Source organism: Halictus rubicundus, chromosome 1 (genome assembly GCF_050948215.1).
Source record: "Halictus rubicundus isolate RS-2024b chromosome 1, iyHalRubi1_principal, whole genome shotgun sequence".
Lineage (NCBI taxonomy): Eukaryota > Metazoa > Arthropoda > Insecta > Hymenoptera > Halictidae > Halictus > Halictus rubicundus.
Genome location: NC_135149.1, coordinates 3,597,465 through 3,741,643, shown reverse-complemented (window position 1 = coordinate 3,741,643; position 144,179 = coordinate 3,597,465). Strand labels below are relative to the sequence as shown.

Here is a 144,179-nt window from a genome sequence, read left to right as displayed (position 1 = left end):
ACCCTAACCCTAACCCTAACCCTAACCCTAACCCTAACCCTAACCCTAACCCTAACCCTAACCCTAACCCTAACCCTAACCCTAACCCTAACCCTAACCCTAACCCTAACCCTAACCCTAACCCTAACCCTAACCCTAACCCTAACCCTAACCCTAACCCTAACCCTAACCCTAACCCTAACCCTAACCCTAACCCTAACCCTAACCCTAACCCTAACCCTAACCCTAACCCTAACCCTAACCCTAACCCTAACCCTAACCCTAACCCTAACCCTAACCCTAACCCTAACCCTAACCCTAACCCTAACCCTAACCCTAACCCTAACCCTAACCCTAACCCTAACCCTAACCCTAACCCTAACCCTAACCCTAACCCTAACCCTAACCCTAACCCTAACCCTAACCCTAACCCTAACCCTAACCCTAACCCTAACCCTAACCCTAACCCTAACCCTAACCCTAACCCTAACCCTAACCCTAACCCTAACCCTAACCCTAACCCTAACCCTAACCCTAACCCTAACCCTAACCCTAACCCTAACCCTAACCCTAACCCTAACCCTAACCCTAACCCTAACCCTAACCCTAACCCTAACCCTAACCCTAACCCTAACCCTAACCCTAACCCTAACCCTAACCCTAACCCTAACCCTTTTTTTTTTTTTTTTTTTTTTTATCGTGAGGAAATGTTTTATACATACCCCGACTCCCTGGGGGAAGCCGGGGTTATGTGGGATTCTCTCCGGGGGGCGGAGCCCCCGGAGACTACCCACTAAAACCTCACGCCCACCTAAGCTACACGGGAGGTGCCTGGATCACGCGAGTACTCAACAGGACACCCCCCAGCTATCATCATACCCCGGGGGAGGGGGTTAGCCTCCCCCACTGCCTACGCTATAAGACCCCGGGCGGAGGGACCCGCCCGGTGTCCCCATCCCTGGAGCCTTCGGATTGGGCTTCCCGAGCCCCAGCTCGGTCCACCCACAGCTCCCGGTGTCTTCGTGCCCCGCTCGGGACCGGTGTCCCGAAGGAACCAGCCCCGGCCGAGACAAGAAGACGCCGCCACCGGAAGGAAGGGCCGTCGGAGGCGTGATCCGGCACGCCCCGACCCTTCCTTTCCCCAATCCCCCCACGGATCCCCCTCCCCAATCGGGGAGGGACGGACCGACACCCCCCTACACCGGGAAACTAACCCGGGGGGTGTCGGCCTATCACGGGGGGAGCTATGCTCCCCCCCGGGGGCCCGGGTCAGCTCACACCCCGGGCCCCCAAGTACACCGCCCCCAGTTGTGGGGGCGTAACAGGGCGCGGGGAAATTCCCCGCGCCAACCCCACCCCGCCCCCCACCGTCGGGGGCACACGTTGACGCGGGGGAGACCCCCGCGCCCTCCCAACCCTCTCCGCCCCCCTCCTGGGGGGCACACGTCGGCGCGGGGGTCGTCCCCGCGCCCACACCCTCCTCGCGGAGCCCGGGTCCCGCTCCCGGGCCCGCTCGGCGGCCTCCTTCCGGGACATCACGTCCTCACAGAAGGAGGCCACCGCATTCCACGACCCCACGCTGTCGACCATGTGGTCGACCACGGTCGACAGCGCGAGGTCCCACCCGCCCACTGCGGCTCTCAGGACACGGCGCGGCCCGGCCCAAGCAGGGCACTCCTCCAGAGTGTGCCGCGCCGTGTCGACATCTTCGCCGCAGTGGTGGCACTGCGTAGTCGGCTCCCGCCCCATTCTGTGCAGGTACTCTCCGAAGCAACCGTGGCCGGAGAGCACCTGCGTGAGGCGGAAGGTCAACCTTCCCCGCCTCCCGCACCATATATAAAATATGGGCAGGAGGGCCCGGACAATCGGACGTGTGGAGGGCGTTAGCAGCGCCCTCCACTCCGATAAACTTTCCGTCCGGGCCTGGCGATTCTGGCCCTCGAGCTCCTCCTCCTCCTCGCGCGTGAGTTCCACCCCCGGCGGGCGGCGGAAGGAGCGGGCGATGTGGTATAGCTTCGCCCGCTCCGCCGCCACCACAGTGAAGGGTGGAATCACGGCGAGGAGTCCCGCCGCCTCGGTGGAGATGGTGCGGTACCCCCGTATGACCCGCAAGGCCAGCCGCCGCCGCACTCTTTCGAAGAGTTTGCGGCTAGGCGTGCTGGCCTCGAGCGAGCGGTGCCATACGGGGGCCCCATACAGGGCTATAGACCGCACCACCTCCACATAGAGGCGGCGTACTTTCAAATCCGGCCCCCCGACATTCGGCAGCAGCCGCGCCAATGCGGCTGCCGTCCTCTCTAGTCGGGGGGCGAGGAGCTCGAAGTGTCCATCAAATCGCCAGCGGCCGTCTATGATCAGGCCCAGGTACCTCATCCTGGGCCCGATCGCGACGGAGGTTTCAGCGACACGAATCCGGAGATCTTGACCACGGGGTAGCCGCCACACCCGAGGCGAATACAACCAAATCGCCTCGGTTTTTGTGGCGGCCACGGTCAACCCCATTCTCCGGATTCGCCCGATCACGCAGTCCAGGGCGGCCTCTCCGAGGTGCCTGGTCCTCCTCCAATCCTCCCCCTCGGCATAAACCAGGGTGTCATCTGCATAGCAGATGACACCCGTATCCGGGGGGAGGACAACCCGCAGCACCGCGTCGTACGCCAAGTTCCACAGGAGCGGTCCGAGGACCGACCCCTGTGGAACGCCGCGGTGCGTCTCCCTCGAGTGCACAATACCATACCGGCCGGTAAATACCACCTCTCTGTCGCGGAGATAGTCGCCGACCACCTCCCGGAGATAAGGGGGCACCTGGAAATAGTCCAGCGCCCCCATTATCTCCGACCAGGGCAGGGCGTTGAAGGCGTTAGATATGTCTAACGACACCGCAATCAACACCCTGCCCCGAGCGACAGCCCGTTCACGGAGGAGGCGCAGACGCTCCAGGGCGTCTATAGTGGAGCGCCCCCTCCGGAACCCATACTGGCTGTCGCTCAGGTCGGGACCACCCCGCGACAGGTGCTCGACGAGGCGGGCGGCAATTATCCTTTCGAATAGCTTGCCCGCCTCGTCGAGTAAACAAACCGGCCGGTATGCAGAGGGAGACTCTGCGGGTTTCCCCTCCTTTTGGAGGAGAACCAGGCGCGCCTCTTTCCACACCGTGGGGAAGACTCCCCGGCGTAGGCTCGCGTCCATGACGCTCCTGAACGCCGGGGCGAGGACCTCCATAGCTAAGGCCATTATACCACCGGGAACCCCATCGGGGCCAGGGGCCTTCTTGCCCCTGGCCCGGAGCTCCCGGACGGCCTGGTACAGCTCCCACTCGGTGACCCGGAATTCGTCCGACCATTCAATGGCCGGACCCGGGGCGCGTTCCCTCCCCCCCTCACTCAGGGGGAAGAGGGTATCCACTACGCGCCCCAGAAGTTCCGGGTCTAACCGCTCCGTGACCGGGGACGCCCAGGGGCGGAGCTTCCCAAGCACCGCCTTATACGGGCGTCCCCACGGATCCTCACGGAGGGTGAGCAGGAGCTCATCCCAGGCCTTGGCCTTAGCAGCGGCAATCGCACGCTTGAGGGCCACGGCCGCCGATCTGTACTCCCTGTACAGCTCGGCGACCCTCGGCTCCGCGTTGCCGCCCAGAAAATGGCGGCGACGGGCGCGGGCATACTGGCGGCGGGCCCGGCTGGCCGAACTGCGGAGTTCGGCCAGCTCCCCCGACCACCAGTAAACTGACTTTCTCGGGGGCTGAGCTAGGACCCGGGGCATCGCCACGTCACAGATCATCTGCAACGTGCCCCGGATCCAAGCCGCCCCCTCGTCTGCCTCGCGCTCCCTGGCCGAAGGCCAGGCGGAGCCGATAATCGCGGCCCTCAGGAGGTCCCCGTCCAGTCGTTTCAGCGCCCATCTGGGCGCTGACGGGGTGCCACGTCGGAGGGGCGTGTCCAATGGCGAGTCCGAGACCACAGCCACGTCCATCAGGACGTAGCTGTGGTCCGACAAGGTCTCTCCACTCCAGACCCGCCAATTGGACACACGGCGTGAGGCGGCGGCCGTCGCGAACGACACGTCCACAATCGACCAGCCGTTCCACCTCACGCACGTAGGCACGGAGCCCCGGTTTAACAACCGGAGCTCCATCCCCTCCGCCCAGTCTTCCAGGACTCCGCCTCGGGCGTTGGTCCCGGGGTTACCCCAGGTGGAGGACCTCGCGTTGAGGTCCCCCAGGACCAACACTGGACCGGCTATATACGGGGCTATCATAAGCCCCAGCCGGTCCAGGAACATCCCTAATTCGGCGGAGTCGTAACTGGGTGAGCTGTAGCACCCCACGACCAGAAACCTTCCCCACTTTACCATAACCATCCCCCTGCCCCGTTCGACCACGGAGCAGGGGGGCGCAGTCGCCGAGTGGCGACGCCACCATATCGCCACGGAGCCGTCATCGTCCCCGGACCAGTGTGGGTGGTCCGGGACTCTGTGCGGCTCCGTGGCGACGGCCAGGCCAACCCCCCACTCCTCCAGGCATTGGACCATTAGGTCCTGCGCCTGGCGGCAGTGGTTGAGGTTGGCCTGGAGTACCGGGAGAGGGGACCAGCGCGGAATATGGGCCATTAATTGGCCTTCGCGCTGGTCCCCTCCTTGGCCGCCGGTGCGGGTGGCGGGGGGTCATTTCCCCCCGTCCCGCTGGGGCCCGCCTCCACCTCCATCGACTCCCCCTCCCTAGGGGTTGGGGGAGTGGCCGACTTTGCACCCGGTATTTCCGGGGTTTGGGGGGGCGCCACACCGCCGGCCCCCTTTACCTTCTTTTTGCCCTTTGGCGGCGGGGAGCACGCATTGCTCCCCGCCTTGTGGCCCGCTGGCCTTCCCAAGGCCGCGCAGACCACGCAGTGGGGCGGACTCTTACAGTCCACCGCCCGGTGCGTGGCGTCCCCGCAGCGGTAGCAATGACCGCTGCGGTCGACCTCTGCAGTGCACCGCTGCCGCACGTGGCCAAGGGCCAGGCAGCGGAAACACTGCATTGGCCGTGGTGCCAGCACCACCACCTGGGCGGTGGACCACCCCACGCGAATCCTACCGGCCTTCTGGATGGCCAAGGCCGCCACAGCCGGGCACTGCACCCATACTGTGCCGAGTCCGTTGGGTGGGGCTTTGAGTTCCCCCACCCTGACCGACTCGGCGGTACAGCCCCCGGCTTTCGCCACCGCTTCCGTCACCTCCCGGGGGGTTACCGAGACCTCCAGGCCCGTCAGGCGGAATTCCGCCTTCTTGACGGGCCTGGACACCCTTACATCTATCCCCCCCAGGACGGCAGCCATCTTGGCCGCCAAGGCGTCGGCCTTGGGGCCCCCGTCGGCACCAGGGACCTCGATGATGAGGCCCCCGGTGACCGCACGCTTCCAGTTGAGGGCCCCAATGCCAAGGGCGTCGAGGTCGACGCCCTGGCGGGCCCTCCTAATGGCCTCCTCGTAGGAGGCCTTGCTCCCCTCCGGGACGGTGATCGTCACCGCCGCAGACCGGGGGGGAGCCTTTATCTTCGCCGCCGCCTTACCCCTCTTTGGGGCGGGGGCAGCGGCCTTCCTAGGCGTAGCGGCGCCGGCCGATACGGCTGCCGCTACTTGGGCCGCAGCCTTAGCTGCGGCCTTGGCCGCGGAGATGGCCCGCCTCCCGACCACCTCCGCCCAGGATCCCGGTTTAGCCGGGGTACCCGGTGCAGGCGCAGGGGACGGGGCCGGGCGGGCGACCGAAGGCTGGGGAGCCTCCCCAGCCTTCCTCCCCTTCTTCTTCTTCTTCTTCTTTTTCTCCCCTGTCCCCGGGGCAGGGGCAGGGGCAGGCGTAGGCGTCGGCGGAGCAGGCGCAGGGGCGGGCCGCGGCGGCGCCGGAGGGGCCGGCGGCGGCGGCCGGGGGTCCCCGCGGGCAACTTGCCCAGCCACCCGGCGCAGCTCCCTCCGCATCTCCTCGCGGAGGGATCTGAGGCCCTCCTCCATGAGGGCCTTCATCTGGGCCACCAGGTCCAGCTGCGCAGGCGGGGCCGCGGTGACCTCGCCGACCTCGGCGGTGGAGACCTGCGGCAGGGGGGGAGCGTCCCGCAACCGCTTCATCACCATCAGTTCCCCCCTGATGGCTCGAAGCGTGTCGCGGGTCTCCAACAGCTCCCTCCGGAGCGCTGCATTCTCCAGCCGCAGCGCGGCGTCCCCGGCGTCCGCTTGGGATACAGGGCCGCGGGAGTCGGCAGGGGGTCCAGCCTGGACCCCCCTACGCTCCAACTCCCTCACTGCCGCCTTAATATCCGCGGAGGCGTCGCGGATCCCCTTAAGGTGGGTACCCTTAAGGTTTCTGCTCGCCTCCGCTAGCTCCCGGGTGATGTCGGACTGTTCCGCAATAAATGCGGACAGTTCCCCGGGAAGCATGGCCCTTATATCCGGGCGGACATCGTCCTCCCGCCGCTCCCGTTTGCCGACCGACGGAGTCGGCGACGTCCTGCCCGGAGTCGGCGGCAGTGAGCGTTTTACGCCCGCAACGCTGGGGATGGGGGGGGCCGACTGGGTCGAGACGATGGACAATCTGTCCACCGACTCGCCGCGCCGACCACGCCCCCTCGTTCCCCTCTCCGGCCGGAGGAAGGGCCGGTCCCCAACAACTGAGGTCCGGTGCGTCTCCTCCTGGGAGAGGTCTAAGACCGCCCCCACTCCCTCCACTACCACTTTCGGGTGTGGTACCCCCTCCTTTCCCTCTACAATGTTATAATTTGAAAACTCCATAATTAGTCCCACGAGAATGGCGGGAAATAAGGTCCACCCGGGCAGAGCCCCCACTACCCGGGTAAGGCTAAATACACACTGGAGGCGCCAGGTATCCAGTGGTGGATGGTGCGCTCGCGACTGGTGTACCCCACCAGCCACGCCCTGTTGCCAGGGCGTACCCTCTCGCCGCGCACCGAAGCTTAGGGTTGGGGATTTTTTATAGAGGTTATCATCCTCGCGGCCCGGCCGGTTAAGGCAAGACCACCGTTCCGGTAAAACATGACCACCGGTTTACGGCAAGGGCCCTGCGGCGACCTCCCCGGTCGTTATCGCAGGACCCATTCCGCGGTTTTTCATCCCTCCGTGTGAGCCTTACCGGCAAGGGAGGCCCTGCCAGGATCCGAAGATCCCGCCGGCATCGCCTCACACATCATTAGGACTACTTCCCGCGGAATACCCCTCGCTCCGTTAGCAACACACAACTATGTGTGTTCCCAGGGACCACCACGAGGAGGTGGAGCGTAGAGGATTTTAGGGATATGACCACCACCACTGTGGTATACCTAGCAGTGGATCCGAATCACCACTACTAAGCCCATATCCCCTTGGTCCCCACCCTAACCCTAACCCTAACCCTAACCCTAACCCTAACCCTAACCCTAACCCTAACCCTAACCCTAACCCTAACCCTAACCCTAACCCTAACCCTAACCCTAACCCTAACCCTAACCCTAACCCTAACCCTAACCCTAACCCTAACCCTAACCCTAACCCTAACCCTAACCCTAACCCTAACCCTAACCCTAACCCTAACCCTAACCCTAACCCTAACCCTAACCCTAACCCTAACCCTAACCCTAACCCTAACCCTAACCCTAACCCTAACCCTAACCCTAACCCTAACCCTAACCCTAACCCTAACCCTAACCCTAACCCTAACCCTAACCCTAACCCTAACCCTAACCCTAACCCTAACCCTAACCCTAACCCTAACCCTAACCCTAACCCTAACCCTAACCCTAACCCTAACCCTAACCCTAACCCTAACCCTAACCCTAACCCTAACCCTAACCCTAACCCTAACCCTAACCCTAACCCTAACCCTAACCCTAACCCTAACCCTAACCCTAACCCTAACCCTAACCCTAACCCTAACCCTAACCCTAACCCTAACCCTAACCCTAACCCTAACCCTAACCCTAACCCTAACCCTAACCCTAACCCTAACCCTAACCCTAACCCTAACCCTAACCCTAACCCTAACCCTAACCCTAACCCTAACCCTAACCCTAACCCTAACCCTAACCCTAACCCTAACCCTAACCCTAACCCTAACCCTAACCCTAACCCTAACCCTAACCCTAACCCTAACCCTAACCCTAACCCTAACCCTAACCCTAACCCTAACCCTAACCCTAACCCTAACCCTAACCCTAACCCTAACCCTAACCCTAACCCTAACCCTAACCCTAACCCTAACCCTAACCCTAACCCTAACCCTAACCCTAACCCTAACCCTAACCCTAACCCTAACCCTAACCCTAACCCTAACCCTAACCCTAACCCTAACCCTAACCCTAACCCTAACCCTAACCCTAACCCTAACCCTAACCCTAACCCTAACCCTAACCCTAACCCTAACCCTAACCCTAACCCTAACCCTAACCCTAACCCTAACCCTAACCCTAACCCTAACCCTAACCCTAACCCTAACCCTAACCCTAACCCTAACCCTAACCCTAACCCTAACCCTAACCCTAACCCTAACCCTAACCCTAACCCTTTTTTTTTTTTTTTTTTTTTTTTTTTTTATCGTGAGGAAATGTTTTATACATACCCCGACTCCCTGGGGGAAGCCGGGGTTATGTGGGATTCTCTCCGGGGGGCGGAGCCCCCGGAGACTACCCACTAAAACCTCACGCCCACCTAAGCTACACGGGAGGTGCCTGGATCACGCGAGTACTCAACAGGACACCCCCCAGCTATCATCATACCCCGGGGGAGGGGGTTAGCCTCCCCCACTGCCTACGCTATAAGACCCCGGGCGGAGGGACCCGCCCGGTGTCCCCATCCCTGGAGCCTTCGGATTGGGCTTCCCGAGCCCCAGCTCGGTCCACCCACAGCTCCCGGAGTCTTCGTGTCCCGCTCGGGGCCGGTGTCCCGAAGGAACCAGCCCCGGCCGAGACAAGAAGACGCCGCCACCGGAAGGAAGGGCCGTCGGAGGCGTGATCCGGCACGCCCCGACCCTTCCTTTCCCCGAACCCCCCACGGATCCCCCTCCCCAATCGGGGAGGGACGGACCGACACCCCCTACATCGGGAAAATAACCCGGGGGTGTCGGCCTATCACGGGGGGAGCTATGCTCCCCCCCGGGGGCCCGGGTCAGCTCACACCCCGAGCCCCCAAGTTCACCGCCCCCAGTTGTGGGGGCATAACAGGGCGCGGGGAAACTCCCCGCGCCAGCCCCACTCCGCCCCCCACTCCCGGGGGCAATGGTTGACGCGGGGGAGACCCCCGCGCCCTCCCATCCCTAACCGCCCCCCTCGTGGGGGGCACACGCCGGCGCGGGGGTCGTCCCCGCGCCCACACCCTCCTCGCGGAGCCCGGGTCCCGCTCCCGGGCCCGCTCGGCGGCCTCCTTCTGCTTCATAACATCCTCGCAGAAGGAGGCCACCGCCTTCCACGACCCCACGCTGCCGACCATGTGGTCGACCACGGTCGGCAGCGCGAGGTCCCACCCTCCCACTGCGGCTCGCAGGACACGGCGCGGCCCGGCCCAAGCAGGGCACTCCTCCATGGTATGCCGCGCCGTGTCCACATCTTCGCCGCAGTGGTGGCACTGCGCAGTCGGCTCCCGCCCCATTCTGTGCAGGTACTCTCCGAAGCAACCGTGGCCGGAGAGCACCTGCGTGAGGCGGAAGGTCAACCTTCCCCGCCTCCCGCACCATATGTAAAATATGGGCAGGAGGGCCCGGACAATCGGACGTGTGGAGGGCGTTAGCAACGCCCTCCACTCCGATAAACTTTCCGTCCGGGCCTGGCGATTCTGGCCCTCGAGCTCCTCCTCCTCCTCGCGCGTGAGTTCCACCCCCGGCGGGCGGCGGAAGGAGCGGGCGATGTGGTATAGCTTCGCCCGCTCCGCCGCCACCACAGTGAAGGGTGGAATCACGGCGAGGAGTCCCGCCGCCTCGGTGGAGATGGTGCGGTACCCCCGTATGACCCGCAAGGCCAGCCGCCGCCGCACTCTTTCGAAGAGTTTGCGGCTAGGCGTGCTGGCCTCGAGCGAGCGGTGCCATACGGGGGCCCCATACAGGGCTATAGACCGCACCACCTCCACATAGAGGCGGCGTACTTTCAAATCCGGCCCCCCGACATTCGGCAGCAGCCGCGCCAATGCGGCTGCCGTCCTCTCTAGTCGGGGGGCGAGGAGCTCGAAGTGTCCATCAAATCGCCAGCGGCCGTCTATGATCAGGCCCAGGTACCTCATCCTGGGCCCGATCGCGACGGAGGTTTCAGCGACACGAATCCGGAGATCTTGACCACGGGGTAGCCGCCACACCCGAGGCGAATACAACCAAATCGCCTCGGTTTTTGTGGCGGCCACGGTCAACCCCATTCTCCGGATTCGCCCGATCACGCAGTCCAGGGCGGCCTCTCCGAGGTGCCTGGTCCTCCTCCAATCCCCCCCCTCGGCATAAACCAGGGTGTCATCTGCATAGCAGATGACACCCGTATCCGGGGGGAGGACAACCCGCAGCACCGCGTCGTACGCCAAGTTCCACAGGAGCGGTCCGAGGACCGACCCCTGTGGAACGCCGCGGTGCGTCTCCCTCGAGTGCACAATACCATACCGGCCGGTAAATACCACCTCTCTGTCGCGGAGATAGTCGCCGACCACCTCCCGGAGATAAGGGGGCACCTGGAAATAGTCCAGCGCCCCCATTATCTCCGACCAGGGCAGGGCGTTGAAGGCGTTAGATATGTCTAGCGACACCGCAATCAACACCCTGCCCCGAGCGACAGCCCGTTCACGGAGGAGGCGCAGACGCTCCAGGGCGTCTATAGTGGAGCGCCCCCTCCGGAACCCATACTGGCTGTCGCTCAGGTCGGGACCACCCCGCGACAGGTGCTCGACGAGGCGGGCGGCAATTATCCTTTCGAATAGCTAACAAACCGGCCGGTATGCAGAGGGAGACTCTGCGGGTTTCCCCTCCTTTTGGAGGAGAACCAGGCACGCCTCTTTCCACACCGTGGGGAAGACTCCCCGGCGCAGGCTCGCATCCATGACGCTCCTGAACGCCGGGGCGAGGACCTCCATAGCTAAGGCCATTATACCACCGGGAACCCCATCGGGGCCAGGGGCCTTCTTGCCCCTGGCCCGGAGCTCCCGGACGGCCTGGTACAGCTCCCACCCGGTGACCCGGAATTCGTCCGACCATTCAATGGCCGGACCCGGGGCGCGTTCCCTCCCCCCCTCACTCAGGGGGAAGAGGGTATCCACTACGCGCCCCAGAAGTTCCGGGTCTAACCGCTCCGTGACCGGGGACGCCCAGGGGCGGAGCTTCCCAAGCACCGCCTTATACGGGCGTCCCCACGGATCCTCACGGAGGGTGAGCAGGAGCTCTTCCCAGGCCTTGGCCTTAGCAGCGGCAATTGCACGCTTGAGGGCCACGGCCGCCGATCTGTACTCACTGTACAACTCGGCGACCCTCGGCTCCGCGTCGCCGCCCAGAAAATGGCGGCGACGGGCGCGGGCATACTGGCGGCGGGCTCGGCCGGCCGAACTGCGAAGTTCGGCCAGCTCCCCCGACCACCAGTAAACTGATCTTCTCGGGGGCTGAGCTCGGACCCGGGGCATCGCCACGTCACAGATCATCTGCAACGTGCCCCGGATCCAAGCCGCCCCCTCGTCTGCCTCGCGCTCCCTGGCCGAAGGCCAGGCGGAGCCGATAATCGCGGCCCTCAGGAGGTCCCCGTCCAGTCGTTTCAGCGCCCATCTGGGCGCTGACGGGGTGCCACGTCGGAGGGGCGTGTCCAATGGCGAGTCCGAGACCACAGCCACGTCCATCAGGACGTAGCTGTGGTCCGACAAGGTCTCTCCACTCCAGACCCGCCAATTGGACACACGGCGTGAGGCGGCGGCCGTCGCGAATGACACGTCCACTATGGACCAGCCATTCCACCTCACGCACGTAGGCACGGAGCCCCGGTTTAACAACCGGAGCTCCATCCCCTCCGCCCAGTCTTCCAGGACTCCGCCTCGGGCGTTGGTCCCGGGGTTACCCCATGTGGAGGACCTCGCGTTGAGGTCCCCCAGGACCAACACTGGACCGGCTATATACGGGGCTATCATAAGCCCCAGCCGGTCCAGGAACATCCCTAATTCGGCGGAGTCATAACTGGGTGAGCTGTAGCACCCCACGACCAGAAATCTTCCCCACTTTACCATAACCATCCCCCTGCCCCGTTCGACCACGGAGCAGGGGGGCACAGTCGCCGAGTGGCGACGCCACCACATCGCCACGGAGCCGTCATCGTCCCCGGACCAGTGTGGGTGGTCCGGGACTCTGTGCGGCTCCGTGGCGACGGCCAGGCCAACCCCCCACTCCTCCAGGCATTGGACCATTAGGTCCTGCGCCTGGCGGCAGTGGTTGAGGTTGGCCTGGAGTACCGGGAGAGGGGACCAGCGCGGAATATGGGCCATTAATTGGCCTTCGCGCTGGTCCCCTCCTTAGCCGCCGGTGCGGGTGGCGGGGGGTCATTACCCCCCGCCCCGCTGGGGGCCGCCTCCACCTCCATCGACTCCCCCTTGGAGGTTGGGGGAACGGCCGCTTTTGCCACCGGGGTATCCGGTGGCGTAACTGGGGTGGGCGCCACACCGCCCGCCCCCTTTTTGCCCTTCTTGGCCTTTGGTGGCGGGGAGCACGTCTTGCTCCCCGCCTTGTGGCCCGCCGGTCTCCCCAAGGCCGCGCACACGACGCAGTGGGGTGGCGCCTTACAATCCACCGCCCGGTGGGTGGCGTCACCGCAGCGGTAGCAGTGACCGCTGCGGTCGACCTCCGCAGTGCACCGCTGCCGAACATGCCCCAGGGCAAGGCAGCGGAAGCACTGCAGCGGCCGAGCCGCCAGCACAACCACCTGGGCGGTGGACCACCCCACGCGTATTTTCCCGGCCTTCTCTATAGCCAGGGCCGCCAAGGCCGGGCACTGCACCCATATGGTGCCAAGCCCGCTGGGCGGAGCCTTAAGCTCCCCGACCCTAACGGACTCGGCGGTGCAGCCCCCGGCCTTACAAACCGCCTCCACTACCTCCTGGGGGGTCACGGATACCTCCAGGCCCGTGAGGCGGAATTCCGCCTTCTTCACGGGCCTGGACACCTTTACGTCCATCCCCCCCAGGACGGCGGCCATTTTGGCGGCCAAGGCATCGGCCTTGGGGCCCCCATCGGCACCGGGGACCTCAATAATGAGGCCCCCGGTTACCGCCCTCTTCCAATGGAGGGCCCCGATGCCGAGGGCGTCTAAATCGACGCCCTGGCGGGCCCTCCTAATGGCCTCCTCATACGAGGCCCCGCTCCCCTCCGGGACAGTCACGGTGACTGCCGCGGAGCGTGGCGGGGCCCTGACCTTGGCCGCTGCTTTCCCGCCTTTCGAGGCGGGGGCAGCGGCCCTCCTTGCCTTTGGGGCGCCAGCCGAGACGGCTGCCGCCACCTCAGCCGCGGCCTTAGCAGCGGCCTTGGCCGCGGAGATGGCCCGCCTCCCGACCACCTCCGCCCAGGTCCCCGGCATAGCTGGGGTACCCGGTGTGGGCGTAGGGGGCGGGGCCGGGCGGGCGACCGAAGGCTTGGGAGCCTCCCCAGCCTTCTTCCCCTTCTTTTTCTTCTTCTTCTTCTTCTTTTTCGTAACCCCCGTCCCCGGGGCAGGGGCAGGGGCAGGCGTCGGCGGAGCCGGCGTAGGGGCGGGCCGCGGCGGCGCCGGAGGGGCCGGCGGCGGCGGCCGGGGGTCCCCACGGGCACCATGTCCGGCTACCCGGCGCAGCTCCCTCCGCATTTCTTCGCGGAGGGATCTGAGGCCCTCCTCCATGAGGGCCTTCATCTGGGCCACCAGGTCCAGCTGCGCCGGCGGGGTCGCGGTGACCTCGCCGCCCTCGGCGGTGGAGACCTGCGGCAGGGGGGGAGCGTCCCGCAACCGCTTCATCACCATCAGCTCCCCCCTGATGGCCCGAAGCGAGTCGCGGGTCTCCAGCAGCTCCCTCCTGAGAGCCGCGTTCTCCAGCCGCAAAGCGGCGTCCCCAGCGTCCGCCTGGCTGGTGCGGGAGTCGGCAGGGGGTCCAACCTGGACGCCCCTGCGTTCCAACTCCCTCGCTGCCGCCTTAATGTCCGCGGAGGCCTCGCGGATCCCTTTAAGGTGTGTACCTTTGAGGTTCCGACTGGCCTCCGCGAGCTCCCGGGCAATGTCCGACTGTTCGGCAATAAATGCCGACAGTTCCCCGGGGAGCATACTCCTCATCTCAGGGCGGACATCGTCCTCCAGCCGCTCCCGTTTGCCGACTGATGGAGTCGGCGATGTCCTGCCCGGAGTTGGCGGCAGCGAACGCTTCACGCCCGCGACGCTGGGGATGGGGGGAGCCGACTTGGTCGAGTGGTTCGACTGTCGGTCCACCGACTTGACCCGCCGACCGCGTCCCCCTGTTCCCTTCTCCGGCCGGAGAAAGGGCCGGTCCCCAACAGCTGGGGTCCGGTGCCTCTCCTCCTGGGATAGGTCCAAGACCGCTCCCACTCCCTCCACTACCACTTTCGGGTGTGGTAACCCCTCCTTAACCTCGTCATTTTTATATTTTGAGTAATATTTTGAGTAATCCATAATGAATCCCACGAATATGGCGGGAAAAGAGGTCCACCCGGGCAGAGCCCCCACTACCCGGGTAAGGCTGGATACACACTGGAGGCGCCAGGTATCCAGTGGTTGTTGGTGCGCTCGCGACTGGTGTACCCCACCAGCCACGCCCTGATGCCAGGGCGTACCCTCTCGCCGCGCACCGAAGCTTAGGGTTGGGGATTTTTTATAGAGGTTATCATCCTCGCGGCCCGGCCGGTTAAGGCAAGACCACCGTTCCGGTAAAACATGACCACCGGTTTACGGCAAGGGCCCTGCGGCGACCTCCCCGGTCGTTATCGCAGGACCCATTCCGCGGTTTTTCATCCCTCCGTGTGAGCCTTACCGGCAAGGGAGGCCCTGCCAGGATCCGAAGATCCCGCCGGCATCGCCTCACACATCATTAGGACTACTTCCCGCGGAATACCCCTCGCTCCGTTAGCAACACACAACTATGTGTGTTCCCAGGGACCACCACGAGGAGGTGGAGCGTAGAGGATTTTAGGGATATGACCGCCACCACTGTGGCATACCTAGTAGTGGATCCGAGTCACCACTACTAAGCCCATATCCCCTCGGTCCCCCCTAACCCTAACCCTAACCCTAACCCTAACCCTAACCCTAACCCTAACCCTAACCCTAACCCTAACCCTAACCCTAACCCTAACCCTAACCCTAACCCTAACCCTAACCCTAACCCTAACCCTAACCCTAACCCTAACCCTAACCCTAACCCTAACCCTAACCCTAACCCTAACCCTAACCCTAACCCTAACCCTAACCCTAACCCTAACCCTAACCCTAACCCTAACCCTAACCCTAACCCTAACCCTAACCCTAACCCTAACCCTAACCCTAACCCTAACCCTAACCCTAACCCTAACCCTAACCCTAACCCTAACCCTAACCCTAACCCTAACCCTAACCCTAACCCTAACCCTAACCCTAACCCTAACCCTAACCCTAACCCTAACCCTAACCCTAACCCTAACCCTAACCCTAACCCTAACCCTAACCCTAACCCTAACCCTAACCCTAACCCTAACCCTAACCCTAACCCTAACCCTAACCCTAACCCTAACCCTAACCCTAACCCTAACCCTAACCCTAACCCTAACCCTAACCCTAACCCTAACCCTAACCCTAACCCTAACCCTAACCCTAACCCTAACCCTAACCCTAACCCTAACCCTAACCCTAACCCTAACCCTAACCCTAACCCTAACCCTAACCCTAACCCTAACCCTAACCCTAACCCTAACCCTAACCCTAACCCTAACCCTAACCCTAACCCTAACCCTAACCCTAACCCTAACCCTAACCCTAACCCTAACCCTAACCCTAACCCTAACCCTAACCCTAACCCTAACCCTAACCCTAACCCTAACCCTAACCCTAACCCTAACCCTAACCCTAACCCTAACCCTAACCCTAACCCTAACCCTAACCCTAACCCTAACCCTAACCCTAACCCTAACCCTAACCCTAACCCTAACCCTAACCCTAACCCTAACCCTAACCCTAACCCTAACCCTAACCCTAACCCTAACCCTAACCCTAACCCTAACCCTAACCCTAACCCTAACCCTAACCCTAACCCTAACCCTAACCCTAACCCTAACCCTAACCCTAACCCTAACCCTAACCCTAACCCTAACCCTAACCCTAACCCTAACCCTAACCCTTTTTTTTTTTTTTTTTTTTTTAATATCGAAATTTCCTCTGTATTTTAACTTTTGCAACTCGTGATTATGACAAAATTCTTAACTTAAAACTATTCGATTTAACTAAACTTAATTCTATCTTACTATTCTAATTTTACGCTTGATCGCAACCTATTTCTATCGCCTTATCTTTATTTAAAAAACTACGTTCGCTCGCTTAAAATAAACTAAGTTACCGCATGAAACTCGACGTACTAATTTTTTCAAAACGTATCGAATTTGGGTTGAAACGGATTACTAAGTACAGCGCGCACGGTATACTTAGTAATAGCTTCCTTAATTTCGCTTTCTAACCCTTTTTTCCTTCGAAAAAGCTGCTTTTTTATGTTCCGCCCAAGAGCGAAGGGGGGGTTTTCCGTTAGCGAACCCCCACTTTTTATTTTTCGTTCGTGTATGTCTCGAGGTGTGTGTCGATCGGTCCGAAGAAAGTTTTTCGGTCAGACGTCTATTTCGCCTAGCAGGGGCCTGTTTTTCGTGAAAAAGGGGGGGTATCGGCGAAATTTTTTCACCCTGGGGAATTTTTATTCCCCTTCTATCGCCCCCTGTCCCTTCTTGCCCCCTGAGGGGACCCACGACCTCAGTTTATCCGGTTTCGTCTAAGTGCCTTTCGGACACCCGGTATATGGCCAAACTCTACTTGATCTGATTAGGTCGTGTGACGGCTCGTTTCGAAGGGCTCGGCACCCTCTACCTGTTCCCCTACTTTCCCTTCCGGTCCTCCCTCAAAACGACCCTCCCTTTTCCAATATCTCAGAAAGGGGAGGGGGAAACCGAAATTCTGTCGCAGGGGGGAGAGAAGCTCTCCGAATTCCCTTCACTTATTGCCCGTACTCGATAATATTTATATATTAATTTTCAGCCTAATCGGATCAACTTTGCCTATTCTCTACCTTTCCTATTCTTCTTTTGTTTTCCGTGCTTTTTATCTTTTTTCGCTTAATTCTCGCACGTTAACTCTACTTTCTCTTATAGCGGTTGCTTTTCTATTCCTTATTCAGTCCCTAAACACGTTCCGATTGTTTATTCCGTGTACCTTTTATCCCTTCAGGTATCTAAACTAATTTTCTTTCGCTTTCTTTTGTTTCAGCAGCAGTAGAAACGTGCCGCCGGAGCTTCACCCTCTACTGCCGTCTCTATCTTTCTAACTAGAATTCGTAATTTTATTCTTCGTACATCTACACTATACTATTATACCCTACTTACTATTTACTATTAATGCTTTTAACTTATTATTTAATTTAATTTATTTAATTACTTAACTTATTAACTGACTAAATTCTAATTATATAATTTGTATCTATTTGCTATAAGTATTACCCTTTACTATTCTCTACTCTACTCTACTCTAACTATCCCTTTATTTTTCAACTAAAGCTAACGAAATCTATTTTTCCTACTTTCCTAATTGTTTAAACTATTTACTTTACTTTTAAGGGGGGGAACCGCCCCGGCAGCTTCTGCCGTATTTTAACGGCTTTCCCCTTGGCAAAGTTTGTCCACCACTACACTTTTACAGTATTTGTAACTAATTTCCCAAAAAGTGTCCACTTAGCACAAATCTGTTTTTATCCACTGGTTTCTACCTATTTTCGGAAATAAATAATAAAAACCGGGTTAATTTCCACTCACTTCCGCGGGTTTATGAAACTAGAATTTTCGGAAAAAATGTAAAAGAAAAACCGATTCTTCGCGGCTCCAGTTTTCGGTTCCTCACCTTTTTCATCAATAAAACCGTATTAGTTTTTGCTTCAATTTATTTACTTTATGTACTAAATTTGTTATTCAATTTAGTTTCCTCTTTTAATTCAGAAAAAAGCGTGGAACCGATCTGAAGTACGGGTTTCCCGACTGTCTCCTGCGAGGACTCGAATCGTACTGATTTAAATTTTACCGAACGCCGGTGTCCTGACCTTTCCTCTTTTGTTATACCCCTTGTGTCGTCGCGTCCCGCCGCTGTTGACCTAACCGTTAACCGTTGCCGTTACTTATCTGTGTTTTGTTTTTTCGCTTTGATCGCCCGCTCGGCTTGGGGTAACCCTGAGGCACGCTCTGTGTCCTTGTTTTTCCTTGTTAACATTTACAGCCTTTTCGACCGTTAACTGATCCAACTCTATTTGCATGTCCTTTAATTTCTTATACCGTCAAGGCCGCCTTATTATTCTTTATCTTTACCTTGATATACCGGTTGGGGCCTACGTGTACACTTTTTCTATTTTGTATACGACCTCCACTGATTTCGAGACTTCGGGAATTTCTCTTCGTTTTTATCGTATAATGTATTCAGAAGTAGGAAAGAAATTGAAATATGCTATCAAGTCGATTCGTCTTCTCCTTACTTTGCTAATTCATTATTTGCTCTCTGTTTCTTTTACCTTTTATCTTATTTCTTTTATACTATAAGTGATTCATTTAACTGTACTAGCTTTTCTTTACTTTAATTTACTTTGTACTATCTTTTATCATGTTAATTTACTAATTCGGTTTTCAAATCCTCGAAATCTCGTTTGATTACCCGAAATCTCATTTGATTGTGTAAGTCCTATGAAAAAGTGTCACGTTTACAGTTTGGCTCTCCATTATTTCCTAATTTATTACAATAATTATTGTTATTCCCTAGGTATACAGTATTTTCCTGTTATTTCATCTTTTCGCTTATATGTGTTTATGCTCGCTTTCGTTTTTTCTTTTTCGGCGCATTTCCGCAGATCAAATAGTTTTCCTCCTTTGTTCCGTTCCTACACTTATTTAATTGATTAATTAATTAATTAATTAATTGCCCCTTAGGTATTTTTACTCCGCTGCCATGCACCCACCTGCTCAGGAAGCCTACTTTCTTGTTTGCTTAATACATCTTGTTTGTTTGGTTTATTAATTCATTAATTGTTTTATTTACGTATATTGTTGTTATGTCTGGAAATTCTCTATTACAAGAATAATTCTGACCTGTTAACTGATTGGCTTGAGTTTGTACTAATTAGTTTGAGTTTGGGTTAGAAATAAAAAGAATAAAGAACGACTTTTCCTATTTTCTCCTTAAAGTTTAGTTTGCCTTACTGTTTTTCAATTTCAGTTTCAGTTTCCATCTATAGTATCGATTTCGGCTCTCCTGAGGTGCGTTGCATTTACATCATGCTGCGTAGCCTGCCTACTGCTTTGATATTTCATAGTGCTAATTGTTAATTTATTTATTATCTATTTTATTCTTAATTCTCCTATACTTCTGCTATGGTCTTTAGTTGCTGTCCTGTGCTTGTAATCGATTTATCCGCTTTTTTAATTCTGCTTCTTATTTGTTACTTTTCTTTTGTCTCGCCTGCTTTTGTTAAAAGATTTTCTTTTATTGTATTGTCTAGGAGGCCTAATATCCTTCTTTTGCTAGCTATTACACGAGCTAGTTTTTTCAATTTCCCTAATTTTCGATGTTTTTTAGGCGCCATCTTGTTTTTTGTTTCCGGCTATTTTTCCGAAATTTCTTCTCTCAATTATTTATATTGGCATAAAAACCCTACCTAGCAATTTTGGTTATTGTATCTAATCCCTATCTTGAGTTATTTGTTTGTTATTTTGCCGTTTTTTGTTTTTCCCTTTCTGGTTAAACTAGGGGTCCTTTTCTTCTTAAGGCTTTTGGTATATCCTATTTGGGTCTATCTGTTGGCTATTTCATCGTTAGATTCTGGTTTTGTACAAATTTTCGATTTATTTTATCCGCCATCTTGTTTCCTATTATTGCTTATTTTTGGAAAATTTCTTTTCGTTATTATTGCTATCACTAGGAAACTGTCTCCCTCCGTTTTTGGGTATAATCCCTTCTATATTTTCTACACTATTTTTAAATTAAGTTGGCTAATTTTCTAATAAACATTTCTCTATTCGCGAATTCTATTTCCTCATCGTTTTTACTGTTTGGTATTATTATCTAGGCCTGCTTAATTTTGTTTTTATCTCTATTTGGCGTTTGCTCCTATCGTGTCGTTTTTAGTTTTTATAGCTTCTCGTATTTCTCAGCTTCTCCTACTCGGATTGATTGCTCCTCAGGTATTTATCCCAAACCCTGTGTTATACGTCTTCACTCTCAATTTTCGTTTAACATGAAATACTCGTGTGGCTTTATTCTTAAAGCTTTTAACCTCCTGTTTTTTGCTAAGTACTTTCCTTTGCTCCTAGTCCAATTTGTATTGTCTAGATTTTTATTTTTTCCCTTTCTAAATTATTTAATTTATAATAATTTATGTAATATTATTTTGGGCTGTGTGGCCTTCTTATAAGGAAATTCTAGATTCTGATTCTGGATTCTATCCTATTAGGGAGGGGGTTAGCCCTTACTCTGCGTATTTTTTGTTCTTTTTGTTTATAAACAAATTGAAATTTTTTCAACAAATTAGGTGAAAGTTCTGGGAAATTTACTCCTGCGAGTGTTGGTCTGATGGGGGAATTGTGTTATTTTACGTTACTTCCTCCTTTCGTCCCCTCATTAGTTAATAATTAATAACAAGTACATCGTCCCTGTTTTATTTTCCCCCTTGTCATCCTAGTAATGACAAATTTATATTTTTGGCATCGTGGGGTTTTTATCTAGTGCTGTAGCTATCTTTTGCCCCAAATAGTTTTTCCGATTTTGATAATTTTCGATGTTTTTTGTCGGCCATCTTGTTTTTTGTTTCTGGTTATTTTTTCAATCTTTCTTCACTAAAATATTTGTATTGGGTTAAAAACCCCGCCTAGCATTTTTGGTTAATATGTCTACTACCTATCTTAAGTTATTCGTTTGTTTATTTTGCCGTTATTGTTTATCCCTTACTGGCTCGACTAGGCACCCTTTTCATCTTAAGGTTTTTGGCATGTCCCCTTTGATCCTAACTGTAGGTAATCCTATCGCTAGATTTTAATTTTGTTAAGGTTTTCGATCTATTTATACGGCCATCTTGTTTCCTATTTCCGGATATTTTTGGAAAATCTCTTTTCGTTTTTGTTTCTGTCGTTATGAAACTGACGTACTCCAATTTTGGTTTTAATCCGCTCTATATTTAATGTGTTATTTTGAGTTTAGCTAATTACTATTTAATAATCATTTCCTGCTTCGCGGGTCCTCTTTCCTCCTTGTTTTTTACTGTTTGTATTTTTATCTAGGTCTAAATGACTTTATTTTATCTCTATTTAACGTATACTACTATCGAGCATTTGCTCCTATCGGATCGTTTTTGCCTTTGCTATCTTCTTATGTTTTTCTACCTCTCCTATTTTAGCATTATCTTCAGATACCATATTAACCATTGTCCCATCCGTAGCTGCTCGGCTACTTAATTTTCATTTTTTAAGCCTAGTTAGATCCTTCTATATTGACTTCCTGTACCCTTTTAAAATTGTAATCGCTTTTCACCTGATGTGCAGTACGTCGAGTTTCTTTATACTAGCGATCTATTCTAATATACTATTTACATAATTATTCTACTTTTATACTACCTCTCTATTTTCCCTATTATACCTATTTCTAATTTTTTCGCATACTAATTTAGCCTAATTTTCTATACATATGTTGTCTATTTACTCTTATTTTTCTCACTCGCTATTTGATTTTCTGATTTTCTCTCTCGCCCGCATGGGCACGTTTACGCTAAATACGCAGTGATGTTGCTGTTTCTACCTGATGGCAGAGAAACGGGGGGGGGGGGGGGGTTGATTCTTCAGCCAGCCCCGATGCGCTTTCCGGTGAGGCTTCGAAGGGCAGCGATTCTGGTCTCAGGTTGCCTTGAGGTTTCTGCTTTCCCTAGCCTGGTCCCGCTTTCCAGCTTCTTTCACAGGCCTTGGTCCACATTTCACCCCGCGGTTCGTTTCCTGTCCTGGATCCGCTATGTCTATTCGTCCTTTGTTCACGAGTGCATCGGGGGGGTCCCCCCGCCCCCGCTCCATCAGTGTCCTGCAAGCGAGAGAGAGTAAGAGAGAAGTTCTAATCCTATTACTATAATTACTGGTTTTTACATCTATTTCTTATATCTACTTTACAATTGTACTTATAATTAAATTTCTACTTAGCTTGTACTTCTTTTATAATCCAGCTAGACGGTTCGGGTCCTCCGATTCCAGGTCTGCTGCGATTTCCCTTGTTTCCTGGGAATCCAGCCCCTGCTGCTCCCTTCTCCTTTCTTCTGCTTCTTTTTTACGCAGGATTTCCCTGCAGAATGTAGCAAACGCCGTCCATGCTATTTGCTCTTTGCAGATGACGTCGATGATGTTATCAGGACCTAGGACTTCCTCTCTGGTGCCCAGTGCTGTCCTTAGTTCCCTTCTTTCTTCTTCCCATGTTTGGCAGGAAAACAAGGTATGTTCTGGGGTGTCCGGTGTTCCTGGATGGTACCAGCAATCCTCGGATACCGCCTTGCCGATTCTTTTTCTAAAAACATTAAAGACACCATGACCCGTTAGGGCCTGAGTTAAATAAAAATCAAGTTCTCCGTGTTTCCTCTCTGTCCAAGTCTTAATTTGGGGAATTAATTTAAATGTCCATCTTCCGACTAGCTCTGTCTCCCATGCTCTTTGCCAATCGACCATGGATTCATCCTTGACCGTTCTTCTCGCCGCTTTTTTAAGGGTTGCCTTGAGCTGTAGGATTTCTTCCTCCGATCCGTCCCCCTCTTCTAATCCTGCCATTTCTGGGAAGTCGTCACGAATGGGGAGTCCTCTTCTCAATCTCGTTCTTATTACTCCTATGTCTCTATTAATTGTTTCCTCCAATTCGAACAATTTTCTCCTTTCCTGAATCTTGAATATCCATGGCGTGATTCCTGCTAGAACACACAAAGTTTGAGCAGGTACAGTCCTATATGACGAGATAACTCTAGACAGGGCGATTTTTTGCGTTCTAACGAGTAGACTCCCGCTGCTGTAGTTTTCCAAAACCGTTGACCAGATGGGGGCTCCGTAGAGCACGATGGATTCTATAGTCATATAATATAGTCTTCTGGTTGCTTGTTTAGCCTTCATCGCGTTTGTCATCAAGCCGCTCAGGGCAGCCAGCGTCCGAATTGCTTTGTTGGAAGCCGTTTCTATATGCTTTTTAAAGTTTTTTCCTTCGTCAAAAATGACGCCTAGGTACTTTAGATGCGATTTAGGTTTAACTTCGATGTCGTCTATTTTTATAGTGAAGTTTTCCCCAACGTTCTTCCTGTTTAGCATCATGACTTCCGTTTTACTTCCTGCTAGTGCCAGGCCTGCTGTTTCCATCCATGTCTTGGTGTCTTCTATTATAGATTCAGCTCTTATTTTAAGTCTGTTAATAGTTGCAGCCTGGGCAATTATTACGACGTCATCTGCGAAGGCTAACCTCATCGTCATTGGAGGCAGAGGACGCTTCAGAAGACCATCGTAAACTAAGTTCCAGAGCAGGGGACCCAAGACCGATCCCTGTGGAACCCCCATACACATAGGGAGCCTTACCGGTCCCTCCTCCGTCTGGTACGTTACGACTCTATTCCTGAAATAATTTCTTATTAAACTTACCATGTATTCGGGAAGGGATCTCTTCCTCATTTCCTCTATTATTGCTTCCCATTTTAGGGAGTTGAACGCGTTCTTAACATCCAGGGCTATCATAGCCCCGAATCTCTGCTTATTAGAGGATTCAATAGCTGCAGCTCTGATCCTTTCCATGGGCTGGAGGGTAGACTTGCCCTTTGAAAATCCGAACTGGTTTTGATCGAAGGGTTCGTCTCCTAATTTTTCAAGCATCCTTTTCTTTAGTATGTATTCGAATAGCTTAGCCATCGAGTCTATAATACATATAGGTCTGTACGCCGAAGGTTCTGAAGGGTCCTTTCCGTCTTTCCTTAACAGGATGGTCTTCGCCTCCTTCCAAGCAGATGGTATAGTACTTCTTCTGATGATGCTGTTATATAATATCCGGAATCTGTCCGGTCTAAATTGTACCATTATTTTAATTAGTTCAGGTGGTATGCCGTCCATACCCGCTGCCTTTCCTGTTTTCAGGAGGGCCGCCGCCGCTTTAAGTTCTTCATGCGTGATTTCCGGAAAATCATTATTTTGAAGATGTTCATTTATTCTTTCTGTTTCAGGTTCTCCCTCTAGGTTCTCGTCGTCCCTGTCACCCGGATCTGGATCTTCGTTTCCTGGGTCTTGATGATTGTTCTCCGCATCATGGTAAGTATTGTTTGTTTCCTGGCAGTTATTTCTACTATTGTCCTGTGGAAAAAGTCCTTTCATAACTTCCCTTGCAAAATCCATCGACAGTGTCGCCGGGGGGTTGCCCTTTTTGGCTCTTCTAATTATGGCTTTATAGGGTTTCCCCCAGGGATCCTTTTCAATGGATTCACAGAGTTCCTTCCATGATCTGATCTTTTCCTTACTTATGGTGGATTGTAGTTTCTTCTTTTCCTTTTTGTAAAGGAACGTCAGGATTTCTCTTTCCTCCTCTCTTTTTCTTTTCCTCGCTCTCTGTACTCTTCTTCTTAAGTTTTGTACTTTTTTTCTAATTTCCTTTATTTCCGGGGTCCACCACGGGTTATTTCTTGGTCCGGTTCCCCTGCCCTGCTCTGTTTTGTCTATTGCCTCGTTACACGCTCTTATAGTTGCGGCTATAAATTTTCCTTGTTTTTGTACTGTCCAATCTTCCTCTGCATTTAACTCTTCTTCTTCCAGGATATTATTCAGGGTTTCTCTCAGTTTGTTGAGGCCCTGGGGGTTAATTCTCCACCTGTAAATTTTTTGATTATTCTCTGGTCTAATAGATTCTTTCATTTTTAGATTCGTAAGAATATATTTATGGTCAGAGGCCGACTCTTTGTTCAGGACTCTGGATGTCAAACCATCGTTTCCCACGATCTCAGGTGTTGCTGCCACGAAATCCAGATAGGAGACCGAGCTTCCTCTTTCGAAGGTAGGTCCTCCCCAGGGCCTCACCGGGACGATTCCGCTATTTAGAAGGGAATCTAAGAGGATTGTACCCTTAGCATTCTGCTCCTCCGAGCCCCAGGCGGGAGATCTTGCATTAAAATCCCCCCCGAGGACAATGCTTCTTCCTAATGACTTCTCTTGCCTGGCATACTCTAATATTTTCTTTATTTTTAGTGCGTATATTTCCTCAGTAGTGTTAGGTGAAAGGTAGGTACTTATAAATACTATGTTTTTCATTCTTACGGCTATGTAATCGTCTTCTATTCTGTCCGCATCCTCTTGTCTTTTGCTCCCATTGTATCCCGTGATCCATAATGCTGCGTTGCCTTTTTTTGAGTATAGCCAGCTTCCCGGGTTAAATAGGGGCTCGGAGATCAGAACCAGGTCCGCCTTTTCTTCCATTGCTGTCTGGGTCAGCAGGCAATGTGCCAGTCTGCAATGGTTCAAATTAATTAGTAATATTTTTAAATTGAATTTTATTTATTGCTCCCAGCTAGCTGCTGCAGATATAATTTGTACTGGGGGCAGTTTACCGCCCCCGCGACATGCTCGGCCTTGGCTGCTGGGATGCCTTTCCTGGTGCAGAGTACACAGCATCTTATCGCCTGGCACCCGTTTATTTGGTGGCCAGTAACCCCGCATCGTCTGCATATTTCCTGGCCCTGGATATCTAATCTGCAATTGTATGATAAATGCCCGAAGTCATGACATCTGAAACATCTTACCAAATTCTGCGTCCTGGCGATTCTGCAGCTGGTAAATCCTATTTTAATTTTATTTTTGTTTTCCAGCTTTTCTAAGGCTTTCGCCGGAAGATTAATAATAATTGTTTTAGTCCCACCGAAGGTGAACCTAGCAGTTTTTAGCTCCACCTCGTGTAGTTCTAAATTGATTTCCTTAGCTAGTTCCGCTATTATTTCCTCTCTTTCCAAGGTCGGGTCGACGTCCTTAATTTCAAAGGCTACCTTCGGGGTTAGCCTTCTGACGGCGTGCTCCCCTCCCAAGGTTTCTTTCACTATTTTTTCGAACCCTGCACTATTAGCGTCCTTCTCCATTTCAATAATCAAATCTCCGCCTCGCGATTTCCTCACGGTTTGGATGCCTTCCATCTTATTTCCTGCATTATTTTTTAATTCCTTAAATAAATCTGCGAACGTCTTTGTTCCGCCAGATTTGATCATGATTGCTTCTGTTTTCGGGGGTGCCGGGATCTTCCTTTTTCTCTCCCTTTCCCTTTCCTCCTCATTTCTTCTTCTCAGAGCTTCTTCTTCTTCTTTCTTCTTTTTATTCGCTTGTCTTTTCTCTTCTGCCTTCTTTTTCCTCTCTACTAGTGTGAATTTCTCGGCTTCTCTGGGGTTGTCTTCTTGATAATCTGTATTATAACCCTTTTCTTCACTTCTTCTTTCTATCCTGTCGTCTTCTGTTTCCGTATCTCGGTCCTCGCTTGTAATTCCACCTCTTGGAAGTTTTCCTTTTTTCCCTGTGTTCATTCCCTTTCCTCCCCTGGGTTTCGTTTCCTCGGTTGCCGTAGGGCCGTATCCGGTCTGGGCAGGCGAGCTCTGGGTACCTATGTCCCTAAGATGAATGCTATCCTTTAATTTTTTATTTTCTAATCTTAGTTCTATATTTTTTAATTTAATTATAATTGATTCCGTATTTCTATCAGCCTGGCCAGCATGAAGTTTAATAATGCTTTTAGTTTTACTGTTAGGATCCGCAGTGTAATTTTTTAATTCTCTCGTTGATATTTTAGTTTTGGCTAATAATTTTCCCAAATCTTTTATTGCTTGTAGGATGTCTTCCTGGTTACTCCCCTCCTCCTCATCCGATGAGATATCCAAAACTGTTTTATTTAAATTATCTTCTTTCCTGGTTTTTTTGTTCTGCTTCCTCACCACCGGGGATACAAAAGACGCGTCCGTACTAGATCCCGAGTCTTCCTCGTCCTTACTTGACCTCTGTCTTTTTTCCCCCGTTTTTTCCATTTTTTGTTCGACCGGAAGGTTTTTGTTATCCGTGGTGTTCGGGGTTTTGGGAGAAAAGAATTTGTCCATAATTTCTCCCTCGAGGGCTTACGCCCCCCCCTTATTCCTAAACTTTCCTCACCTATCAGAAGGGATTTTTATATTTTATTTCAATAGCTATCCCTATCTTATCCTGTCCTACCCCTTCGTTCCTTTCCTTATCCTAATTCTTATAGGTATATAAATCAGGAGGTTGATCTGGGATAAGAAACTAAAATAGAGCTTAATATCGAAATTTCCTCTGTATTTTAACTTTTGCAACTCGTGATTATGACAAAATTCTTAACTTAAAACTATTCGATTTAACTAAACTTAATTCTATCTTACTATTCTAATTTTACGCTTGATCGCAACCTATTTCTATCGCCTTATCTTTATTTAAAAAACTACGTTCGCTCGCTTAAAATAAACTAAGTTACCGCATGAAACTCGACGTACTAATTTTTTCAAAACGTATCGAATTTGGGTTGAAACGGATTACTAAGTACAGCGCGCACGGTATACTTAGTAATAGCTTCCTTAATTTCGCTTTCTAACCCTTTTTTCCTTCGAAAAAGCTGCTTTTTTATGTTCCGCCCAAGAGCGAAGGGGGGGTTTTCCGTTAGCGAACCCCCACTTTTTATTTTTCGTTCGTGTATGTCTCGAGGTGTGTGTCGATCGGTCCGAAGAAAGTTTTTCGGTCAGACGTCTATTTCGCCTAGCAGGGGCCTGTTTTTCGTGAAAAAGGGGGGGTATCGGCGAAATTTTTTCACCCTGGGGAATTTTTATTCCCCTTCTATCGCCCCCTGTCCCTTCTTGCCCCCTGAGGGGACCCACGACCTCAGTTTATCCGGTTTCGTCTAAGTGCCTTTCGGACACCCGGTATATGGCCAAACTCTACTTGATCTGATTAGGTCGTGTGACGGCTCGTTTCGAAGGGCTCGGCACCCTCTACCTGTTCCCCTACTTTCCCTTCCGGTCCTCCCTCAAAACGACCCTCCCTTTTCCAATATCTCAGAAAGGGGAGGGGGAAACCGAAATTCTGTCGCAGGGGGGAGAGAAGCTCTCCGAATTCCCTTCACTTATTGCCCGTACTCGATAATATTTATATATTAATTTTCAGCCTAATCGGATCAACTTTGCCTATTCTCTACCTTTCCTATTCTTCTTTTGTTTTCCGTGCTTTTTATCTTTTTTCGCTTAATTCTCGCACGTTAACTCTACTTTCTCTTATAGCGGTTGCTTTTCTATTCCTTATTCAGTCCCTAAACACGTTCCGATTGTTTATTCCGTGTACCTTTTATCCCTTCAGGTATCTAAACTAATTTTCTTTCGCTTTCTTTTGTTTCAGCAGCAGTAGAAACGTGCCGCCGGAGCTTCACCCTCTACTGCCGTCTCTATCTTTCTAACTAGAATTCGTAATTTTATTCTTCGTACATCTACACTATACTATTATACCCTACTTACTATTTACTATTAATGCTTTTAACTTATTATTTAATTTAATTTATTTAATTACTTAACTTATTAACTGACTAAATTCTAATTATATAATTTGTATCTATTTGCTATAAGTATTACCCTTTACTATTCTCTACTCTACTCTACTCTAACTATCCCTTTATTTTTCAACTAAAGCTAACGAAATCTATTTTTCCTACTTTCCTAATTGTTTAAACTATTTACTTTACTTTTAAGGGGGGGAACCGCCCCGGCAGCTTCTGCCGTATTTTAACGGCTTTCCCCTTGGCAAAGTTTGTCCACCACTACACTTTTACAGTATTTGTAACTAATTTCCCAAAAAGTGTCCACTTAGCACAAATCTGTTTTTATCCACTGGTTTCTACCTTTTTCATCAATAAAACCGTATTAGTTTTTGCTTCAATTTATTTACTTTATGTACTAAATTTGTTATTCAATTTAGTTTCCTCTTTTAATTCAGAAAAAAGCGTGGAACCGATCTGAAGTACGGGTTTCCCGACTCCAACCCTAACCCTAACCCTAACCCTAACCCTAACCCTAACCCTAACCCTAACCCTAACCCTAACCCTAACCCTAACCCTAACCCTAACCCTAACCCTAACCCTAACCCTAACCCTAACCCTAACCCTAACCCTAACCCTAACCCTAACCCTAACCCTAACCCTAACCCTAACCCTAACCCTAACCCTAACCCTAACCCTAACCCTAACCCTAACCCTAACCCTAACCTTTTCTGAGGGTTAGGGTTAGTTTTGGGGGGTGGGGTTGGTTTTGGAGGGTTGGGGTTAGTTTCCGGAGGGTTAGGGTTAGGTTTTGGTGGGTTAGGGTTAGTTTTTGGAGGTTGGGGCTAGGTTTTGGAGGGTTAGGGTTAGGTTTTGGTGGGTTGGGGTTAGATTTCGGAGGGTTAGGGTTAGTTTTTTGAAGGTTAGGGTTAGTTTGGGAAAGTTGGGGTTGGTTTTCGGAGGGTTAGGGTTAGGTTTGGTGGGTTAGGGTTAGTTTTTGGAGGTTGGGGCTAGGTTTTGGAGGGTTGGGGTTAGATTTCGGAGGGTTAGGGTTAGTTTTTGAAGGTTAGGGTTAGTTTTCGGAGGGTTAGGGTTAGGTTTGGTGGGTTAGGGTTAGTTTTTGGAGGTTGGGGCTAGGTTTTGGAGGGTTAGGGTTAGGTTTTGGTGGGTTAGGGTTAGATTTCGGAGGGTTCGGGTTAGTTTTTGAAGGTTAGGGTTAGTTTGGGAAAGTAGGGGTTAGTTTTCGGAGGGTTAGGGTTAGGTTTTGGAGGGTTTGGGTTAGTTTTCGGAGAGTTGGGGTTAGTTTTTGGAAGTTTGGGGTTAGTTTTTGAAGGTTAGCGTTAGTTTTCGGAGGGTTAGGTTTTGGTGGGTTAGGGTTAGTTTTCGGAGGGTTAGGGTTAGTTTTTGGAGGTTGGGGCTAGGTTTTGGTGGGTTAGGGTTAAGTTTTGGTGGGTTAGGGTTAGATTTCGGAGGGTTGGGGTTAGTTTTTGGAAGGTATGGGTTAGTTTTTGAAGGTTAGGGTTAGTTTTTGGAGGTTGGGGTTAGGTTTTGAGGGTTAGGGCTAGTTTGGGAAGGTTGGGGTTAGGTTTTGGAGGGTTAGGGTTAGTTTTTGGAGGGTTAGGGTTAGTTTTGTAGAGTTTGGGTTAGTTTTTGAAAGGTTAGGGTTAGTTTTTGTAGAGTTAGGTTTAGTTTTCTGAAGGTTGGGTTGGTTTTGGTAGAGTTAGGGTTAGTTTTTGGAAGGTTAGGGTTAGTTTTGTAGAGTTTGGGTTAGTTTTTGAAGGGTTAGGGTTTCTTTTGTAGAGTTAGGGTTAGTTTTTTGAAGGTTAGGGTTAGTTTTTGTAGAGTTAGGTTTAGTTTTCTGAAGGTTGGGGTTACTTTTCGGAAGGTTAGGGTTAGGTTTTTGGAGGGGGTTAGGGTTAGTTTTCGGAGGGTTATGGTTAGTTTTGCAGGGTTTGGGTTAGGGTTAGTTTTGGAAAGGTTGGGGTTAGGGTTTCGTAGGTTACGATTATGTTTTCCATGGTTATGGTTAGGTTTTCGATCGTTAGGATTAGATTTTCCGTGGTTAGGGTTAGGTTTTCCATGGGTAGGGTTAGGATTTCCATGGTTAGAGTTAGGTTTTCGAAGGTTAGGGTTAGGGTGTCGGTGGTTAGGATTAACTTTTTAGGGTTAGGGTTAGGTTTTCGATAATTAGGGTTAACTTTTAGGATTAGGGATAGGTTTTAGGGCTAGTGTGAACGGTTAGGGTTAGGTTTATTGGAGGTACGGTTAGGTTTTTGTTGGTTACGGTTAAGTTTTTAGGGTTAGGGTTAGGACTATTGTGTGTAAGGAAACTTCTCTGTAGGAAGTCATTAGAGAAGAAAGTTAGAGTTTTGATATTGTATAAACCGCGAGTGGAGTAGAGTAGAAATATTGAGGAATGAACAATCTCAGTGTTTCTTAATAATTTTCTAAACAAAATAAAATAAAGTGGTATAGTAGGGAGTGATATCAGTGCACACATCAATAGTTCATTAATATTCATATCAACATTTTATCAATAGCTACCAATTTTGAGCGGGGGAAAAAAAAAAAAAAAAAAAAAAAAAATTTTGCGGCTCCGCATTGTCGATGCTAAAGCAATACGTCACGGCGTAGGAGGCCGGAGGGAGTAAGAAAACATTTCCAAAAAGTGCTTAGAAATAGCAGGAGGATGCTTTTTCTCGGAAACGAAGGATTTTAGGAGAAAAAAGGAAGGGGTCGAAAAGAAGGAGAAGGACGCACAGATGAATTTAAGACTTGTTCCGGAAGATTAGGCCCCTCCTCGGCGCGAAGTCGCTGCATCGCGGCGACTTTGCGCCTCGTCGGCTTCGCCGACTCGGCTTTTATCTCTCCTAGAAGCTAAAAAAATTAATTGAGAAAAGCAGATTAGATTTCTAAACTGGAGGAGGTAATCCGGGGCGATTCAGTAAGCCGCACGACGAGAAAAAGAGAAAAATATCTCAGACTCGACTTAAATAAAATAATAATATTAAAAGGCGGACCCTGAGAGGAAAGAGGGGGAGGGGGTTAAGGACTACTGCAGCTCCTCAACGCCCATCACCGTAGAAAACCAAGTAAAAGGGCAAATTTCTGCGGAAAAGAAAGATTCGAGCTGAAAAAAACTAAAGTCAGTCTTAGGGAAAAAGCAGGATAGAGAGATATATAGGGGCAGGAAGCTATAGCAAGTATAGAAATTGCTAAGTTGCGTACTTATAAGAATTTCTTCAGGGAAAACACAAATAGACAGGGACAAATTAAGAGTGGAAAATATAAGTTCGAATATTTAATTAAGTAGTAATAATTTATAATTTCGCACTTGGAAAAACTCTGAAAGTTATAAAATAAGACTAGGGTATATATAAATTTAAATCTAGATAGATAACTGAAAGAGGAGATAGAACACTAAGTTTCAAATATTTAAATTAATTATAAATAAATAAATATATGTGAAGAAATGGCATTTCTTTAATTCAAATTTTACCGCGCTTCGCGCGTTGTAGAGCATAGGGACGGATAGAAAGAGATAAAGGAGAGAGATAGAAGACTACGCGATAGAGCACGTGTTCATAAAGTAAGAGAGTTAGAACAGAGAGGAATGAGAGTGCTCACGCCCGGGTTTTCGGCGTTCCCGATATAGTGCTGACATCTGCTCAGCCTTAGCATGGCACAGAACCGGTCAGTCTTTCCTGGAACAGAACCGGTCAGTCTTTTAGCATGGCACAGAACCGGTCAGTCTTTCCTGGGACAGAACCGGTCAGTCTTTCCTGGGACAGAACCGGTCAGTCTTTTAGCATAAAACTGAACGCACATTATTTTTTTAACCAGGATTAGAACGTACAGCTTAATTGTTGTACATGAAATATGTAACTAACATGTAAATCTTGTGTACAAAATCTCTAATTAATATAAATTAAGAATAATATTAATTGTAATGATACGTATTTTATTTTTTTTTCCAAGTTTGTAGTTGCAAACTTTAGTTGTAAAAAATGGAAAATCCGGAAAAATTCGAACAAATACAGATCTCACATCGAAGTTTAAAAGCGACCAAACTGAATATTAATTTAATAATGAGCTATTGTCATCAACACTATCTTAAATTTTTTCATATATATAGCTACTGTTATTATTAATTAAAAAAAAATTTCTTTCATGAATAAATATTTTTTCCACCTCAGCACCATAAGATTTTTACTAGATGACTTTAAAAACACATTAGAACTATTTTTAAATAATTTTACTCGAAAACATTCTAGTTTACTCTTTATTTCACCGTTCTACTAATTTTTTATGGGCTGCATTGCAGCTCTGTTTAACACCCCTTTACAACCCAATACCATGGTACCATCCATATTCAAGGAAGAACAATTTTTTGCGACGATCATTGAAAAAATAAAAGTGTTTCCTTCATTTCAGTCCTTTAGTGCGTTGGTGACGTAGCGCCCAGCACACCTACCTGTGTTCTGTGTCACATCTGGAGTTTTATGGTACGCTAACAATCCCTATTGAGTCGCAAGCCAGACCATACAAACGAATGCATCCACAACTTCCAGAGACCTGCCTCCAAAACTAATTAAAGGAAGGCTAGACATGCAGTGTGTACTAAACTCCTCAAAAGAGGTGGATTCCAGTCGCTCGTGTCATAAACCGCATTCGATACTTCATCGACAGGGTGATCTTACATATTTCTGTAACAGTTCCTGAACACATTATCATTCATCTGAAACTGCTTTGTACGACATTACACACGCCACATAATTTTTATTTTCTAATTTTATCAAAGTAGTATATATAACAGAATCATACAAGTGTCTACAATTACTTGAAATCCAAAATACAGAGCGTTTCTTCCTCTGCGACTGTAAAAAAAGGACTTTAAAAGAATGTTTAGATAACAGGTGGGCTGTCCTTCCAAAAGGCACCTGTGACCAGAGTTGGGCATTTTATCTATATCTTTTATTCGAAGGCTTCCAATATGTAAATCTTCGAATAACTTTTGCCGAGCGCCGAGCATCAAAGACTCAGCGAAGACAGACGACATACAATGTAAGCGGATGGAGAATCGCGCACGAATGAAAGTTTAAACTTTTAGATTTTTCAACATATCCTCAAAAAATTGTGACGAGCGAATGGAGGGGATTTTCCTGATGAAAATGAGATCAAATTCGAGTGTAATCACTGTTTCAACTGATACGTAATGTTTCGTACGTAAAGTTTCACTGATACGTAATGGTACGATAAAAATTACAATCTCATTAAAGACAGTCCAAATGATGTCGTGTTTGCACTCATTTTGATCGGAACAAGCTCTACAACTCATTCGTCTTAACAATATTGTTCTGATTAAAAACATAAAAGCATAAATTGCCAATAATGCTGGATTCTCCATCTGCTTACATTGTAGGTTGTTGGTCGGTCGTTGGTCTTTGAAGTTCCGAGCTCGTAGAGTCGCGAGATATCGGCGTGAAACAACTGCCAATCCAATTGCAAAACTTCTTTATTTCTCATTATTTTTTTATGGGACTTGCGCCAACTAATTCGTGGCATTCTTCTGATTAAAATGACACTAAACACGGTACAAATTGGACTGTATTTAGCATTGTGTGCCGTTTGGCAGTCGCTGGGTCTTAGACATTCGGCGCTCGTCGGTCCTCGTCGGCCGTCGTCGCCGTTTATTCGTCGAGCTGGCAAAAGTTATAGCAAAAATTATCGAAGCCTTCGAATAAATCTACGGATAAAAATGCTAAATACAGTCCAATTTGTACCGTGTTTAGTGTCATTTTAATCAGAAGAATGCCACGAATTAGTTGGCGCAAGTCCCATAAAAATATCATGAAAAACAATGAAGTTTTGCAATTGGATTGGTAGTTGTTTCACACCGATATCTCGCGACTCTGCGAGCTCGGAACTTCAAAGACCAGCGACCGACCAACGGCCTACAATGTAAGCAGATGGGGAATCGAGCATTACTGGCAATTTATGCTTGTATGTTTTTAATCAGAACAATATTGTTAAGACGAATGAGTTGTAGAGCTTGTTCCGATCGAAATGAGTCCAAACACGACATCATTTGGACTGTCTTTAATGAGATTGTATTTTTTATCGTAAAATTAGGTATCAGTGAAACTTGTTCGATTACACTCGAATTTGACCTCATTTTCATCAGGAAAATCCCCTCCATTCGCTCGTCACAATTTCATGAGGATATATTGAAAAATCTAAAAGTTTAAACTTTCATACGTGCGCGATTCTCCATTCGCTTACATTGTATGTCGTCCGTCGTTGCTGGGTCTTTGAAGCTCGGCGCTCGGCAAAAGTTATTCCAAGATTTATTCGAAGCCTTCGAATAAAAGATACAGATAAAAGATGAAAAAATTATTCGAAGTTCGAATAAATCCGCTTCGAATAGAAAAAATTATCTTTATTCGTCGGATAAATTCTCGACGAATAAAATTATTTATCCGATACTCGTCCAATAAAGATGCTTTTTTTTATTCGAACCTTCAAATAACAAATAAAGATAAAGTATCTTTTATTCAAATTTTCATTTAAATAATTTTTTATCCCAAATAATGCCCATCTCTGCGAGGGCCGTTAGCACCGTGAAAGATTTACTTAATATTTAATTGAATTTAATAATTACAAAGAGGGTATCATGAACAAAGTGCATGCACTTGGAACTGTTACAGAAATATGTAAGATCACCCTTTCGATGAAGTATCGAATGAGGTTTATAACACGAGCGACTGGAATCCGCCTCTTTTGAGGAGTATAGTACACACTGCATGTCTAGCCTTCCTTTAATTAGTTTTGGAGGCAGGTCTCTGGAAGTTGTGGATGCATTCGCTTGTACGGTCTGGCTTGCGAGTCAATAGCAATTGTTAGCGTACCATAAAACTCCAGATGTTACACAGAACACAGGTAGGTGTGCTGGGCGCTACGTCACCAACGCACTAAAGGACTGAAATGAAGGAAACACTTTTGTTTTTTCAATGGTCGTCGCAAAAAATTGTTCTTCCTTGAATATGGATGGTACCATGGTATTGAGTTGTAAAGGAGTGTTAAACAGAGCTGCAATGCAGCCCATAAAAAATTAGTAGAACGGTGAAATAAAGAGTAAACTAGAATGTTTTCGAGTAAAATTATTTAAAAATAGTTCTAATGTGTTTTTAAAGTCATCTAGTAAAAATCTTATGGTGCTGAGGTGGAAAAATATTTATTCGTGAAAGAAAAATTTTTTAAATTAATAATAACAGTAGCTAAATATATGAAAAAATTTAAGATAGTGTTGATGACAATAGCTCATTATTAAATTAATATTCAGGTTGGTCGCTTTTAAACTTCGATATGAGATCTTTATTTGTTCGAATTTTTCCGGATTTTCCATTTTTTACAACTAAAGTTTGCAACTACAAACTTGGAAAAAAAATAAAATACGTATCATTACAATTAATATTAGAGATTTTGTACACAAGATTTACATGTTAGTTACATATTTCATATAAAACAATTAAGCTGTACGTTCTGATCCTGGTTAAAAAAATAATGTGCGTTCAGTTTTATGCTAAAAGACTGACCGGTTCTGTGCCATGCTAAAAGACTGACCGGTTCTGTTCCAGGAAAGACTGACCGGTTCTGTGCCATGCTAAAGCGGCGATGTCACGAAAGTGGGAACGCCGAAACCCCGGGCGTGAGCACTCTCATTCCTCTCTGGTTGTAAACACTAATCACGCCAGTTATCTCGCCCTCTCGTGTCTAACAATCCAATCCATTCGGCGAACGTCCGCACCATCTCGCGGCCGCGCAGCATCAGGACCAATCTCCAGGGAGAGAGAGAGAGAGAGATCGACCTAAGAGGGACAAGGACACCGACCCATTCTCCGTAGCCAATCCGAGGGATCACGGCTGCCCCATCTGCCTCTGTTTCTTGCAATCTGTCCAGGACTGTTGGTGAGTAGCATATCTACATATTTATGTGGAACCGTGGACCCGGCTAGACTTCGAACGTACGAGTCGAGTGAGCCAAATGGTTGTAATTTTGAAGCGTCTCTCCGCGGTAAAATCGCGAAGCGTCTTTACCATCGTGTAACCAACCGCGGGACGTAACAGTGATTGGTCTACTTCTACACCTTGTCTGTGCTTGCGTTTATGCCATCGTACGGTAAGTACCATGGCTGGGTTCTTAGTTTTAATCTCCGGCGGAGGATGGCACTACGATTCTTTATTTTCTGGAGTTGCAATCCACGTTCCTAGTTCAATTTTTTAAATGAAAGAACACATTTAATTAGCAAGAAATATTGAAGCTGAAGTATCTTACATTGAGCTCTTGCAATTTCTTGCTGAGAGAGGTATAAAAATAGAACATTTTTCACTGAGCTTTTATTTTATTGGTTAATATAAAATTTATAATATAAAATTTAGTTAGTTTTAAATGTACAATTAGTTAGTTCTTTTATTCTGTTCACTTTCGATCACATACATTTGCAAATTCATACAATCTGTTTTAATGGTTTTCAGTGGTAATAAATTTGTATCGGGCATTTCAGGTACTTCTTCATTGATGATCCATGGGAAATCTTCACAGTTTGGGTTTTCGCTGAGACCAACATGGGCTGCTTCATATGTTTGAATCTCAACAGAAAAAGTTGCGTCATCTGGCACTGGTTTCAGATAAGATTCACACATGGACAATTTTAAACAAATTGTTCTAAGAGCCTCCTCTGTTTTTAAATAGTATGGGTCTTCTCTGGAAAAATTACCAGAATGTTGAGTAAGCCTTAACTATCAATTTATTATTTAATATACGCACTCTGTATTATTTGCTTGCAGCTTAACAATATCGAAAGTGAATTTCTCAATTGGTTGCTTTTTTATGTTGTAAATAACAAGATTTACTGCCTTCACACTATGCTCATCTTCTTTGACTAGCTCTCTAATAGCATTGAGAACATGTTTCAGGTACTCATTGAGCTCAGGATGCTCAGAAATATATACCACTGTACTGTAGATCTTTTTTTTTCTGAAGATTTCTTTAGGATATAAATTTCTGAAGTACAATATGTGATTGAATGACACCTCAAGAAATTCCAGCAAGATATCTACACCAACTGCAAATAGTTTCAGTCAGTAATACTATTTATTATTAATTTATTAATTCCAACTGCTCAAGCTTTTCTATTTACCTATTTTGTCTTGAGACATTTTGAGCTCTGTTTTACCACTTAAATAATTACTACTTCACGGAAGTTTATACAAATTTATGCCCTTAGAGATATATGTATTAAAAATTTATATAAAAATAATAAAGATAATTTGAAAAAAAATTATTTTCATATAAGGGTGTTGAACATCGAGATAAAAATTAATAAAAATATAAAAATAAATGCATTATACTTGCATTATACTATAGACTAGAGATAAACGGGTAAAATATGATTTTATATTAGTTTTTCGTATATTGTATTATTTAGAGATTAATTCGACGCGCGCATCGAGGGAAACCAATTGCATATGGCGGTCAGTGTACATCGGACGGTTAAAGTGTTTTTATGTGACTTTTTTTACCTGTGAACAAAAAATATTGATAGATACTAGTGATAATTGGCTTCACGAGCGTGATAAGTGTTCCCTTACAATCAGATAATGTTGTAGGGGAAGAATATAATGTTGTAAAAATAAAAGCGGCGTTTCTCATAACCTCGAACATCAGCAACGAATTCTACCTTCGTGCAGGTATACAGCTTACGATTTTTAGGCGTGTTGGATTGTTCATATGTTTTCAATTTCTTACCGATTAACTATGCTGCCCGTCATTTCTTTTTTATTGTTATCTTCGAACGTAGAAATCTATTGGAATCAATTGTATTGAGTGCCACTTTCGTTACGTTTTTATTTTACCAACGGAATCGTAATCCTCTCATGGCGCGAAATGAAACGCGTGCTTTTTCACGTTGCACCATTGCACTACTGAGCTGCAAATATTTATGCAAAGTGCAATAGTTAGTAAATTAACTTACGAGAACTGAGTCTTGATAAAAATTTAGACACTTTAATACGGTTTTTATCGAATCAAAATAATATTTTATCTTTTGCTATGAAATTGGAGATCATGAATTACAATAGGCACATGAATAAATACGATCAAATTTTATTTAAAAATTGATAATCTTTTCAAGGAATTTTTTGATTATTTTATACAAGGAGTAGTAGGAACATTTTACCATATATAACTAACGAATGTCACTCTTATATTTCAGAGAAGAATGCCGCCAAGCAAGAAGATTGATTTAGATAAACTAGCATGGGCTTGGGTGGAAGGTGTTTTACCCGAAGAAATAAAGAAAGTACATCTAGAGTCTGCCTATAGGATAGGTTTGAAAGCTTGTAAAAATTGCAAGTAAGTTGTACAATCCCAAAAAAATATTTCTTTTGCTATGTTCCTTTTATAAACACTCCTTATAATTGTGTTTTTCTTTTCCAGGCGTAACTGCACAAATAATCCACAATGTCTAACAGGCATAGGTGAAGAAAAGTATATGAAGTCTCAACTGGTAGAAGTAGCATCCTTAGAAAGTTCTTTATCCGAATTACGCGACCCCACAGAGTATGTGGGCTTAAAGAATCTGGGTGCTACTTGCTATGTGAACAGTTTAATTCAAATGTGGTTTCACAACGAAGACATGAGGTATATACTTTCTTTGAGTTCGCTCTACTCGTAAGAATGCTTGTGAAAATCTTAATAAGACAAAAATGAAATTGTACATTTTTTACAGGAGGATAATATACAAGTGGAACATCACAGAGGATCCAGAGGAAAAGGAGGCGGTGTGTCAAACCAAGATGGCGGGACTACCATTTCATCCGGTGACAGCGGTCGGCCAGTTGCAATACATATTTGCTATGATGCAATTCGGAAATCGACGTCTACTGGACCCAATGAATCTCGCGGTCGCGTTGTCTCTGGACACTAGAACTCAGCAGGATGCGCAGGAGTTCTCGAAGCTACTGCTGTGCCATATCGAAGGGAAACTGCAACAAAACGCGGCACTGAGGCAGATGTTGCAGAGGCTGACACAAGGGAAATACAGCTATATCAATTGGTGGGTTTTCTGAAGTGGAAAACAAATGAGAATTGTCCTAAACGATGATGATGCTGATGATCTTGACGATGAGAACATGGTAGGACACGTTGCTCGCTACGGTGACTGGTGCGATCAACTGATCTGACCGATATGGAAGCTAATACCTCCTAAATAACCGAGGCTTTATGTCTGATGCAGCTGCTCCAAGTGCGGCACCGAATACCCGACCTCGACCACCTTCTACGAGCTGGATCTGCAGCTCGCGGCTACCATCAAGGAGGCGATAGAGAAATACTTGTCCGTGGAACACCTAACTGGAGCGAATCAGTATCATTGCGTTACCTGCAACGATAAAAAGGACGCGCGCCGATTTATACGCTTGGAATCCCTACCCGAAACCTTGAACATACAATTGATGCGTTTCGTCTTCCACAGGTACATATCTACGCTTTGATATGTTTTATACTTCCTAAGGGTGCGAGTACATTGGAGCTGCGATACTAATTGCAATACTAGGGAAGAGAGTGTCGCTTTTGTGAATGCTCCACTATAAAAGTATAAATTCTATTTGGACGCTTCGTTCTCTTCGTTAGTACCGTTGCTTCAATGTACTCGTATCCTAATATTCGTTATATTAATTTTATACGTTGCTCTGATAGAGATGCCGGTCAGAAAAGAAAGCTGAACTCTTTTATACAGTTCCCGGAAATCCTCGACATGTCCGAGTATGTCAGGTGTCCACCGCAGTCTCAAGTGTACGGTCTTGTCGCCGTTCTAAGCCACAAAGGGCCGTCCGCGCACTCGGGCCACTACATTGCAAATATATGTAATTCGAACGGAGAGTGGTATCAGTTTAGCGATGACAAAGTAGAGAAAATGCAGAACAAACGGATCGAGGACAGCGTGACTGGTAAGCATTAGAGGGGTGCGTGAACACGATGGTCGAGACGGGTCGGGTTCTCGAAAATTTCTGGATTTTCGATACATTCCAGATCTCTAATATCCCGATCCCGAATCAAATTCTCGACCCGCCCAGACCCGACATTCTCAGGTTCTCGCACGCCTTTAGTAAGCATGGATTTTATAGATTGTTGTGTCGACGAAAGGTCTCTCTGATGTTCAATTGAATATTTCTTATCGATTTCAGAGACTACAATGAAAGTTGTAAAACGTGGTCGAGTCCCAAAGGGTTTCCTGTCGTCCAACACGGCGTACATGTTGGTCTACAAAAAAGTGGCTATGGACGGGCGAATGAACAACGGGAAGAGGAGCAAATTGAGGAAAGTAGAAGTCGAAACTAATAGTCATAACGCGGAGACTCATAGCGACAAAGAGAAAGCAGACTCGTCGGACGAAGGCAAGCGCAAGAACGGGCCAGATTCTATTCTCCTTAATTCCGGCATTCCAAGCAAAATGCGGAAGCTGGATATAGAAAAGAAGATTGAGCCTGAGAGAGCAGTGTCCCCTTCGGGGATTGTAGATTCCACATCTAATGGGAAACACTACGAACCCGACAACAAGGAAAATCATTACGAAGTTAAGAGCAGCACAAAAGTAGACTATAAAAGGCTAAACGGTGCTGCGCACAGAGCCATGAGCTGCGGAGAAAGAGACTTTTATGAAGAGGTAAGACAACGTTGCTTTGACGCTACATTGAAAGTACTATACGGGGCTAATCGGTTGCAGATGGAGTTTGAGAGCTGGGAAGTCAGTTCCACGTTACGCGAGTTAGTGAGGCAGGAAAACGTAAAGCACGAGTTAAGTTTGTTGGCTATCCAACAAGAAAAAGTATGTACCGGCTAATTATGCGGTTTATTCCTTTTCCAAAATCCTTCTGACGATCACTCGTATCTCATTCTAGCAAAAAGAAATCGAAGACCAGAACTTGAAGAGACAGCTCGTGATAGACATCTACAACATTATTGCCAATACAGTATCTTGGGACAGGTATCAGTGGGTCCCAAGCGACTGGTTATCGAAATGGCTAAACGGCCACGCGTTTACCGAAGGTGTACCACCGATAGACAACTCCACGTTGTTGTGTCCGCACTTTCGGCTCGATCCACTGAAAGTGAATCGCGCGAAGTGTTTACCTCTGACAGCTGCGGAATTAATCTACGACAAATACCGCGGTGGCCCGCGGTTAGATGAAAATTCTCTGTGCGAGGTTTGCGTGAGGCGGCGGTACAAGCTGCTACGCTTCAAGATCTCGCTGGAGCGCGACTATAAGGAGGTCAGCGAGCTTATCCGGATCTTCAAGGAGCCGTAAGTCATTGGAATTCGAAGTTGCTTGATTAATTAGAACACTGTACGACGAACCACTATACTTTCTTTTTTATGCGATTCATTTTTGTTTATATCTCCACTGCATTCACATTTCGCATGCACACGTCAATCTCACTCGCTCTCGTTGCTCACATTTTTCACGGTGAGGGAATAGGCTAATCGGAGGGGAAATCATGCGACTCGCGATGAAGAAAAAGCTCGTCGCCCCTGAATTAGAATATTAACATTGTACAACGCTTATTTTGTTCATCGCAGGACTGAGGAGAGTTACATCGTGGGCGCCGATTCGTGGAGGTCGTGGCGGAGATTAGCGATGGAGAAGTTCCTAGACGACTTGGAGCATGAGATTCGAGACGAGGATGGTCAGTCATCGAACGGGCCCGAGGAGGACAGTAAAAGCAGCAGTAAAGAGAGCGAGGGGTCGAAAGACGTGGAGGAGAGCGAGGAGAACGAGGCGATACTCTACTTCAACGAGGATCTGCTCTGCGAGCACAGGTCCTTGAAGACACCCGTTTCGTCCAAGAAAATGGTACCGAAGGAAGCCTGGGTCATCCTCCGGAAGTACTTTCCAGAGTCGAAGGAGTACTCGACTGCATCCCCGGCTTGTTCCATTTGCGAGGTACTAGAACATTTAAGATATTCCTTAACACGTTGACCGACATGCGAATTTTATGCGCTTCACACAAGTCTCATTTTATGTAGTGATATGTCTCAATGAAGTCCTCCCCACCTTACATTATAATCTGGTTATTTTCAGCATTAATGAATTGACATTAAGTGGCATTATTTTTGTGTTCATAAAATTAAAATATAATCAGTTTTAAATAATTCCATAATTGCATTTCCTGCAACTGCATCCACATGTAATCGTTGCGCTGTTCCAGGAGAAAATGGAAAACGCACAGAAGGCTAAGAAGGACGACAAGATCAAGGCGAAACAGCAGAAAGACGAGCTGAACGATCTTTACCACGGGCGGAATAAGAACGAGATACAGAGATGCGAGGACCCCGAAAAGTTGTTCTACATCGTGGAGAAAGGCTTCCTGGATAGTTGGCGTTCCTTCGTCCGGTGAGTTTTTTCAAGTACTCGTCATACTGCGGATCTTAATGCGCTTACGGTATTTTTGATCCGTCTAAACATTCCATAGAAAAATATTCGGAGAAATGGAATCAAATTTTTAGCCTCTTTGGAACACGATACAACCCATAATAGGGAAATTAAAATAAAAATCTATACTCCCATAGAGATCAGAAATTTAGTTATAATTATTATATTCGGGATCGACAAGTACTGCCACCATTTTGCGATCGTACGAACCCGTACGCCATGGCTGACGCTAGATGGCGCGACAATGATCTCTGAGGAGTTAAAAAATTTAAAAAAGCATTATTTTTGTTAAATCACATCTTAACGAAATATTATAAATTACCAATTTTAAGCAATCGTTGGTTTTCACGAGTTAGAATTTTTAATATCATTCAAATGATGCAACCCACCTAAAATAATTACCAAAAAATAGTAAAAAATCCAATTATTTTTCTGTAAATCTCTACTGTTGGTGGATCTTTCAAATTATTTGATTTTTCGAGCGAGAGAGAGAGAGAGAGAGAGAGAGAGAGAGACTGCTTCGAATTTAATGGTCTATGGAGGTGAGGGCTCGATGCACCCTCTTTGTTGGGGTGAAACGCTTTGGAGGCATTGGGAGACTCGAGAAAATTTCACTGCATCCGTTTTTCCGAGCGCTTAGCTTAAACAACTGCGACGAAAGACAACGCGTGAAACGAGCCAGAAACGGCTATAAATCATTCCATCCGGTCGTGAAACGTCCTCGATCTTCGTTCGAGCGCGCAATTAGGCGACGAAAGACGCGGGTTCGGGTCCGAGCCAAGCAAATAGGGGTCGGGAAACGGTTCTGGGGACCGTGCGGAAAATCGGTCCTCGGACGGGGGTGGCAACGGGGCGAAATTGCGGCCGCGACGAGCCCCGAATAAGGCGAAACGGTATTAAGACGGCGGCGGATGGTGTTCCTCGAGGCTGATGTATCATTTGCCGGCGGGTCGTTAGGCGGTTTCAATTAGTTTTCCGTGCTGCTCCTGGCCCGGCATCCACGCGAGGATGGGGGAGCTCACCGCAGCCCTTAATCGCGCGGTCCAGTTTTTTCTCATAATTAGGAAAAGCTCGTTAATGCGTCCCTGCTGTCCCCGCTCTGCCCTCCTCTTCTCGCTCTTGCCAAATTCTAGGCCCTGCAGATCTCCGTAGAAACTATTCCGCGTTTACCGATTCGCATGGTTCGTTGATCTTGATCGTTCAGCATAGGGAACGTTCCAGGGATGATATCCCGGGCAAATTATTAGTTCTTTTCGGTTAACCATCGGATGGCGGACCATTTTATATGTTGATCATTTTTATTGTTTGAAATTACATCGTTCACAGCGTTGTTTTCCAATCTTTCGAAATATGTTTTTCAAGGCACCTTTGCTAGAGACTTCAGTCGACTTCTATCGATCCAGAACATCTGCCAATTTCAATGATTCAATAGAAAGCGGCAGTAACGTGGTGATTTCTAGAGAAGAGAATTCTGGGTGAGAATGGACCCAAGCTTCGCAGTCCAATGGTTAACGAAAAATTTGACAATTCTTGTAGAGTTGATACATATTTTCTTGGGGGCGTGGGATCGCGAGGACAACTTCACGCTGAGCATTTTAGTCGGTACGTTCTCCAGAATCAATGAATCTTCGAACAATTTTTCTCCGTGCTATAAATCGCCACGAACGTTGGGAAGGGTGTCTGAAAAATTAATCACCGAGAGGCACGAGCGAAGACAATGCCATTGGAAAAATATTCTCCTTTTGAAACGGTCCTCGTTCAACTAGCAAATTCCAGGAACCGCGGGGGTGGGATTTGCAGGCGTTCTTCGAATTCTTCTAGATTTTTACGGCGCAGGGCTCAGAGGGTGAGACGCAAAATCGCATTTTCTATTTTTTCGTACGAGTTTTGATCATAGGCTCGCATATACATATGTTTCGTTGGTTTTCCGAATTGTCAAAATGTTTGACTAAATGCTACGTGCCTCCTTTATGAAATACTAAAACGATTTACAAAAGTCATGAAATTTCTGAATACATAATATGCTGTGTACCATCGCTTTGAATAGACTACGACGTTGTGAACGTTACGTATCGGTGACGGTGTTAGCGAACGTGTTAAGAAGAAAATAAAATATAAGCGGTTCGTCGCGATCGTCTCAAGACCGTTTACCTCGTCTTCACCGAATTCGGCGGAGTGTCGGTCCTGTTAATCGGTCCTGGCCAATTAAAATTTAATCACCGCTCGTTTCATCCTTTTACACCGGGGCGATAAGGCTTGCCCCCTCGTTTGTTGGGGGATGGAACAACGGGGCCACTTATTTCGGGTTTTCACGAGCCTTTGGCCGGCACCGAAATCAAGCGTGACATGACACACGCCGTAATCCGCGCAAAGGGTTGATCCCAGTTTAGCCGGCTGTCCGTAAACCGTGGAACCCGCGGGACTTAAGCCCCGGCAAATTTGAATCCGTCAATCTTGACCGTCCAGGAGGAAGCGTATAATCAGCCCGCTTCTACGCTCCCGTAATACCCTCGCCCGGGCATTAGGGGCTTTTTTCCGACGGTGTCAGAAAGATTTAACACCGGTGTTTCGGAGGCGGGCTTAATTTCGCGCCGGGCAACCGTTGCGACATCTTCGCCGATCGTTTTTCTTCGCCGCGAGTCCTCTCCCGGACGCGATCATCTTCCGTTCCGAACTTGGAGAATTCAATTAGCCACTGGGAATGGGACGGAGGATGATCTTGGGTGTCTTCCCGCGTCATTAGTTCACCGCGTTTACGCATTTGCAGGGTGCGTGATCGTTCACGAGGCACACGGAAAGGTGTAGATTGACGATTTAGCTACCGGAAGCCTATTAGCGGGCTTCTCGTTGACGAATCGAGCAACGTTCTTCCAAATAATAACCCCGAAAGCAACGATTATTTATTGTTATTTCAGATCACCTCTTACTTCGCGATTGTTGTTGCTATTGCTGTTGTAACAATCTGTTGAGGGGTCCTTGGAGGTAATTTTTGAAAGTCTATGGTCCACGGCTGAGGACTTTTTAATAAATCCTTCAACAGTAACAGTATTTCAATCGCAAACTAATTATTTCTAATCATTTCGTTTGGTATTATTGTGCAAGAAATATTTTCAAGTTTTCCTTTGGAAACTTTTGGAAATGCTATTCTCTGTTAACAGTTAATCTTTCTATCGCTAGATATGTCCTAGTAGACCACGCAACTGCTTGTCCTATTACGATTTGCACAAAATTGGCTACGGAGATTAGACTGTACTTTACGTGTCAAAAATAACTAGTCCTACGTGGACGTGGACGCAGACGTGGTTTATTCGATTTGGTGAATTGCCTTTGGAACATTCGTCTAGGCTCGATTTCTATTTGCAAAGACGCGGTTTTTAGTCCCCGTTAGAACGACCGTCATCCGGTCTCCGTTCCCTCGATCAGCAATTAACGAAGATCCGTTAATCGAAAGTCGTTCTCCCCAGAACCGGAGACCTCTTCGCAGCTTCGGGGAAACAAATGGTCCCGCGGATTGCAATCTGTTCGGGTCGCCTCCGAGCAAAGTCCTCCGCCAATCCGTCAACGTCACCTGGATGGATCCGCGAAAGGATTACGTATTTGCATAGACGATCGCTCAACTTCTATCGGGAAGACCCCCGTGTCTTTTTATTGCCCCCGATACGTCGGGGAACGGTTTGCTCGGCCGTCGTGCTCCGTTTCGCGGCCATTTTATCAGAACGGATCCCTTAACTTCTGAAACCTGGGATCTTAAACTTTAACTTTCCATTCGAAAACGAGAAAACTATCTCTCGTAGAATAGATCCTTTACAGATTTCGATACTTTGTCTTCTCTTCTCTTGGACGGAACGGAATATTTCTTCTTCTAAAAATTGAAGCTAAATTAGAACTGAAGAGTAGATCAATTATCTATGCCAGATTTCGGTACTTTAGGCTGACGTGATTAAATTTGAGAATCCAGAGCAGCAGAATGTCCATCGAGGATTGCAGTTTTTCGGGTTTTCCCGGTCGTCGGAGGACGACGTTTCCGAATTTCCACGGGAAGCCTGGCGGTCAGGACGGTGGTAGAATAATTAGTCATTTATGAGGCCGTAAGTGGGGCCGCAAATCGCAAATCGGTCCCTCTCGAAGGGACAACGGCGTCGCAGGGACTCAGCAAGGACGGTCGCGGCGGCAGTGGCGTTATCTCGAAATTATTAATCACATCGTAACGCGTCTCGCCGACGGAGAAAGAGAGCCGAGGCCCGGGCGAAAGGGAGAAAGAGCCACGAGCCACCGGCTCCATGGACTTATCTGACACCTTAATCAATTCCAAGTTATTAATTACGGCCCCGTGGCCTCGAACGTTGCCGTTCTGGTCCTCCATCAAGCCGGTGGCACACGCTTAGAAAGCCACCGAAGCATTGTCTGCGGCTCACAATGCAGTGTCAACACGATCAGAGTCACATTTTCGGCCAGGTCATTAATAATTATTTAGAGAACCACCCTTAAGGACCTTCGTCGACGATTCCTTCCGATTCTCGCATCTTTTTCATTCTCTTCCCGAGCCTCGAACGCGATTCGCTCGTTTCGTCGCACGATTTATCGATAATTCGCCAAATATAGATCCCTTGGTACGTCTTCGACGAGAACGCAACCATTAAAATGGACGATAGCATAGGCTACTCTTTCATTTCACTCTTGCTCATTGATCAGTTAGTAAGGCCACGTCTCAAATATTAATTCATACAATTCTTCTTGTTGCAAGGAATCTGGTGACTCTTAAAAGTCGAAGATCGGTAAACTTGGACTTATTAATAAAAAGTAGTTTAGATATCTCGTTAAACGGTGCAATTTTCGGAATAAAAATTTCTATGCAATTCCAATTACGATAGAATTGTGTCAGGCGATCTTCGGGGGGTTGTACACCTTGTGTAAAGGGAGATTTGGGGGTTGTCCAGTGGGTAGTAACGCGTGAACTCGTTCCTTTTAAGTTCAAAGGTCCAATTCGACCACCGACCGGCGCGGCACCCCTTTGAATATGAAACACTCGGGGAAAAAATTGAGGAACGCCCCGGAATGCAAAATTCTATGAACGACAACACCTCGCGCGGGTCCATCGATCATTCGACAGTGTCGGCCGCCCATTCTTCTCGCCCCGTTATTAAATATCCAATCATCGACGATTCTCGAACGTCTTAATCGAGATCGAGAGAAAGAGAGAGGGAGAGAGGGAGTCGTTACTTCATATCCGCGGGCACTCCATCTTCGTGCACCGGGATTTAAGTTGGCGAGGGGTTGGCTGCGAGCAAATTCCAACTATTTTGCGTACATTTGGCAGAGGGGTGCCGTGCTCGCTGAGGGGTGGGTCGAGGCAGGGGGCGGCAAGGTGGCTGGGTGGCCACGGAAGGAAAACTATAAATCATTCTGCGAGGCGTGCTGCGTCGGAGCTCTGAGGGGTTGCGGGGGTTGCGAGGGGTGGTTGTAGTCGGCGTGCATCGACTCGCGAAATCCAACTACCCTTAAATAAGTTGATTCATTGCATCAGGCCCTGCAGCCAGCCCAGAGTCGAGACTCGACCCGACCCCCTTGTTTCTCTTATGGAAACACTCGACACCTCCCCTCCCTTTCCCCTTCTTCGCCTTTCAACCCCGTGAAAACTTGATATTTTTGCTAATTCCCGAAAGATTCGCAAGTTCACGGGGTTGTTTCTCTTACGGGATATTTTTCGAGAATGAAATATCGACGTTTCCGGCACGGGATTCGCTCCCGTCCTCCCATAAGCTGTCTCTCGTTCGATATCGGCCTGGGGTGCGCCGCTTCCCGACCACTCTCACGGTAATTGACATCCTCGAGTTTATGAAGCTGTTCTAACTAACGGGGAATACAGAATTCGCAGCCGTGCCTTCGATCAGTTTAATTGAAACACTTGATCTTGCTGCTTCGGGATCTCCTCGTTCACATTTTTCAATGCAGCAGTCTTTCTTGCTTCGCTGGCTGTTTTCTTTGTCTTCGATACTTCCGAACGAAACTTGCAAAGAGTTACGATACTGCTCGGTCGTTTTACTCGGGCAATTACACCTCCCGTCGACTCCGCTTGGCGTTATTTACGCCATCCGCACCCCCCGCATCGGGTATTCCTAAATCTATATTGATTTTTCTTCGTAGTATTTGAGAGATTCGACGAAGTTACGAGTTTGCTCGGACATTTCAATCATATTTTGTACGCCATTTTTTACTTTTTTAAAAGTTAATTTTTCGACCACTTTCTTGATTTTCGCGCATCACTTAATGGGTTAACTTCCATCTCGGTTGCAGCAAATAACCACCCCTTTAATAGTTAAGCTCGTTTCTCGTCGCAAGGGGTTAAGAGGTGAACCTTTCCTATGAATTAGTGTGTGGTTCTCGATTTTCTTTTCTTTCGGGGGATTAGCCATACAAACGAATCGAACTAGCATTACCATTCACAGATCTTACCCCTCCTGTAGAAATTCCGCACTAACGATCCGCCGCGCGCCGTTTGAGACACAAATGCCCGGCCGAATCGCGTACCGAACGAATTCTTCCGGAATCAGGATGTGTCTCCCTCATCCCGTCTCTGTCTCTCGTTTGCGCAGCTCCCAGCGGGGGTGGCCAGTGTCTCGGGGGCGGTCATATATCATCCACCCCCGGAGGGGTGGTCGCAAAGGGGTTGCGGGGAGCTTCGGCAAAAAATCTTGTGCCGGGCAAAAACTATCATCAGTGCTCGGGCAAAGCGAGCCGAACGCCTCCTCCGTCTACTTCGCTTCTCTCGCCCTTTCGCGGCTCCTTCCTTTTTTCCGTGTTCTCTCCCCGGTCTTTCAGAAGTTGCGGAAAGGGATGGGAAGAGCGGAACCGAAACCGTGGGCCGAGCAGAGGAGCTTTCTCGGACCAACCGGGGTTCGTTAGGTTTCCAGCGAGCTCGCTTTTAATGAGATCAGTCTCCGACGGAAGTTGATTCATTCCAGGTCTTTCGATTTTCAGGCTTCTCGATCGCTTCTCCTTCGATCCGTGTTCGAACCAAGCCCTTCAGGTGCCAATAGATTTCATGGAATTGTTTCGAAAACATCTGTATCTTTTAATAAGTTACGATTCGAAGAATTGTTCGCTTTCTTTTAACCCTCGAAGTTCGGGTCTATTTCGACTCAGAGTATCTAAATCGTCATTCAATCACTCAGTTTCTGACTACACTCTCTACAACGAGGACCTTCAAACATATGTTTTGAAAATTTGAAGAACACAGCAATGAATGGTCTTAAATATCTTCAATTATATAATTATAAGTTGATCGTAGATTTGTGTGCAAAATAAAATTTGTATGCTTCGATAGCAAGCTACAGGAGCCAAGTAAAAATTGATTGCCCCCCCCCCCAATTAATACATAGTTTCAATATGTCGACAATTGTGCATAGAAATTCTTGAATTCTTTTTTACTATTTTAAATGTTACCTATTGATTGTGATTATAAATGCTTCAAATCCGATATCTGTGTCCACTTCGCAAATGTTCCTGCTTTTCGCAAGCCTCTTTTCTCACATGGTGTGTTCATGCAAGAATTACTAATATAATTCTTTTTGGGTGATCGTTACGACGGTTTTAACGGGGTGGTTTCTGGGGGTACCAGGAAGAGGTTTTGAAGTAATTTTGGGGGACCACCGTGCTGTTGCCGATTGGTATTCGACAAGGGAGGAATCCGATTGTCGTCGATGGCAGGCACGTCCGAGCAGGGTCGATCGTTCCCCGCAACGGTGTCCAATGTAAATAGACGTGAGCGACTGAGCATGGCGGGCGGCTGCGTTTTTCGTGGTGTATCGCGGTAGCCGATGGTCACGCCTGGCGTGCAAGGTACGCGTGTTGCTCCCTGATCGGGAACGGTCGATCGGTTTTGAGAAATCGAGCAAAAACGCAGCGCAGCCGGTGCGGTGCGGTGCGGTGCGGTGCTGTGCACGCCGGTGCAACACGGTGCAACGATTCGCCGGTTCCCTCGGCCTCTCGCCGCAGCCACGTTTCGAGAAATGGCCGCAGCGATATCTTCCTGGTCTTCCCCTTCGTTCTTCTGTCTTCCAAACTGACGATCGCAACTCGTCAAATCATTTCCTAAATTCTTCTAATTTCCTAGCAAGAGCACAAACCTCCCGGTGATACGATTATGCATCGACGCGCATTTTCGGTCCAACATAGTAAAACTACGTTATTTGCGTAGCTACCTATTTTTTCAGCTTCCTGATTACTATCTGTTTTGCTGTTTATATTGTTTATTATTTATTGTAATCTTCGACTTTGAGAACGTCCATCTATTGTTTTGATCCTACTAAGATTGCTAACTCCTTCCCGTAGTTTAACGAGTCGGACTCGTGATGAAGATTTTAGTTCAAACGTAAACATCACGAGTCCGACTCGTGGAATGATTTGTAAATGGCTATATCAAAGGTATGTATTTACATTTCGGCTAGTATCTCAACTGTTCTCGGGCATATCACTCTGGTCTGTTCACCGCGCGTTCACCCCTACCGCCTTGGGCCCGAGTTTCGTCGAGCTAAATGAAAAAGGAACGAAAAAGGTCTATATGATTATTGTACGATATTAACCAAGGACGAAATCGCATCAAAAGGGTTCAAATTCACTGGTAATTCCCGGAGGACTTTCGAAATTCGTTCAAGTTCGAAATTTCAATCGATCGAAGTCCAGTTTTCAGCTCGGCTGGTTTCATCGATCGCGCCAAGGTGAGCCGATCGACGCGAAGGTCGGATCGCTGCCTCGAATCGCTTCTAGCTCGAGGTCTCGGCGAAAGGCTGTTCGCTCTATTTGAATTTTTTTGCCAGACCGCGATTAATTGATCAACGATCGCGAAACGTGACTCGAACGGCCGCGGCCGCGGCCGTGCGCCGACTCTTTTCCGCAAGTGTCGGCCTCGAACCGTGTCGAAAATCTTGCACCGTTCGTTTCTCTTTTTCTCCTTCAAACGGAATATCCTACGAGGACGACCAACAAAGAGAAAGAGGAAGAGAGAAAGGGAGAGAGAGAGAGAGAGAGAGATCCACTCGCCAATAACTCGTGGAATGCAGGTTCGCTGCGACTCGAGCGATTATTGCCTTCCGTACCGTTAACGAAGCCTCGTTACAAGCGAACTTTGTAAATACCGGACGCCGGGCACGGGGCGGGGATCGGTTTTTCGAACAATGAACGCGAGGCGAACTTCGTCGGAATGCCCGTGCATTAAATCATTCCTCGGCCGGGGTTAAGCTGAAGTCATAATTAAGCCAACGTCGCATACCTCGGACGTGTTTTGTCATAGGTGATCGGCAATCTGTCGTCTTCGCCGCGGAATCGCCCGGTAATCGCGACTAGGATCCTCATGCGACGTTCCACGTCCTTCCGGGACGCTCACGACCGCTTCTTCGGCTAGCCGCTCTCCGATTTCAACGAAACTTGATGCTACAATTACAGTATTCTAGAGAAAAACGCCATTTCGCTTAAATTCATTTCAATTGATCTGGAACAATATTATTAGAGGATCTATTAACCCCTTCCCGTACTTTAACGAGTCCGACTCGTGATGAAGATTTTGGCCCAAACGTAAACTGCACTATTTATTATTATTTATCTAATCTAATTGTTATTTTACATTGAAATAAATGACTGAAGTAAGCACATTTTAGTTTGTTTTCGATTTACACGGTTTTATGTATAAAAATTTGCGATTTCGATTTACACGGTTTTCTAAGGAACCTATTTCAGTGTAAATTGGGGGATAGGTGTAATTGATAATAGGGGAAGGGCATTTCTTAAGCAGTGAAAATTTTCGAGGAAAGATGCGAAGTATCGTTTGCCCAGCGCAGTCTCATTCTGCTGAAATAGAGTTTCGATTCTCGAGTGGATTTTTGGGGCTGCCACGATCTCAGGGGATTGTTTTAATCAGTGCTTGCGTATCACTCAATTTCTCATTTTCCAGCGGCCCACTCAAATTGGTTAGTTATCTAGATTTAATCGAAGAATTGCAAGGAACACATTGGTAGATATGTAAAAATGGAGCTTGTTAAGGGTGCTGTTCGAAGACGCAAGAACCGCGGCAGATAAAATTGATTTCGATGTACGAGTCCTTCGAGGAGTGACACTAGATTAATCTTTGGGGGCATTCGAGCGAGCTCGAGACACAGAGCGATCGTAAATCGGTACCAATCTCCGGTGGCAACCGATTCTACCGGGATCGAGGGGATTCAAGGCGACCGGGGAGGACAATACGAGTTATTCCGGCTCGATTAAGCGGATCGAGAGCAATCTCTAAAACAAATCAGACGCAATGAACCGGTCGGAAAAAATGCAAACCGCACGGCGCGGCGGCGAGGGAAACGCGCGGAGGATTTCACAATTTCCTCAGGTGGAACGGTATCGAGGAGAAGGAGACAGAGAAAGAGAAAGAGAAAGAGAAAGAGAAAAGGAGGGCGCGGATCAAGGCGAGAGAGGCGACGCTAGAGTCGTTTGCGGAATCGTTGTCAGCCGGGCGGAAGCCGTGCGCGCTAGAATAACGAAAGCTAATTATGCGTTCGGTTGTTGAAAAAGTGGGGGGGGGGGGGGTGGGGGGGGCGAGAGGAGGGGGCCTCTCAAGCTCGGCAAAAACCGTCGATAATCGACATCCTGCCGGAGTCCGTCGGTCAACTGCGCTACTCGCGGCGGCGTAAATTTAGTCCGGGGCGGCTATCTTCGCGACCGAGGGAGCAGCCCCCTCGAGCAAACAAGAAGATCGGTCGCGCGGTAAAAACGAAATCCGTGGACGATGCTCTCCGGCGATCACGGTATGCAGTCTCCGGGTCCTGGAACCCCGTAGAACCCGGGAGAGCCAGCCGCGTAGCCGACTCTCTCGAAATCGAGGAGAGACCCGATACCATCGATCCCTGTCCGCTGTGGATCGTCGAGAGGAATCGCGCGGACCGCGAATTCCATCGGTCGCGCCGGGGTTGATTTTTGCCGAGATTTCGGATGGATTTTTACGGCGGCGAACGCGAGGATTGCCTGTTAACGGTTTTTAGGAGGATCTACAAATTCGATCTTTCGACTCCCGGCCCCGGCCGCAAGAAACCGATCTCACTTGTAGAATAAACGCGCGCGCGCGTCTTCTACCTATTTATCTCGAGCTCCTCCTCCTCAGGACCGTCTCTCGGGGGCTTCTTTCTTTCCGTTTCGTTAATTTCGAATCGGTCCCTGTTTCGCCTTGTCCCCGACTGGTCTGGCTCGGCTCTTCTCCCTCTGTCTGCCTCTCCTCTCCTCTCCTCTCCTCTCCTCGGGTCGGGTCGGGTCGGGTCGGGTCGTCCATCTTTCTCGCTCGCTCGCTGTCCATTGATTGGGTGCACGGGCGATTTCTTGCCGGTTCTCCTTTTCAGCAGAAATAAATCTTGTGTTTTCGCGTATAAGCGGCCTTTTAATATCACCGGGCTTGATTTACCGACCGCGAGGCCATGCATCTACGCGTGGAAGAGAGCCCGAGCCCAAGCCAAGCCGCCACCGTACCATACCACACCCCCAACTCCCCGCTGACATTTGTCTTCCGGACCGGGAAGAAGGGAACACGACTGTCCCCAGGTTTTCCCTGATTTACCGCTCCCGACGACGGTATTTGACTAAACGCTCTCGGACCGAGGAGATACCGAGCTAATCGAGCTTGGTCACGCGCAATCCTTGATCAACGCGCTTCTTACGCGTGTCCTATTTTCCAAACGGGTAGATTGACAATGTTCAAACTGCTCCGAAGCGAAGACAATGTAGAGGACCAGCCTCCTAACACATCACTTATCGGCGACCATTTGACTAGATTTGTTCATGATTCACAGGTGAATACTTCGTGAAAGATTATTCAACAGCAATCGCAATTTTGGTCACGAACCAACAAGCCGTCTTCGAGAATGTAGAATCAGTCGACCGAAATCGTTTCTTTCGAGATTATTTTCTACAGGAAGATTTCTACGTTACTTTCTGATCTTTCACTTCTCCCTTTGATCTTCATCGATCTGAGCATCCTGCAGGCTGAATGATTTCCGAAGCCATTCTTCGCACAAACTTGAACGCCACCCGTGTCTTCGGCGAGTCGGTAAGAAGCTGCAGAAGCCTTCCGTACGGCGAAACCGCCGCGTGGTAATAACGCGATAATAATTTATAACATAACAATCGAGGCGGCCACCGCGATATGCGCGAGCGAAGGACGGCCTGGTGGAGGTACACGGGAGATGCATCCTGCGGGTGATGCACTCACGGAGGCCGGGCGCATCGGAGCGTTGCGATCATTACGGTAGCTGGAGGAGTGGAGAGAGACAGAGAGAGATAGAGACGGAGAGGGTGAGGAGGAGGATGAAGATGAGGAGGAGAAGAAGAGAGGCACACCGGAGAGTGTACGTGTCCGTGGTAAAAGGTCCACCGGTGTCCGGCCGGCGAAAAAGGAATCCCAAAAAGCTCGTTCGCGGATCGACCGAGACCGGGAACGACGGGGAGAGAGAGAGAGAGAGAGAGAGAGAGAGAGAGAGAGAGAGAGAGAGAGAGAGAGAGAGAGAGAGAGAGACGAGGAGGGAGAAAAACAATGTTGCGCCCGGTATCGCGGGACATTCAGAAAACAAGAAGAGAAACGAGGGCGGTGGGAGGCGAGGGGTTCGGGGGTGGAATGGGGGGCAACGGATGATGAGAAACAGACCCCTGGTCTTTCTCTCTCTCTCTCTCTCTCTCTCTCTCTCTCTCTCTCTCTCTCTCTCCCTCTCTCTCTCTTTTTCTCTGTCTCTCTCGTTCCCTCCCCCGCCCCCGGTTCTCGGACGACCAGTTGCATCAACGAGAGCGAATTTAAAGCGATCACAGTTCTGCCGTTCCGTTCGTAAATGGAGGTGTAAGGATAAACTGTAAATCATCCGGCTCGTTATCCGAGCCGACGCGATCATACTCGCTTCTATTATTTTCTTGCACTACTTTTAGCCGAGGCCGGCCGGCCCGAGCACGATATCGTCCCCGAGTGTCGCTGAACGTCCCTGCCACTCTGTGTTCCTCTCGCGATGGAGATGACGCTTCGTCGATACCTCTTCGATGCCCTGTCGTTCACCATTTTTCTCTGTCTTCGGCTCTTTTCGATGCACCGGCATCAGCCGATACGGATCCCACGATTTTTGCGATGAAAGTGTACTCCGCTTCTTTGCTGAACAGGGTCGGCTCCAAACGCGAGATCGGAGATGCTGTTATCTGCGCCGGTATCGATAGATATCGGCAATATTGCGATGCTATCGATAATTCGCAGTGGGATCGATAAAATCCCGAATTTTCGGATGTTTGGTAGCTTATATTGATGGGATGGTAAGGAATGGTACTTTATGATTGTGGTTACAAATAAAATGCAAAAACATGACGAAAAATTGACAAAATCCCTACTGTCACTTTGGTCAAAATTGACTCCTTTTTGAGGGCGTTCTTCGAGTCAATTTTAGAATGTGTTCCCGTAGGAATTTTCTAAAATTAAAGGTGAAAGATGGTACTTTATGATGGATGTCTCGAAGCATTGTCTCGAATGTTTACTTTTCTGTTAGTCGTTGGTTTCGTAGGTTGGAAACATTAGGTGCAAGTGGTTGGTCCGTGAAGCAGAGGTCAGGGAGGGAAAAGATAGGAGAGGTACGTAACGAAGAGATGGGGAAGGTTATCGGGGTGTTGGCGAGTGAAACGGAGAGGATTCACCCCTGTTTCGCTCGAATAATCGTGTCGTCCTCGTCGAAAGCGGTTTGCTCGGGCTAATATCGAGCCATCGGTCGCATTCAAAGGGATGTTCGGGGTAGGAACGGTATTGTTGTCCCCTTCGAGGCGATTCTTCTTCGCCGCGTGTCACTTTTGACGTCGCTAATGAAAAGATTGCCGTTTGCTAGACGCTACTCTGGCCTCGCCAAGAAATTTATCTGTACCCTCAAACTTCCTATCATCTTCTTCTCTTCGGCATCCGGTTCTTTCTATGCAAACCATTTCCCGGAGGAATTCTAATTAACTCGATCGCCGCAAATATTTTCTAAACGACACCGCAAGGATCGTGACGGGCTTTGCTGTTTGTTTTCTCGCGTGGAACAATGATCAGCGGGCACGACAATCGCTGGAAATAATTTGCGTTTGTTACCAGTGTTCGCGGCGCCGCGTCGCGATCAGCGTTCCTTTTTGCACCGTGGAAAATAAGCTATCATCGAAGGAAAAGCGATTCACCGGCGAACACGGGGAGAGGGCGAAGAGTGCTAATACGGCTGACAGCGTGAAATTGAAATCGTTCTGTGTCGTTGCTCGCCGAGAGCAAAGAACCGAGCAGCCCTCCGCGCACCTCGTTTTCTTCGAGAACTGCCTCGCGACTCCACTCGACTCGACTCGCTCTTGATTAAAGTCTCCTCGGTGGATCGCGTTGTCTCCAGGATCGGTCGTGCATAGAGCAGGATATTGCGCACCGGTACTGAATAATGATATCTCGACCGCAGTAATCATATAAACCGCAATGATTACAAGCTGGTTCAAGACGCATCGCGGCCGGTATGTGAATCATCCGACGAGCATCCGAGCTCGCAAGGAAAACCCGTCGAACTTCCTTCGATTTGGTCTTTCGAACTGCTTCGATCAGCCTATTCCCGTGCTCGAACTTCGCGTGGTTCAACCATCGCGCCTTCATTTAAACCAAAAGTCATTACTCTAAATGATTGATTAAAAATTTCAGCAGCAAGCGGCCTGGATCTCTGCAGAAATACTCTACTCAGAAAAATAAGAATTCCATGTCATAAGAGTTCCATTCAAACGCACACTTTCTTTTTAATCGGGGCGTCCATTTCCCATCTAAATGACTAGGGGAAACAATCGACTCGACAAATGTTTACTTTGCATAAAGATCTACAGTCTAGTAATAAATACAGTCAGGGTCCAACTCATGGGTCCAACAAATTCTACGGACTGTTAGAAACGGCGGTCCAAGGGTTAACAGTTCAAGTACTTCGATAAAAATCATACGTGGAGCTTGGAATGCTTCTAGGGACCAATGGCCGCAGTCCGGAGGATCGAGGGGGTGGTTTCCAAACGATTTCCTCGGCCGTCGCGAGTGACCGTTTCCCACCCTCGTCGGCCACACACACACACAGAGAGAAAGAGAGAGAAAGAGAGAGAAAGAGAGAGAGAGTCTACCCCCTGCACACGAGTTCTCGACTCCTGCTTTCCTCCTTCTCCAGGGAGCAATAATCGCCGCGGGCCGGAAAAATTTCGCGACAGACGTTAAACAAAGCCTCGAACGAGAAATAAAAAAAATGAGAGAGAGAGAGAGAGAGAAAGAGAGAGGCAGATTCGTATGCAAGGAAACAGGGGTGGAGAGAAACAGAGCAAAACATAGTGAAACGGAGAGACACACAGAGAGAACGTGTCCCCGAGCCGACTGTAATAAGAGTGACCAATTCTCTCCCCCGCTCCGCGCGAGCGGACCGCCTACGTTCGACCCGTGTTTGAACAAGCCTCATAATTAATACGCGTATTCGCTTCTGGAAAACCCGCCTGAGGCGAGCCGGCTGGGAGACGTGTTTTAAATCCTCCGCCGCGGATATTTACTCTTTCACGGCGTTCTCGCGGTTTCCGAACGCTTATCGCCTTCCTTTTTCATCCCCGTAGCCCATGCCCTGGACACGTTTTTGCCAGAGTCGATTTCCGGTCTCTACGCGCGGTTTCGAGACCTTCGTTCGAATTCTTCATTGCGTCCTCCGCTTCGTGGTGTCTCCAGAACATTTTTCTAATCATTCCCTCACAGAAGAGTCGAATTCAATTCTTACGGATTCTATCTCGGCCTTATGGTGCTTTTACACTCGTTCGGTACGCACCATTATATATCTTGACCATTTATCTCTGTCAGAAATGCATAAAATTCGCAGTCTAGTTACGATACAGAGGGAGAAATGATCAAGGGAAAATCCAGCCTGTTCGTGCGGCGACGATTGGCGTTCTGTTTTTGTCGCAATCATTGTATATGTTCGCCTGTGCGAATATTTTTCCGAAATGATTCGGGGGTGAGAATGTTAAAACGGCAGATTTCTGGAGGCTGCGTACCTGGCTCGTTCCGCGGGAGATATCTGTCTTTAAGAGCATTATCTGGATGGTGGACGGGTAGGGAGACGGCAAAAACCATCCGCCCCCCTCGTGGTATGTGAAAAATGATGCACAACCCCAATCCCCCGACACATCTCCACCCCCGGAATGTCCCGAAGGAAGCGTTCCTCCTCGTCGTCTTTCTGGTCCACGACCCAGAAGACGTGTCACGGACGAGGTTGCGTTATTCGAAACGATTAACTGGCTGACAGTCTACCGTAAAAAATAATCCTGAAAATATATTTTTAATGCCCGGGGATTTATCACTCGTGTCTCGTTCCTTCGAAATTTCTCTGTAGGGGCTCTGGAAAATTTGTAATTTCGAGCGAGATTGGCCTTTAAAGAGGAACCACTATTTTTCTTGGAACGTCTATCATTGATCCTAGCTTGGCGTCAACTTAATTCTACAAATTTTCACGTTGCAGGTACGCCGAAGTGTTCTCGAAAGCACCGCCCATAGGAATTCGGAACGCTGTTTTACTTTGTGTACAACACAGAGGGTTTCTATATCCGCCCACGACCAACAACGAGGTGTAAGTAATTTGTCTGTTCCATTAAAACTATTCTATTCTCAAACTTTTCCATCGTTACTAATTATCACGGAGAAAAATCAAATTTCTGTCCACTGTGTCGAATAGAAATTCATTTCGATTTGAAAGAAATAAATAATACATTTTTTTCAGAGTGTAACACTATATTACAAAGAGTTCTGTTTCGACTGTGACAGTGCGACGTCTCAGAGAATGTAGTTTCTGGCTTGGTTTGTTCAGTGAAAATGATGGTGGAATGTAACGAACCACGGTGTCCATTCCACGGAGACATGTTTATTGAGACGTCTCTTTTTCCAAGCAGGGAGAAGAGAAAAGATCTTCTCCGGGGGCCACGGTATTATAAAGCGAAAGTGCGTGACCTCCTGGCACTGGTTTCTTCCTTTCCCCCGTCCTCTGAGGCTGCGTGACGTGATGGATACGCGGAAATGTCACCGACACGGCCCCCGGGCCAACGTTGGCATCCACCCTCTGACCATTATGCTAAACCATTGTCCACTATCTGCCTAAGATAGCCGACGGCTTAAGTTGGCCGTCTGGTCGACCCTCGAGAGCCCGTTAAAAAATCATTTTTCCCGACCTTTCCGCGACGCACTCTCTATCGAGAGGAAATTGAATCTTGACGAGACACCTCTCAACCTTTCGAGCGATTAAAAGATACATCCTTTACCCCGGATCATTGACACTGTACCCCTCGGTCAATTAGTCTATTAACCATTTGCACTAGAGTGGTGACTGTAAGGCGCCACGAAAAATTGCTGTATCATTATTCAAAATATTTTTTACATTATTCAATTTGTTTGTATTTACTAAATTTCTAAACACTTCGGTATTGTACGAGTAAATTGCACCATTTTCGTATGTATAACACGAAAACAAAAATATATAGAAAGGAAGTATGCTAGGTCGGAAGAAATGCTTCGTTTCGGAGTTAAAATGACTTCGAGTGCAAAGGGTTAATTTTCGAATAATCTTCCTTAAATTTCCTCTGTTATTGCTAGACTGTGGATTTTACGTATTTACGACAAAAACGAGTAACTGCAATTTGACACAATGTAGAGATTGAAATAATTGAATAGTATGTTAACTTTTTGAAATGTACCAGAGTCGATGGAAGAATAATTGGACGACGGAATTAGAATTCATTCGGACGATATTCGATTTAGGATCCATCGAATCCGGTAATTATGCTCGATAAAATCCAGCGATATCGTGTCCCATCGTCCCGTGCGGTTCTTTCTGTCCCCTCGACGATGATTTCTCTGATTCCCTCCCTTTTTCTCCTGGGCCTCCACGATGCATCCACCATTATTCGGGCGTTAGGCAAATACACGAGGAGAGGCGACAAGCTCGTCCGCACGGTTTTTGCCTCGTGAAAATTCAAATGAGACCGCGGCGGCATATTGCGCTGAATCGAAATTAATGTCGCGCAACTAATTATCGGGCCGAGTCATCATCGTCCCGTATCAGCGCCGCCTCTCTGCTCTCTCGTGCCTCTTTCCTCGTCGCGTTCTCCATAAATTCCCCAGCCCTCGGCCGCCGACCCGTATTCCCTAATTTTTATTACCCGCTGCGATCACTTTCAATTAAATCGTTTAACCAGCCTCCCGCTACTTTTTCAATTATCCCGTCGGGATCGTACGTTCAATCTCTCTTCGAACGCCTAACTCCGCGAAAATTGCCGAATTTCGATCTGTACGTCCAAACGGCACTGGGATTTCCGACATTTGGAAAATTCTTGTTTAACTCATTGTCGTCCATGGTGTTTCTCCACTTATATTTCAGAACTTTTTACATCATTAGATAATTCAATTATAACTTCAACTTTTGATTCACTGTAAATCAGTAGTCACGAAATCAAAATTGCGAGGCGGGGGAGAGTCGAAGCGTTTCTTCGCAATCGTTGAAATTACCGGAGTATCGCGGAATTTCGGGAAGACGGGATTTTTGGGCGAATCAATCGGTGTATTTTGGAGGACCCTTTGCGCGGGGGGTTGGTGGGTCGATTTTTCAAAGTGTTATCGATCAAAGGCGGCGCGATATTCCGGGTTGGTGCGCGCGAGTTTCAGAAACCACGCCAGGATCGGGTGAACAATTGCAGGGCAAAAAGCTGGAGCCGGTGCGCGGCAAGAAATTTCTAATTTGCGGTATAATTAAGGGGGACGGGGCAAAAACCATCACGGATTCTACGCCGTTGTCGGAAAATCGTGAATTCCGGGTTGCGAATACGCCCCTGGCTCTGGCTCGATCGCGACTAAAGCCACACCGGTGGCTCTCTCTCTCTCTCTCTCTCTCTCTCTCTCTCTCTCTCTCTCTCTCTCTCTCTCTCTCCTCCCTGTGTGTGTGTTTGCGTTTGTGTGTGTATGAGTTTCATCGTTGCACATTGTTCGGTAAACAATCGAGCGAAGATCGCTTCACTGTTTCAAAGTGGAGGCAACGCACGCGCGACGGAAAAAGAAACGAGAAAAATTGATTACTCTCTTTACACATGCTCTGCGTCCTGGAAGCTTATTACGTTCGGCTCTGTGTATATTCGTCATCGTTTTCGACGCACGGTTTTTCCCACGCTGACGGCTTTTTATTTCGCTGTTTGCAGGTACAGTATAGTCACCGCGGAGGAGTGGTCGAAACTAATACAGTTCTACGACGTCGACTATACTATCGCCATCAAGAAAAACGGCCTCGACTTCTGCACCAGTCCTGGTGAGTGCCATCTTCTTTTCCAGTTTGATCACGATCGATTGATCGAATACGTTGCTTAAAGCACTTTTCGAAGAGTTGCAAGATTATATTCGTTGGGAAAGAAGATCTATATTCTCCTAAAAATTAGTCCTGTGCACTCGGGAAGCGTTTTAACAAATTGTGAAAAATTATTGTTTCAAATTATAAATTGTGTGACAACCACAATTTTATAGTTTAAATAAAACTAGCCAATTTTTTTTTTTTTTTTGTTATGTACGCTGTTATTTACAGTTGTAGAACAAGTATAATATTCATGGAGACCATGAGTTTCCTTTGCTAAATTGTTTCAATATTTTAGAAGGAAGACACGTTTGATAAAATATTTTCATATTGAAGATAAGCATTGAAATGAAAGATGGTAAAGTCAGAATTTATGATATTAGATACAGGATTATTTGTTGTTTCAATTGCAAGCTGCCAGTTGAAGCGCAAAGGAGCCATACTTCAGAAGTAAATGACAAGAATATAATTCTGTTAGCTTCCAAGAATTCTGAGTAATATTAATCTACGTTGGTAGCTAGAACAAATTAATACTAAACCTACCGACATTTCTTGTACACCTATTCCTACCGTGCGCGGTCAAACTGACCGGTCCTTGAAAAAAAGTTATTGTCAATATAATTAAACGTAGATAATAATCAATTTGCTGCTAAATGAATTAGTAGACGAACAACTTCCATAAAATATCGATACAAATTTATTTTCATATTATTTCAATTATATAAAAAATACTGCGATGCTCTCTCCTCGATTTACAGAATTGTGCTGTGTCGTCCACCTTTGCGATTTAGATGTATTTGCCATGAAACGTGCGTAACTTGATAGCGTCTCATTCAATAAGGCGGCTCATTTATTTTGAGTTGGCCATGCCACATTGAGAATAGCCTTTCTTTTATACTGATTGTTTAGCTTTAGAAGAGCTATTTAAATGCCATATTATCTCGTGCGGTCAAATTGACCGGCCGCGGTAGGTAGGACAGGCTACAAATGTTTCTTGAAAAAGAAAAAATAAAACAAGAAATAAATCCTGAAAAATACATTCTACACATACTATAAGAAAAATCGTAAAGATAAGTAGCGATGTGGTCATGTTGTATGTACGAAATTGTACGGAGAAGTTTGGAAAGGTCAATTTGACCGGCCGTGGTAGATGTGGTGTTAATCTATAACAATCCAAAGAAGATGCCTCGCGAGAAATTTTGTAAACATTTTCTTACCTTGTCGAGTAGATAAAAATCTTTGAATTCTGGACAGATCTATTGCGAAAACGTAAAGCGTGTCGATAAAGGAATTGACAGAGAGATTAGGGTGTTGAAGTCGCGTAAAAAGGAAACTCGCGGGAGGATCGAAACGATTCTAACGCGGGACGGTTATCGTTCGGCTTCTGTGCGATAGCCGTATCAATTTCCTGGTGGACTGCGGGCCGAAGACCGATCGCGTGCAATTAACGGCTTTCTCTTTATTCCATCCTGGGACCGTTCGATCTTATCGGCAATTAATTTTCGTACGATTCCGGGGGGGTCATTATGTAAACGATCGTCCCTAGGCGGATCGTTACCGGCTACGGGCGCTCCCCCATGTGTCTTTCCTTCTTTTTCTCCCCGGTTCTGTGTACGTGCCCGGTCTAATTATCGGTACACAATCCGACGCACACCGTCGCGTCGCTGATTTTCCTACTTTTTTCATCCAGGCTGCTTTCGACCGGATCTCTCTGCAAGCGATGTGTCTAGAATATGTTCGCGGCCTAATCGCGTCGCGCGTCCCGTCATGTACCCGGTGGCTCGACAATACACGAGATTTTTTGTATGTCTGTACATTGAGAATCTAGCGAAATTTGTTTGAGAATTTATCGTCGTTGTCCGACGCTAATTTAAATATTTACATTTCTGTTGCATCCTTTCCGATTCGTCCTTGGACACTGCTTCGTGTTTTCTTGCTTGTAACGAGAAATATCGAAGCAAAACGAGCCCCTATTAAATTCCATGAGTTATTATATTTTCTGATTCCTTAAGCAGTCTGACATCCCTTAGATATCCCTCCACTAATATTAGCCTTAACCCTTACATACTCTCTATCAAGAATAAAATTTATGAACACCGCATAAAATATCGCGATTCCAATGAAATTCAATTTTACTGGATACCGTCCCATGTGGGTATTTATGGTAATGAAAATGCTGATGAATTAGCCAATATTGCCAGGAACAGTGCTGATCCAGATTGCTTTCTCAAAGTACCGTATACTGATTTAAGAGAGATCTCTAAATCACGCGATTTCAATAACACCAATGAGTATATAGTTACTGAAGGCCGATTCAAGGGCAGAAACTACTTTGAACATTTTCACGACGAAAGAAGGAAACCCTGGTACACGGGGAAAAATTTGTCTCGAGAAATCATTGTGACCATTAACAGAATCAGATCTGGTCATTATAGTCTTAAACTTCTCTCTAGCTAAAATCAATGTGGTAAATAACCCTGGCTGTTCTTGTGGTCATGAGACACAGGATATTGATCACGTCTTATGGCAATGTCCTCTATATGACACGCACAGATTGAAATTTATATATAGCCTGAGATTACGGGGTTGTTTTCTTCCCATGTCGTGCAATGTACTACTCCACAGACCTACAAACACTCTATGTAAGATTCTATGTTGCTTCCTGAAAGATTATGGATTGTGTATATAATGTCACCATCACGTCCATTACTAATCAAGCGACTCCAACTGATATGTATCTATTACGTTACCTTCACATTAGTATAAGGTTATTATTGTAATATTATGTACGTAATACAGACTGCAGAATAACCTCTCATCGGAGGTTACAACTGTACATTAAAAAAAATAAAATTCCATGAGAATTTCATAAATATAAAGATGGTGTTGTCTAGAGTCTAAAGCGACATAGAACACAATTTCGATTTTCTCTCGTCCACGGAATCGTTGCGCGGGGGACACCGTGTATGTGGAACTCAATCCTTTTTCTAAGTCGCAAAGCTTCATTAGAATCGTGATAAATCGCGACCGGCTCTCTCAATATGTCTGGGGCTTATTTGTGGCTTAATCGAGCCGTGAACGTTTCTCGTAAATCGACCGGACTCGAGAGTTCTTTTTAGCGGGAGCTTGACCAGAATATCGGATTAATTAGTCAAGTTTCGAAGGGCTTCGTGTTTTCCAGATCGCGCTCGCAGAACATTTTTCGCGTGAAAGTGTGCGCGTGGTGAATAAGCGCTTGGAGTAGTCTCTCTACACCTGCAACCACCCCCCTTATCGTTTTCTCTCCCCCCCCCCCGCCTCTCTCTTTCTCCCGTGTTCTACCCTCTTCGAAACCCGAAGGAATAATGCCAGAAGACATTAGCCGTCGATTTACATAAATCCCCCCCCTGCCACGTTTGTTTCGGATGCCTCTCCCTGGCGCTCGCAAAGTGTCTCATTATAATTAAGAAGTATCCTGAAAATTAACCGACAGAAAAAGCGGCGCCGCAATGGGAAGGGGGGACGAGTAGGTGGTGCCGGTCCAAATGGGGTTCTAAAAGTTTCTCACCCCTGGCCTTCGACTGCGGCCTCTTCTCTTCTGGTTACTTCGGATGCATTAAATCCCGGAGTGCATTTACCGCTGCACAATTCTTTATGCAATCTAGAGGTCGATCTTTCATATTATATTTCTCTCTTTCTATTTATTTGAAAATTCTTCAAATTCAACAGCATCTCTGGTAATGCGACACGCGTTTCTACTTATTTCATTCGCTTTACAATGCAGAATCAATTTGCGAAAGAAAAAACAAATCAACGTCTATGTAGAATATTTTCCTTCGCAGTGGTTTCACTTGAAAGAAGAAAGGTTTGTAGTCGAATCTCGCGTCGCGGATCGAGGAGAGACAGAAGAGGAAGGAACGGGGACGAAGGAGGGCTTGAAAAGAATCGAGTGATAGCGTGTACGATTCAATTGGTGGTCGAGGGCCGTCCGATCAGATTTACGCGGGCGGGGTTGACGTTGTTTGGGGCACGCGCGATCATGGGCACAGGCACGGGCACAGTGGCACAAGCGGCCACTTTGTCGAACGAGTGATCCTTGTCGTCGGGCTGGCAGGCAAATTGGCTCTCGGTTCACGGTAGCACCAGGGGGATCCGATGTTCGACGTCCTCTCTGTTCCTCGAGGAACCGGCGTTTCGGGAGTCCCGAGCCCTCTAAACATCCCATTGTCTTGTCCGTCTCTCGGTCGCGGATGGCGCGGCCTTTTTCCCCCGCGACATTTGTCAAGGCTCTGCCTTTTCTCCGCGGCGCCCCGGGGATCTTCCATCGGAGTCATTTGAATTGCAAACTGGCCAACAACAGAGAGAGATAGAGAACTCCGTCTCGAATGGCCGACGTCTCCGGGCCCGGATGTCCAACCGGCGGATCACGGATCGCCCAGATGGAGATGTCGTTTAGGCTTAAAACCGTGATATCTTCTACCGTCTTGCCTGATCTACATCCTCCGCTTCTTCTCTCGAGCTGAGAGATTCTCGGACATTTTAGAAACTGAGATGAACAGACTGCGAATCTTCATGCAAAATAAAAGTTGTTGCCATCGATTCCAAGGAATGGTAACCATATAGAACTATCTTTTCTGCTTCCACAATTTTAATAGATCGAATATATTGACGTCCTTAAATTCTTTTGCACTCGTTTCTGTCACGAATGCATAAAATCTGCAATCTACTCGTTACTATTATGTAGAACGAGTAAAATGACTGGACGGCGGATCTTCATGCAAAAGAAAAATTGTGTAAATCGTTTCGTCCAATAACCAATCAATCTGTAACTTTGCTAGTCATTTTCTAAGGATCCTGAGCGAGTGCTAGAACAAACAGACAATTTAGCTGGTTTCGAGGACTATGGTGGACCAAGGGGTGGTTGGCAAAAAAATCGGGGGTTGGTTTCGGTGACTGATACGGGCCTGACTAACGAGCAGGACCGGCGGCGGACGATCGTTCCACTCGTTCCACTCTTAGAGTCTCGAAGGGTGGTCCCTTGCTCCCTTTTCTCGTCCTTGTCCTTTCCCATTTCTTTCTCCGTCGTTCGCGAAGGCGCATTAGGCACCGTCCAACCTCGTATCAATCACTCGACAACCCTGATCGCTCTCTCGGCTCCGATCCGCTCTGCTCCGCTCGGCTCCGCTCGGCTTCTTCGTCGTCTTCGACTATTCCGGGGTCTGCCGGTTGACAGAACCGGAGGTGACGCGATTGAATACCACCCTATATATCCCTCCGAGGTTCGACGACGACATAGCGATCACCGCGACGCTGGAAAACCGGGGAAGGAAATGTTTCTCGTCCGACTGCGCCCGGTTAATGGTCTGAGGACAGCCGAAAGATCCACGGGCTAACGATCTTCCTCGTTTTTCCTGATAGCGGGCAACTGCACCTGGTGCATACACAGTTTCGATGTCCGAGGAACCTTCGATCCCTTTCGTTCTAATTTATAGTCAGTCTTGTGGCGAAGACTTTGCACAGAATCTAGTAACATGTAATATAGGCTTACAATGAACATCGATTTTCTGTTTTTTTTTTTTATAGGACATAGAAGTTCTAATCGCCGTATCTGTAAAACAATTACAGCGGGATTCAAGAAGAAATTTGCATCTCTGCAGTTCCTATACGTTCTGTGTCAATCAAATGAATTGATTTAACCAAACGAAGGACAAACAACCATTCGAATGATTAATTTTTCGAGCTTCGAACGTCCTGAACGATGAATTAGCTTCGGTCTAGACGGCGCACGGCCGATGAAGACAGCAAAGTTAGGCAGGCCCGAAGAAGCAAGCCGGGGCAGGAAATCGAATTAGTCGCGACTGCAGTTTGCGCCGGTCGTGTCGTCGTTTTTACTCTCGCGTTCGAAATCGGTTTCCGGGAAGGCAGGCTTTTCGACGCGATTAAAACCGACCACGGCGTTTTCGATTCCGTGAACGCCGCTCGTAAATATCGCTTAGGCTGCCACAAATCAGAGCCTAGCTACGGGCACACTGTCTCTGTATCGCAAAACCTAGGCGAAACCGTGGAAGCGTCGGGAGAAGGGAGAGAGAGAGAGAGACGTCTCGAAACTACGGCCGAGAGGGTCCGAGAAACAGAGACAGGACACCGCCAGCAGTTTCGAATTAATATTCGGTCGGCGATTTAGATTTAGAACACGAATTTGCTGATTAGTTTGGGCGCGCGCAGTCGCTGCCATGAACGACGGTTCTATGCTCGTATAGCCCCACTCCCCTTTGGGCTGGAGATTTAGTCTGCGGGGGTGGTCTTTGCCGGGGGTCAAACGCTTCAGGAGGGACATTTGTCAGAGCTAGCCGGGCTGCGACAAGTGCGCCGGACACGTCTTAATATATGCATTCGCCGACCAATGGACACGACTTTGCGACTTGTTCCCCGGACACCCCGGAATGGATCTCTGTTTGCTCGAGTTTCGCTCGCCCTGCGATCCTGACCCGCTGTTTGGAGACTCGTTTAGCCCTTCGTCCACCGGAAAAACTGGGCATAGCGTCATTGACTGGATGTGCTTAATCCTCGATGAAATAGCCCGGTGTAGTGATTATACGACCCGAGGTGATTCGCTGTTTTGTAATTATTAGCCAGGATTTTATGCATTCATGGAAGAAAATGAGTAGGTGTAATTTAAAACAGTAAAAACATTAGAAGAATTTGAAAATAACATTAAACATATTAGTAAAGGAAACGAATTTCTATTTCACTCCCAGTTTGCCGGAATTCAGGAAAAAATAATTTTGTTTTAGATCCGTTGTCTGGTTGCATTTTTCTCATAACTGAAGGAGTTGATCAATTTAGCAGGCGAATGGGCTGTTCGAAATGACCGATTTCAAACTTCCGACCCAATAATCGCTTAAGTGAACAGCTTCCACAAGGAACATTGGTGTCGAAGAAACAATCTCTACAAGATCTATAAAAGAGAATCGATTCTGAACACATTGAGCGCCGGCGGCAGAAGAGACATTTAAAGCTTGAGCGCCGGCAACATATCGGCCACTTAAAGCAAAAAAATCCAAACCAGCAAAAAAAATCCGCATTATCGTAGGGCCGGTGCTCAATGTGTTAAGAAATTGCTTTTCTCTAGGCAGACAACGATTTAATTTTCGCTACAGACGAGCGACTCTAAATTAAATCGCTATCGAAATGATTTCTCAGATGAAGATTCGCGTTAGGGTGAGGCAGTGACATTATCAACGGACAATTAAGAGGACTCATCAGTCGTGGCAGTAGATATCGTCGTAAATTCGAGCGGAAGTAGACGCGGAAAGTCGAGCAGGTCAAGTTTCGAAGGGTCGAATTAGAGACGTCCCGTCGGTTTCTGGCTCTGGACCTGGTCCAGGTCCTGGTGTCCTCTCCCTTCGCGTGTCCTGCTCCTTATCCTGCAGGATATCCCCCACTTGTCTCCGCGCGACGGGGGATCTTTTCCAACGGGATTAAATGGAGCGCCTAGATGACCGATGCTCGTCCGTTGCTCGCGAGGGGATCGCGGGGCGGTTAGAAAACAAGATAAAACGAGGATAAAGCTCACTTAGAACCTTCCTCTCCCTTCGCTGCCGACTACGGACCTGGGGTTCGCGGCACTGACAGCGACGAGCCTTCGTTAATCCAGAAGCCTAATCGTCCGGATCGCCGGCCTCCAGCCCCGGTGCTCCAGTTCGCTTTTTTCGGGCGGCGAATTTGAGGTTGCTCGAGCAAACGGGGACGCAAACGCACGATGTGCTCTTTTCTTCGTTTTAGGAACGCGTGCGAGAGCCTCGAGATTAGGTTAACGTGACGAGGATGTGCGATTTTTAATTCGCATTCCAACCTCCGGCAGATATTTTGCAATTTTTGTACAGGATGTATTATTTTGTCGTATCCTTTTACAATTGATAAAACAATTCCTGTTCTGCTCATCACTTCGACTAGGATACTTTGACTTGCGAAATGTCATACCGGATCGCGTCGAAAAATTCTCTATAAATTCACTAAAATACTCTGAAGCGTGCAGTTTAAGGTTGCAAGATGCGTTTTCCCACAACAGCGAAGACCTTCGTATTTGCAATGATTTTGCAGCCCTCCAATGGTACTATTTAAAAAGACATTGTCGATTCGAGCGTTCTGCTTGTAAATAGAATAGGGATTGAAGGGGTTATTCGGGAAACCACGGTTCCCGTTTAATTAACTGGTCGATCGAGGATCCATTAGCGGCGGCGGGTCCTTCCGATTTCCTCGAGACACGGGAGTCCCGGCTGCGGATCCGGAAAGCCGCGTGTAATGCCCGCTTTTAAGCCCCGATTACACGCGCGACCCGCCCGGATCCGTAAGAGGATTATATTTCGACTTTGTTGTGGCGCTCGAAGACGTTCGTTAGCGAAATCATTGTTGCGACGATCTTCTCCTTCTTCGGCTGGCATCGTTAGCGCTTAAAACGGGAAACCGCGCTCTCCTTGGATTCGGTAAATTCCTTCTGTGCTCCCGCGTTCCTCCTCGGTTCGTTCGTTCATGCTCCTCCGTTGCCATGTAAACCGACTTTTTACAACGTTGTTTCCGAGATTCGGCAAACAATCGTCAACAAAATATCCCTTACATTTTCCCAGTTAAAAACTTGTTGTTGTCTACATTGTGCAGACCTTGGGAAACACATAAGCCGAACGGGGGTGGTCCGATGTTCATTTTAGAGGGGTTGCGAAGCATCAATCTCTCGTTCGCGAGGCAACTTCAGGATTATAAATGAAAGTCGAACAGTTTTTAATGTCATCTCATTGCCCTTTCGATTCTGATAACTAGACTGCTTCTTACTAGATCTTTATACAAAATAAACATTTTCTGCGTCGTTTACGCGGTACTGGGTTACCAGAGGAAAATTTGTTCCTTCCTTTAATAAAATTTGAATAACTTGACGAGATCTTTCTGTAAATCCGTAATCCACTCGTCACACGAGAATTTAGTTAGCCAGGGATTTCATTTTTGCCGCCGATCGCCAGTTGGGAAAGTATTCATTGATCTTTTTCGACGAATCGAACACGTTTTTCCTCGGTTTTTGGAGAAGCCATCGATCATCCAATTTCACGGACCGGTTACAATTTCCCCCGAGCGTTCTCTTCTTCCCCTTTCCGACGATTTTTACCCCGCGTATTCCTTTTTTCCGACTCGCTATTACGCTGATCCCCGGGCTTCCGTGTCGCTGCAGCTCCTGCGGGACGTGTCCGACACGGCTGTCCAACTGTTACTTTGATTTATCGATCTTAATTAGCTCCTATGAAAATCACCGGTGCCAGGCGAGTCTCAGGTGCGATCTCTAGGAATTGCAGGATTCGTTTCTGGGGACAGTGCGAAATATAATTGGCCTCGATCACCAACTGCAACGTAATTATCGCTGTAATCTGGAAAGGGATTGGTGTTGGTGATTGATTAGGGAAGTGTCTGATCGATTCTAGAACGTTCTGATTGGAGGAGCAATGGAGGAGCCTATGAGAGCTGGAAATGTTCGTTTTTCGAGAAATAGGGAGTCGTCAGAGATAAGAGAATCTCTTATGATTTGCGAGTTGAATTCATAGCGAGGTCTTTAGAAGAATATTGTCTATTATGATTTGTAAGTTTGTTTCACAGGGATATTTTCTCTTGCAATCTTGAAGTGGATTTCACAGGGACGGATATCGTCACTTATAATTTGTAAGTGGGAACCGCGGGAATTATGCTGTTTCGAACTCGAAGAAAAGTTCGATTGGGTGTCCCACGAGGGATTTCTGCGCGGGCCGTTTCCTCGCGCGCGATAAAATCCGAAGGAATCGGGGCTGGCCGCAGCCAGCAAACTTCTCCGCTCGATCCCGTCCAAGTTTTTGCCCCCCTCACGGCGCCCGTTTATGGTTTGACTGCCCTCGGATGGCACTTTAGGGAAATACACGAGGAAATCCGCGCCGTTGCTCCACTCTATCGGGAACCGCTACAGCCTATTGTGTATTATTAGCCAATAAAACCCACTTGCTGTTTGTTCGAGACACGCATCGCTGCCTCCTGCGATTTCTCCTCGACTTTCGGGCCCCCTCTTTCTTCCCGCGGTGCATCTTCTTAACAAATTCTATCCTAGCAAGGCTGCCTTCATTTTCCTACACATTTCGTCTGCTGCAAGCCAATTAACTGATTTTCCAATCACTTCATTTAAAGCGTGGTGAATTCCATTCTCTTCGAAATGACAATCTCGAAAGAAATGATTTCAGTATCTTTTTCTTAATACTTGATGTAGTAGAAGCCTACTTGACAATATCTCGGGGAAAGTTAACTTAAATATTCTCCTAAACGACTGGACTGCGGATTTTCTGTATTTATCACAAAACTGAATAAGTAGAATTTATAATAGTAAAGATAAGAATTGAATAATACTAAAATATAATTTTCAACATAGCAAAGTGATTAGCGAGAGAGAAATAAATTTCTATTTCTGTATCTTGGCTGTACCTTAAACTGTGTCGCTCGATTGTTAATCTTTGATTTTCGAAAGATTTCAGTCACCAGGTTTGATGATGCCCGCCTGTTTCGGAGTTAATTGAAACGGTGTCGTTGAAATTCCCGACTCGTTCTAATACGTTTACTCAAGAAAGCACGGTCGAGCGATCCGAAGGGGATGATTTACAGCGATAGGGTTAAAAGACTTGGAAAAGGGGTTACACACGGGGCAGCCGCTGATTCTCAGTCGTCCCCACGCGTCCCTGATTAGCCCAGGTTTCCTCGCATTTCCGATTAAACTCGATAGCGAACGATCCTATCGTATGCAACCCTCCCGCCGACGATGTAATTGGAGAGGATCCACTCCAAGGGTGGACATTTGAATTCATTTCGAGTATCTATTCCGGTTCCTACGACCTATCCCTTCGTGATTCCCGGAAACGTTCAGGCGTCGCGACTAAAATCCAATTGTTTCACTTCTTGCTCGCTGCGAGATTCTCCTTTTCCTCAAGTTGCAATTTGGTTCTGCAATTTTGCGAAAAGATAGAATCCGGTGAGGGGCAAAATCAACCGGGGTCAAAATCCGCTAGGGGTCAACGCGCGGTAAACAGACCAGAGTGATGCTCGAAAACAGTTGCAATACTAATCGAAATGTAAATACATACCTGTGATATAACCATTTGTAAATCATTCCGCGAATCTGACTCGTGATGTTTACGTTTGGCCTGATTTTCACTCCACGCGTCCTGTTCGTGGTGTTTACGTTTCGGCCAAAATCTTCATCGCGAGTCGGACTCGTTAAAGTACGGGAGGGGTTAATATGGTACATCGCTGAAGAAGTTTCTTGACGTGTTTACAAATCGAGGAACTTTTTCGTTGCGTTAAGAAATTAAAAATGCGTTTTATCCCCCGATCCTTATGGAGGGTGAAGTTAACACTAAACCTACCTCCGAATGACCGCTTTTGAGACTTTAATCAAAATTGTTAAATTCCAGGTTTTCATTTTTCTTGAGCTTACCGCACGACTTTTTCTATAATATATAGCTACATAATTTTTCAATATCTATCTCTCTTCTTCTTTCGTTTTTCTTTTTTCGTGAACGGTCTTTTGACCGCTGGAAAATATATGAAATTTTATAAAGTTATCTGCATTGAAATCTCAAACTTACTACTAATTTTGTTTTCCAAGAGAATGTCACCCGATTGTGTTTTAGGAACACGTCATGTGCTTATGTACAGTTTGTTTTACGCTGGGCACAGAGCGCCGACTGCTGGTAACCTACGAGGCAAAATAACGATCATTCAAATTCGAGCACTGACTCTGTACGCGGCATTACAATTTTTCAGTTTCGATTCTTCTTTCTAAAAATGTATATTCCTAAAGCCCGAAAAATAAATGTTTTTTAATTATTACATGATAATTATTTATAATCAACTGGAAAAGAATATAACGTTCATTTGAAAAGCGCTCATGTGACCGCTATCGGTAGAAATAGGTATATATAAAATGTTGGTAGGTTTACTTTGACGCGCTAGAAGTTCGACAGAAGGTAAAGGGAGCTTTTGAGCTCGACGGGGGTTGATTCATCCCCGTGGATATTTTTTCTGATACTCAAATACTGATTAGTTTTGCGTTGATAAGTTTGTTGGAGTTTTTGAACGGGTGCATTCGCCCCTTTGGATGTTTTTCCTGATACTCGGATATGAATTTATTTAGCGTTAAAAAGTTATTCGGAGCTTTCAGCGATCTGTGCTGGGAAAAATCGATGACGGGTCTCGTTGGTAGTGTGCAGCAAGCCCTATTCAGGTCATCTCGAGTCAGGTAATCGTTGGAGAGTCTCTTCTTGCGGAGTGTCGGCGCGATACCGCGTAATTAGGCTCCCCCGGGCGCAGCTCGGTGGACATTCGAATTCATTCGGGGTCAGAGCGTTCCTCCGTGGGGGTTGGCCGACAGCCCCTTTACCGGGCAACTGTCTGAACATGACGTAACGCTCCTGAAAGCCGTTCAGCCCGGTTTTTGCGGTGTCCGGCCAGCAACAATGGCCGCTTCTTACGCCGCTCTGGTCACCGTATATTATTAATTACTGTATTAATCTCGCCGGCCGTAAGCAATCTATTATACATGGGATAAGAGCCGCCGGCCGAGCCGGCGCGGCGTCGGCGTCGGCGGTGGCGTCGTCGTCGACGTCGTGGTCGTCGGCGTCGTCAAAACGCCCGCCCACGTTCTATGCTACCCTCTGCTCCGACACCCTTTCTCACTCGGTGACTTTGTAACTTCGCTGCTCGATGTAATCTGACCCCCTAAGGGTGTTAACGAAGGGTGGCCAACCGGGGAGGGTGTTAAAGGAATCTTGAAATTGGCCGACAACGTTCGACGACACCCCCCCCCGAGAGCCATTCGATCGATTTTGGGGGCGGTTTTTCGAAACCGATCGCCTATTTTCTTAGCGGCACCGATTAGCGCCATTTTCAGTTTGGAATCGATGCATCTTCTTCACGTAATTCTTTTTCTTCGGAAGGGTGTTTAAAAAATTAAAGTACAATTTAAATTGTAGTTTGTTCTTTTTAGCCTAGAAAGTAAACACAAAAAAAAAATGCAAGACGTCTAAGCTTACTAATATTATTTCCGTAGGTTATTGAATTAGAGAAAGGAGCAATTCAGCTAGTTTAGAATATTTTCTTGTGTTTTCCAGGTCAGTGTGCAGCCTGCATGCTAGCCAGGGTCGAACGAGAGCGTCTGGAGAGCCTGAAGTACGACAGAGCGACGATCTACGTGAAGTGTGTGGACGACCACGACGGGTCGAAATCCGAAACAGACACAGAGGTGAGTGGAAGCAAAGAAGGAACGAGGGACGAACGACGCAGCAACATTGTAGCGACGCGGAGAAGGCGACAAGGGATTTTTGTTAATGGGCCAGGGCGCCGAGTCACCGCGTCTCCTGGAACCGGTCCAGATTGATGCCGGTCGATAAGGAGATTGGCCCCATCTCGTCCATTTCACGATAATAATCGTCATTACGTTTCCGTGGCGCGACCTCAGGCCCACCTGCCTCCTTCGTCGAAATCTCCCCCCTCCCCTTTTTAGTTTTATTCTCGGGCCGGTCAAAAGTGTTCGGAGCAACATACGTGGATGAAGACTTTATAGCGATTGCAGAGTGTGTAATGGTTGTTTCTTTTGGTTCGCTCAGGTGGCCGCAAAGAGACCCAAGATGGACAGCTCCAGGCCTTCGAGGACCAGGAGGAACTTGAAGGGCTCCCACGAACTGAAAGTCTCGTCGGAGATCACCCTCAAGGACCTGAAACTGATGGTGAGTGCTAACTAGCTACAAGCACCTTCGAACGGGCTTGGCACAACTTTAGGCAGTTTTAAGCAGTTGGCTGGACCTCTACGATCATCTAGAATAATTCGAAATATTCTTAATCGATCATTTTCTCGATTTCATTTGTCCCTTTGCGACCAATTGTAATGGGAAAGAAGCAATTTGATTAACCCTCTGCACCCTAAAGGTGCGTGTCTATTTGAGAGTAAAACTGTCGCGAGTTACTCTCGAGAGTCAATTTCGTCAGTGTTTTATTTTGCACGAAAGGAATAGCACTCTCCGATAGCACTGCCAATAGCGTGTACACTGTCTCTCACTCTCGAAGATATAGTTGTCAACAAATTCTATACGAAATCGCATTTGAATACAATTTTGATTTCCAGTGGTATATCGTTTCCATGTCCTGAGGGTTATATTTGTATATTAAAAAAAGAAAAAAAGAAAAAAGAAATTGAGGGTCAAACGAGAGTTGATTAACCCAACCGCGAATGGACATCGAACAGTCCAAAGAATTGGTCGGAATGGCCTGCAATGTTTGACTTCCGGAGGACCAGTGTCTCGTATTGAATTACGGAGAGGGTTAACCGTAGTTCCACGATCGAGGGTAGTTGCTGACAATGACAGTGATCACGGGGTAATTGAAAGAGATTGCTGTGGCTGGAGAAAAGCATCGTTTTACGAGGGTTTCGGACGAAGACAGAGGTCCTCCTAAAGTCAGACACCCTGCGCAACAGGGAACGGGAGCAGACGGAAGAGAGAGATTGAGAAAGAGAAGTTCGTCGGGTTCGTTCGGTGGACGAAAGTAGTAAAGCCGTAGTTATGGCTGGTTAGCATATGCCCGGGCCCCGGCAGTGTGCTTAAACTATTAAGCGTATTTATATTGCGAGGCTGCGCCCGTCTCCTTCTCCTTCTTCGGGGCCAACGGCAAAAACCCGAAAGAGCATAAACCTCGCGCTAATAACAGGCCTCTCCGCTCTCAGACTTCTCCACTCCACTTCACTCCACTTCGTTCGACTCTCTCTGGGCCTTCCTTCCTCTTGTACCGATCCCTCTTCGACACGGTCCCCTTCCTCTCTCTCTCTCTCTTCTTCTCTTCGGACCTTCTTCGAGGTGTTGCTTCCGCTCGTGCTTCGACTTTCGCGAAACCGTCTTCTGCGTCCTCGTCTCTGCCTAGCTTCTCCGACTCTTCCACTTCTTCTTCGATGCCTCTATTTTGTAAGAAACGATCGATTATTTGGTTCTTCGTTGATAATTTTCTCTGTCGAGAAGCTCGAACAATTTTTATTTCATCTTTCAAGAGGTTGAAGTCGTTGGTGTACATACACTCGAATAAAACAATGAAGACATGGATCACTGTGGATCTTCATACGAAATCAGATTTCCTATAAATTCAATGAAATTAAATCTCCAACTAAAACAATGTGTATAACCAAACAAAAATAGTAACCGAATAATCCCGAGGAGGAACCAGATTGCCATGAAAAACTGAAATCGATGCCAAGCGCCACGATAGGGGTTAAAAAAGGGGAAGCAGCGTAAATATTTAATAGCGAGGAACACGTTATTAATCCCCGTGTTCCGACGGTCCCCATTTACCGAATTTTTGTCGGTGCCTGGCCGGGTTTTTTCATGTTTTTTAATATCCGCCCGCGAGAAAGGTTGTCGGCGTCAATGGGAAGACGAGCATCCTCTCTTCTCATTCAGTGGCCCTCTCTTTATAGTTCCACTGACCGAGGCGACCTCCCTTTTTTCTCCCATTTTCGATTGAGCGTGTCAAGAGAGCTGGACCATTCTAGAGGCCGCCGCCATCTCTTCTCTTCCTCGTCGCATTTCCCTCCGTAGAAACAATCTCCACCGGGGATTCGTAACGAATTCTAGAACGCCTAATCGTCCCCAGCAACGGGTCAACGAATTTTCTGTCTTTCATTTCGCCGACAGAAAAACGCGGAAAAATTGCAGAGCACAAAGTGACCGGGCCGGCGCGGTGCGGCGCGGCGGTTTCACCGCAATAATTGCCAGGTCTGGCCAGTAGTAAAACTGTGAAATTCGAGTCGGCGTTCGCCGAGAGCTCTCGGAGACGACGTTACAAAAGGAGAGGATCCGTTGTCGTTCCTGGAGCATGAAGGCTAAACAGGCGGAGATTAGACGGCGATTCTCGCCACGGAAATACTCGCGGAGGGTCGCTCGCGGTTCGGGTCCTATTCGACAAAAATCGACGGAGCTCTCCTATTGTTTTTTGCCGCGCGGCAAAAATCAGGCGAGTTTCATGGTCGAGCGCGCGACAAGTCGCGAGCAAGCGAGCAAATCGGGACAACGGCCCGGCCGCGGCCGGTGCGCTTCGAACCGACGATCGTTTTACGTAATCGTCGTAACGCCGATCGCCGGTAAATATTACTTTCTACTCGCATTCCGTGTCACCGGTCGCGATCACGTCACCCCCCCACCCCCACCCCTTCGCTGTGCTCTCCGTCCACTGTTCGCCGATTTCTTTCTTCCGCTTTTTAATCGATCGGACGAACGCCGCTTGTCCGCTTTGGTCGTTGTTCGGTTTGATGCTGCTTTGGTTCGTCGAGCGACGGATGTTGTTAGGCCGAGAGAAACCGGCAGCGAGAATCGGCGCTCGTACACATGGAAATCGGTACGTCGGAACCAATTTCTGGAATTCGTGAAATCGATTTCACGCGGCCCTCTTTGCAGCGTCACGGTAGCCAATAGCTTGGATATTTCTATAAAAAAAAAAAAAAAAGAACGATGGCGCGATCGGGACGCTTGAAACTCGTTCGATGCTTTTCGAAAGCTAGTGGACTGGATAAATAATGGAAAGTGAATCAGATAACAGTCCACGAAAGCATATACGCTGAACAAATATTTTTGATGGAAGAGAATCCGTTGAAAAATATAAAAGTGCAAATATTGAAAGTCGATAGCACTGGAAAATTCATGCAGAGGGCACGATTAATTTTCATCATTTTGATCCACTTTTAAAGTAGTTTCGGAGAAAACGACAACAGGCAAGAGTGATTTGCAATGCAAGTAGCAACAATTGTAAACTACAAAGAAAGACTTCTTGGAACACAAAGTGTAATAAGGATCCCAAGCAATACGAAGAACAAGAATCTCGAAAATGCAACTAGAGAAATAGAAATTCGATTCAGCCATTAAATTCGACGTTAATGTTCTCGATGTCACGTCGAAATTTGGAAGGAATTATTATTGGCGGTGGTAGGAACCAGAGCGAGGGAGGGGGTAAAAGAATAACAGATTCGCAAGGAGGTTCTGCCGACAGTTTAACTCGGTTTACATCGGGCACGGTCTAACCAGGGTGTTGGGTGCGCGCGCGCGCGTTCGCGGTCCTCCTCCCGCTCTTCCAGCTCACCTCCAGCTTCTCTCGAGCTCCTCCCGCTCGTCTTCTGCGCGTCTCTGGCTCTTTTCCCCGGCGGTTACCCGCTCGTAAAACAGAAACCGACCCGTGCACGTTTACACCGGCAACGGGTAAGTTGCTGATCTCCTGCAGGAGAGGAACCGGCCGATGGTGAACGCGAAACCGTTCTCTCGAGGCGGCTTCCACAAATTAAGCAATTACCCGGACGCATGCTCTTCTCGATTCCGACTTCGCGATGTTGGCCCTTCGCTCGCTCCTTCGCTCTTCTCCTCGTCTGCCTCGTCCGCGCCTCTCTCCTCAGAGTTCAACGGCTGCAGAGGCGCGATCTTCGCGTTCGCTGGAATTTTTAATTACCGCACTGGCAACCTCCACGAAGTCCCAGAAGCTTCTTCTTGCTTCTATTCGCGCGGAGCAACGATTGCAATCTTTCCCGAGGGATTGTTTTCTCTTTAACACGCCTAATGCTCGCGGGTCACTTCTCGCGAGTTGGAGTCGCTGGAATTTCGAATCACCATCGTGGCAAGCACGGCGAAGTACCCCGATGCTTCTGTCCTCTTTCTCGCGCGGAGCAACGACTGTAATTTTCCCCAGGGATTATTTTCTCTTTAACACGCCTAACACCTCCGGTCACTTTTCGTGAGTTGGCCTCCTAACATTTTAACCGTTTTTTGCTTCAGACCATGCGGATTTGTGGCGCCGGACCCTACGACCAACACCTGATGCTCGGCGAACACGAGCTCACCGATCACAGTCAGAGTCTCGCGGCGCTCGGCATTTTTCCCGGGACGCTTCTCACCTTAAAGGTAGGCCTTAACTTCTCTCCCATTTCTTTTTCACCGCTTTCTTCGACCACATTTCTAGACGTACGCCCCTCCCCCCGCCCCCCGCCCCCTCTCCCTCGAAAATGAAAATTCCAACTCGCAGAGAGAACGTGATTAATCGAAGTTCGTCGGAATATTATCCGTGAGGCATTCGACCGAAAGAAAACGCGAAATTTTGTGGCAATTAGGGGCAATTGCTCCGATAACGGTCACACAATGGCCCCGCTAATAAGCCACGGAGCAGGCTTCTCTCCCCGTTATCCCTGGCATCGCATTCCAAACCGGCAAACATTCGAGCAAGACCCTCAGGATCGTCCCCGATGGTTCAGAATGGTCCTCGGACGTGTCTCTCTGTCGCAAGAACGCGAGGATGCGAGCCGAACCACGCTTCCTGCTTTCAATTTTCAGACATTTTAACCGTTCATTCGTTGGAATCCGGGCCAAAGCGGATAACGTACCTATGGTTGTATACGCGAAACAGCAGTCGCAATTTTAATCTTTCGAAGTACGGAATTCGCACGACCAGCAGTGGTTGAATTGGGAAATTCGGACGGCTAGATAGGTAATTTTTCTTTTGCATAAAGATCCGCAGTGTAACAATGAGTTACCACAGTCGGAAACATATTGCTACCAGCAAGCAATCATTCTGTATTATTTCGGGACGGAGAGCAAGGTCTTCCGATGCAACAGACAAGCGTGATGACACTCCACCTGTAGAAAACCGCGCGGTTTCGTGGCTTTTTCTATCCTTCTTCGATCGTCTAGGATCTCCCGAGCCAGAAGAAGCGACAGATGGTTTAGTTAGGCTCGAACCGGCGCGGCGCGGCGCGGCGCGTCGTCGGGAGGCATCGTCGATCGATTTTTGCCTGGGTCTCTCGTTGCGTCGCCGGTAGTCGGAAATCAATTATCGCTGTTGAAACGGATCGCTACACCGGCGATTACCTGAAAAATCCGGCAAAGATACGATCGAGGCGAGTTCCACCGATCCGCTGGAGGGAATAGAGAGGCAGCGGGGCGTGCCCGACAACTTCGATAAATAGTTGGCTACGTAAATGCCCGGTGCCGGGCATAACTCGCGGATTAGTCAGCCGCGTTCGCTACGGACAGACCGCGAGATCGGTTTCTGCTTTTTCACCGAGACTTTTTCTAGTAGATCCATTCGATCAACCGATCAACCGACCTCTGGACGCACGAACTTCGATCTTCGGAGTGGAAACAATCGACGGACAATGTCTCTACGACAAAAACTCTTCGGGAAAAATTGCCTTGTGCTTCGTATTTTTTTAAATACTTCCTCATTTTACCTTCCGGCGCAGTATAGACTTTTCTAGATTTTTCTGGGACTTCCTCGGAGCTCACAATTTTGATAGTTTGATGTTTTATACGTTTAAGGATATTCTAGGCTTTGTCATTTTTTCGAACATTGCCAGCATTCATATTTGCAATATTTAGATATTTTACAGGTTTAAGGATACTATAGACGTTTTTGGAATTTTTTAGAACATTGCCATCGTTCACATATTCAATATTTAGATATTTTAGAGGTTTAAGAAGACAGTAGGTTTTTTCTAATTTTGTAGAACCTTGCCAGTGTTCATATTTACAATATTTGGATATTTTACAGGTTTAAGGATGCTATAGACGTTTTTTGAATTTTGTAGAAACTTGCCAGCGTTCATATATTCGATATTTAGATGTTTTACAGGTTTAAGAAGACAGTAGATTTTTTCTAATCTTGTAGAACCTTGCCAGCGTTCATATGTTCAGTATTTAGATATTTCACAGGTTTAAGAACACAGTAGGCTTTTTGTAATTTTGTAGAACCTTGCCAGCGTTCATATTTGCAATATTTAGATATTTACACGTTTGAGGATACTTTAGGTTTTGTGTGCATTTCTGAGGGGCTCTGTCAGGTTTTCCACATTTAATATTTTGATGTTCTCGCACGTCCAAAGATGTGCTAGACTCGTCTATTATTTTTTTGGAACTCTATCAGACCTTCTACATCTAATATTTCGATGTTTCGGGCGTCTGAGGATATCGCAAGCATTTCTTACATTTTCGGGAAGATCGTCAGTGTTCCCAGTTTCCAGAAATGGTCGTGATCGTTCAACGGCAGCGAGTTAATCGTCGCTGGAACGATACATTTGTCGAGCACGCGGGCACGGCACGGCGGACAGTGACAAACAGGTGCAATTTAGATTTAAGATCTAGCTACCGTTTCCCTTAAGCCGGAGACAATGGATAAGTAACGTCGGCAATGGTCCAAGATAACGGCAAGACCGCCGATTTCGTCTTGGGATTAGCCGGAAACGTCGCCCACCGAGATTAGAAGTGTTAATTGGCCCAGCGCTGCTGGAAGATTAGCTCTCCGAGGCGAGATTCAGCTCTGTACGATCTTCTTTATCTTGCGGACCCGCTGATAACAATCCTTTCGATCCTCCGGAGTCTCTCGTGCCTCTTCAAACAAAGTAGACACGCGGAACCCTAACAAATTTCTTGGCGCAATTTGCAAAAACGTGAAAATTACAAATCAAGCGCAAGTTGATTCTCTTCACGATTCTGATACTTTACCATTGATGTAGGTGGGCTTCATTGAAGTACATTTTACACGGAGACCTTGGTGTTGCATGTAAAAGTCACAAGAATCTCATTCAGTCTATTGGCCATGGTCTCTCTCCTTTGTGTTTAGCTTGACGCTTATAATCAGCATTAAGACTGGACTCTTGATCACTTCACGAACCAGTTCAATTCACACTGCAGAAATGGGTGGGTGTAATTTTGAACAGTAGAAAGATTACTGCTAGCTGTAAGCGAGGGGGTTCGAGGCGTGCACAGGAGTTTGGGAAGGCGGGCATATGCGATGGCCATTCGCGATTCAGCCGACTGCATATCTGGCAGTTCGCGCGGTCCGCGAGGATCGAAGATTCAGCCAAAAATTCAGCGGACGTGCCCTGTTTTTGCTGGGTCAGAAGCTGTCGGCGGCGGCCGCCATGCCGTCGCCCCGACGCTGTCGCCGAGCCGCGCCGAGCCGGCCGAAAGAAAAATTCTGTGGCCCGTCTCCGTTCGTACGTTCGTCCGTCCGTTCTGCCCGTCTCCGAAACCGCCGGAATAATTCCAGCATTCCAGCGCATTCCGGCGTTCACAGTCCACTGATTTTATGAAAGCGAACCGGCGAACAACGGACGTTCGGATGTCAAAACCGTTAAACCCGACGAAGACGAGACCAGAGCCGACGATGGCCTCTTCTCTCCCCTCTCGCGGACAGGTTCTCGTTCTTCCAGCTGCGAATTCTAATTGCCGGTTGCGGTATAGGATCGCACCCACCGTTCTATCCTCGACGACTCCAGCTGGACAATAGCCTGGTCCTTACTCCTCGAGTTTCGATCATTTCTACTATTGCTAAATTGTGACACTTGGCGGGAAAATGACGCGTGCCGAATTTCTGTGCAATCGGACACAACCCATGTCGCATTTCAGTTAAAGTTTTATCATATTCATGATTTCGTTTCGTTTTGAAAAATCTTTAAATTTGATTCAGCATTAAATACAGTATATGCTCTGCATATATATGTGTGAAAGGGGAAGCACATCGAATATGGACATATTTATAATATTTGACACTTTTTTTTTATCGGCCAGCATTCACGTTGGAAGGGTGAAAACGGCACTTGAAGTTGGGCATGATCAAGGACTTTTACATGGATGCTAGCCAATCCAAAAGTACGTGTAAAATATTTTCCCGAGAACCACCTCTTACAGAAATTTCATCAAAGTCGGGAATGTCCAGATTCGATGTGTTCTGGACAAGCCGGAGCGAGATCAACCTTTCGATGATGGTCACGAGACGGTTTCGCACGATCGTAATGGAGTTTTACCGCCCTTTCCGCCGCCGAGCCGTTCGTAATTGCGTAGGTATAGAAATTCGATTAATCAACTCGATTAAGAAGCTGTCGGACAGCGGTAAGAACACACTCGACTCCCGTCGCTTTTCTAGAAAGGCCGGGAGGAGCTTCTCACCTTTTTCTCGGCCGAGCCGAGTATTAACGCTGCGCCACGAGCTGCTCGACCAGTTAAAAATGTTAAGAGTCGATTCTACCGTGATTATATCGCGATTTCATCTTTGTTTTCGAGTTGTTCGCAATTAAAGCGTCTTTTTATCCTACGGTGGTACTTAACGCAGCTCGAGAACACTTAATAACTTGGAAATCACGGCAGAAGGTGTAATTTGATCGCGCTTCATTTTTATTCCTGTGGAACTATCGAGCAGAGAAACTAACTATTACAGTTCGGGCAGTCCTACAGAAATTTCTGTCACCGAAATTCATTTCTGTGACCCTCCGTCTGCTCGCTGGGTCGTTTAGGTTCACGACTAATTTTGTCACTGTTCCAGGTTTTAAAAAATTTTTTAAATGTTCGGAATACGTATCGAAATGCCTATTTTAATATATAATCGCTGGAACGTCAAATGCAGTAATGGGAAAAAATAAATAAGAAATTCAATAGTGAAATTTCGCACATAAACGATCCGGGTTGCAGACGGAAGATTAATAATCTGCGAGGCTTCTCGAGGATTTCGCGTATCCAGGTGATCAAAAAAGTCCATCGTTTTTAACGAACATCTACTTTGTCGGACATGTACCTTGCTCCACGGATCGGCGATCATCGATCGGCGCGAAACAATTAAAGAACCCCGAAGGGATTCTTGCTCGCATTCTCGATCGCGTTGTTCCGCCATCGACAGCTTTCATGGCGCCAAACGAAAAACCGACAGGCCCCTTCTCGGGGATCTAAATTTAATCCGCGAAATAAATAATAGACCCAATGAACGGTCTGCTGGGTTTGCGGTCGCGTTCTTTCCCCGATCCCCTAGATTTTCGATGAGGTCCAACTGCATCAGTGATCCAGGATAGATCGTCGATCTTCGACGAATTTCACGGCGCGATTTCGGTCGCGTTTTTACCGTGTTTGCACAGTCGAAGGAGCAGACCGTGCTCTAATCCGCGTCTAGAGGAATCCGGATTTATTTCTACCGGTAATGATCGATCGGTTTTTTTTATGCATCGTCGATTTTCTTGCCGATGGAGTTCGCGTCTGTGCGGATCCCGACGAAGATCACGCTTTTGAGTTCATAGAGCGACGGATGAAAAATTATTTCTGGGATCATATGAGAAAAATAGGCGTTCATTCCTATTTTGGAACAATTTATTACTGAACCGTAAATTCTTATGCATTTATAGACGTGAATTTCAACTTCTGAGTAGAAACGAAACACTATCCTTCTGTTGTTAATACTGTAAAAAAATCGTAATAAAGAGGAAATTTGATGATCGAGACTCTGACAATTTGGAGTGAAATGACGGTACTTGAGAGGTGAAGAGATACTTATCTTAGAGTCTTCCAAAATTTCATTTTCGGAGCAGATCTGCAATGAACACAAGTTTTCCATTTTCTATTGGAAATTGTTGACAACAGAGAAACTTTGATGGGACTGTAAGACAAGGGACAAACAATGAGAGCAAGATGAAGAATTTTAGTTGAAACATAGCTCTGGAAAATGTGCTGTTCGGAATTCAACGATCGACTGGCACCACTAGAGCGCTGACAAAGCGTTCGGAACGGTCTCGTTCCGGGAAAATGGATTAATCGTTGGACAGAGCCGAGGGACGCTAACAATCTGTGCTGAACAACAGCTAAATTTCATAGGATTATGCGCCGGTGGTTGTTTTACGACAGAAGATTTCGCGAAACAATCCCGCGCGCGCCGCAGGAGCTTCTTGCCGCGGGATTGGTCCACGGTTATCCGCATAACTGCGAACAATTATCCGTCGGCCGTGGATTTTTCAGCCGCGTTACGGCCGCGATAGCGTGCAACGGCCGTTAAAGCCAGCTAGACGAACCTTAAAAGGATTTATCACTATCGTTACGTCGACCGTGAGGACCGATCGACCGTACCTCGAACTCGACACTGCCACTGAAATAATTACAGTCATCCGCCGGAAAATTTGCGAACCCCCTTTTTTGCCCCACCGTGTTTGCGAACGCTGCGACACCGCGAACCGATTTTTCAAAGGATTTTTCGAATTAACGTATCGTTAATTAACCGACGCACCGGCGAACGCTTCTCCGCGAGAAAAAAATCTGCCAAATACGTATTTTCTTTTGGTTTTCCATAAACTCAAACAAAGTTCCATTTAGAAGATCCATTTTATATGAAATAATAAAAGACTGACCACTGTAAATACAAAGGAAGTTGCAAGCGGTTAGAAGCAGCAAAGAATTTTCTGGAAGAATGCTTCAGACAGAAAATTGATCGGAAAAATTGGAAATGACGAATCGCGTTGAGACACGAGCATCATCGTTTGAACGAGTAACATCGCTCTAGAATAGTTCCCAGGACGTTGTGTATCGAACGAGTCAGCTACCGGCTCAGAATCCTGGAACATACAATGACTGGGATGACTTGCCGGCGGAATCAGCCGTGGAACGTCTTTCGATACATTAAATACCGCCTCGTCATCGCTCGCGCGATGATTCAAGGTCGCGATTACGAAGTCAGCGCACGAAGTCCCGTCTTCAGATCTGCATCCCCCGATATATCTCGTTGCTCGATTGTCCGCGATAATGATCGCTGATAATTGCCGCCGCTCGATCTTTTCCGAAGAGAGGACAATTTACTGCAACAGTGCGCGGAGCCTAATCGTCAGGAGACTAACCACCAGCTACCAATTTTCTATGATCAGCAAAAGGCGAAGTAAAAATGACAAATTGCTGAATTGTTCAGGATGATCTCGCTGACAAATTTAGAGTACCGCGGGCTTCAAAAATAATTTCATCCAAGGATTGGGTGCATGTTTTAGCATCTCTGTCAAATTTAGACCACTGGGAGTAAGTGGAAAGGGGGAATTATTGAAAAATCAGCTGGAACGTCGAATAAGTTTCTGATTCTCGAAGTGCAGCACGGTTTGCTGGACTAGGAGATCCCAGGAAGCACCATGGACCTTTGTCTATGGGGGCTCCAAAAATTGTCGGCTCTCGGGGGCAATTAGCCAATTAGCGACGCAATTCTCGCGGTCGGGCCGCGAGACGCGTTAAATTAATCGAGCGGGAATAACAAGGAAGGGAACAGAGTTGCTTACAAAGTCTGTGGGCCCTCTCGCTCGTTTCCTCCTTCTACTCATTTTTCCCCGATTTTTTTGCAATTCCTCCTCACTGTGCGCCCTCTCTTCATGGCTGATCGACCGGAGTCTTTAGAGTCGGTCGGTCGAGCCTCGAACGGGCGGCAGCCGCGTTTGATGTCGTGTGACGAATGTCCGCGTTGGACGCGCTCTCCTCTCTCTCTCTCTCTCTCTCTCTCTCTCTCTCTCTCTCTCTCTCGCTCTCCTTACCCCTCTTTTACCCTCTGTCTCCTTTCGCCGGACATTTCTCTCTTCTTTCCGCGTGTCTCGACGGCACAATGTTCTCTGTTCGACTTTCGTAGGATTCCTCCACTCGACGATTCTCTCTCTTTCTTTCGACGTTCTCTAGCCCGTCTAATTCCGTTGGTTTCCTCCTCTCGCTCGCCTCATTCTTTCTCCCTTTTTCCTCTTTTTTTACGCCATTCCATCGGGTGATCGATCGCGAATTTGATCGCTGCCATCGGTCCTCGAATCTTCGAGGAAACCCTCTCTCGGTTCGCCAGCTCCCGATCTATTTCATCTCTTGATACATAGTTGTAGACATAGTGGCAAATATACAGTAGCGAAACTACTAGTTCGTGTGTAGTACGAGTGGACAAAGTACATTGTTTTCGTACGGGGAAAATATGAAGGGACCGTACAACGCGTGGTCTTGTAATTATCATTTTGATGTTTAAAGGAATCCGTGCTTGTTCTTCTGTAAATTCATTTCAATCGACTCAAAAGACGTTGTACTTTGTATTGCTATCGTTGGACTGTTGATTTAATGCGTTTACAACAGGCACGTTCAAACACAGTGCAATGAAATTATTTTCATGCAGTACAACCAGATTTTTCTTTTCTTTCCATCTTCGGAGAGCTCTTGACGAAAGAACCACGTTTCTACTGAATCCTGAAGAGTCCGCATTGATTTCCAATAATTTTTATTGGCACGAAGATATATAGGGTAAAGGACCCAATTACTGCGGGGGACCCAAATACAGTGCGTATATTAATTATACTTCTTTTTAAAGCATAATGAATATTAAAAAGAGATATTAAATTTTGTTCATTAAAATTAGAAAATATAGATGTCATATATCTCTTTTTCAATATTCAAAAAATTATTACTACTTATTTATTATTATTACTTATTTTTAAAAATAAGTGTAATTAATATAGGCACAGTAATGGCACAGCAATGGGGTCCCTTACCCTGACATTTTAATCTTCACGATCCAGATCGAATGAATTCCCAACAATTAATATTTGCATAAATGTCCACATTCTAGTCCGAGATGTTTCATCCTCTGGTCCTGTTGGCTCCGATCAAACCCTTTGTTTCGTCGAGGCTTTATCGTGCAGCAACAACGCGTTCGATTGTTAGTTAATATCCTGCCCGGTGTTCCTTTTTGGTTTGCGGTCGTCTTTGGGAATAGGGCGCAAGCGTGGCCAGCTTTTTTTCTTTTCTTCGCGGTGGATTCCAATATAGCTGGGCCCGACGCGACGCACGGTAGTCCCAAGCCGCGCGCCAACAGAAAATTGGAAACATCCGATAGGGCCCTTCATGCCTCGGATCCGAAGGCCCGGCAAAAAGGAACGCTTGACCGGCTCCGCTGCAAAATAACCATCGATCCATCGATCGGGCCCCGGCCCGAACCTGCCCATGATATCCCCCATGATATCCCTGTACAGTTCGATTTAATGTCGCGAGTGTCGCTTCGCCGATCGAGCCTCGATTTGAGCGACGTTGAACGGCGGCGGGCCTACATTCTTCAATTTGAAAATTAAATTAATCCACAGGTTAATTTGTTGTTCGACGAAGATCGAAGGATCTTCAGGAAAAGATTTTTCACTCGTCTTCTCGACAAGGACCCCGGCTCGCAAACAAAAGAAATCCTGTTGTGTTCGTTCCTTCGGTAATCTGTCCCGACCACGAAGCGGCGTTTAAGCTCGGAACGACCGTAATAAAATCCCATAATAAAATTCTATTTGCTCGTCCATTAATCACGTAATTGCAGCCCGTTGCACGCGGTTACAGCCTTTCCGCTCCTGCTCGTTTCGTTGCGATCGCGAATTCCGTGTAACCGTGGGACGTGTACTTTTCCTATTAACAGGATGCCGTTCCGATCACGGCGAATCTGTTAACATGCCCCGACCGACGACCAGCTCTGCCCTGCTCCGCGATCCTCCGACGACACGCGGGTGTGATAAACGACCGGTGAAAACGATCCGACACAATCTACAGGCAATCTGCTGTTCCCTGTAATTTCGACGATCAATTACACGTTCGATTAATCGGTCCGCCGCCGCGCCGACCTGTTTACGTTTGCTACGATCGACCCGTGACATCTATTATAATATCATAATTATCGAGCAACGTACCAGGTCTTGCATTTCATCTCTCCTTCAAGAAATTCGGATGTAGTCAACGTTTGATTTCAAACAAAAACCATGTTTCACCTCGTGTGCAAAATGTACAGACTGCTGATGTTCAATTCGTTCACCTATTTCAGCAGGAACAATTGCAATTGAACGGGTCTTTTGGGTGAAATTAATGTTGTCTCTACGCCTGTTCTTTATTCAAATTTATTCGTGTTTTGACAAGAAAAGACGTTTCGTCAATATACATTTCAACATTGTATTTTTCTTTTCTTTTCTTTTTTTATTGGCACATATTGTAGATTATTTCATACAAATAGATTGCAGCCCCCTAAAAACGTACATGAATTTTTACAAGCTTTGGCACTTAGTCTTTCTATGATATGACTACTATTGATATGATTGCTTGGCCAAAAATAATTACACACTCACGCTAATGTTAACCAGATCAAAAAATTGATTTGAGGAGGGCCCAAAGACCCCGTGAAGGTTAAAGAAAAGACAGCTCTGGGCCAGTCAGCGAGCCCGTCTTGTCTCTCTCGGTTAACAAGTTAATATTCGTCGCGACACGGGGGCAACCGTCGACGATTAATTAAGTGGACATCAGGCTCGGCCCCTGCTCGTTCGATTCGGGGGCCAGGAAAGGGCTCGATAGGGCCCCGAAACGCGCAAGAATTCCACGAACGAGATTCCGTGTGGTTCGTCAACGTCGTCCGTCCGAGAATTTCATTCCTTCGGCCCGCGGCGTTGCATAAAACTGGCTCCGGATGCGAGCAGCAATAAACGATAAGCCGCGTTTCGGAATCAATAAAACCACCGTAAAAACCTACGGTGCCTCGATCGCGAGACTCTGCAATTTCGACGGCGCGGAACAACCCTTGCCCCGGAGACTTCAACGAATGGAAATGTTAGGTTGCGAGGTGAGTTAGCCATACTGTGTACACAAGTATAAAAAGCTACTGTGCTTCCGGGCCGTTCTCGTTGCACGTTTTGCATCCAGTTAAGAAACTGAATTACCAATTATCTCGCCGTCTTTAGTCTGGCAGACATATTTTCAGGATTATTCGTGTAAGGTGGATGTAAAAATGCTTGTTAAGCAGATACGAATCAAATTATTCTAAAGAGAGAAATCTCGGTCGGATAAATAAATGAGAGAGAGAGAGAGAGAGAGAGAGAGAGGGGGAGAGAGAGAGAAAGAGAGAGAGAGAGAGAGAGAGAGAGAGAGAGCGAGAGAGGGGAACGTGTGAGAGACGGAGGATCGAACAAAAGGATCGAGAGCTGGTATCGTGGCCGGCGAGCATGTTAAGGGAACGAGAAACTAAGTAGCAGTAAGAAACGGCAAGAGAAGCGCGAACATTAACAAATTATCCGAAGTAAATACGCGGCAAGAAACGGAAATAAAACAGTAATAACGACAACGCCGATAAAAATGTACGCTGTTAATTATACGCGACGAGGCCCGGGGCACCGGTCGATCGGTGGGGCTAAAAGTCGTTCTAATTACCGTGACATCAATCCACCGTTAATTATACAGAGTAATTCCATCAGCGGGGGCCGGCGCTGAAATCGTGCTAATTACACCCGGCCGTGAAAATCGAGCCACTATTAATTGCCCACTCTCTGTTACCGCTATATATCGACATTGTAGTCGACGAGGGGGCACACACCCGGTCTTTTCATCGTTTTTTCTATCGCGGTGTCGGCTTTTTTTGTTTTCTCTTTCTTGCTTTTTTTCCGGTTATTTTTCGATCTCTCTCTTTTTCGTTTTGCCCGTGGAAGACCGGTAGCCGGAGATCAGTAGCCGGAACACCGTAATTATTATCCTTAATTGTCGAGCCTTTCGAGGATAAGATCGAAGAAAGGGTGGATAGAGAAGGAGAGAGAAAGAGAGAGGTCCTCCTACCGAGGCCGCGATCGTCCTGGCTGACACGGCCCTTCTTTGACCGGCCAATCAGCGGCCCCGGTTCCTTGACTCCCTGGACCCTCTCAGAAATAAATCAATTAAGCCGATGCAGGCTTCGAAAAGGGCACCGTCATCATCATCCTGCTGCTGCTGCTGCTCGAGAGAGAGAGAGAGAGAGAGAGAGCCCGCTCGCTTCGAGCTGAAAATAATCGAGCGATAGGAGGCGGGCAACCGTTCCCCGATCTCTCTCGATCCCGCTCCCTCATCTGAACCGCTTAAGAGGGCATCAATGTAGCCGCGAGGACAGGTGATATCGCCGAGGCGATCGGTTTAACCGAGAAAAACTCGCTAGAGAACCCTGGCGGGGGTGTGGAGAGAGAGAGAGAGAGAGAGAGAGAGAGAGAGAGAGAGAGAGAGAGAGAGAGAGAGAGAGAGAGAGAGAGAGAGAGAGAGAGAGAGAGAGAGAGCTCACTCTTCTGCTCCTCAGATCGGTTCGAGGAAGCTTCTCTGCTCCTTGTGCAATTGCGCTACACTCAACTCCAGAGAGTTCGCTGACTGAAGAAGGTTCAAGGAATCCCGCAAACTAGAGAATCGATTTTAATGGGTTCACCGTAACGAGGATAATAATCGTCATTATCCGCACGACAATGCCCACGCAAACCTCTCTCGCCGCGTGCCACAGAATGGTAAACAAAGGAACTAGAGAGAGAAAACCCCCTTCCCTAGGGAGCGTCGTAAAAGTCGACCGGCGATCGTGAACGACGAGTTAACTCGTCAACCCCCGGCCAGCTGGCTAACGAAACATGAAATTGTGTTGACGCAAACAAAGGTGTTTCCTAAGGACTCGGACCGAGAAGAACCCTTTTTGCTGTCGATGCCGGAGATTTTTCTCGAAATGAAATATCTTCACTTTGGCCGACTCGGATTTGTTTATTAAACACGGGCCCTTGAATCTTATCATTTTCGCCTACCTTTGAAGAGTAAGGGCACGGGAAGAGTAAGAGTAAGGGAGTTTTTGTCCTGGTAACCGGTTGTCCGATCGAGTTGATGCTTTTTTTTTTTTGTTTCAATCTGGAAGGTTTGCTTTGTTGCGACACATTTTTTCATCGCACAATTTATTTCGTAACATCAATCAACTTTCGACGAATCGTCACCTTGTCGATTCTACGACGCGTGGCTCCTTTTAGCGAATTGAGAGGAACATGACCGATTCCTTGCGCAAAATCTGGAGTCCAGCGGACCATGAAAACTTTGCGGAAGGATCGAGATCGCGGGCTTTCTTCCTTCCGGTCGATCGCGCGGTTTTTTTCGTCGCGTGCACGCGACACTACGCCTCCGTTTTGCATTTCACGCGTCCCGACCGCCATCGCGATTTTCTTGCGCGCCGATCCAAGCGACGTGAAAGCGGGACCGGGCGTCGGATCCGACGCAAGAAAGTGTGACTCGGAAGACGTGGAGGTATCGAGCGTCCCGAAGAAACGAGATTAGCAGACCACGCGTCTTATTCCTGGCTGGAACAGTCCGCTCCACGAGCCTGTAATTCCAAAAAATTCCCAAACAATTTGTCCACAGTTGTTCCTTAGATCATCAAGCGGATGCTGACGTACCGAACCTTCCCTCTTTCAAACGCACCTGGTTCGTGTTCGCGAAGTACATTCCTCTGAATGTAATTCGCAACTATTTGGAAGGTTCCTTGATCATTTACTTTCAAGCACAATCAGTAAGATCTGTATGCGTTTAGAACGTTTATACGGTTTTAAAACACAAGGTTACAGTATCAAACGTCAACGACATTTCTGCCCTATTCTTACTATGAGCAATGTTTCAATTGACAAGTTTAGTCTTCGTTCTGGTTTTGGTAAATTAACCGGTGGGATTTAGATACCTCCTCTCGCTTGTAATTTGTTTCTCTGCAAATGTTTTGTTGGAACAGATCGATGGTGATTTATAATCCAGTTTGAGCAGAATTGTTTAACGCGTGCGTTGAGGCGACTTCGAGAACAGTTTTCACGTAATTCTTGCTAGCGGATAGTGTCTGCAGATTGCAGGAATGCGACAGTTGTCGATCATAGGGAAGAAGAAATAAGCCCCGGAAACAGCGTAACGACGAAACTAATATTCCAGGGCGGCGATTCCGGTGGCGTGACGAGGGTGGCCCCCCTCGAAATTCGGCTCACCATGAATTTTTCGATCGGCCAATTCCCAGCTGCGGCCAATATGAGATTCGTCCCCGGCATACGAGATCTTTTTTTCTTCCGGGGCAGGGCCACCCCCTGGCCCCGATTTTTTGCCCGGCTCGTTTCGGTCACTCGCGATTCTCGGCTTCTAGCCTAGCCTAAGTTAATATTAATGGGGATATTTATGGGCGCGGGTCAACGCTGGTCACCGCCAGAGCGCCGCTGATAAAAGGAAATCTGAAAATGCCATGATTTATGGGGCTCTGCCATTCCCGTGCCCACCTCTACGCCTCCACCCCCTGCCGAACCACCCTCTAACCACCCTTAAACGCTGAATAAGTTATGGAGGGAGCTCTGTATTCTTGTTTCTGCCCTGTGTTTTCGATTCAGGAAATTCGGAAACGCGAGGATCGTGCGTGAAATCGACGAACGCCGATTAAACGGCCATTTCCTTTGGATGATGCACGGCGCGGAGCTCGTTCTTGGGGATGAAACGGGAACGATGACGGCGGTTTCGGCAGAAAATTCCGGTATAGTCATCCAACATCGCGTTACGATGGCAGAACTTCCGAAGGAACGCTTGCAAATCAAAGTCTCGACTGGTCAATCCGACCTTTTAATCTTTCTTCTTGCAATTTCCCACAATTCCGAGCGTAAGAAATGTCTCAGAAAAATATGATTGCTATTTTTAGAAAATTTCTAGATCTGTACAAGTTCAAGGATGGTGCTTGTGGCCCGGAAAATTTGAAGAAAATTTTCAAACTCCTTCGAGGCTCCAGGGGGTCTGTATAACTGGAAGTATTTTAATTCAGCAATAAAACGGAGGCAGAACGTTCCGAAGGAGCTCCGATCGCCCAGCCTCTGGTTTCGATGTTTTGCGAGACCGCTGTAATTCGAACCACTTTGCTAGTTGTAAAGCAAATATGGTTCTTTCGTCGCTATTCGCCGGGCACAATTTACGGGCACCGGGCAGGAACTCTGTCGCGCGGGATTCTTAAAAGGATCGTAAATTCTTCGTTTCGAAGCGGCTCTTCCTGGTCGCTCGTTAAAACATAAATCGCGAGCTGCATAGCCGGTCGGGGGCGCAGTGGAAACGGATGCAACGAGACAGCCGATTTCATATTTCTCTCGGAAATCGCTTCCCGAGTCTTTGCCGTTTACAGGATTCTCCAAAACGCTTTCCTAAACTGATCAGGAGCCATCAATTTTTCAATCTGTTCAGATATTAGCGGAAATTCTCTGGAAAAAATTGGTTTACGTTGTGACGAAGGTACTATATACTGTACTCGGCTGCGCACTCTGGGTGCAAGCCAGTAATAATTATTACAGAAACAAAGTGCAAATGTATCCACATTTCGGTATAAATTTTCTGAGACAAATATTTCAGGTTTCCAATAAAATACACACCGAAGGATTACACGTGTCCGTGCACTCCGAGTGCAAGGCACTAAGATTTTCTCGCAAAAGCAGGAGCAAATCCGTCCGCATTTCGGTATAAATTTTCCGAGAAAAATATTCCAGCTTTCCAATAAAATACAGACCGGAGCACTGCACGGATCTATGCAGTTCGAGCGCATTAACATCTCGCTGCAGAGTCGAAACGCAAGAGCGCCAGATTCCCGAGGTGCCTTGTTAGAAGTGTCCACGAGCTATTCTCCGCGAAGGTAAAGAAAGAAACGAGGGCGAACTATAAAATCTTCGTGGAATCTTTCTAAGAGATTAACGAGATCCACGTGTCTGGTATTATCGGCACGCACCCAAGACCACTTGTTCGAGGGAGCAACCTGTAGAGACCGTCCACTGGCATACCGCACTGATCGCGCACAACAGTGTGTACGAGAAACCAAGCAGGAATTCAGGGTTAGCAGCGCGGCCAAATATAGATCGGAGTGCATGTGGGAACACTTGTACACGGCCATAAATATCTCGTTTACGTTTCGCCTCTGCAATAAGAGAACAATCCGACCGGACCCGCGGATGCACCAGACATAATTGGTTCCTAGCAGCAGCCGCGTCAACTATTTTTCTACGACAATTTTTCATCCCGCGAATAACCACTTTAACTCTCGTTGCACGGGCCCGGCGAGCCGTAAACCACGCGGTTATCGAAGTCAATGGGTCGAATGGGTCTTCGAGACACCGAGGAACACCCTCGACCTTCAACAGATCCTTGAGTCGTTTGCAAGTCTTCGAACGCCACTGCAAAGTATCCTGAAAATTTAACAAATTCTTTTTAACAACACTTAGTAGCAGTAATCCCACGCCCTTCGTAACTTCTTTGAAGACCTTTGGAAGGTCTAGCGAACTTTCAGAATTTTTTTTTTGAGCAAGCTCACAGCGACCTTGGAAGGCCCTTAACGCCTCCAGAAATGTTTAGAAGTCTCTCGAGAGCTTTCAGAGGTTTGCCAGAGGTCCACAAGGGTTCAGAGCTCGTCCAGGAGCTCTGCAGTAGCCCAGAAGTCATTTATGGGTCTCCGTTTCAGACTCATTCGACCCGCAGACTTCTCCGTCGCAAGTAAGCAAATAAGAGCAACCGACACGGCGGGTAACTAGGCAGACATTCGAACGAAGATTTACGAGTCGGTAATAGCGTTTTGAGTGGAAGCCGGAAATATAAAGTTCAATGGAAGGGTTAAACACGGCCGAACAGCCGTGTAAATATTCATTGGCTTCCACCGAACCTGAACGTTCCGTCTAAAATATGAAAGCGCGCCTGTCTCCTCCGGCCTCGGCGAGTTTCTATTCGCTTCACCAGTGATCTACGCTCCTAACCGGTGGTTCGAGAAATAATTACAGAGGATATTCGACGCGTGGTAGAAGTCCCGTGGAGAAGCGGTTCTCAGAAGCGCGGTAGAATTCGGCGACACTTCCTACTTGACAAAATAAAGCGTCCCCTTTCCGTAGACGCACCAGATGTCTCGGCCGTGGCGGACCAACTCTTTGTTGCGTCATCTGCTCACGAGAGAGACCGAGGAGGACAAGGGAAACACGAGTTCATTTAAATAGAACAGGTAGTTCCTCGCTCCAGCCACCCTTAACCTCTTCCCGTACTTTAACGAGCCTGACTCGTGATGAAGATTGTGGTACAAACGTAAACATCACGAGTCAGAGTCGTGGAATGATTTACAAAGGACTGTATCACAGGTATTTACATTTCGGCTAGTATTGCAACTGTTTTCGAGCATCACTCTGGTCTGTTTACCGCGCATTGACCCCTACCGTTTGGGCCCGGATTTCGTCGAACTAAATGGCACGGGAAGAGGTTAAGCAGGATTTAGTGGCTCGCTACGACGGTGCTTTCAAAGATAGCGTTCTGGACCACAGCCCTTCAGAATTAACAAACTAAAATTACAAAAAAAAAATACCATGGTACACCAAACCTTGCCGATTCAAACAAAAAAAAAGCAGGGAGACATTGTCAACATCGAAGTGGTGCATTTTATAAACAAATGAGTAATCAGCAACGCGATGACTTAAACTACCGATAATGTTCTGCGTAGTTGCTCCTGGTGAAGTTTGAACCAAATTGCTGGCTTCTACAGGTGTTTTTCCGGAGGATTTTCGATCGCGATCAATTTTGAATTAGGTACAAGTACTTTCGCCGCTTTACAATTCTCAAAGAGATATTTATCCTGGTGTATGCGATTCGAAACAAAGGAGGAGTTCGAACGGTGTACCTTGTAATCTCTCATCAGTGGAGCAACCCAGCAGCGAACCAGCCCGGGAGAGTCTGTGTGTCGCGAGCCCATAAATCTGAGGGAAGGATTCACGCCTATCGGCGCGGCTCTAGTCCACGCGGGTACACGCGTCCTGCTCGTGGAAAGTGTCCAGTCTACGGTGGATGTGGGGGGGGGGGGGGTGAAAGGGGGTGACACCGGGAGAGCAACCCCCTTCGCTAGGTCGAATCCTGGCTGGACCGAGCGCTCGAAGATTTGTCCCCTAATGTAGTCAGTGAGCCTCGGGGACGGCTCGACGATGGGGTTCGCAAGTAGGCGTCTAGAAAGTGAGTAATGCTCACGACAAACGCAGCCCCCGGGGGGCCGAGAGAGGGGTTGGACCAGGGAGAAGATCCCGGCAGATAGGGTGCTAAGCGACACGCTAAGACCGCTGACTATCTGCGTGTCTCCTCGAGGGTTGCTCCTCGCCCCTCTTTATCTCCCAATCTTTTCCTGCTGTTGCTCTTTCTCGGAAAACCTCGGCCCATACTTTGTTAGCAATGTTTACAATCTTTATTCCCCCATACCTCATTCATTTGTAACATTTACATGTAGGAATCAGATTATATTCTTTAGTTTTGTACCGGGTTCCTAGACGACGATCTCTTTGTTTTCCAGCTACACTCTTCATCAGCGTTCTCCGTAGCCCACAATTTGCCAACGTGTTTCCCACCCTCCAGTCTTCGTACATCGTTCCTTTTCTGTACGAAACTATGGAACCTATTCAAGGTTTGTTAAGTAGCTGACGGCGGGCAAAGCGGTCGCGTCCTTCTGAATCAAACAATTTTTATTTTAACCCTTTCCCGTACTTCAACGAGTCTGACTTGTGGTGAAGATTTTGAGCCAAACGTAAACATCACGAGTCAGACTCGCGGAATGATTTACAAATGGCTATACCACAGGTATGTATTTACATTTCGGTTAGTATTGCAACTGTTTCCGAGCATATCATTCTGGTCTGTTTACCGCGCGTTGACCCCTACCGCTTGGGCCCGGATTTCGTCGATCTAAATGGCACAGGAAGGGCTTAAATAACACCTGACTATTTGCTGTCTTAAAACGATGTATAAAACACATCGATTCAATTGTTTTTATCCCCTCCGTAAAATAAACACAATCGTGCCCATCCATTCAGAATCCATGGAATTTTTCGCCTTTACCAAAGTGCAAGCGTTTACTCTTCAGCAGACTGCCTGAAAAACGCCTGAAACGAATACCTAGGGACGATCGAATAATAATTTTACGGTTTCTGTGGTCTGTATCGAAGTGTCACGGATCGATTCGGACAATCGGAATCCGTCTGCGAACGCAGAACAGACGCCGGAGAGCGCGATGATAACAAGTCGACCGAGGGCTCGACGAAGTGAGGCAGGCTCGATTAGCTCGGGTCTTGGTCGTCAAAGAACGCGACGGCGAGCACGACGAGAGGCGGAGAGAACGGTGCGTGGCATGAAGGCGGTCTTTGTGTTTTGCCGGAAGCATGGTTCGGCTCTTGATAGGCGACGTGTCTAAAGTGATTCTCGACATGCCGGTCCCTCTCTCGGTTTCCTCGGGTTCGCGCGTCAACCCGAGTCCACGTGGTTTCTCGCCCGAGAATTCTCGTTCCCCGAGTCATCGGGAATACGGTCCCAGATCCCTTTAGTCGTCGATGATTCTCCTGGAATTCGGAGAATCGCACGGAAGTCTGAAATCGATGCAGAAGACTGCGGGCTTTACGTAGTTGTGAACAGAATGACTAGAGGGAATTTAGAACGGTAAAAGTGTCATGTTGGATGCATTATTTGTCATCTGATTTTTTTTTGCTCCCGTTCCGTACGATGGAAGGAAACCGAACAAAGGAAAAATTAGGTAGAGTGGGAACGGAGTGGGAGTGGTTACAAGTTGGAGACAATGTGATCTGTGATTATAAAATGTCCGATGCTAATACGAGGTGAGAGTCAGAAACTGCGGCTAATAGCTATATGGAATTTTAGGTGTTTTTAGCTGTATAAAATTGTTGGCCTTCGGATGTTACCAAGAAATCGGCTCGACGCGTTTGTCCCTTTGAATGAGCTCGAAGACGGATAGAGCAGAGAAAGGGGAACGGCGAAAGGGTGACGGGAAGCTAGAGATTAGACGGAGAATGTTTTTAGGCGATCACCGACACCCGTAGGTGCTGGCCGCAGTGACTGATGAGTTTTCCGCTCGATTGGATGACGGCCTCAGCTAGCTCCAGCTCATTTTTCTGCCTTCCTTCGACGCGCGCACGGACGTCGACCGCGTTCGACCTAAATCTGATGTGCTTCCAACTGCACTGCGGCGCTCCCAGCACATCGAACCGGGGATTTTTCCACGTAAAACTTTCTCGAAATAGTCGTTCACAATCTCCCACGTTTGTCAGTTATCAAGAGAGACACCAGCATTAAAGCTAAAATCTTTTCGGCTCCCCAAAGTTCAGGCACAAAGGTACCGATTGTGGTTTGTCTCGAGGACCCCGGGACATAAGAGGGCCACTGTGCACTTCGTTCGCACCCGGTAGACGCGGGGGAGTATAAAGACGTCCACGGTCCGGACAGAAAACCGTGGCCCTTCTTGAAAATAATTTGAATAATTACCGGCCCGAGTTTTTCATCGGCGATGCTAAACAGCTGTTGTCTACGCTTCCTCTCTACTCTCCTCCGCGAGACGAGAGACAATGCAGGGGCTCCTTAATTTTCTTAAAAGACCTTCGTGGACTCGTCATCCCCCTCCCTCGGCTTCTGACCTATTAGAATGACAATGCGAATTTTTTAGCCAGGGGAAAACGGTATAGCAGATTATCGCGACAATTCGAACAGAAAGAAACACTTTTACCGCCTATTTGCAGTAAACTCTGCTTTAATTAGGCCCAAAGAAAATACCACGAAGAAATTAATAAAATTAAATTTCACATTATAATACGGTCCCATTGTAGACATATTGTGCAACACAATCTTTATCCGCATACATCGAAATTCAGCGGGTGAGAATTTATCCTAGCACCGTAATTAAGCGACCGTTCTATTATCTGACAACCAGTAACCCTTTGATTAGATCGGATAACAGAGATCCTACTCTGCATGCTTCTTTCAGTGTTCGTATTCCCTTTGAGAGAGGCTCGCGAACGATATAAACGAACGATTTGACACTGGCCCGGTATAAATTGTGTTCGCAGATACGAAATTATTCGATGGTTCTGTACGATTGTTACCGGGCACAAGAAAACAGTTTCGGTTGATCGCGAACGTTTCATTTAGCCGTCGGAATTCGGGATCAGCCAGGGTCCTAATATCCTAGGACATGTTCCCCGGGTGTCCTGCGGAGCACGTACGGCTTCTATTAACGACAGGGCGCCCCCCTTTTCGCAAAACACAGGACGGGGCTGACTCGGCGCAGCCCCGAGTAATAATTCGTCGGCCGAATTAGCGCCATAAGTTTGCCGCCGCGACAGCCGCGGGGACAATATTAATCTACTTTGAATTTATACACCGTGCGGTCTTCCGCCGCGTAACTTCCTTCGTATTAAGTCCTCCCGCTGGTTTTCGCTCTCTTTCCGCTCCGAAACCTTGATTCGGGATCCAATTCTCATCTGGAAACAATTCGATCTCTCGATCGCTAAGCGTTCCAGCTCCTCGCTCGAATTTTAATAAAATTAGAGACCTGCTACAGCAGAGATCATCTTGCTTCATCTTGCTTTTTCTGTGTGAAATGCTTAAAGTGGGCGTGGCGTAATTGCTCTTGTTTTTCACGGGGCCGGAGCATTGCCCCGTAGAGGGTCCTTTGTACGAAGTGGGCATTTGAATTGCACATTACTTTCCCCAGAGTCGTTGTGAAAAGCTTAATTTTTGTCTTACAATTCTTCTCATTCAGAAATTGATTAAAAATGTAAAAAAGAACATTTTTATTTTACATAAAGCTCACTCGCAGAGTGAGTCGCCGAAATTGCTCCATGCATCATGAACTCGCAGAAGATCGGTGACAAACGAGCGCGCCCTGCTCTCGTGGCGGACAGATAAATATATTCCCATGTTTCTATGGCTTTAATGGGACGATCGTGGAAGGGATTAATTTAATTTTCGAAGGACTCCGTCACGGGAACGCCGCTGCTCGCGTTTATTTACTCCTCGCCGCGTATTAAGACGCGGTCAGAGGAAAGGGTGAGATTCACCCCTTCGGTGTAGACAGATAAATAACTCGGGACAGCTTGGGAATAACTTGAGACGCTCATCGCGACGATATCTTGCAGGATCTCGAGGACCTTTTGCATACGGGAACTCTGTAGAATTCTTCAACGTGTTATCCCTTTGCGCTCAAGTGTTATCGATACAGATTTTCGCAGAGAAAAATTGTTTGCATCAACTGCAAGACGTAAGAACCGAGGAGGAATTTATTTCACATTTCAGTGGTTTTATTAAATAGTAAGAAATGTGCTGATATTGTTAAATGTTTTTAATTTTCCCAATGTTTGAAATTACACTCACCCATTTTTGCTATAAATGCATAAAATCCGCAGTCTACGAATAAGGGTTGCTCGCTGGATTCACGTTTCCTCGTAGGAGACAGACTGCAAAGGGTTAATGTCAAAGGAAGAGCTGGCGGAAAGAATTTTTACAGGTGATAAGGTATCGGAAGCGGCCAGAAGTCCCGGTGCAAAAACCGCGGTGCTGTTCAAACGGCGTTCGACGCCTCGCATGCATTATGCTTGCCGGCGCGGTGTGGCGCGGCGTGCAAGCCCGCGTTGCACCACTTACAACGGCCGCTCTGGAAAAAAGTTTATGTTAAGTCGAGCAGCGCGAGACTTCGCTCCGCTCACGGGGATTAAGACATTCCCGGGCTAATAATTTTCATTCTCGGACCGCAGATATTTTGTCCGCGGTCTACCCGCTTTTCTTCCCGCTTCACGAACCCCTTGGAACCGTTCGAAATCGTTTCCAGAGGGAACAAACTGCGCGAGCCACCCCAAGTTCAAAGGCAAACCAACTTGAAAGTTTAAAGGACCTAGATTTCGGATGGTTCCAGCTGGTTTTCTAAGAGGAACGAATTTTCCTCTGGTCAATAGGTGTCAGGCCGAGGGAACGGCGTGCCCCAAGGTGCGCGGCTCGAAACCCAGCTCTACAATTATGAGCCATACCACGTCGGGGCGAGCCTCGTAACGAACTCACTATATTGCCCGGCATTTCAAAACTGGCCGAAGCGTAGACGCTCTTTACCTTGCCTTCTTGGGCCCCCCTCTTGCACCCCTCCACCCCTCTCGCACGTTCGGAACGGTCCCGCTGTTAGGCCTGAGAATAATGTTTCGGAGATGAAAGAAAGAAACTTCGGGGAACTCGAAACGCAAGCACTCTCTCGCGCATTCCCGATCCCGCTGGTGACCTCGATCGGCGAACTTGTCTTCCGCGAACACGGTTCAACCCCCTGGACTGCTCCGGTTCAACCGAGATCGCAGATAGAATCTGTCGAACGATTTTTACCCGTCTGTTAACGGGCTCGTCTCGGAGAATTTAGGGCGACCAGCAGATGCTGCGAATTATAAATCTTTCAGGTTGTACTCCTTTCTGTACTTACTGTTGACTCTTAAGATTATCGTACCCTTGAGATATCATATCTATAAAATTTATACCTACTGCATGCCTAGATTTATGCCAGCATCTGAAAGGTCATTACAAGTTCCACTCGGTAATCATTAAAATATTAATATCGAACGGACTACCAGCAAAATAAGTTTTCTTTTAAAATCTGCACATTGATTAAACGATCAGCTTGTAAAGTGGATGTGGCTCCTGCCGTGTGTTAATTAACACTTTGATCGCCAAACTAGAAACACCAAAAATTCCATAAAATCAAAGTAAGTTATTTACTGAAATAAAAATGGAAAAAAATTAAATATATCATGCCGAGTAGTCCACCAACTTTCTTGCATGTTACAGATCCTAATTAAATTTGGTACGATGGATATATCAACGTAAAAATTCATTTTAAAACCTGCACAAGTAATTCCGTCACCCACGTATGGGTGACGTGGCATTCAACGTGTTAAAAATGTGCGAAGCCGAGAGCAGCATCGTTCCATCGGAGGCGCGTTCAGTGGTTCGGAATGGGTTCAGAATTTGAAATTCACGCGATAGTTCCGGCCGAAGAAGTTCGCCGGTGAATCTCTGGGATTCCTCGGCTCGAAAATAAATCATATCGCAGTAGCTAGCAGGAAACAGCGACCAGATGTGGCTCGGGAGCGCGGGACATGTGTGTCCAGGCCATCGGATGACACTCGCTATATTTAGTTCTGTGGGAAAAAGGGGTTCCGCAGACATAATTACACCTACGCGAAACTCGCTCTGAGAAATCCCGTCTCGATCCTCGATCCTCGATCGTCGTCTCGCCTCCTCCTCCTGCGTCTTGGATGAAACCTCGGCGATTAGTATTCATCGATAAGCATTTCTATCCTCGTCGTTCGCACCAGTTCTTGTCGCCCGCGAGACTCATTGTGGCGCGTTTTTCAAACTATCCACGGTTTTTGCGAATTCTGCAAGAAGTCTGTTCGGCCAGGTCGAGGGGTCGCGATGGGGATGGAACAAAGCGGTAACGAAACAGATATCGGTGTCATCTTTCTGTTCGAACCTTGTTTTCAGTCATTTCTACCGGCTCGTGGGAGAACAAGTTATCATTCGTTGAAGAAACGACTTCTTACGGGTAGGGTTGAAGGGTTAATTGGCAGTATGATCGCTGGAAGCGAGGAAAATAAACAGTTTCTGCTATTGTGAACATTTGGTGCGACCATAGGGAACGACACCAGCGATCGAGCGATCCACGTGGCTTCGGTTCCATGTGGAACGCCTCGTGATCCCACGTGTGATCCACGGAGACGCGTGGGAAGACGCTCTTGCTTGCGGACGTCGCCAGCTGTTCACACGTGTCATTTATGCGCATCGCCGAGCATCATCCACTCTTTTTCTTTCTCTCGATAACCGCGCCCCGGCTGACTTCAATTCGGATATTTCCTATTCCACTCGAATCTCTGGTGTAAAGTTGCGACTAACTTGCGACGTTAAATATATTTTCTCTCTTCTGTTTCCAGATCGACGCACCGATAGAAAGCGAGGCGGACGTCGAGGCGGATGCGGACCACCTCGAGTCACCCGCGCCGGAAAAGGGTTTTAAGGGTGAGCGAAGAAAGATACTTCAAAGTTATACCGAATTATTCCTATCACCGTCTGTGTACACGCTTTCCACTCTGTGCATCGTTTCACCTGTGTAATTCCGCTTCACGCATCTACCCTAATTCGAAATCCGGAATTTCGACTTTTCGAACCCAAACATCTAATCATTCATATTGTTTAGAAATTCTGTAAATTCAGCATTCAAAAGAGGGCACAGTTCAAACCCTCAATTTCACCTCAGAATTTACATTGTTAGCTTCGGAAGAGGGCCAAATCTCAACCTTCAATCCTGGAAATCAAATTCCTAACGCATTGATTAAAAAAAACCGTTCCTACTATTCGGAATTTAACACATTATCTAGCGGCGATTATTCAATAATTTTTGGACATCTACGGCCAGTGGCAGATGATTTTTTAGACAGATCAATCATAAACCAACAACTCCATAACGTAATCTAACAATTTCGTTCAGGATTATTGTGTAAAAGAAGATTTTTAAGCTTTTATTTGGTGCAGCACAATTATTGAAAAGCCTATCAATAGACTCCCGGTAGATATAGTGTTAAATTCGATCACGGTACTACCCCTTCCTCCTACCCCAGAATTTACAACGCCTCCGAACGGACCTAAATCGACGCGAACAGCTCCGACATTCATATCTGGATGCAAATCAATTAGAAAACGAATTAGCAGCTTGCAGAGCGTTCGAAGAAAGTCTGAAAAAAACCACCCCCTCAGGAAGGAAAAATCGCTGTTCGCGGATCGGAAGTCGTGAGAATGTCTGGGGGGGGGGGGGGTTCGAATTAAGTCGGTCGCGTTTTCAGACGGGCTTGCCGATCTTCGACGAAACCAATCCACTTAACTCCCAACCCTCGCTCGTCCACCCCCGCCCCCGACGAAGGAAGGTCGTCGAGGTTTTGTTCCCGAACAAAAATCTGACAAATATGCCGCGATTTGCCGAAGAATGGAGGCGAAGTGCACCCGGCAACCCCCTTTCCCGCTATCTCACCGCCATTCCGAGGATCCTTGTCCCTCCCAGAGCCAGCCCCGCACCCTCTAGCAGCCGAGTTTCCTCCGCGAAGAGGGCGGCAGAGCAAAGGGTGACTCTTAAATTACTTAGACCGAACAAAACGTAACAAATGACGGCGAATCGGGCCACTTATGCGATATTGGCCCATCACCGGCACCCACGTATATTGATACCGAGCATTAGGGCTGCCAGACACCCCCTTCGACGTCTTCTTCCTCGAACGTGATCTCTTCGCGAAGACGAGTGGCCGCGTTTCTGCCGTTCTGATGGAACTCTGTCTCTCTTGACGAGCCCCGGGCCCTGTGGTGTCACGATTCTGCTGCTGAAAGGATTTATTAATCTTCCGACGGTCCTGGATTTGTTGCTCGGAGGTTGCAGACAACTTCCAATTCGTCCGTGGATGATAATTGTTGAACTCTGTTACTCTCTTCGATTGCTTCGTGCGTTTTATTATGTCATGATAAGAAGACGATATACTCGATGATATTCCGCAGTCTAATAATAAGCATTCAGCGCAGCCAGGATTCCATTCAACAATTGCCTGATTTTACAAATTTCTCTGTGTTCATTAATTTCGGTTTGCTCGTTCCCATGGTTGATTCGGGACGATGTTTCAGGAATTTTGAGTACCGGAAGAATACTTTCTTCCTGAAGGGAAAGTATTTCGGTCGTACACGCCGAGAGTTTCTCACGGGGGTTGGAAGCCTGTCATCCCCCGCCCGCGACCCTCCTCTTCCCGGACTTGGCTTTCGGTTATTAATGGTTTTCGCGAAACTCGGTTCATTAAGGAGCTCGCGAAACTCCGCGGCACATTCATGAGAAAGAGCCGCCCCCGGCGCGGAGGCGGTGAGCGCGTCAGAAACGGTGGCCCGGAGATTAGCAACGTATATTATTTTCTGGAGCAGCGTTGCAACTCCTGCTGCTCCAAATTCTCTGAACTCCGCCCCCTACCCTCCGAAAAAATGAATGTTCAATAGATTCGAATACAGCAACCCAAGTAGGCGTGCCATGTGCTGTGGGAAGCTCTCGCAGTATTATCTTGACTCTACCACGGTGATGCAATGATCAACTCCTTTGACTACCCCAGTGCTCCGAATTTTCCAAATTCTCTGCCACCCATCGGAAAAAATTCTCTGGAATTGTGATTTTGAGGAAATCGTGGGACAAAGGGAGGATCGCACGGGGATTCGAAGAGATGACAATTACCCTTGACCCGTTCGCGAATCACGACGCTCCCCATCGCCGTATCAATTTCCCTCCCTCCGGTGTATGGAGCTTTTTACCAACAGCTAGAATTACACGCGCTATTATCGCAAAAAGCTCCGCGCAGATAAGAAGCGGGATCCGCGCGCGAGCAATCCGCCGCTCGCGGAAAGTAAGAGATGAAGACATTATCGTGATCGTTGGCCGCGCGTTTAAGACTCGCAAGAACGCAAAGAAGACGCAGACCGAACGGACGGAGAGCAAGAGAGAGAGAGAGAGAGAGAGAGAGAGAGAGAGAGAGAGAGTGCAGGACGCACCTGTCCATTGGTGCGCTAACAAGGGACGTCACCCGAGTGCGTGGAATCGAAACTCCCCTGGAAAAATCTGTTCTACAGCCATTATACTTTAACGACTAGTTTCTTCGGTCTTCGATGGAGGTGGGACGGGCATCGGACGCTCTATCGTTTCGTTATCCTTGCCTCGAAGCGTCGATAAAAGTCGGAACCCTGAGGCGGAGCCGACCTTGCCTTTCCTTCAGCTGGAATCTTCTCGAACCTCTCGAAAGTCAAATCTGCGGTAGCTAGTCGATCTTCATCGCTCGTGGATGTTCTAAAAATGTGCAATTCACAACGACCGAGAGAATGAAACAATTTAAGGACATTCATATATTAGTTTCATCTTTATCACATTTTTAAACAAAAGAAGAAATATGTGTATTTAGCTGCTGTGACTTACAATTCACGAAGAAAATTTTTATTCTGCATAAAGATCCGATGATCTAGCAATAACAGTGCAGGAAAGAGGGATGCAGGGTTGGAAGGGGGTGTCGCACTGTTCCTGTCCCCTGAATCTTAGCATCGTCGCAGTTAGGTCGGTCGTATAAATTCTGCGGCGAGTTCACGGGACGAGTCAGTTTCGAGAGCTTTTTCCCCGGTCTCGCGGCATTCTAGGCCAAAGGAGATAATGCAATAATAAGTATAAGTTAGGTAGAGGGGGGAGGGGGCTCCAGAGTCTCGGGGAACCGGTGCTCCTCGCAATCTTCGGCTGCCGGCTGATTATTATGTCGTTCGGAACGGGCCCCGAGCATTTTCACGAGCGGCCCGAATGGCTTCGTTGCGTTTTCTCGCGGGACTAACTCTGTTCTGGTTGTTCTTGTTGCTCACGGGGGTTGCGGGTTTTTGAGCGAAGCTATCGAACACGCTTCGAACAACCGGAGACCGTAACCGTGTCCTTCGGGATCCACAATATCTCTCGGATACAGACGTTCTCGCCAAAATCATTCGATCGGAATACTTGATCAAATCTGCGAGCGATGAGATGCCATTCTTAGAAATTTTATTAAAATTTGATAGAAACGATTCGTGTTGGACTTCTTGCTACATAATTATTGAAAACGTAAAGATGCTTTGGTAGTAAGCGGTTAAATAAATAACGGTTTGTTCCCGCTAGAGTAAAAAGAAGTATCAACGTTCTACATTTACAGAATACCGAGGGTAAAATCTTTGTAAAGTTTAATAACATACTCGTCTTCTTTGATCCACGACAGAAGATCGAATGAAATAAATCTTTTTCGATCGAAATCTCAATGAACATCCTCTCGTAATTAATTTAGAAAAATCCAAACCAGTTCCAGCATCGAGGAAAGACTGTTTTAAGTGGCGGAAGAGGACACCGGAAGTAGGGAAACGAAGAACGAGAACGATAGCGACAAAATTGATGAGAACGTCTTAGCCGGAGGGCTCGAACTTTTCTCTCTCTCTCTCTCTCTCTCTCTCTCTCTTTCTCTCTCTCTCTCTCCCTTTCTCTTTAACGCGCCTTTGTCTCCGCTTTCGTTTCAGCTGACTATGACAAATAATTGCCGAAGCTTAACATAAGCCAGAGGCGGTATACTTAGCTAATAGCAAAAAATAAGGGGAACAGAGGGGAAGTTTCACGCGTGCACGTCCACCGACGCGGAATCAGAGAAGAGATCCTTCCTAGTCCTGCAACCCGGCGTGTCCTCCGGCGACCAGCATCTGGCGTTTTCTCTAAAAACTGGAAAACACGCCGCGAAAAATCTGCAATTTTTTCCCGGAACACACCGGTGTGAACCCGAGCACATCTCTCGAGTCATCGCCGGATGCAATTTTACAATTTCTATCTCCTAAAGCGCAAATTCTGTACTTTTTCACGTCAAAAATCAGCAATCTTCCTCAACAGGTCAGCTTATTAGTAAAAACTCTTCTTTAATTTCGTTCATTCTTTCTTTATTCCTTCAATATTCTTGCGATACCTGGATGTGCTTTGGTGCCTGTAGAGTTTTTTAAATTTTCCATTCGATTTTTTCCAAATATGTGCAAACATCTTGTAATTTTTCTGATAGTGTAGACGTCGTCGTTCAGCTTTCAGTTCGACGATCCTCATTTTAATAACTCTCATGAGCACCCCAGAGTGAACACATTCACGAACCTTCTGTCTCTAGACTCTATAAATCGATCGATGTGAAACTACAAATTGAACACAGCTTCAAGCATCAATTTCGAAGGATCTCGTAAGAGGGTGAAACTGTGATTTCTTGATCTTTTAAAGAATTGAACGCAACAATCTCGACGAGGTCTTTCAAAATCCAAGCTCCCAGAGTTCAGACATGCATATTTTTGCTGCAGCAACAAGCTAGAACCTTCACAACCAGGGAAAAACCGTACCTTTTTGGTCGCTCGGTCAGAAAATCGTTGGCCGTCGTGTTCCGTTCGCTTTTGTCGATGGACAAAACCAATCGGCGATCGGTTTTTTCGCGTAACGCGGCATATCGAGAAAGGATTCCGCGGTCGGAGACAAAAGAACGGGAGAACGGCGACCGGGTCCGGTTTCCTGCACTCCGGAAAAACATTTCGGAAAAGTCAGTGGAGCGCGAAGCGCATTTCATTCGGCTCCGTCCACATAACGCTGGCCACTATGTCGTGAAAGGAGAGCCGCCGAACCCTTCATAAAACAATAGAAGTCAACTCTCGGAGAGCACCGTTTTTTGAGGAGGGGGATGAAGTCAGTTTCGGCCAAGAGAAAAGCTCCTGGAAGATTTCTGAGATGTGTGTGTGCGTGCGTGTTTGTTTCTTCCTGGATTGGTTTTTGCCCGCGAAATTCTGCTCGAGCGTCCCTTCGTTCGAACAAGAGCCGGCCGGGGGTTTTGTTGTTCGAAAAAGGTGGGCGTGGTCGGATTTTTGAAACCGAGAAACCGAGCGGATTGACGGGTGAACACAACGAAAGAAACTTTCCTTTGCTTTTCGAACTGGAACTTCGCGAATGAGCAACCGGCTTCTTGTCGCTGGTCTTGTCTTGCTTTCCGTCTTCTTCCTTCTAAGCACTCTATTGTCTCGCATGATCATCGCTTGTCCAATTTATCCAGGCACTCTCCTAACATTGTAACCTCGTTTCTTTCCGTCAGATTTCTTCCAATCTTGAGGGGGGGGGGGAGAGAGGTAACGTCGATCGAGTTGATCGATTAATAATGATCTGCTTGTTCCAGGAACGGAATTAGTGCCGAGCTGATCTGCGTCATCGAGGATTAGGGGGAAGCCGATCGTTTCGTGGCGGGATGTTCAGTGACGATAGCCGATTTAATATAAAATATTTTTGTACACGAGTCGATATGATATTGTATATCAAGCCTGACCAACTGATTACTCACGGGCTGCTGATGCTCGAGCAGCTACCCCCACTACCGCTCTCAGTCTCGCACGAGCGCGAGAGGGGAATACGAGCTAGTAAGTTGTTAGTAGACTGCGAATTTTATGTATTCATAAAAAAAGAAAAAAGAACGAAATGATACGAAGTTTAAAACAGTAGAAAGATTCGAAGAGGTTAAGAATACCAATATGTTATCTTCAATCTATTTATATTATTAAACAAAAGAAGATTCTTTTATACGACTATTGGTTCTTGCAATCGATGTAGACAATTTTTATTTTACATAAACATCCGCAGTCTAGTTATTACTTTTGTCAGTATGTAGCAGAGTTGTGCATCGTTCAAGTAAATTTTTATTCGAATAACGAATAACAATTGAAATATGTATTATTCGTTATTCGGCCACAGTTCGCCTCAATTGTTATTCGTTATTCGTCCATATTATTCGTTACACTTCGAGATACTTTGTTGTTCTACCGAATTCAATGTCTATTCGCGAACGACAAATAATTTTGTATACCAATAAGAAGATTTAGGAATAAACCGATTTATTTATTAAACAGATATAACTTTTGCCCAACTCTGTAGCTACCACTGCAAGTTGTTACTGGATTGTGGATTTTTTGCAATCATGCGAAAAGCGGGCAGATCAAATGCAGACCAGCGAAAATGTCCCAATAATTTCAAAATACTCTCCTATGGTATGGAATTTATTAAAACGATTAAGAAAAGAAATAAATGTATATGTAGCTTCTGTACATAACGATAAATACAGACAATTTTTATTTTGCATAAAATTCCACAGTCTAGTTATTACTTTTGTTGCCAAGTAAAACCAGCTCCCGTATCCAATTCCCGCGTTCATGTTAGCTGAAGCACGGTGGTAGAGGTAGGAACGTGCGCGTCGGTGGTCCTTGAGTAATCGGTTGCATAGGCCTGTTTTATATATAGATATATAAATAATCTGTATATATACTATATGTATATGTTAAATGCATACAGATACGTTAACGAGAGTACCGCGCTTCGTATCGTCTACGTCGAGACGCAAGGAGAGAATCAATTCGCGCGCGCGCGCGAGTTTGTTTGTGTGTGTGAGAGAGAGAGAGAAAGAGAGTGAGAATGAGAGAGTATTCATTTTTCGAATGATCAGTTTGCTATGATCATTCGCGAGCGGTATCTCGCGAAGTCGAGAAACTTTTCGAGAGATCAATTAATCGAGACAATAATTGTCTATCGTCGATTCGCACCGTGGCTCCTAGAGACTCGGTATTATTATTATTTATTCTTCGAACCCACGGTAACGTGTTCGTGGCATAGTGATCGCGAGCCGAGTCTCCTCGAGCACACGGTGTGCTGACGATCGTGGATTCAACAGGATTCGGACAGGATCCCTTGAAAAGACGTATTACATTGTTTCCATAAGTAGAATCGGTCGGTCGCGATCAGACCAACGAAAATATTTTCAAGTGGATGGCGCGAAAGGGGATTTTTTTCTCGGGCGAATATTGTACATGATTTTTGGGACATCGTGTGCGTCCTTTCGCGATCGCAACACACGTTCACCGGTTCTGTCTTTAACGAGGTGCTGATTAGGATTACGGGCGTAACTTTATATTCTATTCGAGAGAGAGAAGGCTGGCCGATGACGCGCGTCGGTCGTTTTTATAGTTGATTATTGTACGTCTCCGAGGAGAGAATGAAAGAATGCGAGAGAGAGAGAGAGAGAGAGAGAGAGAGAGAGAGAGAGAGAGAGAGAGAGAGAGAGAGAGAGAGAGAGAGAGAGAGAGAGAAAGTATTTGACGGCGTTTGATGAAGAATCGTACGACTGGTGTTTAGCGTGTTTTCCGGTCGGGATTTGCGTGTTTGCACAGGATGTTGTGTCGCTGTTATCGCGTGAAGAGTGGTTGGACGGTGTGCAAGAACGATCCAAGAATCGTAGGAGTAATTTACTGTTCGTCGTAGATATTGGAAATAAAAGGCACAGTAGTACTGACCATGCACATTAATCCCTGTCGGTGTTGCTCGATCCTCCGTTTTCAGACCTACCTCCATGATGGCGAAGCTGTTTCGAACACTCTCAGGTAACCAACGCGATCTCTAGTCGAGCTAAACGTTTTGCAGTCGAGTCTATCGGTTCACCTTTCTATTCCAGCTCATCGAAATGACTGTACAACACATTCTTATATCAGCAGTGAATTTAGTTCACGATTGGATATGGTTCTGAATTTTATCTTGGTACTTCAGTTACATTTCAGTACAATGGATTGAATTCACGATTCAGTAGATAGTTTATTGATCTTAACATTTGTCAGTCGATGTGGGGTCTCTGGAACTTTCTTCTGGTATCTTGGTCCGTGGAAATTGCTTCCCAAGACGTCTTTATGTAGCAATGAATTCAATTCGCCATTAGATAAGCAGTTATCAAATTGATTCTGACACGTGGAAGTCGATGTGGGGTCTGGAATTTTATTTTGTTATTTTAGCTCGCTGAAGTATCATAGTGTTTGAGACATACTTATCTAGCAATAAATTTCGTTTGCCGTTGGGTAACTAGTTATCAGGTTGATTTCAACACGTGGGAACCCAATGTGGCGCCCAGAATTTTATTCGGATATTTCAGTTCAGCGAAATTGCTGCCCGAGGCATCGACGAAGTTAATTCGCGAATGGACAAGTAGTTGTCTGTTGTCTAGAATTTTATTTTGATATTTTAGGTGTTCCGATAATTGGTGATTAGATTGCTTCGGGTGTTGGGAAGAATCTATGGACTTTCGTTTAGGTGTTCGAGTAGAATGATCGCCGGCGATTCTTCGGGGGATTATTGGCGGTGTTTATGGAGCACGGAGGTGTTAAACAAATAGCCGCGCGAAGTAGCGTGCCGCGTTCCGTCAAGATTAGGACTCGCATGATGCGGGTCCCCGGCGATACGAATTAGGGAAAAAGCTAGATTGCCGTGGCATTTGTAAGGATTAGACGCGGAAAATCAGTAGAAAAAGGGGCTTAGCCGTTTGTAAAGCTCGCCCTAATCCGTCTCGCGACTTCTCCAGTTTACCAGGCCCGAGAAACCACGAAACATTCTGGCTCGTAAAGAACGCGGCTAAGAGGCCGAGCGGAGAAGGTACAGGCCACCACGCGATTTCGAGCGTCTACCTGTTAATTAATTAATTAATTATCGTACGCCAAGATAGGCCGGCGAGAATTTCAACCTGATTTAGAGGGAAGTTTAATTACGCGGTGGCAAAGTTTAATGCAGTTAGGCCTATTGAACTGCCGGCAAGATTGTTTTACAAAGTAAATGAGGCTATGATGACTCGAGGCTTCGGGACCACCTAGGAACCAGCTCAAAAGTCCTTCCGCGCTGCCTCTCGGAACTCCTCGACAACTAATTAACGCGCGACCGTCCACACACGACGCCCACTCGACCCTTTGCGACCCTATTCCGCGTCCTTTCAGAGAAAAGGGCCAATTTTGCCAGAACATGCAAGCACCTGGATTGTTCTGACGCTATTCTGACCTGCAATTAGCTCTTCAGGATCCAAACTTTTTCAATTTTATTATATAGATTAGTTCCATTTTGTAGTACCGCTCTCCTTCAAGAAATTTCAAAGATGTGTGATTTCAAGTGCGACGACGAGAAACCAGAAAACACCTTAAATACAAATGCAAGTGAAATCTTGAAGCAGGATCGATCTGGGAACGCACCCCGAGTTAGGGGTGGGTCCGCGACGTCCAGCAAAAACTGTCTTCGCGAGTTCCACTCGCGGGAAAGAAAACAGAAACTCCTGGAGAAAGGAGTCTCGATGAAAAAAAGGGGACAAGATCGCGGCAGAGCAGAAAGAAACCGGAGAAAGGGGGTGGCTGTCGAGGGGAGGAAGTGTTGACCGGCTCCTCGACCTTGTGGAACCTCATGGTGATCTTAACAGCCAAGGTCAGTCGCGGCTATCCATCGCGAGAATCCGAGCAAGCTGTTCGTGGATCGTTCTGCTCGCGATCTTCGGGATCTGCGAACATCGTTCCTCGATCTTCTTGCGAGGTTCACGGGGTGTGGGACAAAACTATCCCTGCCAGGGGAACAATGGGGAGAAACTGGCGAGTCAAACGCAAAGCTGAGATGACAAATGAAAGGAGATCTCTCGTCGCGAGGGAGGCCGAGAGAGAACTGTTTCATTTGTACCGGGATCTATCCTTCTCTCCGTTGGCTTACAGCTTCCTCGGGGTTGTCCTTGTCTGGCGCCATATTTTCTATTAAAAACCACCCCCGATGCATCCATTCTGAGAGCTGCTGGTGCAGCGAGAAATTTTCTAGTCGCATCCGCATTTATATCTGCAAAATTCGACTCGAAGCTCACTCGGACCTATACTTTCATCCCCTAAAAATCGCGGAATATTAAATTGTTAATAAGGTAGAGAAAAGGAGAATCTGTGATCGATATGCAGAGAAGTATAACAGCTATATTTTCTATTAAAAATCAACCCCCAGTGTACCTAAATTGAGGGTTATTATTGCAATGAAAGATTCCTCGTACCGGAGATCAAAAATCGTGGAAAATACCGTGATAAGACGAAGAAGAAACGTGGAAGAGTCATAAAACGCGATGGACGAGGCAAAAAGTCAATAAACGAGAGAAATATAACAATCGAGTTTCCTCCGGCTCGGCTCGAGGAGGATTGCAATGTGGTTGGCCGTAAACGGCGCTGACTTCGACCGGCCAGGAACATGTTAATTAGCGGTAATTAAGGCGCGCTAGTCGGCCACTATCCGCCGTGGATCGGACGCTTCTGTGTTCCCTCCTTTCGACGTGGTTTACCTGTTACCTGGAATTTCTCGTTCGTTCCCGTCGTAGACACGCTCCTCCCGCAGGACACACGCGGGGCGGCATAATTAATTTAGCCGAGCTCGCGGCTCGTTCGCCGGACGGTCCTCACGGATAATTAATAATAATAATAATCGCATGGCTTTACTGCGCACGCGCGTGCGAACCTGTTAACCCTCGAGCGTCAGGTTCGCGCCAAAGACTGTTTCCTTTCTGTGCTTCCGCTTCCGTCGAGAGTCGCTCGCGAGTCTCTCACCACCACGCCGTTTCTTTTATTTAACCTGTCTTATTAATCTTATAACTCTCGCTCTCTCGCTCTACTTGATTCGCGATGAACGTTTCGAACGACATCTGTAATGCGGGAAAATGAAACTTGCGCTCGAGGTTACTTTGACTCCAGAATTTGGACGTTTCATTTAATCAACAATTTTTTCGTTACATATGATCATTTTCATTTTCTCTTTACGAAATCAAGGGTATTCACTCGTGCTGCACTTGAGCGTTCGGTGGTTTATTAACAACAAAATAGTAATGTAGCTTAATTCTTGTACAGAGAAATTGTAATCGTTGTAACAACGAAGAAATTCGTAAGGCAAAGGGTTACAATTTGATTAAAAATTCTAGTGGTTCTTATTGTTGCGAATTTGTACCTTGTCTGCCAATGGCTGGCTATTGTACGGATCGATTTTGCGTTGACGTAAAGGTACAATAAAATTGGTAAACGAAAGCATTCAATTGATCGCAGAGTTTTTACTTCAATGTTACGATATTTGTACCTTGTCTGACGATGGCTGGCTATTCTACTGATATTATTCTAAATATTACCGATAATAGAGTGTAAGTGACTATTCGAGTGTTGCAGTGTTTGTTAAGAAACGATCTGCATCGGGATGCAGTGTAGCCCACGGTGGAGAACTATGAAAAAGAGAAAAGAGAAGAACGAGATGAACGTATAAAGGAGACACAGTCGTTAGCTGGAGGGTAACAGTTCGAGCGGCTTTGGAACAATAAGAAATGATAGGAGCCAGGGAACGGCCGGTGGCGAGGTACACAGGATTGGAGCTGCCCACGGCTGCCATATTTCTTCCATTCCACGAATCCGGGGGACATTGATAACCGATCGATTAATTCGAGCGGAGTCCCACGTCCATCGCCTCGACTCGACTCGGGTCTCTCGATCGCCTCGATCAGCTTCGATCGCGTCCTGCGCCCGTTCCTTTTTTCCGTGGTGTTCGGGGGGCCTTCCTCCTTAAGTCAGATCGCAGCAAGATGGCCGCGGGCCCCGGTAAATAAGCGACTGTCATCTGACGCCCGCAAAAACCGGATACACCGCGCCAGACTGGTCTCCGTTCTTCCTCTTCTCCTTCTCCTAGCTCTCGCTCTCTCGCTCCCTCCCTCCTTTGCTCTCCTACACACGCACTCTCTCTCTCTCTCTCTCTCTCTCTCTCTATCTATCTCTTTCTCTCTCACCCTTGCTTTTATTCCCTTTCGTTTCGTTCATTCCCTCCCCCTTTATCCCCTCCCACCGCGACCCGCTCTCTTCGCTATCTGTTCTTCATTTTGTCTCCGTCCAGCTTCTCTTTTTCTTCCCCCCTCCGCAACCCTCCTCCTCCTCTTCTTCTTCGTCTTCTTCTTCTCCTCCTCTCACGGCGTGTTCCGTCGCGATGCACCGAGGATTAATTACAAAAAATCCGCGGCGACGCGAATTGGAAACGTCGTTCCACGAACCGACGACGGAAAGAACCGGGGCTGAGAGGGACTTTTTGGGCACCCCGTGGAAGATGGCCCCAATAAGCGATCGATTATCGGACGCCGGCCGAGCCACAAACCGACAGATGTCCGCCAGCTACTTTCTCCCGTCGATCCTGATTGAAATCGAAATCCCGAGGAATCGATGCAGCGGCGAGACGGACTCCGAACCCGCTCCTCCACGACCCTGCCATTACAAATTCCTGCACAATTAGCGTCAGGTTAAAGACGGACCTCGGATCTCATGCTCGAACCTACGAATATCGCCCTCTATCCTCTCCACGTATCTAAGCGTCAACGATCTGCAGTCTTCAAGGTATTACGAATACTTTCTCATCCTCTAGCGTTGAGGCGTTGAAATTTCCAGACTCTATCGTAAACTGTAATTGTCGCAGTTGGTCACAAAATCTGTATCATCGATTACTCCATAATTTTTACGAGTCCATGGCTGAGGATTTTTTAATAGATCCTTAACAGCAACACAAAACTTCAATCGAAAGAAAATGTTCAAGCCTCTAGGGTGCCGTTAACCTTAAAAATTGCATAAATTGAAAGCGATTTATTTAATGAAATAATGATTGGACAGTTAAGACAAACGTGTTATACCGAATGTGTCAGCGTGAAAATGATTTTTCCCATTTATTGGGAGACGCGGCAGTCTAGACGCGGTGTTAATAGACTTCCGGTAGATAAAGTGTTTCAAGAAGGTATAAATGTATTTCGGTTTAAGAGCCATACAGCGAGTAACCATCTGTGATATTGCATTCGCATGCCACCTGGCAATTTTTCGGTAGATTTCGACACGCATTTGACTCAGAGTTTATGGATGTTGTATCTGGTTGGCAGATGGATCAGGGGTGCGATCGCGGATGTCCTCGGCCCCGTCAAGGCCGGCCACGGTCTCGTTGACGATCGCAGTCGGAAACATTAGCCGGAAAGAAGAACGCCGCGAGAGTCTCGTTCCGAGGGAAGCTAGGATCCTTTATTTTTCGGCAATTTCGAGACAAATGGTCGGGTGTCTTGACGGGCCATTATAATGACATTAGCGGGGTCCCGGCGGGGCGCACGGCAAAGGGAAACGGCAGTCGATTTCGTCGGGGCTTCATAAATTTCGTCCCGCCGCGCCGCGTTCCCGTTTTCGGCGTGCCGCGCCGGCGAATTTATAATATTCCGAGATATCTCCTAGCCGATTTACTATTAACTCTCAATCGTTGCAGAGTTATCCGATAATTCTGTTAGGCTTTGATACCTTGTAGAAACGATGGATGGATAGAAAACGGGCTGGGAGGGGGCGGAGAGCATCTCCAGGAGTTTTTGGTGGCGGCGGGCCGGGTCTTGACAGTGGAATTGGGAGGAATTAAAAACGAAGGGAAATAAAGGCAAAAGGCAGAGCGACGAGGAGACGCGCTTTGCCGGGTGCTTTGTGATGTTCCCAGAGGCCGCTCCCTCCCACTTGTTTCACCCTCCCTCTCTCTCTCCTTTTCTCCCTTTCTCTCTAGTTGTTCTCTCTCTCTCTCTCTCTCTCTCTCTCCTCTCTCGGGCTCTCGGTCTCCTGTCCCTTTTCGCCGTCGCGACCAGCCTCGGTCCCGCGTATACGTTCATGCAGCGAGGAACTAATTTGAGTCGAGTGCTAGCCGTCCCTCGCACGGCAAAAACTAATCACCCCCGTGCGCGCCCCCTCTTAACGTCGATTACCATTTCTAATTCGCCTATCGTGAATTAATACGCCGATTCCGCGGCACTCGCCGCGCCCCTCGCATCCTCCTCGATTCCTGCTTTCCACCGGTTCATATCAATATGGAGGGATTCTTGGATCCCGATCTTAATTCCGGCCCTAATAGATCCCTTTTTTACCTGTCCACTGCCGCGCACCCTGTCGATCGAACGCTGCTTCTTTCCGACTGCCTCGGTCTCTCCAAACGATTGGTTTATAATGTGTCTATCGTATACACTGTGTCCCATTAAAATCGTGCACATACTTTCTATTAGGAAGCTCGATGCATCTACACTGAAGTCTCCTGGTGCAGTGAGAAATTTTTCCTGGTCCTTTGTATGTCATCCCCTAAAAATCGAAATTACCGAATATTAGATTATTTTCGAGATAGCGAAAAGAAAAAGCTGGAATTGAGATAGAGGGCAGCGCATAAAATTACAAAAAAATCAACCCCCAATGTATTCGTAAGAATTGAATTCAAACGTTAATTAATGTTAACTAATGTAGTATCACCAGTTTGTATGAATTAATTTTGATCCGTTTCGGTGCATCGTTGTGACCTATCGACTGAAAATTGTTCGTAGCAACCAGGCGATTACCAAAGCGATTCTTAACGACAGAAGAACCGCTGATGGACCGCGGTTGTAACAAGATTGAAGAACAGTTTACCGGGTTCCGAACATTTATCGCAATTCCTCCGATCGAGCCCGACTAGAAATTCGTAGAATCCAAATGGTTCTCGAGGCAGGACCATTTCAACGCTTCACGGTCCGTTGATGATTGATGACGGATCTCGCGGAGCTACGCTGATTTACGGAGCTGAATGGGCGAAGACGCATCCCGTTTAAACCCGGCCGACGTAAAAACTAATAACCGCCGGGCGATAAATTTTACTTCCAATATTTATGGAAGTTCGAAGCGCCTACCGAAGCTTCCTACGAACGTTTCCCGTTTTTCCACCTAGAAAATGGCACGTTCCACGCAAAATTTCTACCCAACATACCTTACGCAAAAAGCAGAGGTTTAAAAAGTAATTAAAAAATGAGAGGCTCCAGACTATCATACAGTTCTTACTGTTCAGACTTTAAAGTGTAAGTCATGTCGTTTTGAAAGTAATGCTTCAACAGCGAGAGCTAGAAACTTTATTTGCAGGTTCAAATTTTAGAATTTTTATCGATGAGTGGCTGCGGAAATTCAGATTGTTTCAGGCTGATAGATCGAAGGTGAAGCCGAAGCGCGTATCGGGAATTTTGAAAACGAAGCTCTTGCAACTTGGCTAATTGATCGACGGCCTCGTTATACACCGTTGCAACGAATAATTCGACCGTCAGACGGTGACTGGTCGGTGGAACGGTGTTCGATCGTGGCCTAGCGTCAGAGGTGGGTGGAGAGTTCCGTCGGAGGGCCAGTATTAACGATAATTAGACAATTAATTCCTCGTCCCCGGACGAACGGAGGAGATCGCTCGACCGGCGACCGAGACACAGCCGACTATAAATTCACCAATTATCGCTCTAACGCGTAATTGGGCCGATCTTCCGCTTGGAACTTTGTGGGAAAGCAGTCGACCGCGACATTGGCGCCAATTTACTGATTGCATTAACAGGCTAATTGGTGTTGCGTGGACGATCATCGCTCTACGATCGAGCCGGCGACCAATCGATCCCACATCCTGCTCTAAACGATTTTAATCTTCACCTTCCGTGTATTCTAGCGCCAGAGAATTATTTAGGTATTACAATGTTGCACTGCGACGATCGTGCGAATCGAGGATCGGTTCGAGGCTCTGCGAGGTCCGAGATATCGAGGACCACCTTCGCTGGAACGCGAAGCCTCCTCCAGGACTTTCCAGGAAGCCTTTTACTCCCGCCGAAACGTTTGTCCCCGAAATGCCGTGGATCTTTAAAGATCCCCGAGCCCTTCCTAGACGACCGACCGATCGATGCATTCCACCGTCGATCCCGATGATCCCCGAATTCCTCGTTCTGGTCCTACTAACATCGCCGAACCGCTCTTTCTGCTCGAGTGCAAATTCAATTAGTGGCCAAAGTATTTCCCTCTTGGTCCGCTGAGCCTCGATCCTCGCTCTGAAAATGAATTTTCCGCCCTGCTGTACTCTACAAAAGAGAATACGCGATATCCCATGAATTATAATTAGCACGAGCCACGAGGACACCGTCGTACAATTAAAACAAGACTTTCAAGACGAAGGCTGCGAATCCTTCAAACTTTGGTACACAGTACTATCACAGGAATTCACAATATTTCACTCGATTATTTCCGTAAGGAAACTTTCCGCCGGCAAATTCCTCCAATATCCTATATTTTACAAAAGGGTTTATGAAAACAGAAATTTCTACAAAGATTTACAAACTGGTGTCGACTAGGATCTAAAGACTGCAGTCTATGAACTATTATCCCGATTCCACGATCTTCCACGCTCGATAAACAGAATAGCGGTTTCACTAACGATTTCTTTGCAGCGGGAGCCATCGTCGCCCCAGGCGCATCGAATCTTTTCAAAAGGGAATCGGAAATCAGGTGGCCAGGGGAGCACTAATCCCGGGTTAACCGGGCGGTCTCCACGGCCGATTACATTCAAATGACACGAGAGAGAGAGAGAGAGTGTGTGTGTGTGTGTGTGTGTGTGTGCGTCTCTCTCTCTCTCTCTCTCTCTCTCTCTCTCAGGCAAGAAAACAAAAAGGGAAAACGTTCCGAAAGTTCATCGACTGCGGGGCGTAACTCAGAAGCGCCTAAAAAAGGAAAGCGAGAGAGACATCGGTTGCGCGCGGCGCGGATGAATAAGAAGAAGAAACAAAAAAAAAGGACGGAAATAGAGGCGCTTCGGCCTAGAGAGGAGAAAAGACGGAGCGGAGAAAGCAGGACCGAAAGATTGAAACAAAACGAGAGGGGGTTGGGGGGAAACAAAAGAAACGGACGAAGAGGAAAGACGAAATCGTTTCGCGGAGGCGAACAGTAGCAGGATCCTTTCAACCCGGAGGAACCGCCCTCTCTCCTTGTGCTCTCGGTGGCGCGACGGCTGCACCCCTCTTTTTTTCCCCCGCAAAGCAAAGGTGAAGCAAAGACCAGGCGAAGAGGAAGAAGACGAATGCGAAGAGGAAGGTGATACGAGGCGGGTCGGAGCGGAGCCGCTTCTTAAATTCAGCCTTGCCTCGGCCGGGGCTGTAAAAGCTCGCGCGCGGGTGCTTTACGAGTGTGAATAGACGGCCGTCCAATTATGCGGCTTAATTTAAATGGGATAATTGCGTCCAGAGGAGGCGCGAGAGAGAGAGAGAGAGAGAGAGAGAGAGGGAGAGAGAGAGAGAGAGGCCGGCTCCCGGACCGAGAGTCCGGCGTGTTCTCTCGCTTCGCGTGTATTCGGGTCGCTACGGTGTGGGGTGTGTTTTACACGACGATCAGCAAATGTACGTGTAATTGGATCGCTCTCGGGAAATATTCATTCGGTTTAACAGTCGGCCGCTCGCTCGCGCTCTCGCTCGCCGTGCCGTGTATTTATTTTAACGGGTTTCTTCCTCGCGCTCTACCATCGACCGGCAAACCTCTCTATCCCTCTTTCTCTATTTTTCTCTCTCTCTGTCTCTTTCGCCTCCTCGGCCATATTCTTTCGCTTTTATTGCTATTCAAATGATGAACACTCGAATGAATGATTTGCCGACCGAGCCAGTTTGTTTGGCTCGCGTCCCTCGACGTGCTCCTTTTGCTCGGATGGACTGGAACTCGAAACTCGATAGCGGCCAGGTAACGTAACGATCGGCCAGTCACCGGTTCTTGTTTGTGAGCAGTCCGTCCAGCTGTCAGTTTTGCTGCGGGTGTCGATGGGCTACGCTTCGCTCTTTTACGAATAAAGAGTTCAAGTCTATCGATTCGATACATTCAACGAAAATTCGCGCGATTCAACTGCCAGAAGACGCAAACGGGTTTGCAAAACCCTATTGTTCAACATGTTGTTACGTTGCTCTATCATTCATGATTACTAGACTGCGGATCTTTGTGCAGAATGGAAATGTTCTACAGATTTCTCTGCTCTTTTACTGTTTTATATTTTCATCAGACAATTTCTTTGTAAATGCGCATCAAAATCCGCAGTCGAATAATTTATGTTCTGCAAAACTTTGAGATATCCTCCTTGAGTAACAGTCGTTTGTACGACATCTATCTGTACAAACAATTGTGGAGAATTCTCCATCATCTGGAGGACATGATCCTGAAGAACTCTGAATCAATGATAGCAGCATCTTTGCACGACAGTCCATCAGTCAACAATGCGAAATCCAACTATGCAAATTACAACAGTTAATCGAACCTACACTAGCCCAATGAGTAGTTCAACAGAAGAATTTACAACGACAGACAAGTTTGTAGAATTTCAGTGGAAGAATCGAGCATAAACATTGACAGGTGGCTCGAATTCATCCTTCCCTGGAACCAATACATCGATTGTCTCTCTATAATACTGGTTTTTTAGAGACTTTATCGTTCTTAAGCAAATCTACGAACTTTTGCACCGATCTATTGAAAGTTACCATGTCCCGGATTACTGGCAGGCTTTCGAAGATCGAATTGCTCGGAAGTCGAAAGAGTTATTTTGTCAAGTGCTCAGGGCCGAGCGGGTGCTCTGAATCGGTTCGGTTTGAATGAAAGGCTGCCAGGTAGCGGCGGACTAGGTGTCAATAACACCTAACGGTATTGGCGGGCGCACGAGCCACGGATTTAAAGTTGGCCATCGGTTTCTTGTTTTCGCCTCTCTCTCTGTCTCTCTCTCTCTCTCCCCCTATCTCGTAGAAGCGTAGGAGTTAGCGAGCCTTCTCTTCCCGTTTGGTTTTTGCCGGTCCGCCGAGGAAACCCGAGCCACGAATGTTACGAATTGAATTTTCACGCCGAGCCTCGATCGAACGGGCTCCGGTGCACCTTTCTCGACGCGGTTTTTCCCTAGGCTGTGTTTATTCGATAGACAAACTTCAACCTAGATTTTAGCTCGATGGCTTCCAGAGGCCCGTGGATTCTCCGATCGATACCTCTCGAAAGAAACGGCGTGCTAAGAAATGGCGTTGGTCGGGAGAGGGTGGTCACGAAACCGTTTGAATGGCAGCGATAATTCTATCGAGGTTCCGTGTGCACCGCGGCGCTGCGCTGCTGGGGGAAATTAAGCACAGTCATATTCGCAATTAGAACGCGCGCCAAGTTCGCTCGTTTGCGGATTGTGCCGTGTAATCTCGCTGTCCCTTCGCCCTCGCGACGGGGAATCCCCTTTTCCCCGTGACTCGCGATTTTTCGCGTCCTCGAGACGATCGTTAAGCGAGTTATCAGCGTTAGCCATGGGATTCCCCGCGCTTCTCGAATTATTCGAGCATGATCGATGGGAGCCGCGCCGAAAATCGACGTGGAAACCTTCAAATCCGCTCGATCTTAATTGATTGCAAAAAATTACAGTAGGTTTCTCGAATTTTCCGGGCACCTGCGCCAGAAACGACCCGGCGCGAGCGTTTCAGAAACTTCAGAAGAACCGCGAGCAATTATCCGAGGGTATTTTCTGAGGAAGGAATTAATTGATCCGCGGAGGCATTCAAGAGCGTCGTCGGGTGCCGCGGATCCATCGATCGACGTCGAAACGGTACTCGAACGGCTAGGAGAACCGAGTCCGTTGACTCCCGGCGTCTTTCCGGCCTCCAGGAAAGCCGACGACTTTGAACTCCGCGCGCCAAGGAAATTCCATTTCCCTGTATGGGAAACTCACTCGTCGAATCGCCGTGCAGTAATTAGCACCGGTGTACATGGGAATAGGAAAAGGCGCGGAGAGGCCGGAGATCGCCACGTCGATAGCCTCGAGAACGGACGCCATCATCGACGAGAGCCATCTTCCGGCCTTAATCGCCTCTATTCGTTTCATTGAAAACCCCCGTGCTGGAAGCTCGCTCGTAAATCGATCGAGTAAGAGTGCGGACGCGCCGGATGCGATTTCCGATCGCACCAGACGCATGCTGGCAGTCGCAGCGCATTTTTAATGCGTCCGAATCGTTCTTGCGACGACGCATTCGATCAGACGGCTCGAGACGCATTAAAACAAATGAGGGGTCGTTCGTGTACGATCTTGTACGCAGGTTGGTTAATTCATTCTCGAAGTTTCGTGCCACGAAGCGATCGTTTCATTTGTCTTTGTGCGACCGAGCCATCGGACGCGTTTAACCCTCCACGAACCAGGTGAATAAAAGTCACCGTTTGCGAATGCATCATTTGAATAAACGCGTACTTGAAAATCGTGTTTCGCCGATTTTATAGTAGGATCGGATCCCAATAAAACATATTGTCTTGAAAAAATGAACCATTTTTTTTAACACCAGAATTACCGAACACTGAACAAGACTGATGCATATTCCATCAACGTAACGGGCGAGCCGATCAGCAAGCTATCGGAGGTGGTCGCATCCAGTATAAATCCCTGAGAAGTCTCGAAGGGAGGATCCATGGATCCGAGAGCAATGGATCGACTCGAAAGAAGACGCATTTGCGCATCTGTCGTCGATTTCGAGAGGACGCGAGGAATTCCTGAAATTACGTCAACGGATATCATCGACGGCACTTCTTTGGCCTGTTAATCGATCGTTTTTGATCGAGCGATCCTTCTCTACCGAACGAAGAGGGGGTGGGGACAGATGGCCGAGGTCGATCCTCGCCTAAAATGCCACCGAGTTTTTTTTCCACCCTCCACGGACTTCTTTAGAATACTCTCACTGGGGCCCCGGGATTACTTAAGGGCTGGCCGAGGGAGACCGCGATTCCGCGCGTATCCTTTCAGAATTTTAGTTCCAATTCCAGTTGCCGCAAAAGGACGAGGAATGTGCGAGGGCAAACTCAATGTCTACCTGGAGACAGCCGCCCGGAACGCCGCGCGGCATCCTAATTTTATTTCAGACCGTTTTCAGCTCATTTCGGCCCGGGGAGCCGCGCGACTGTCCGGTCGTTAAGGGTCTCTTACGCGGCTGTCGCTAATTTCGCCTTCGAATTCGTCTCACGGTGCTCCGTGGACCCCGGGCCGCAGCCTTCACGATCCCATTTCGCTCGGCAATTACCGCCAGCGCGCGTTCAAAGATTATACTTTGGCTCTCGAAGTCGAACGACACGAGTTCTAGCCGCTGTAACCGTAAGATAAATCGTAAAGCAAGAATGGTGTTCGTTCAGACGCGTCGAAAGAAGCCACCCTTGCGTCGCTTATCGAATAAATGGTCACAAGTAAAGAAGCGATCAAGTATATTACAAGTACCTTCGAGTCAAACTGGATAGTTTCGAATGTTACATGACTACTACCAAAAAGTTAAAGTAATTCATACTTGCAAATAAACACGAACCCAGTCGAGACAGGTTCTAACGAAATTTGTCTTATTTTCTCGCGGACCAGGAAAACATTGTATGTATTCGTAAAAGGTTCGAACTACTTGCGAGTACGTTTTCAAACCTACAGGTACTCATTCTGGAATTCAAAACCAGTTTGTGTAAACTGATTACGTAGCAAGTAAACTCATGGAAACGTTTTGTATTTTTGAGTAGCGATCGAAACCCGTGAAACGAAACTTGTTATTGAAATGGATTTGAACTCATGAGCACACATTGAACTTGATCCCATTGGTAAGACTTGGAATTGGACAAAGACAGCGATGCGATGTATGACGACTAAGTTTTCAGGGACATTTTGGGACATGGGCTCTCCGTAAGAGAAACTCGGTAGAAAAATTCGCGGTGCTACAGGGGTTCCAAAATCACTCGGTCGACAGCCAGTCAATTAGCCGTCAGAATTCAAAACAACGTTATCGGGGATCAAGCTGAGTCGTCGAGCAAAAAGCCCCGGGGCCGTCGAGCCATCCTGTCCGAAACGGCATCCAAAAACGGGGGAGAGAGAACGAGAGAAGGGAAACAGAGAAAGAGTCGGTGGGGGTGGGAGATCGGTGCAACGGCCGCCCCCAACCCCTTTTAAAACATTCAAGCTCCTTCGGAAATGACGAAACCCTCCGAGGGCGGAGGAGCGCCGTGAAAAAAGGAAGAGCCGGATGAGATCCTGGATTCAGTGACACCCTGCCGCGGTTCTGGTAGATGGAACAGGGTGTAGGGGGGGGGGGGAGGAGGTGGTCGGTGAGGTTGCGAGTCGGTGATGGCGGCATTCGAGGGCTGGAGGGACCTGGAAGTCAACCCTCGGGCGGGGTTGCCCCTCGGCGCGGAGGACCTGCTGGCCTCTGGAGTCCCAAAGCGGCTCCTGTCTGGCTCCTTTTCGCTTGTCTCCTCTCTCGTCCACCTTCGTGGCTCCTTCCTCGGCTCGCTTTCCACCTCCTGGAGGGGATCGGGATTTTTTCAAGCCTTGCGCCTGCGATGGGTGGGAACCGGGCAGCTCCGGTCTCGACCAATCGAGACGTAGCTGCCGGTTACGCCTCTGAGTGCGCCGACCGAGCCAGGCTGCCTTCCTCATCGACCTCACCGCGGCCGGTCCTCTCTCTCTCTCTCGGTCTCCCTCGCTCCTACAGCCCCTCCGATAACTGCCTTTCCCTCCTATCGATCCTCTTCCTCGCACTCGGCCGGCCCAACCGCTTCCTCGTCGCTCCTCCTCGACTCGATGCTCTTGCTTCGCTGGCCTCTCGTTCCGACGACGACGCCCGATAGACTCTCTTGCCGCGTCCCTTTCTCGAGAATTCGAACCCTTCTGTGTAGGGCTGCTTCTCCGATTGACCGGTTCCAAAACCCTCCCTCGTTCGCCACCGATAACTAGACTGCGGATCTTGATGCAAAATAAAAACCTTCTGCATTCGTTCGAAGGACCAACAGCTGCTTACGAATGTCTTCCTTTTTTTCAAGAATTTTAGTCTATCGCAAGCAACGTATTGACGTATTGCTCTTCAATTTTTCAAAGTTCTCTACTGTTTCAAGTTGTAGCTACACATTGTTATTATAAATGAATGAAATTCACAGGTCCAATGATAACTCGTCGAAGAACTGTTCCTCCGACTCCTAGAGACCCTTCTTCAAGATTCCGAACCCTTATGCTCTCGTCTTTTGTATAGGGCTCTTCTCTGTCACCAGATTCTCTCGCATGGCTCGGCATGTGGATTTGATCGGTTATCGGGCACAAGTATTTTCCTTATTGGTCAAAGCATTAACGAATAGCAATGAATAGTGATATCAACCGATTGAATCATGTAACACACGGGATCAAGTAAAAAGATCGCATTCCTCTTTTTATCTTTGTGCCGTTCTGCCCGATCTTTCCATCTCTGTGCTATACTCGCCGCGACAAAGGACCGCATCTCGCGTCGCTTCGAGTCTATGCGAGGCGTTCCCTTTGTCTTCTCCTGCCGAGAGGAATGTGGCCTCTCTTCCAAGCTACCCTCCATCCCGGTTCCTTCCAAGGAACGTTCCCGATACGACAGAAGTCGACCGAGATGCTCCAGCTTCTTTGCAGACCCTTAAACCCATATGATCGGTACCCTGGGGGCCATATTTGCACGAAGTTTGAAAGTCACCGAGCAAGCGAATAGCCAATCAGCTGATTATTTTTCCCATCGCAAACGATCTTTAACACTTTCAGATATGGGAATTATTTGTCGAGCTTTGTAAATTAATTTTCACGTTAATGCATCGAGTGTCGCAAATGGTCAGGATCTATAAATCTAAGAAAGTTGAAAGAGTACTTGCAGTATTATACGTCTTACCTTTATAATTTTTATTTCAATTACTTATCCTTTTCAGTCGATTCGACTGTACAAAGTGTTAAAAGCGTAACAAGGGATTGCTGAAATTAGAGAATTCGAAGTGACGAATTACCTAGACGTCCGAGCCCTCGATCTTCTTTCAGAAACCTTTCGTTTTCCTGGTACAGCGAATAATTCTTCGGAGGCATCCATTATCGGTAAGTCGCCTGAAAAGGTTAACGATACAAGAAAAGGCGAGAAGAAGCTGGGATCGAAAACAGGTGACTGGGATTTTCCGGGGAAAAAATGTTATGGAAATCCCGTGTGTTCCTCGGCGCGTCTATTCCCCGCTTGGCCATTATTCAGCGTGGAAATCAACATCGGTGTCCGGGGCTGCCCCTTACCCCGTACCCGGAGTCAGAGCAGCACCCCGAGCGACGAGCTGCAGCTGCACAGGTGTGGCAGCATCGACCCTCCACCCCTGGCTAGAAGGGGGAGGGGGTAAAGGTTTCATGATGGCAGAGAGGTGCGCATGGCCGCTTTTCGTTTGCCGGCGGACCTGCAGGAGAACGGTTTCTCGGGAAGGCCAACCCCTTGTTCGAGGGGGTGCGGCCGCCCATAGCTGGTCCAAACGCGTAAGTCCAAGGCTCGCGTGTTCCCCGTCTTTCTCGCGGCCCGAGTTCGCGGCACGGAACCCGCGGGAACGAGTTTTAATTAATCACGGAGAGTCCTCTCCCGGCCCTCGCGCCATCTGCGAAGGATCCTCCGGCAAGCGACACCGCGAGACCCAGACAAAAACCGATCCTCCAACGAGGACCGAATCTATGGCCCCGTTTTTAGCCGACAGTTTTCCTCGAGAGAGAGAGACCAAACCGCCCCAGCGCGTTGCGTTCTGGGTATTCGAAATACTCGAGAATCCCCCATTTCGAAACCGATCTAGTTCATCCTCCTGGACAACAAAAAAGACAAGAAAGTCAGGCCAGAGAATCTTAGAGCAACGCAGCAAGTCCGTATTAGGTCACTATTCATTCGTAGCAAACTCATTCCTTTTGGAAAGAGGGTGTTGTGTTTCACTTCGTGTGCAATTCATAATTTCCCTCAATGGAGGGTGCACTACCTCACTACAGGGAAAAAGTATTGAACCACATTTAAACAATTTTTGTGACACGTTAGAAGAATTAGTTTACTAAATAGCGAGTAAAGAATATGTTAAAAAAAACGGCTATTGGTCGGAATTGTAGGCTCATTATAGGCTCGGATGAAGAAGTTGAAAAACTTGACTTTTACATTTTTCATCGCAATTCCGACCAATAGCCATTTTTTCCAAATTTTGTTTACCCGTTATTTAGTAATCTAATTCTTCTAACATGTCAACAAATTTCAACTCATTTGATGCAATTTTAAGAAAATTATCCGATTTTTAAACGAGGTCGAATACTTTTTGCCTCGGGTTGTACAGACGCCTGAAATGGTTACTTCAAAACTGGCACCACATTGTGTATGGTAACCATTGTTTTCTGTTGTTGTAGGGGGTGAACGACACACAATACGATTAACCACAGATAACACACCTTTCGAGAACCTGATGATCAGAATATTTGAGGTATCAGGTTTGGCAAGAATCAGTATTGAATAAATGAGCTGTTGCACTGTGAAAACCCATTTGAGGATTAAATGTTACTCAGAGATTTCTACGGGTTTCGAAAGCAGAGACCATTACGGCGTGAAGGATGGGCAGAGGGCCGCGAGCCTAAAAATTGCGTAGTTTGTAATTGTAGAGGTTCGCTGCATCCATTTCTCTGTTCGCGAGAGCTCGAGAGTCTAATTAACGATAATAGTGAGCGAGCAAAATTCATCCGCAGGGCGGGTCATAAAATGGTAAGCACGTCGATGTACACTGGCAGCAAAAACGCCTCCATTTTCCTTGCGGCGCAGGGCACCGGCGGAGGAAGGAAGGAAGAGAGGCCCTCTCTGTAGGAGGATCGACCCCGGGTTGCTGGACCTCCGCGATACCTAGAGGGATGATGTAACGAGGTGCGCATGTTCCCGGGGAGGGTGCACGCCCTCTCGTGCAATTTCATTTTCTAAATGAGCAACCCAACCCTCCGGGAGGTTGTGGGGTGTGTACCGACCCCCCGGCATCGCCTGCAATCGAAACTGCATATCCATTTAATTAATTATGCATGAGGCCGGGGTTGCAGATCGGCGTTTTCGAGCGGTTCGTGGCTGGATGCAGGAAAAAATGCGAGGCGTGCGTGCGAAGTGGAATTCTCGGGGAACAATTCGCGTGGAATTCTAATCGAGTAATCGGGGAACGCCCTTTTCCGCCGAAATGGGAAGTCGACGAACGTCGGAGGGCCCGGGGAGCGGTCCGACTCTTAGGAACGTTCTTTCGCCGATGAAAACCGCCGCGAGCAAAGAGAACCGAAAGAAGAAATAACTTCGCTGGAAAAGTTGACGGTCGTCTAACCCTGACCTGAGCCAACGCCACGGGAATGTCGTCTATTTCCCTTCCAACATGGCGAGCCCTTTTCGAGGGTCGGTTCAGAAGGCTCCTCCGCGATCTTCCTTCCCGTCCTTTCTCTCTCTCATCGCCGCTCTCTCTCTCTCTCTCTCTCTCTCTCTCTCTCCTTTCCTCTTCTCTCCTCTCCTCTCCCGGCTGGATTCGTTTCTCATTAATCTCCGTCTCCACCCTTTTGCTCTGTTTCAAGATTTCTTGCTACCCGGCCGGCCGCCTCTTTCGCCCTCCTCCCTGCCTCTTCCCCTCCCGACGGTGGCAACATGGCCGACCAGAACCGACCAACGAGCACCATCCGGACGATTCGTCCCGGGATTTTTCAAATTTCGCCCGGCAAAGTCCGGTCGATTGGTCGGTGAAAACCGGCGGCGGAAGATGGCCGCGAGATCCTGGACCAAACGCGGTCTCGATCGATGCCGCCGATGGTTTCCAGAGTTCGCGAGGCGGTTTCCTTTGCTACCAAGGGATACACGACAGGAATATGAATCTCCGAGCGTGTCGGCGTCCTCCATCGCGAAATCTCATTCTTTCTCTTTCTTCTAAATTCAACGGACTTCTATTCCTTCTTCGGTGCTCCTTTTCCTTCTATTCCTTCTCGATGTCCACCGAAACCGATTCTTTGTCAACGCATCGAACCGGCTGCGGTCTTAGCCGTTATCTCTGACGTGATCCTACTCGGTCCAGACAGCAGCCCGATCGCCTAATCGTTCGCGAGAGAGGTCACCGTATCGGCCCCGAGTAGAACAGGTGTCGAAAAAATGGTCCAGCGAGGAGTTAGACGCATTGGCCAGCCGGGTCTGTCGGTTTGTCGGTCGTTCCCGTCGCGGAGTCAGCAGCAGAAAACAAAAAAGCTCCCCTCTCTTCTCTTTCTTCGAGGATGGCCTTGAACTTCGAGGGAGTCTCTCTCACTGGCCGAAAAACCGTGTCGCAGTTTTTCCTCCGGGCAGCAACGACGCCGCCGGCAGCTCTACGAGCACGAATCACCGGGCGAAACGGCTCTTCTTACAGGCTACTTGTTAGGTAGCTCAGAAGGTGGGACAAACTCCCCCTTGAACCTAACCAGCCACCCCCCTCGCTCTCGTCTTCTTCTACTTGGTCCCGCGACTTGGCGATAAGATTTGTGGTTATAGCTTGTTTTTGGAGCACGCCGCGGGGGTCACCACGACCGTGGTTCGCCTAGGTTCTCTCCTAGGGTTCCCGACTAGTCGGACAGGAGTGCGATGGGATTTTCAAGGTCATCACACTTGCAAAATTCTGTCACCTCGCAGACCAAGTGTCACCCCAAAAACTACCTTGGAAAAAATAGGTAATCGTTGACGTAGGTGAGCAGAGATGCTGAAAATTGTTTAAAAGTACCCGCACGCTGTTCTAATGTTCTTGTATGCGCTACCTGCTGATTCCTGTTCATTTTTGACAGTGCAAAGTACTAAGATTGTTTGTTTCATTCCTTGTAGGATGCTTCTAATGCGCTGGGACCACTGCCGAATTTTCCATGGAGGAACTGACCTATGAGACAGCTGCTAACTGCCGACATTTAAGAAAGTGGAGCATCTTTAGTCCAGTGACCCTGTAACCGTGACCATCAACCCCCTTCTGGTCTGTCTCCACCCTTGGCGATAAGATTTGTGGTTATAGCTCTTTTCTGGACCACGCCGCGGGGGTCGATGACGTCGCTTCCTGCTGGATGCCTTTTTACAGACGCACCGCTGGAGGGATGTTGGGGTTCAAGGGCGAAGGGGTTGCAAATCGAGTGAAAACAGTTATTCAAGATCGTATTTCTTATCGCATCTTGTCACGTTTATCTACGCTATTGTTTTCCTGTTTTCTATTGCACTTTCCGGCAAAGTGCGCAACGGCATTTGACCGTTCTTCCAGTAGTCTGGTGGTCCTCGAAGCTGTGAGTAATTGACGAATGACGAGTAGAAGACAAATGAGAAGGAGATTGGTTCAAGAGATATTTCTGTGCACGCGTCCATCGACCCTTCGTCTCGGTGGGGTGACTTTTTATCCTAGGGACCGTTTTTTCCCTTCCTACGAAGAAATTCCCCAGGAATTCGTGGACCGTTTCAGGGGCGGCTTTTTGCATGATGCCTTGCGATGCTCGTGACCTTTTCCAACCTATTCCTTGACGCGTCTGCCAGCGTGAAATTAAGTTGTACCAGGTCAGGGTCGGGTTTAGTCTGCCTTCTCCGGGCCAAAGAATCTTTGCCTATCCGGAATTGTATCTACTTGATTTTGGCGATTGCTCCAGCAGTGCAGAGACACGAGCCTTTTCTCCGGGATTCTGAGAACTGGATGATCAATATTATTATTATACAATATATAATATATGTCTAATAGATTTTGATGTGTCCTTGCGAAGATGTCGGAAAGTCACTTAGGTTTCTCGTCCTTTCTCATCTTGAAAATTTTAATTTACATAAAACAGTTTAATTATCGAAGCTGTAATCACGTGCATATATTTTGGATGTCTGCAGAAGTGTTAAACTGTTTAATTTTAAAAATATTTAATCTTGAACTGCAGCTTCATGACCTGCAGCTTCTGTATTATTTTTTAGAATTTTTTCTCCGTATATTGAGATAAAATATGTTTGGTATCATTCCCTACGCGTCAGGTTTAATTGGGTGTGAAGAGAGCAGGAAATAAAAGTTGGAACAACAGTTGTAGGTATATGTACATCAAACAGGGTAGTTAATTTGCGTCGATTATTGGGCTTTTTCATTGAAGGTACACAACCAAAGAGAAACGTGAATAATTAAACACAAGTATTGGTAATAGAATTCTTCTGTTTTCAATAAATACAACTCCTTCTTCATCCCTAATTATTTTCCTCCATCTTCCTCCATCAATTTACTTCTACCTTCCGTATTTATTTAGTCAATTATCTATTCCATTATCATAGAAATATTTGCTTTACCTCCCACAATTCTCCATTTTATCTGCCTCGGTTCTTTCCTCTTTGTACGAATTATACACCACGAATGTGTTTATTGTTCCACAATGAGGCGATAGTTATCGTTACTATTACAATCGTAATAACGTACAGAATCAGTAACATAGAGAAAGAGAGAAAGAGAGACAGAGAGAGAGATAGAGAGAGAATCTTCGGCGAAGAGAAGGGGTCAACGAGCGAGAGAGAGTAAGAGAGAGAAAGAGAAGAAAACCCGCCCGCCTCCCCACCTTCGCGTCCTCCCCTCCGCGTTGCCTCGTTACCCCCACCGTTGATCTCTGGCCACGAGCAAGCCGCGGTGTATCGCGCGGAGAGCAGCCGACGGGAGCCGAGGAGGGCCGAGCACGGCCGAACGGTTGTTCGAATCGCGACTCCCGCGTCAGTGCTGAAACCGCGTCCGCGGTCCACGGTTCACGATTTCCGGGCCCCGTCGGTTCTGTTTTTTCCTGATCCCTGGCCACACAGAGCAAAAACAACGGAGGCAAAACGAAGAGGAACGTTCACCGGGCTGCGGAAAGACGGTGGTGCTCGTTCGGCGTCGATCGAGCTCGATCGATCGAGGATCAGAGATAGTGTAGCGAGCGGAAAAGAGGCCGCGTTTTCCGTGCGCTGCCGGTTTTCGCGCCACTTCTCGTCGCCGGTTAAAATGGCCGCGGTCGCGTCACCGTCGTCGCCGCGGACCTGTTCGTCGGTGTCTCGCGAGTGAACAAGGACAAGAAGAAAAACAAGAAGTAGTAGTAGTAGTAGTAGAAGAAGAAGAAGAAGAAGAAGAGGAGGAGGAGGAGGACAGTCAGTGGTTCGGTGGTGCAGAGGTTTATTATGCTCGTGTCTGGCGTCGCATGGCGCGTCCACACGGTAGAGGTTATCTCGTCGGTGACCCGGTAGATCGGCACAGGGACCCGACAGGCTTCAGCTGAACAAGAGGACTCGGCGCAACGTTCCTCGGACGCAGGACGAAGAACGCGGTCATGGACCGTCCGCTGAGCATCTTCTGCCGTGGCGTCGAGTAGAGAAATAAATAGAAAGAGAGAGAGAGAGAGAGAGAGAGAGATAAGAAGACACAGTGACACGATCGGACTCAACGAGGCGTGCGATGACAGTGAGGAGCGTGGTCGACAGGGACAGAGGACCGCGAGCTCGTGGACCATCGAAGTAAGTCTGGTGCAGTTTACCGAGTGCAATCACGCGTGTGCAATAGCAAATTCTTAACCTACACGAAACTATAAGAAAAAGACATATTATACATACATATATACCTATATATATATATATATATATATATACATATATACATACAGTATATAAAGATAGCTGGAGTCGGTTAGTGACAGAAGAGTGGGGGGTAGAGAATAATCTAGTCAAAAGAGAAACAGAAGTCGTCAGGAAGAGCGAAGGAGAAGAGGTGTCTTATTTTGAAGTAGAAACTGTACTCTGATCGGCCGAGGGGCTCGGTCGAAGGTCGCGTCGTCGCACGGGAATACATAACAGAAGTGAGTTCACCCTTGTCTCCTGTGAGGACGCGGCTTGTTTACATAGCTTGTCGTCTATCTACCTTCGGTCGATTTGTATCCATGGTGTGTGGCGCGTGCCAGTGTACCGCGCTAGTCGAACGCATGTGTATCGGTTACGTTCTATCTATCGTTACAGTAACGCTCCTAGTGGTACAACACCAGTTGTGAAATGCGTTGAGACGACTGGATATTTGCTTATCCTGTGAGAGTTTCCCGGGAGGATAAAGACTGGCTTATCGCGAGAGAAAGAGAGAGAGAGAAGATATCCGACTACCAGGGAGAGTAGCGACGCGACGGAAGTGATCCCAGTGACGTCACACGGACCCGTGGCATCCTGGGACCGATTCGAAGCCGGTGGCCACGCTTGCAGGGGCGGTGCACAGTGATTTCTAGGGGGATAGATATTTTGAGTGACTGCATCCACGGGTGTTTTAGTGTAATATGTACCCGTGGTACCGGGACAGCGTCGCGGCGGCAGCCGCCGCAGGACTCGGGGGTCCCGTCGGAGTCGTCGGTTCCGGGTTCTGCTCCACCGGACCAGGACAAGCCGGCACCACCATCAAGACCGAGAGCGGATATTCGGATTGCATGCTGGCCCTCGACTACGTCCAGAGCAAAGTGAGTCCAAATTCTTCCATTCTGCTGCTTCTCTACACTTCACTCGCCGAACCTTCGAGACGCCGCACTCTGGCCAACAACCTGACCGAAAGCGAACAAAACGTATTCTTTATTTTACAGATTTATGTACAGTCGACCCTCTTATCAAGCGATTCATTCGTACCGCGTTAGAAGAAACTCGGAATGGCTAGAAATCAGATCAGATTAAATTAGATTCGATACAAATCAAATCGCAATTCTTGCTCCACGTTCCGAGAGAGTGTTGCATTTAGGAATAATTATGAGTTTTCACTTAAACCAGTTTTTATTGTACGATTTTTTCGGGCATATGCTGGTAGCTTTCTAACATGCTCCAAATTAATATATACTCTGGTTGTTCACAAGACACATATACATATTAAGGCTTATATGTTCGTTCTCTTCTTCTATCGAAATAGTTATGCATCGGGCGAGATCGAGCGGCTATTTTTATTTTAAAATAGACCTTTAAAGGTTCTTTGGGAAAGGCCCGTTGCGGTCTCCTGCGATAATTTGCGAGTATTGTTGGTTCCTTGCCACCTTCCTTGCAGCCTTGTAAGATTAAAAATTCGTAACAAGTACTGTTAAGATTATATGCATTTAATTTACTCAAGGTTTATGATATAGGAAAGAACTACATAAAAAAGCTAAATAGCTGTTACATCCTTATAAGTAAGATCATTGTTATATTTGAATAAAATTATCATCATTTTCGAATCAGTATAGTGCGATTTTGGCGAAACTCGCCACTGCGCGCCGGGTCCAATCGCTCCGTGTTTACTCCGAATCCAACCCGGTAATACCACTTAACCCTAAACCTGTGAATTCGCTCTTTCCCTTCAAGTACACCAACAGAAAGTTAACAGTACTTTTCAGAATTTACTACAGATCGAAGGTAAACAGTCAGCTTTCTGTTGTCGACACCCTATCGGACCCAAGTTTGTTTGGAACCGTAGAACTTGCTACAGGACCTGCAAGTAGAATGGTCTTACAGGTGGCACATGATCGCTTTAGCGTATATTTATCATTTACAATGCCCCTATTCCAAAACTGTAAATGTGTTTAATTAAATATTCTAAAAGTTTTCTAAAGGGTTTGTTTAACCTTCGAGATGGAGTGGTTTGAATCTCGCGCGTTTAATTCTAGCCCAGTTACACAGTGATTTAATCTGCTCTTTAGAGGAATTTTAGTTTAAGGTTTAAAATTTATTCTGCTTGGAAAGGTCATAAAATGATTTTTGCATTGTCATGCGTGCGAAAGCATCGAAGATTGTTTGTATTTTGTTTGAACTCGCAACAGAGCGATTACGATACAGATTCTGAATGAATCGCACCATTTTTTAGTTTTCTTTTTGCCAGAGCAATTTACGCGTTCCGTTTTTATTAGACAGTTTTGGAGCACGGTTTTTAGCGGCGCAAAGAAGTCTCGCCACTTTGTATTTCTTCAGGCTGTTCTGTTTTAAGTGTAGTACGATTTAATACCAGGTTATTAACGATCTACACTGTGCGTCAATCGATTAGCCATTTAATTTAATTTCTTCATTTGAGGAGAACGTTTAGCAAAGTTCAGTGCTATTTCAACTAACGTGTTTCCAGAACAGAGACAACTTCGTGTCAAGATAGAAAAAGTCCTACGCGTTGATATTTATTATAGCGCTATAATTTGACGTATGAATAGATTATCAGCATTTACATCATCGCAAATCCATAAATATTTTATTGGCTCGAACGAGGCTGGTTTTTCCCCCCGATCCATTCATCTTAATTTAATCGTTCCTCGGGCATCGTTCCTCGTTTTGTAATTGCATTTAACAGCATTTTGCACTTGTGCGATTTACATTGTCTTCGACCACGTTCGAACCGCCATTAAAAAGCATGCTCTTTGTCATCGAAACCTTTTTGTTTATTTACCATGGCGTTTCTTCTTTCACCTTTGATAGACATTGGCCCGGTACACCTCGGCTCGTTTCAAAACAGCTTCATCACTCTTTCCGAAAATAAATTCGTACGAGGGTTTCCGGGAAACTCTAGGCGTTCGGAAGAAAAAAGAATAATACGGTGTTATGATCCCAGTTGAAACCGCGACACATTTTTCTCGCTATTCGTCAACGCGACGCGGCTTCTCGGTAGCGAATCCTCATACCAAAGCGCTGACATAATTGCGGAGAGATGAAGGGCAGCTGCTAGCTGTGAGACACATTTTTATGGAAAAGGAAAATCCTTTCGTCGCCACTAGAAAGTTTTCCACTCGTCTACAATCAACCTTGACACGCACCGTTTCAATAAATTCCGTACTCCCTTTTAAGCAGAGCACTACAATGCCTCTGCAACGAACTATCATCCCGAGATTTTTCCTTCGAAAATTATTCGCTACTTTCTGAAATTCATCGACGTTTGCTCTCTCTCTCTCTCTCTCTCTCTCTCTCTCTCTCTCTCGCGATCGCGCGCCGCGTTTCTTGCTGAAAACAATTACAAAACGCAGAAAGCGCCGGGAACAGGAAGCCGGGAGATTAGCTTTTTCTCGCGATCGTAAAGGATCGCGTAGTAAATCAAACATAATTAGGAAATCGCCGAGCATTCTCTAAATTGGAGTGCGAAGTCGCCTGCAAATCACCGAGCGAAATTACCGAGGTCTCTGGATTTTATCTGCGTCGCCTTGCAATTTATTCCAGCAGAAATCATCGATTCGATTAATTCGTTTGGCTAGCAGCTAGTCAAAAAATAACATAATTCTGGAAATTAGCATGGGATCGTAATGTTTCATCGGGAAGCTCTACGATTCTTCCAATGATCCTGGATGATTAATCTCGTGTCCATTTCAATTTATCGTCGCACAATTAACCATTAACACTCGAATGGTGCCTGTAAGGCAGCACTAAAAATTGCTGTATCATTATTCAAAATAACTTTTACATTACTAAATTTGTTTGTATTTAATAAATTACTAAACATTGCGTTATTGTACGAGTAAATTGTACCATTTTTGTATGTATAGCATGAGAAAAAATGTATAGAAGGGAATAATTCTAGGTCGGAAGAAATGCTTCGTTTTGGAGTTAAAATAGCTTCGTGTGCAAAGAGTTAACCCTTTGCACTCGGCGCTATTTTAATTCTAAAACTAAATTTTTCTTCCGTCTTAGAATATTATCATTTTATTCATACGAAACTGATCCGATTTCTACATATAATATTGAAATATTTAGTAATCTATTGAATACAAATTTTGTAATGTAACAAATATTTTGTAATATTTTTTGTAATTTCGTCGAAATAATGCCACAACAATTTCTAGTGGTGCTTCAGAGTCACCATTCGAGTGCTAAGGGTTAAAAGATCGGCAAAAAGCGCACTAGAGCGATCTTTTTATAGTCATTTCGCGAATTATCCTGCTGGAGACAATAAGAGCGTTATGCGTATCCGAAGACGAAGATTAATATCGAGATTATCGCACGTTAGAAGCGAACCTGGCGCTTCGGAATCTAATCGCCGGACATTCATCGCGTTGAACGAAGCTCCGCATGCTATTTGCATCTCTGATAGAAATGAATCATCGCGGCGCTTCGGTAATTAAGTTCGATCAGCTTTGGCAGAGATCTGCTCGATTCACTGCCTGTAGATCATCTTCCACCGCTTTCCACCATCGCTAAGATGACCGGTCTAAATTTTTTATTTTACAATTATTGAAATTAGAAAGATGTATTTAGATATATTTCGCAGGCCACATAATACGAACTGCACAGAGTCCAAATAAATTTAATCTTGTCATTTTTATAAGGCAGCATGTACCAGTTACTTTTAAGGCTCGATGGGTTTAGTGTTAATTACTGAAAATTGTTTATGAGGTTCTTCTCACGTGTCGAGGCAAATTAGATTTTGATTAGTATAATTGTCCATTTCATCCGATTAGGTTCCAGTTGTTAGAGACTAATGGCCTGTGCCTATTCGAGAGTAAAACTGTCGCGAGTTACTCTCGAGAGTCAAATTCGTCAGTGTACACGCTATTGACAGTGCTATCGAAAAGTGCCACACCTTTCGTGTAAAATAAAACATTGACGAATTTGACTCTCGAGAGTAACTCGCGACAGTTTTACTCTCAAACGAACACGCAGTCTTACTTACCGGAGTTTTCGATAAGTAGAAACGGTCGGCCATACACAGACACGGTAGAAAACTCGATCAACTTTCAAACGCGATTATCTCGAAAACTGAACCTCGGTTGAAAAAATGTTATTCTCCGTACTTTATTCAGCTTTTAGTGAGCTTTCATCCTACGTTTATTTTTACCATAATTTATGCTCATCTTCTGTGCGATTAAAGTAAATAATAGTAACTGGTATTCTGACAAGGAAGAGCGTTACCTACGCTGGACTGTAAATGTTTATAGACGAAGTACTCGCTAAAAAATCTAATCGATTATCTTCTTGCGACTAGCTTCTTGGTTTTTACAATTATATAAAACCCAAACGAATTTCAGTAGCCACCCAGCAGCCGTGAAGCCTTCCCCAGGCTGTCCAAAGAGTTGCATGATAAATTTTCTCTGTGAGGTAACGCTGTTTGCGGAATGCAGGACCGCGGTTAATGGTCACGGACGTAATTAGACGGTTTCAAAACACATTGTAACAATCGTTCGCACAGAGAAAAGAGCGAGACAAAAGAATTTCTACCGTGAAAACCGCCTGTGTCTATCAATTATCCGACCGACTTCCTCTACTGTTCCGTGAAATTCGTGACACTGTGAAAAGAGGGGAGAGAACAGAGAAAAAAAGACTCTGGAAAAGAACGTGGACCGGATCGAGGCTCGTTCACGGCTGAGGTGGCTTTATCCGATCCGAGCGTCCGCGCGCGCGTTCGTATCGTTCTCCGGCGACTTTGTAATTAATCGTTTCGCCGATCGGCTTGGTTTTTTCCCCTCGTCGGCTGGCCACGTGGCGGAAAAACCTTTGGAATCGGCTCGGCTCGGCTCGGTTCCGCGCAAGAAAATAATCCGTAGTGTCAACCTGTGAAAATGATTTGCCGGTAAAAAGCCGCGAACGCTTCGCGACGCGGTCCCGATCTCTTGCCGGCCGTGTACACGGTCCTCTCTCCTCTTTCTCCTCCTCCTTCTCTCTCTCTTTCTCTCTCTCTCTCTCTCTCTCTCTCTCTCTCTCTCTCTCTCTCTCTCTGCGCTTGGAGAACGGTTTTTGAATCGCCGCCGAGCTAGAAAGCGGTATTTTTTCGCGATTTTTTGCCGGTCAGGAATGTAACGGTGCGGCGGCAGGATCGTGGAAATCGATTGGTAGCGGATCGATCGCCGATCCGGTATACACCTCCTTGGTTCGTTCTCGATCGATCGATAACGCGCGTTAACAGGGCAAACGTATAGCGGCCTCGACTACTCTCCGCCTTTGCTTTTCTCTCGTTTCCCTTTTCTCGGCTTTTATTCGTCGGTTTCAATTTGTTGCCGGGATCGGTGCCGCGCTTGATAAAAATCGTGGATTAATCGATTCGACGACGGTGAGAACGAGAGTCGATCAAGGTGTGGCGTGACGACGAGGTATATCGCGCGGTAATAGGTCTCTTCGACGCGGGAAGGTAGCGGGCTTTTACCTTAGCGCGAAATGATAATTAGCCGCCAAGGCGTTAATGGCGGCGTAACGCGCGCGCGCGCGCTCGCGCACACCGGTCTTTAACCGTTAACGAGCACGATCGAGCTCGGTCGCAACCGCCAACGCGACTTTGTGGCCGGAGCACCGATTAAGATCCAGTATCGATCATAATAATTCCCGTCAATTAGTCACCGCGTTGGAAATAATCCCGTTGATAGACAGTTACGGCATCCGCTCGTTTCGACGATTTTCTTTCGCGAACGCGACTCGTGTTCCTTTTTCTCTCCCTCTCCCCCTCTCTCCCTCTCTCTCTCTCTCTTTCTCTCTCTTCGCTTTTCTTGCGATAGCGCGATCTAACAACGTTTCAATTAACCGATCGCGGAAAAAAGAAACCAGCAGGTTGCCGGTGTGCGAAGTTCCTTTTTTTCCACGGAGTCGGATGCAGGAAACTATGGACAGGTGATAAAAACACGGACAATATGATAGCCGTAAACGATGCTTTTTCTGGTACGGAAAAAAGGTGGAAAAGAGAATTTATAGCGCGCTCGTGTTTGTATATGTGTGTTGCTACTGCTATTGCAGAGGAACCGTTTGTTGCCCGTGGCCAGGCTTTCGATGATTACAGCTTGCGCTAAGTCGTTAAGTGCCCCGACTGTGTCGTTGAAAGCTTCGGCGAGATTCATCGAAGATTTCTGGTTCGAGATTCCACGCGGCGAACGAACGCCGTTTTCTTTCCGCTACTTTTTCTGTGAATTTGCGAAGAAAAGGCGTCTAGGAAAATTGAGAAATCGATGGGGATTCGATGATGACATCGCTTCAATCAAATCCTTGTTGCAAAACCACCGTTTCGTGCATAGCCGCGATTGCTTTGGTACTCTTTCCCTTCCGACTGCAGTTGCGTGTCCAACTTGCGCAGAATTTTCACGATTTGGCAACAGGCACTCTGCTCGTTCGTTATTCGACTTGCCAATTGCACCTGAAAATCTATCGCGCTACAGTCCGCAGACAATTGAAATGTTTGAAGCTTGGATTGCAAGAATAATCGTATGGGTTTCAGATTTTGTATTTGAGAATTCTTGATATTGTCCATTGGAAATGATTGCACAACGAGTGCCAAAATTTAGCATTACCCGGAGAACCAAAATTCTCACGATGCTCGACCGCGTGTTCGGATTTAAATTGCCGGTGGGGAGATTTTCGAATGTTGAAAACGTGGCGTAACGCGGAGAGCGAGGAAGCGAGGAAAGAGAGGCGGGGCAAAAAATGGCAGAAGTTTACGGTGCACGGATTTGCCAAGCGCGGCGAGTAATTGAATAAAGGCGACGAGATGAACTCTCCTCTATCCTGGTTGGAACGTGTAATTGCCACGGTAGTTAGCGGGGAAGCACTTTTAATTATGTATATTATATATCCCGCGGCGGAGTTTTCTGCGCGCTTCTGTGTTTCGGGCTTTCGTCCTCCCCCTCCTGTTCCACGGCTGGCAGAGCGATTACGCGAACCGCGGAGATGAATATAATGCGGACGATTACCGGGAAAACGCGCGATGACAGAAGATTATGAGAATAATTGCGGTGCAACGTGCGCGCACGCGGGTCATAAGGCCGTGACTAATTGCCCTGCTTACGAGCAATCGTTCCCCCGATCTGAGGTCAACCAGCGATTCCCGTATTCTTATGCTAATCTAGGATATCGATAGACGAGCCGTGCCGCCTCGAGACTCTCTCGGCTATCATTTTTTATTCGGCACGCCCATTTTTCGACGTTTGACCACCGATACTAGTTACACTCTTTTAATCACGGAGCAACTTGCAAAAGTCTTTTGACCATCTGGAAAATCTTGACACTTTATCTACAGGTAGCCTAATAATAGATTTTTCAATAATTGTGCTGCACCAAAAGGAAGTTTAAAAATTTTCTTTTAATTTCAAACGAAATTATTATAAGATTACGCTACCTGAGGAGGATGTGTCGGTTTACGATTGCTGTTGAAAAATCTATTAAATATCCTTAGCCATGGATCATAAACGCATATAAATGCGTGACTGCTAGTTGTGCTTGAAATCGCAAG

General features: G+C 47.3%; 3 protein-coding genes across 7 annotated transcripts in view; 2 read left to right on the top strand and 1 right to left on the bottom strand.

The window, feature by feature from the left end:
• Positions 1-37,081: 37,081 nt before the first annotated feature.
• Positions 37,082-38,022, bottom strand: Polz2 (DNA polymerase zeta subunit 2). The gene is made up of 3 exons (XM_076786374.1): positions 37,906-38,022; positions 37,533-37,830; positions 37,082-37,469 (listed from the first exon to the last, which is right to left on the bottom strand). The coding sequence occupies exons 1-3, from the start codon at positions 37,922-37,924 to the stop codon at positions 37,163-37,165; spliced, it is 624 nt and encodes a 207-aa protein (XP_076642489.1). The 5' UTR covers positions 37,925-38,022; the 3' UTR covers positions 37,082-37,162.
• A 293-nt stretch (positions 38,023-38,315) lies between these two features.
• On the top strand, positions 38,316-111,967 carry LOC143353193 (ubiquitin carboxyl-terminal hydrolase 48). 5 transcript variants are annotated; one of them, XM_076786326.1, is made up of 18 exons: positions 38,316-38,455; positions 38,980-39,119; positions 39,204-39,407; positions 39,496-39,822; positions 40,003-40,239; positions 40,464-40,714; positions 40,952-41,430; positions 41,491-41,592; positions 41,666-42,069; positions 42,346-42,709; positions 42,975-43,159; positions 59,722-59,829; positions 62,441-62,547; positions 75,732-75,862; positions 76,227-76,346; positions 80,418-80,543; positions 104,966-105,050; positions 110,783-111,967. In XM_076786326.1, exons 2-18 carry the CDS (start codon positions 38,986-38,988, stop codon positions 110,803-110,805), a joined length of 3,387 nt encoding a protein of 1,128 aa, XP_076642441.1. In that variant the 5' UTR covers positions 38,316-38,455; positions 38,980-38,985; the 3' UTR covers positions 110,806-111,967. The 5 variants fall into 5 exon arrangements, with proteins under 5 accessions (XP_076642441.1, XP_076642460.1, XP_076642450.1 ...); XM_076786345.1 differs by lacking the exon at positions 80,418-80,543; XM_076786335.1 differs by lacking the exons at positions 104,966-105,050; positions 110,783-111,967 and adding an exon at positions 94,571-94,851.
• A 24,165-nt stretch (positions 111,968-136,132) lies between these two features.
• Positions 136,133-144,179, top strand: part of LOC143353154 (zinc finger protein rotund) — a 236,837-nt gene continuing 228,790 nt past the window's right edge. The window contains exon 1 of the mRNA XM_076786255.1: positions 136,133-136,509. Coding sequence (XP_076642370.1) covers positions 136,333-136,509 — 177 coding nt within the window. The 5' untranslated portion in view covers positions 136,133-136,332. The remainder of the gene's footprint in view (positions 136,510-144,179) is intronic.

Coding starts and splice junctions, on each gene's coding strand:
- Polz2 (XM_076786374.1), bottom strand. Junction 37,470..37,532: donor CTGCAAGCAAATAATACAGA/GTGCGTATATTA, acceptor TAATTTTTCCAG/AGAAGACCCATACTATTTAA.
- LOC143353193 (XM_076786326.1), top strand. CDS start 38,986: ATGCCGCCAAGCAAGAAGATTGATTTAGATAAACTAGCATGGGCTTGG. Junction 41,593..41,665: donor TGGCTATCCAACAAGAAAAA/GTATGTACCGGC, acceptor ATCTCATTCTAG/CAAAAAGAAATCGAAGACCA. Junction 42,710..42,974: donor CGGCTTGTTCCATTTGCGAG/GTACTAGAACAT, acceptor GCGCTGTTCCAG/GAGAAAATGGAAAACGCACA.